Source organism: Triticum urartu, chromosome 5A (assembly GCF_056163025.1).
Source record: "Triticum urartu cultivar PI428250 chromosome 5A, HENAU_Tu73, whole genome shotgun sequence".
Lineage (NCBI taxonomy): Eukaryota > Viridiplantae > Streptophyta > Magnoliopsida > Poales > Poaceae > Triticum > Triticum urartu.
In genome coordinates, this window is record NC_141877.1 from 194,016,552 (window position 1) to 194,160,730 (window position 144,179).

Genomic DNA, 144,179 nt, shown 5'->3' on the forward strand with positions numbered 1-144,179 from the left:
TTTGCCACAAGGCCCAAAACCGTTTTGATAGCCTTGTCAAGTTAACCTAATGCAGTGCATGTTCGTGTCCGACACGAACCCTTCAGTTCAAGGACACCTAGCAGCACCCCAATTTTATGAGCCCACTACTAGACGTACTTGACGTGCAAAGGTGCAACATCGGGAATGGAAATTTACTTGATATTCATGAGGGATCTTTCTACCATTCTAACATGCATAGAAACGAAGAAGCAAAACAATCACAAGTAAAGCATATATTGTGAAATAGTATGGCTCCTTCATGGATGTTCTTCCAGGTTGGCTCCAACTCTGATGACCATCTAGAAACTACATCTTGTTTGTCACGCCGGGCCGCCAAGCCGCCAACATGATCTCTATTATCCAACTACTACAACTAGTAATGAATTTTACATAGAGTCATAAGTCGACACGCAGGTCGTTATACAATATAATGACATCACTTTGGCTCCTGCCAGCTTACAAACATGACACGCATGCCATGCATAATTTACACACATGCATCACATACACATGAGCCATACTATTCACACCAAACCCTGCAAAATAAATTTAAGCATAGAATCGCATTCTACTGGTTTGAGTGATCGTGTACGAAATACAAGGAGCTACGCACACGGTGGGGTTCGAAGGGGCAGCCCCCTCGTGGGTGCGGGCATCACCCGACATTTTTGGAAATCACAGATCACATCTGAACTCCGATGACGCCGAATTCTCTGATCTGACTGATCTTATCGATCATCGCGAGTTTGATTCGGATTTACGTTCCACTATTAACCCCAATGGCAGATACCGACCGGTAGGGGTAGGTTGTGTCACGGCCTCATCACTCCGATCATCAGAAAACATAGCCTCAATGATCACCATGTGCAGTTGATCACATCACCCGTGCACATAGCCGATCTCATCAACGACAACAGATCTCATCTATCGCCTCCACATATCTAATATGCATACGATCTAAATCCATATCCTATAGCAGTGGCTCTGATACCACTGTTGGGTTCTATGGTAGGGTGCGTCGACTGCAAATTAAAATTTTCCTACGCGCACAACAACGAAGAATATGCTACGGGAGATGGATCATAGTTCGTTACCACTGGACGTGCAGTGCCGTGCAGTGGAAGAAGTGTTGGGGAAGCGCGTTCGTGTGGATCATCTATCCTCGTCCAATCTCCCTCGTACAACCAGTAGTCGGTTCCCACGTACAGGTTCGCCGGAGCGGCACAAGTGCACCGCCTCTAACGGTATCCGCGTGTGCAGGAGGAACGTCCTGCGGCGGACTGCTAGGTCCGATCACACAACTGGCGGCGAGTGGAGGTGTCTATTCGCAACACATGCAAACCCTAGTGACAGCGCCGAAGCGATCAATCGCATGAGTGTGCGGCACCTACACTTTATATAGGCGTCTATCGCAGGCTCAACACTTGGGCCTTGCACGGACCCTAAAGCCCATAAGTCTACTCGGCCACAATTCGAATACAGTTCGGATCACATCCGACCAGTGTCCTCGGTTCCGACCTCGTAGGTTCCTTCCCATAAACGCGCGACCCCTTAGGTTCAAGCCAGCTTGGTCGCAGTTTGGATCACCTCTGAACTGCACAGTTGGTAGCGGCCTCTAGCAAGGCATGCCGAACACCAAACAGACTATGAAGCTGGTTAGGTGAACCTGTACATCATACTTCCATTCCTTTTGCCACACGATATACGTTGTCGGGCTCAAGGCGAGTCTGTCATCCTTATGCTAGCCTGACCTCTTTCTCGTTCCAGTGATGCCGACCACAAACCGGATTATCTCATGATCCTTGTCACATGGCCATGCATATCCTGGTAGGATCACACGAGGTGCCAGAGTATATCTCTCCTGATCGAAGGGGCAAATCCCATCTTGCTAGAACGTCTGGCAGCATGGTTCTAGACAAACCCGAAACCTACCTTTATAACTACCCAATTACGGAGTAGCGTTTGGTCGGCCCAAAGCAAGTCTGTCACCTTCCCGAGTACATGCGTTAGCTCAGGTCTTAGGACATAGAACATATGTTCTACTCGAGACTCACAGATGACATATCGCTGTGTCTCATAGTTGGGTCTGTCCGACTCGGATCCGACAACGTCGAATCCGATAAGATCCTTCCAAGTCCATATTATTCGGTTAGCATCCAATGCTCCATGGCTAGTGAGACCAAGCCATCGACCGTGTCAGATGCTAGTCTAGTTGGCTGCGTGTCCACATAGCCCTATCGACTAGGGACCTTTTAGGACAGTAATTATACAATGCATAGTCCCACAAACAAGTCACGTACTTGCGGATACACATCATTGATAATGTCCAAGGACTATCATTATTCATAAATACATAAGAAATGTCATCATACATGATTGCCTCTAGGGAATATCTCCAACGGTCTCCCACTTACACTAGAGTCAATCAAATAGACATCGAATGCCCATAGATCTAACGTGCCCCTCATGCTTGGGTTGTGGAAGCGTCTTAGTCAATGGATCCGCAACATTTGCATCGATGTGAATTTTGCATAACTCTACATCACCACTCTTTACGATCTTTCGTATCAGGCGATATTTCTGATCTATGTGTCTGACCTTGTGGTGATTCCTCGGCTCCTTGGCTTGTGCGATGGCACCAGAATTATCACAATAAAGGTCCAACAGTTTTACCGAGGCTGGGAAAATACCAAGATCATCCAGAAAGTTCCGGATCAAAACACCTTCATTTGCAGCTTCACAAGCCGCAATGTATTCGGCTTCTATAGTAGAATCGGCCACCACATCTTGCTTGGAACTCATCCAGCTCACTGCTCCCCCGTTCATGAAGTACATGAATCCAGACTGTGATCGACAATCATCTCTGTCGGTTTGGAAACTAGCATCAGCGTAACCCCTTACGACGAGCTCTTCCTCACTGAGGGAGTCCTAGATTAGGGGGTCCTCGGACATCCGGACTATATCCTTCGGCCGGACTGTTGGATTATGAAGATACAAGATTGAAGACTTTGTCTCATGTCTGTGTGGGACTTTGCTTTGCGTGGAAGGCAAGCTTGGCAATTTGGATACGTAGATCTCCTCCCTTGTAACGGACTCAGTTTAACCCTAGCCCCCTCCGGTGTCTATATAAACCGGAGGGTTTAGTCCGTAGGACGACAACAATCATAATCATAGGCTAGCTTCTAGGATTTAGCCTCTACGATCTCGTGGTAGATCATCTCTTGTAATACACATATCATCAAGATCAGTCAAGTAGGAAGTAGGGTATTACCTCCATCGAGAGGGCCCGAACCTGTGTAAACATTGTGTCCCCCGCCTCCTGTTACCATCCGCCTTAGATGCACAGTTCGGGACCCCCTACCCGAGATCCGCCGGTTTTGACACCGACATTGTTGCCTTCATTGAGAGTTCCACTGTGTCATCACCATAAGGCTTGATGGCTCCTTCGATCTTCGTATTCAGCGGCTTCGCACTGCGGGCCAACTCGCTTGGCCATCAGGAGCAAATCGAGAGCTACGCCCTTGGCCTTCAGGTCAGGTTTGGAAACTTAAACTATACTGCCGACATCTACAGAGACTTCATCATCGACGGATTCGAGCCCGTGTCAGGTGCGCCGCATAGCCACGACGACCATGACTTAGCTCTGCCGCCGGACAGTGTTCGAGAAATCACACCTATGGCAACTCCGGCCCTTGATCCGGAACAGATCGCGCCATCCGAGGATGGTTGGATGGACCCCGCCACGAAGACCGCACACTCAGCAGCGATAGAGCCGAATACTGACTTCACCTCCTACGAGACCTGTGTTGCCGGATCCTTGGATTTGTCCCCGGCTACGGGCTCTGAACTGCCTGCGGCCGTGCCTATCGAATCTGATTGGGCGCCGATCATGGAGTTTTCCTCTGCGTATATCTTTCAGCACTCGCCCTTGGGCGATGTGCTAAATTCATTAAGGTCTCTCTCCTTGTCAGGAGGCCCTTGGCCGAACTATGACCGGCTGGAGTGGGAAGCGAACGATGAAGAAATTCGTTCCCCACCCACCACCCACTTAATAGACACTATCGACGACTCAACCGACATGCTTGATTTTGACTCCGCAGACATCGACGGTATGGACGACGATGCAGTAGAGGAACAGGAACCACCGCCCACAGGGCGCTGGACAGCTACTTCATCACACGATATATACATGGTGGATACACCCAAAGAAAACAATGACGAGGAACAAAAGGATGCAGCGAAGGATAATCCCCTCGAGAAGCACCCAAAGTGATGACGTAGGCACCGCTCCAAATCCCGCCTCGGCAAAAACAATGATAACAGCGCAAGAAAGAATAATACCCCGATTGACTCCAAAGCAAACGGCGACCACATGGACCCTGCGACAGAGCAGGATGAACCAGCGGACGGTGAACATAGTACGGAGCCGCTGTCCCATCACGGCGAAGCCGAGGGTAAAACTCATCAACCTATCTCCGGAGAGGAGAACAGTCCGGACGATGATGCACACATCATCTCGGAAAGGCACTTGGAGCAAGAGGACCTCCACAGGCTTATTGCCACCGCAAGGAGTCTGAAGAAGCAGAAGCAAAGGCTTAAGGCCGCGCAAAATACACTCAACAGTAGATGGAACAAAGTGCTCGACACTGAAGAAAAGTACGGTTGCAGCCGCCACACAAAGAGCTATCCAAAGCTCAAGCTGCTGCCCGAATCCGATGACGAGGCCTTAGAGCCTATACAGCTGAAAAATAAAATGGCGAATCAGCCGGATCGACCACCCCGTGGCCGCGATAGGGCGGCTAACGATGTCGCAAATAAGTCAGCACATGATTTATGTGAGGACTTACACCAAAAAGCCGGTATGACCAGGTCCATCTATGGATCTAGGAAGCGCGCTCTGACACAGAATCAAAACCGAACACTCCAACCGTCAAAATGCCATGACACATCCAAATACAGGGGTGTCGCACACCCCCTATGCTTCACCAATGAGGTTCTGGATCACGAATTTCCAGAAGGATTCAAACGCGTGAACATAGAGGCATACGACGGAATGACAGACCCTGGGGTCTGGATTGAGGACTTTATCCTTCATATCCATATGGCTCGCGGAGATGATCTCCACGCCATCAAATACTTGCCCCTCAAGTTGAAAGGACCAGCTCGGCACTAGCTGAAGAGCCTCCCCGAAAACTCAATTGGAAGTTGGGAAGAGCTTGAAGATGCTTTTAGGGCTAATTTTCAAGGGACCTATGTCCGACCTCCGGACGCAGATGATTTAAGTCATATAATTCAACAGCCCGGAGAGTCAACCCAAAAGCTTTGGAACATATTCCTCACTAAGAAGAATCAAATTGTTGACTGCCCAGACGCCGAAGCCTTAGCGGCTTTCAAACACAGTGTCCGGGATGAATGGCTCGCCAGACACCTCGGCCAGGAAAAACCAAGGACAATGGCAGCCGTAACAAGCCTTATGACCTGCTTTTGTGCGGGCGAAGATAGTTGGATGGCCCGTAGCAGCACTAGCAACCCAGGCACATCCGAAGACAGGGATGGCAATGGAAAACCATGATGCTAAAAGGAAGCGTCGAAACAATGAAGACAGCCTAGACAACATTGCGGTAAACGCCGGATTTAGGAGCTCTCGACCCGGTCAATGGAAAAAGCCATTTAAAGGCAGCAGAGATGGACCGTCCAGCCTAAACAAGATTCTAGATAGATTATGTCAGATTCATGGCACCTCCGACACACCCGCAAATCACACCAACAGAGAATGCCGGGTCTTCAAGCAGGCTGGCAAGCTAAACGCCGAACACAACGGGAGGGAGACACCAAGTGAAGACGAGGATGAGCCTCGCCAGCCGAACACTAGGGGACAGAAAAAATTCCCACTGGAGGTCAAAAGAGTGAAAGTCATTCACGTAACAAAGAGGAGGAGCAAGCACACACTCTGAGACGTATGCACCCTGGAGCCCTCTACCCCCAAGTTCAAACCTTGGTCGGCCTGCCCGATCACTTTTGATCACGGGGATTACCCGACTAGTATCCGGCAGGGAGGATCGGCTGCCTTGGTACTAGACCCAATAATTGACGGATACCATCTCACCCGAGTCCTTATAGATGGTGGCAGTAGTCTTAATATGATATATCAGGACACAGTCCGCAAAATGGGGATAGAACCGACAAGAATCAGCCAAAGCAATACTACCTTTAAAGGAGTAATACCAGGCCCAGAGGCCCGTTGCACGAGCTCTCTAGTACTAGAGGTTGTATTCGGTTCTCCTGACAACTTTCGAAGTGAAAAGTTAACCTTCGACATCGCTCCATTCCGAAGCGGCTATCAAGCACTACTCGGAAGAACGGCCTTCGCTTGTTTTAATGCAATACCACATTACGCTTATCTTAATCTTAAGATGCCCGGTCCACGTGGCATCATCATAGTTAACGGAAACACAGAGCGTTCCTTACGTGCGAAAGAATGTGTGGCGGCTTTAGTAGCCGAACACTGAACGGCCTCTTCAACCAGAATAAATGATCGGTCGTCAAGACCACGGACACGACTAGACGAGTCTGGCGCACCACTAGCTGTAACAACTCAAATAAACCTAAGACTGGATCGATGGATATACCCCCATAGGCGGTGCTATGGGCTTCCCGCATGAAAAAAGGACTACATTTCGGCGACCTTATTTAGATTGAATTTTAATGGTTTACTAAGAATAACCAATTTTTCGCACGAAAACTTTCACCTCGGCTTTTCTCTCTTACAGATGATCATCGGGCTACACCCTTCCAGGATACGGCACAACGGAGACACAGGCGTAGACATGCAGCAGGGCCCCGTTCAAAGGTTTCTTTTTAGATTAAGACCCTGTGTAAACCTTTTTACCATCTGTTGTTGCTTTACACCCTCCGGATACTCAACATAACCAAGAGGGATGCTGGCGTTATTGGCATTTCGTCACGTCAGACTAATGCATGTACCTAGAAATTCAGGGCTTATTATCGAGGGCGTTACTCAGCCCAGTATACATTGTAAAGACCGAATACCTTAGGGAGTGTTCGGCATCGCGAGTTTGGCCTTATATGCATCAGCTCCGAATCATGTCTTTGGTTAATAGTTGGATTTTACCGGCTCCCGTGTTTTGCTACCTTACATTCCGCTCTATCGGCTAAGGTGGCACCGGGAGAACTTCTGCGATTGTGCCCTGGTTCATCTGGATGAGCACCTCAGTAGAGAAAGCCGAAAATTGACTGTCATGATAAAGCGCGAGACTGGTCAACCACTCGAGGACTCGGCGGAATCTTCGCGATTTCTCCGCATTAACGAAGGACCGGTTTCCCGGTCATGTATGCACGCACACCGTATTTGGATAAGCGCGGAAGTACCAGGGGCTATATCGTAGCCACACTGTCAAACTCCTATGGCTAAGTGAAAGTGTTAAAGCAATATAGTCCGATTTCCTTGTTCGCCGTGCTATCACCTCCTTAATGGACCAAGACATTGGATCAAGTGTGAATACGCGCTTTTCCGAATAGCCCCGTATTATATGTGTGGGGGCTGAAGCCGACGACTGCAAACTTTCAGGTTATATAAATACATAAACGGCCGCACAGGAGGTATCATAATACTTTCAGGCAAAAGTATAAACACAACCTTTATAAGACAAATATCATTGTTTTTACAATTGGGATACATGTCACTAGAACATGATACTCTTCGAGCACTGAGCCTCTATTAAACGAGCGCCTTCTAGGACTTCTTCATAATAGTGCTCGGCCGAGACCTGGCCTACGGCCGGACCCCGGGTTGCAATAGTGGTCGCATCCATCTCTGCCCAGTATGTCTTAACACGGGCAAGAGCCATCCGCGCACCCTCTATGCATGCAGACCTCTTTACAGCATCGATATGCGGCACAACACCAAGGAATCATTGCACTAAACCAAAATAACTATTCGTCCTTGGCCCTTCCGGCCAAAGATGATCCACGACAGACCTCATGGCAAGCCCGGACAACCTATGGAGCTCAGCCCACTAGGACATTTGCTCATTTAACCGCAGCGAATGCATTGGAGCACTGAACTGCGACCATAACAACTTTTCCACTTCGTGATCTTTTTTATCTTTGAAAAACTCAGTCGCATTAGCAGCACTCATTGCCAGGTCCGAAAACGTGTCTGCAGCACTCCATAATTGATCCAGAGGGGCATACTTCGGATCTCCGAACTTCGTCCGCAACAGAAAGGGCTTCCCAGCCGTCATATCTCCGTCCTCGCAGAGCTCCTCCTTCGCTGCTCTGATTTCAGAGCGGGTTTCCTTGGCTTCTACCATGGCTTTCTTCAGGTCCACCACTTTCGCTTGGCTTTCCTTTTCAAGAAGCTCATACCGGTCGGCGGCATCCTTCAGCTCAATAGCCATCTTGGCTATTTTATCTTCGCTCTGGCGATGAGCAGCCCATTCGGCTCGTAATTCTTCGGCAGCCTTTAGGGCGGCCGCATCACTTCTCCTGGCTTGTTCCTTGGCTCGGGCAAGCTCCGCCCGAAGGGTCTCCACGGCGGCAGCTCCGTCTGCAGTCACAACATGTTATAGATACTAGCATCATGCTCCTCTTAATATCTGTTGACCAACGGAGAATACATACCCTGTGCCTCGTCAAGCCGCTTGTTCACAAGCACGATGTCGGCATCTGCCGTATCAAGTTGTTGCCTCAGTCCGGCAAACTCAGCAGTCCGGTCAGCCACCAGACCGTCAGCCGCCTTCACATGGAAGCAGTGCGATCATTACTTGGGACTATGATCCTCTATTTGCCGCCTCGGGACAACAACCAGAGTCTCAGGGGCTACTATCTGTATAGAGAACACCTAGCATGTGCGGTACCATCAAAAAAATTTATATATTACTTTGCGTACCTCAAAGCCTCTTAGCAGACTCATAAAAGCTTCATGCAACCCACTTTTGGTGGATGAAATCCTCTCAACCACTGTACCCATTAAAGTACGATGCGCCTCTCAGATAGCCGCTTGCTCCAAAAGACCCATCAGTGCATCCATTTGCACACTGGACAGTCCCAGACTGTTTCTGTTGCTCTGCTTAGGAGACGAATGCTTTGGACTTCGGGTGGCCGAAGGGTTACCTTTTGGCCTCGGCGGATCAGGAGAAGTCCTCCATGATGACACCTCAGGGTCGTCCGCCCCAGGAGGCGGGGAGACAGGGGGAGGCATTTCGCTCTCCATCATATCCGGAAGAAGATCCCCCGAAGACGAACTCTGTTGAGAAGGGCTACGAGCCGGACTGCAAGATATATGTGTCGGCTATTGTCCTCGGAGATAAAGCGAGATATATTTACTAAAAGTACTCTGGTTCACTTACAGCACGGTGGAGGGCTGACCCCCTTGTGGGCACTATGCGGTAAGGACACCCTTCGGGGCAGGGCCCCCTGGCGAAGGTTTCTTCCCTTGTTTGGAAACCCTCTTTTCCAAGTCTTCAGAGGCGGTCCTTTTCCTTCCTTGGGGAGAGTGGATTCTAGATTCTTCTCGCCGATTATCCTCCTTCGCGGAGACACTAATTCCCCCGGTTTGGATGAGTAATGCATGAGGCCCGCTCTCGGTTTCTTTATTCCTCCCTTTATCTTCCATTGATGGCACTTGATAAGGTGCGTGCTCAAGCATCCTGGCTAGTATAGGATCCGTGAGCCTTCGGGAAGGGGGGCCGAACACCTGATCATCTTCGCCTTTCTTATCTAGTCCTGGCCAAGAGCGATTTTTTCAGAATGATGTTGTGACAAATAAAAAGACATCATGTTCGGCCGCAAAATTACTTACATGGGTATCTGGACGATTGCAGTTTAGACCCTCATCCTCGGTAGTGTCCGGACACATTATTCGTGATCCGAAGAACAATCCATACATCCCTTCGAGCGTCGTGTCGAAGAATTGCTGAATATTTCGTGGTCCTTCCGGGTTGAACTCCCACATACGGAGAGATCGATGTTGGCATGGAAGGACCCGAGGAACTAGCATAACTTGCATTACCTTGAGGATACTGACATCCCTCTTGAGGAGATCTCAGATGCGACTTTGCAATGTTGGAACGTCATTAACTCGCCCCCTATCCTGCCCCTTATTGACCCATGACGCAAGTTGTGGAGGAGGGGCCGAACGGAAGGCGGGGGCAGCTACCCACTTAGTACTTCGGGGAGCTGTGATGTAAAACCACTCCCGCTACCATAAGTTGGACACCTCTATGAAGGAACCCTTTGGCCATGGAGCTTCGGCGCATTTGCTTATTATGGCACCTCCGCATTCTGTGTGTCACCCGTCGATCATCTTCGGCTTCACACTGAAGGTCTTGAGCCATAAGCCGAAGTGTGGGGTGATGCGGAGGAAGGCCTCACACACGATGATAAACAATGAGATGTGAAGGATGGAATCTTGGGCTAGATCATGGAAATCGAGCCCGTAATAGAACATAAGCCCTCTAACAAAGGGATCAAGACTAAAGCCTAGCCCTCGGAGGAAGTGGGAAAAAAATACGACACTCTCGTTGGGTTCGGGAGTGGGGATGACCTGCCCTTGAGCAGGCAGCCTGTGTGAGATTTCAGTGGTCAGATGCCTGGCTTCCCTTAGCTTCTTGATGTCCCCCTCTGTGATAGAGGAGGCCATCCATCGGCATTGAAGGTCCGAAGCGCTTAGTCTGAGCCTTGGGTGTTGGAACTTGAGGTAGGGGAGGGGAAGGATCGAGCGCGAGAAGAAAAGGACAAGCCTTGGCCCCTTTATAAAGAGGATGAATATCAAGCTCCTCCGCATGGCCGTTCGGAACTTGCCTAAAATCGAGGAGTCATACCAGCAGGCACGGTTCGGTTACTCACACCCATATTGATGAGAATCCCGTGATAAGGGGACACGATATCTGCTTCGACAAGACGTGCCAAGAAAACTGCCTCGCAATATGTGTAGTAGCTGGTTGAGAAAAACGGTTCAAATAATGACCAGGCCATGGCATGATGTCACGTTATGAAAAGTTGGTAGCAGATTAGATTTTTGGAAATATTATACTCTCTGCGGTGGTATGTGGAATTTGTTTTTGCAGAGCCGGACACTATCCTTATGTTCGAAATCTTCTATGGAGTATCCCGCCTTGCAATGCCGAAGACAATTTGCACGCAGGACTCATCGTCATTGATGCCTGGTTTAGGGGATACTGAGGGAGTCCTGGATTAGGGGGTCCTTGGACAGCCGGACTATATCCTTCGGCCGGACTGTTGGATTATGAAGATACAAGATTGAACACTTCGTCCCGTGTCCGGGTGGGACTTTCATTTGCGTGGAAGGCAAGCTTGGCAATTCGGATGCATAGATCTCCTCCCTTCTAACCGACTATGTGTAACCCTAGCCACCTCCGGTGTCTATATAAACCGGAGCGTTTAGTCCGTAGGATGACAACAATCATAATCATAGGCTAGCTTCTAGGGTTTAGCCTCTACAATCTCGTGGTAGATTAACTCTTGTAATACTCATATCATCAAGATCAATCAAGCAGGAAGTAGGGTATTACCTCCATCGAGAGGGCCCGAACCTAGGTAAACATTGTGTCCCCCGCCTCCTGTTACCATCCGCCTTAGACACATAGTTTGGGAACCACTACCCGAGATCCGCCGGTTTTGACACCGACACTCACCTCCATAAACTAGGTACATCTCTTTAGTCCTTTTTAGGTACTTCAAAATAGTCTTTACCACTGCCCAGTGACTCTCACCTGGGTTGGCCTGATATCTACTTGTTAGGCTTATTGCAAAAGCAACATCGGGCCGCGTACATATCATGGCATACATGATGGATCCTATTGCCGAGGCATACGAAATCCTACTCATCCTGCTTCGCTCATCAGATGTTGAAGGACTCTGAGTCTCGCTTAGCCTTATACCATGTGAGAGTGGCAAGAACCCTTTCTTTGCCTCACTCTTGTTGAACCGCTTCAACACTTTATCTATGTGCGTGCTTCTGGCTTAAGCTGAGCAGCCTCTAATGACATTGATCTATCTCTATAGACCTTAATGCCTAAAATGTACATTGCGTCACCAAGGTTCTTCATCGAAAACTTGCCATTCAATGACTCCTTGACCGAATTCAGCATCGAAATATCATTTCCGATCAGTAGTATGTCATCCACATACAAGATCAAAAACACTATTGAGCTCCCACTTAACTTCTTGTATAAACAAGAGTCCTCTTCACTTTTGATGAAGCCGAAACCAGTAACGACCTCATCAAAATGAATGTTCTAGCTCCGAGATGCTTGTCTCAACCCATAAATGGATCTCTTGAGCTTGCATACCTTACTAGTGCTAGTAGGATCACAAAACCCTCGGGCTGTATCATATACACGTCCTCTGTTAAATTTCCGTGAAGGAAAGCCGTCTTGACATCCATCTGCCATATCTCGTAATCGAAATATGCAGCTATAGCTAGTACGATCCTCATCGACTTCAGCATCGCTACCAGTGAGTAAGTATCGTTCTAGTCAATTCCTTGAACTTCTCCATAACCCTTAGCAAAAGCCAAGCTTTGTGGATCTGAACATTTGCAACCAATGGCTGTTACACCAGGTGGCGGATCAACCAAGTCCCAGACTTGATTGTCATCCATGGACTTTAACTTGGATCTCATGGCCTCCAGACATGCCTTGGAATCTGGGCTCACCATCGCTTCCGCATACATGGCCGGCTCGTCACTTTCTAACAACAATACATCACGCACTCTACGCAATCTTTCCGACCTCCATGGTTCCGGTGCTACTTCCACTACGGGTTCCCTGACTGACTCCGGTATGATCTCATCACCAGCCGAGCCGTCCCCGAGTGGACCTCGAATTTCTTCGAGTCATACCCTCCTCCCACTGACCTCCCGACTGAGAAACTCTTTCTCAAGGAAAACCCTGTTCCGAGCAACAAACACTTTGTTCTCTTCCCGGTTGTAGAAGCTATATCCCAAGGTTTCCCTTGGATATCCCACGAATATGCATTTATCCGACTTGGGTGTAAGCTTGTCTGACATAACTTTCTTGACAAATGCTTCACAACCCCAAATCTTCAGAAAAGACAAACTGGGACTCTTCTCGGTCCACATCTCATGCGGTGTCTTGTCTACGGATTTTGATGGTACCCTGTTAAGTGTGAAAGCTACAGTTTCTAAAGCGTATCCCTAGAATAGCAAGGGTAAATCCGACTTTCTCATCATAGATCGAACCATGTCCAACAAGGTAAGATTCCTCTGTTCCGATACACCATTTCTCTATGGCGTACCCAGAGGTGTGAGCTGAGGTACTATACCTCTACTTTTCAGATGATCATCAAACTCCTGGCTCATGTACTCACCTCCACGATTAGATCGTAGAAGTTTTAAAGTCTTGCCGAGCTGACTCTCAACCTCGTTATGAAATTCTTTGAACTTTTCAAAAGTCTCTAACTTGTGCCTCATCAAATAGATATATCCATATCTACTCAAGTCGTCGGTAAAAGTCACGAAGTACTGATAGCCACCTCTTTCAGTTATGTTCATTGGTCCACACACAACATTGTGTATCAGTTCCAACAGCTCGGATGCCCTCTCACAACTCTTTGCGAAAGGAGACTTAGTCATCTTGCCGAGCAAGCATGATTCGCATGTCTCGAACGACCCAAAGTCGGTCGAAGTTAGGAGTCCATCATCATGGAGCTTCTTCATGCAGTTTAGACTAATGTGTCCAAGCTGGCAATGCCAGAAGTAGGTCGGATTTATCTCATTAGGCTTATGCCTCTTGACATTCATGTTATAGACCGGTTCTTGTTCTAGATTCAATATAAATAACCCATCAACAATGGGTGCATAGCCGTGGAACATACCATTCAAATAAATCAAACAACCATTGTCCTTTAAATTGAATTCATAACCCTGACTCATCAAGCATGAGGCAGAAATAATGTTCCGACTAAGTGGAGGAATGTAATAACAATTATTCAATTCCAAAATAAATCCAGAATGAAGCTCTGCATCATGCCGACCTCCAACGCAGCAACTCTTGCTTTGTTTCCGACCCTGATGTCAATCTCCCCTTGCGCCACACGCCTAGTTCTTACCAGCCCCTGCATCGAGTTGCAAATGTGAACAATCGATCTGGTATCAAATACCCAAGAGCTGCTAGGTATGTCAGCAAGGTAAATGTCTATAACATATGCAACAAGTGTACCTTTGCCTGAAGCAGCATTCCCGGCCTTCTTGCCATGCTTTGCAAGCCACTTGCTACAGTTCCTCTTCCAGTGACCAGTTTCCTTGCAATGATAGCAAGTGGTCTCTGAGTCCGGTCCAGACTTCGGCGCAGCGACGGAGGTTACCGTCTCCATGCCCTTTGCCTTAGCCTTTTTCTTGGACCAACTCTTCTTGAACTTAGCCGATTTCTGCACCATCAACACTTGATGCGTGCCTTTCTTAATATCCTGCTTTACCACTTTGAGCATCCCATGCAATTCAGTGAGCTTCTTATCCATGCCACGCATATGATAGTTCGAGATGAACGTCCCATAGCTGGGCGAAAGAGAACCCTAAACTGCATCATTAGCCAGCTGATCCAAGAGCGGGAAGTCCAACCGATCCAAAGCTTTCACATATCCGATCATCTTGATCACATGCGGGCTCAGTGGATCTCCTTCCTTCAGCTTACGATCCATCAAGGATCGCCATACATTGAACCTTTCGGTCCTAGCCTGCACCTGAAACATGCTCATGAGACACTCGATCATATCAAAAGCCCCAACGTCTTCGAAATGCTACTGCAAATCAGGCTCCATACAAGCCAGCATGAGGCAGCTGATCTCGTTTGATTCATCAACGAGTTTCTGGTAGGCATTCTTGGTTGTGGTACTAGCATTATCGACAGGTTCCTCTGGAAGCGGATCCTCTAGAACATGGTCCTTTCTATCATGCTTGAGAACAATTCTCAAATTTCTATACCAGGTAGTAAAGTTTGTTCCATTTAGTTTATCCTTCTCCAGAGTTGATTTCAATGCAAAGTTGGGTCAAGCATGTGGTGCCATTGATCTACAACAAAAAAAATGCAATCACTAAGCAATGTGTTTATGTAGAGTAATTCTAGCCTTAAACGGAAATACTCCCACTGAAGTAAGCATCGCTCCGCAAACTCTCAGTGATTCAGGATCCGACTAGCACATGTGACTAGTGAGATTTAGCATCACTGCTAGACAACATGCCTATCCGGTAAGCAACTCCTTACTAATCGTATCTCTATACGACTCCTGTCGGTCGGGTAGGTATCTCATACCCCGGCTCCCGACCTTTATTGCCACAAGGTCCAAAACCGTTTTGATAGCCTTGTCATGTTAACCTAATGCAGTGCATGTCTGTGTCCGACACAAACCCTTCAGTTCAAGGATACCCAGCAGCACCCCAATTTTATGAGCCCACTACTAGACGCACTTGACTTGCGAAGGTGCAACATCAGGAATGGCAATTTACTTGATATTCATGAGGGATCTTTCTACCATTCTAACATGAATAGAAACAAAGAAGCATAACAATCACAAGTAAAACATATATTGTGAAATAGTATGGCTCCTTCATGGATGTTCTTCCAAGTCGGCTCCAACTGCGATGACCATCTAGAAACTCCATCTTGTTTGTCATGCCGGGCCGCCAAGCCACCAACCTGATCTCCATTATCCAACTACTACAACTAATAATGAATTTTACATAGAGTCATAAGTTGACACGCAGGTCGTTATACAATATAATGATAGCAGTTTGGCTCCTGCTGGCTGACAAACATGACATGCAGGCCATGTATAATTTACACACAAGCATCACATACACATGAGCCATACTATTCACATCAAACCCTTCAAAATAAAGTTATCGTGTACGAAATACAAGGCGCTACGCACACGGCGGGGTTCAAAGGGGCAGCGCCCCTCACGGGCGCGGGAAGTGCTCGACGTTTTCGGAAATCACAGATCACATCTGAACTCCGATCACGCCGAATTCTCTGATCTGACCGATCTTATCGATCATCGTGAGCCTGATTCGGATTTATGTTCCACTATTAACCCCGATGGCAGATACCAACCGGTAGGGGTAGGTTGTGTCACGACCTCATCGACTCCGATCATCAGAAAACATAGCCTCAACGATCCCCATGTGTAGTTGATCACATCAACCGTGCACATAGCCAATCTCATCAACGACAACAGATCTCATCTATCGCCTCCACATACCTAATATGCATACGATCTGAATCCAAATCCTATAGCAGAGGCTCTGATACCACTGTTGGGTTCTACGGTAGGGTGCGTCGACTGCAAATTAAAATTTTCCTACGCGCAGAACAACCAAGAACATGCTACGGGAGATGGATCACAGTATGTTACCACTAGACGCGTAGTGCCGTGCAGTGGAAAAAGAGTTGGGACAGCGCGTCTGCGTGGATCGTCTCCTCCCCGTCCGATCTCCCTCGTACAGCCGGTAGTCGGTTCCCACGCACAGGTTCGTCGGAGCGGTGCAAGTGCACCGCCTCTAATGGTATCCACACGTGCAGGAGGAATGTTGTGCAGCGAACTACTAGGTCCGGTCACACAACCGGTGGCGAGTGGTGGTGTCTATTCGCAACACATGCAAACCATAGTGATAGTCCCGAAGTGATCAATCACATGAGTGTGCGGCACCTCCACTTTATATAGGCATCCGACGCAGGCTCAACACTTGGGCCTTGCACAGACCCTAAAGCCCATAAGTCTACTCAGCCACAATTCGAATACAGCTCGGATCACATCCGACCAGTGTCCTCGGATCCGACCTCGTAGGTTCCTTCCCTTAAGCGCGCGACCCATTAGGTTCAAGCCGGCTTGGTCGCAGTTCGGATCACCTCCGAACTGCACAGTTGGTAGCGGCCTCTAGCAAGTCATGCCGAACACCAAACAGACTATGAAGCTGGTTAGGCGAACCTGTACATCATACTTCCATTCCTTTTGCCACACAATATTTGTTGTCGGGCTCAAGGCGAGTCTGTCATCCTTGTGCTAGCCCGACCTCTTTCTCGTTCCAGTGATGCCGACCACAAACCAGATTATCTCATCATCCTTGTCGCAGTGCCATGCATATCCTGGTCGGATCACATGAGGAGCCCAGAGTATATCTCTCCTGATCGGAGGGGCAAATCCCATCTTGCTCGACCACATCTCGCAACATGGTGCTGGACAAACCCGAAACCTACCTTTATAACTACCCAGTGATGGAGTAGCGTTTGGTCCTCCCAAAACAAGTCTGTCACCATCCCGAGTACATGCGTCAGCTCAGGTCTTAGGACACAGAACATATGTTGCACTCAAGACTCACAGATGACATATCGCCGTGTCTCATAGTTGGGTCTGTCCGACTCAGACCTTATCTCGACTCGGATCTGACTACGTCGAATTCGACCAGATCCATCCAAGTCCATATTATCCGGTTAGCATCCAATGCTCCATGGCTAGTGAGACCAAGCCATCAACCGTGTCATATGCTAGTCTAGTTGGCTGCGCGTCCACACAGCCCTTTCGACTAGGGACCTTTTAGGACAGTCATCATACAATGCATAGTCCCAAAAACAAGTCACGTACTTGCTGATACACATCATTGATAATGTCCAAGGACTATCTTTATTCATAAACACATAAGAAATATCATCATACATGATTGCCTCTAGGGCATATCTCCAGCAAGCCGGCCATGGGAGGCAGGAGCAGGCGGCACGACCGGCGCTGCTTTGGGTGGCTGGAGCAAGAAGACTAGAGGTTGAAGAAGCATGACGGCCGTGGGATGGACATCATACGGTCACTGCAGTTAGAATTGTTTATATTGACAAAGTCGACAAAGCCCTTGGTACGCGTCCACTTAGTGGGCCCACAGGTCAGCTTTCGAAACGGTGCGCCCCAGATGTCAGGGGGAGGAATCATTTTTTGGGCGGGTGAAGCTAGAATATCCGAGATAGAAGAAGAAGCACGGCATCAGTTGGATGGCCATCCAACGGCCACTGCTGTTAGAACCATGTGTTGACTATAAGTTGACAAAGCCTTGCATAGGCGTCAACTCTTTTTTTGAGGGACACGTCAACTTCGTAAGGACACAAGTGTGTGGCAGAGAACTTATAGACCATTTGGGATTTGTAAGAATGTGCAGCCAATTTTTGAATTCTAATGGAATTTACTACAACCCATTTACAGCTTGTTAAAAGTATAGCCCATTTCAACCAACCGTTCAAAACAGAATTCAATAAAATTTCCCAAATTTTGATGGGATCCGAAATATTTTTATCCCGAAATTTCTAGTCAGATTAAATACAATTTCATTATAAATTTATATTAAATAAAAATCCAATGAAACATTGCGCTCGCAACAATTAATGAAATTAAAATTTTCAATATCCAAAAATAATATTTTACAAAGTAATTACGTGTTTGGTGCATTTTTTATAGTTACTGCCTAGTTCTTATAATTACATCCTATTTATTATTTCTTAAAGCAAATTTTCTTGTTAAGCCTAATGCATCCCTCTTAGGAAAGATTTGCAGCCCAGCGTTGCAAAGAATAACAACTTGACCTTTCCTGGGTATTCCTAAAAAAGTATAGCTGGGCTAGCCATTTTTAGCTTGAAAAACATTAATATCTAGGCTGGATATCTGGCCTGCGCTAGACGGGCCACAACCCGCCCAGTTAATAGCTGCAGCTATGTTTTTGTTGTTGTTCAGAGGAGAAAAATTAATATTTGGGCTAAACATCGCTCAAGAAAAACTCTACAGTGCTCACACCTCAAAAACACAAATACTGCTCGAGCTGCTTGGTCCCAGCTGTCGGCCGCTTCTTGTGCAATTCTTTCGTTTATTGACTACGTAGGTTGACAATGGTGTGTGACCGTTATGTCAGGAAACCAAGACGAAGCAAAAAAATTATAGTTTTAGATACTAATAAGGAGGCACTTGCGTACGTGCGGCTATGGCCCTGGTGGGTTCCCACCCTCATCCTCTCCAAGTAAAGTCATGTCCTCATCCTCATGTCCGTTGACCATGTTGACAACGTGAGATGGCAGCGCCACGGTGAGCGCAACAACTCAAAGGACGACGGAGAGCGCCTCGCGGGCCCTACGGATGGTCTAATACAGCGCCCGCTACTCATTCGGGAAGCGAGGATCATAGGGCCACATGTCCGTGACGGCATTGTCGTTCGCTTGTTCATTGGTGCTTGTTGAAGAGACGGAGGTTGCAGCACTAGTAGCTCTTCTGCAATTAGGGTGTAGAAGTGTGGCTGCACCTGCTCTATGGTGAACACAGCATGAACTGGCTTGGACAGTGGCGCCGGCTCCTGGTCGGAAGCTACGTCCATCGCCTGATTGTCGTCGCTCAGCTCGGCGAGGTAGCTGGCGAACCAGAATGTCCGGTTGTTGGACTGACCCGCTGCCAAGCAATAGTCTAACTTCCCTGGCCCACCCGGACTGCCTCCCTCGCCCGCGCGCGCTTTCCGCCTGAAACGGTCAGCGCGGCCTGCCCCGCTTCCCGGTGCAGGTGATTGCTCCGCCTTCAAACGGCACAAATGTCGTTCGTCCGTCCTTCCGCTGCCCACATTAATGATACGCGGTTTCTGAGGTGGCTACTCCGGCGCCACACGTCCGTCCCTCTGCCGCCCACCATTGCTATATAAACTACTGCGCCGGCCATAGCCGCAGTCATCCTCATCCGTTCCTATTCTCCTGTCCACACCACTACTGCCCACCATGGCTTCCTCGCGCTCCAGCGCTCTTTGGGACGGGCGGACGACGGACCACAAGGAGATGGCAGCCATTGCAGCCAACTGGCTGGCCAACAGGCAGCCGGAGGACGAAGACGTCCCAATGGAGAACATGGTAGTCGATGATCCAGCGCCAACCCCCTCATCCGCGCCATCCTCGCCGGTGCATTGCACCATGACCATCAGCGAGGCCCGTGCCCAATATATGGACATGGTGAGGCAGAAGCGTGAGGAGCAGTTCCGGGAGGCGCAGGCCGACGCTACCTACAACGACCATCTCCCAGGAGCACCTGCAGGTGGAGGGGCAGATCACCGCGGAGCGGGAGGCGCTGCTCGACTCGTACCGCTCCGCCCGCGAGGGCCGTCCCGAGCGCTGGTGGTACCGCATGCAGGTGGCGGAGGCTGCGACCGCCAACAAAGAGGGCGATGAAGCGAGCGAGGTGCTGTTTGGCGAGACCGAGGACGAGGGAGAGGACAATGTCGGCTCCGATGAGTCCTCGCTCCGCTGGCCTCGACGAGGCCCTGCTCCGCTGAGGCCCCGCGATGCCAACAACTAGGCAGAGGACACCACCGGCTCCGGCAAGGGCCCACCCTTCCGGCAACGGGGGGGAAGATTTCCCCACTCCACTGAGGCACCGCCAACGAGATAGAGGACATCGCCGGCTCCGCCGATGGCCCGCCCCACTGCCAACGCGGTCGCGCCACACAGAAAACGAGGAAGAGTAGAACATGGTAGGTCGTCGCCGCTCGGGTCCAAGTAAGGCCACCGCTGCTACCCTCCGGTTGCTGGCACTGAGCTGTACATCATGGAGCAATTCTACGATTACAGGATGATTGAAGAGTGCTCCGTGGTTGAGCAAGCTCATGAGATATAGTCATTTGCTAGAGAACTTGAGCACTTTAGTTGTATGCTACCGGACAAGTTTGTTGCCGGAGGTATCTTCACTAAGCTTCCTCCTTCGTGGATCTCATTGGCACTCTTGATGTGGAAGAAAAGGCGAGAGCAAAGGACACACGTGCTTGAGGAATTGAGGGAGGATCTAGTGCCAATCTGGTACAGAAGAAGAACTTCCAGACCCACAAGTTCAAGAACAAGGGCAAGTTTGATGGTAAAGCAAAGTTTGATGGGAAGAACAAGGTTGTGCAACACACGAACTTCAAGAAGAAGAATGACAAGAAGAAAGGTGTTTGTCATGTTGGGATCCTGATCATTAGGCTCCTAGTTGCCCTAATCGCTATGATAAGCTAGGCGGGTTGACCACTGACGGCCGGTTAGCTTCTTGGAGGCAACATGGAGTCAGAGATCTATGTTGGAGAAGGATGCTGCTTCTACTTGACTGCTGGTGAAGTTGGCTGACTGACACGTGTGCCCAACAGGCATCTGGGCCACATGTCAGTTACGCAACTGTAGCTGCAGTTAAGTCACTGAAGCTTCTATTCGGCTCAGCCAGACACAGGTGGGTAGCTTCGGTTAATTAATTATACCTCCAGCGCACCCCTTTTTAGTTGAAGAATGTATGAAATGTAGTGAAATCCGGCATGTTTATATGAAATTCGACCATGTATTTAATCAATTTATTTCGATTAGTTCGAATTCTTGTATCACTGGCATTGGATGAACATGCAAAACAATACGTACGAGCATTATTCCTAGGGTGATCACCTTGTTTGCAGCAGTTTCACATGTACTCCCTCTGGTCCTTTCTAGTCTGAACATAGTTTTGTTTGCAGTCAAAGTATCTCTACTTTGACCAATCTTATAGAAAAAAGTATGCACTTTCACAATGTGCGAAGTAAAAGGGAACAGAAGGAGTACAAAGATTTTAAGCAGCTTTTTAGTGTTCCTGTACATCACGATCAAACACACAGGCCTCACAATTCATAGAGAACATTCAAAACAATCGATGATTATGCATCTCAGCGATTCACATGTCAGAGCCTATATTTACTTCACAACTAAAGAATAAAGAAAAAATGGATCGACGCTGCTGACAGCAAAGGGCGTCCCATTCGAAAATATCAAATGCATCTATTCTTGCTAAAATCAATGAGAAAAATTTGACAAGGTTTTCCCATTCCAAAATATCAAATGACTACGATTATGGAATGGGCAGGGTTTGCCATCAGTTCGGACATTGACATGGCACCTCGTGCTAAATAAACTAGTTGATCTTTTTGTGCAGTTCCACCATAATCAACCAAATTCGCGCGTAGCTTGTATGATTTCGTCCTTATATGTTGCAACGCCTTGAACTTATCGGCACCTCCTTTCTTGTGGTGGAAATGAATGATTCGATGTATTCATGAACATTTTGTGCAGTTCCCATTGAAATCAAGATGAGCACCCCTGTTTGAACAAATACAAAAAAGTGATTAGTATAAAGCAAACTGTACGATGAATTGACAGTTTAAACAGGCACCTACATGGTCCATGTAGAGCACACTTTTAGAACAATGGAACTCAACGGAAAGAATCCTAGAACAACATTGTACTCACGCATCACAGCAAGAAAATGGAGATTTGTCAGTCCTTCTGAGCTGAAGTTAATTTGTTCTTCTGGGGGGTAATGTAACCATCCTTCAACTGCTCCTTCTGATGAGAAGATAGAGAGGGCTTCTTCATCCTGGCACAATCGGAACTACTCACTTCACGTACTCCATATTCTTCTTCAGAGGAGGATGATCCTGTTGTGCAAAGACAAGAGGATAACTAAATGCTAGCATCCCTGTTTGCTTGAAAAAAAAGGAAAGGAAATATTTAAAACAACACAAATGAAGCACTTCTCAAGGACAATACCACTTTTTGATGACAGTATCTAAACAGTAGCACAACACCAGTAGAGATGACAAAGCTCATTCATATGGATGAAATCAATGGGCGAGTAGCAACCTTTTTCAGGAGGCTTATTGTGTAGAGCATACAGATGAAGCACTTCTCCGGAACCATCTGTTGCTATCTACTATGGTGGCCATGCTTACTATATACTCCTCGATTAGATTAATGTTTCCAACATCTTGTGCAGTTCCACTAACATATATGGTATCTTCAAAGAAGATCCCTGTTTGCACAAGTAGAGATAATTACGTATTACATTAAGAGTGGCATCAAATCAGTGGCAAAACAATTGCTCGTACCAGCCATAGCAATAAATTAAGATGCAAAACTATATCATTACTTGTGTCATCACAGTTCCAGTGCTTCATTACAGCACCAGGAGTTGATTTTTGTTTTTCTTCCGCTTGTTCTTCCCCTTCATCACTTGGTTCAATAACAGACAAGCTTCGCCTTCAATGTAAGGTTTGGCATGTCAATTAGGTTGCACAAGTATAGCACTAAACAATGACATTAATTTTTTGATGAAAGTGGCAAAATACAGGCCAATAGTTGTGATATATCCTTATCTTATCTGAATGGGATATTGCGGTGCACATACAGATTGGAAGTCTTGTCTCCATTTGTGCAGTTCACTAAAATCAAGCAACATTACCATACAAGTAGCACAACATATGAAAGCACAATGCAGAATCATGTGAAAGAAGGCTAGTACCGACCTCTCATGACACGGAATTCAAACAACTCACAAGAAGAAGATCTGAACCAAATTTGCCAACACGGATAGGAAGTAAGATCTCCTCTTGTGCAGTTCCACTAAGTCAAGCAATCAAGCAATGTTTTCGGTGTAACATTTTGGTTGAACTGCACAAAACACTCTTAAAACAAAAGTGTTTTGTGCAGTGCAACAAAAGGTTACAATGGCAACGAGGTGAAGTAGATAACCCTGTTTACACAGAGGTGCAAAGGAAACAACCAGTGGTCAATAACGGTGGATGACACAGAAGCCAACAAAAAGAAGCATCTACCTTATCTAAATCGGAAAGAAAGCAAGACAGTAGCATTTCTCAAATGGTGGCATTGACTAATATTAATAGAGAGATTATATTAACAATAAAATTCGTTTAACATGTAATTTGCTTTTAACTGTGGCATTGCATCAATTTTCCAGCGGAATTATTAGAGGGTGCTTGTTTACAGGGAAATTTTGGTGGAGGGACTAAAAAACTTCGTGTCAGTCCCATCTAAACCAAACAGGAGGTACTTTTAGGGACTAAAAGTGGGCATTTGGGACTAAAGAAAGAAGACCCCTAGGGAGAGTCTTTTTGGGACTTTTTCCAACAGTTGCCCTTGCCACGCATTGCACCTTATCTCTATTAGTTCATTACTAGGGGTAACATGGTCTTTTAGCATGTCATTTGATAACCTCTAGTCCATGTTTAGTCCCTGGAACCAAGCAGGTAGGGACTAGGAAGTTTTTAACCAAACAGGGCCTTAGATTAACAACAGCTAAAGAGTTGCACGGGACAATGGACGCACCAGCACCATGTGCATCTACCGATGTACTAGGTTGTTGCATAGTCTGTTGCAACAAAGAATAAACCAAGGAGCATATTTGTGTTGGTCCCAATTTTGTTATCGTTAGACACCTTTCCCTATGTGAGCGCAGCAAATCTAGTCCTGCTCAAACTCTACAGCCTTGTCCCCCAAAACAAAAGATTAGTTCGTTACAGATGTGCGTACTGCGTTTGTCATTGTTTTCCCTTTTCGACCAACATAGGTGCTGGATAGCCAGTCTGTACTAGTACTTTCCCCACTTCCTTTGCTCTGTGAACCACGTCCTAGATTTACGCTATACAACTTTCCCCACTACTTTCCCCCATTCCTGTCCTCTTTGAACCACGTCTTAGATTCATGCGATACAACTTTCCCCACTACTTTCCCCCTTCCTTTCCTTTTTGAACCACATCCTAGATTCATGCTATATAACTTTTCCCACTACCTTCCCCCATTCCTTTCCTCTTTGAACCACGTCCTAGAATCATGGTATACAACTTTCCTCACTACTTTCCTGTTTGATCCAACACCTAGATTCGAGTGCAGAAGCGGAAAAAGCCCACATACAGCTAGAGCAATGCATGTGGAATAAGTAAATTATAACTTAAGGCTCATGGGGTGTGGTTCGGTGGGCGACCGGAGGCCGTTCGACCCACACTATGTACGGCGGCGAAGAAGAAGGGGTCAAAGGCCCTTCGCCACCGCCGCTGGGTGAAAGCGAACAGCCGCGCCGGTAGTGGATTCCCTCCCTCTCCGATGGTGATAGTGTTAAGCCTCCTTCCCTTCCCGATGGACGGATCCTGCCGGCTCTTTGACTAGCAGTGAGGGGAGAGAGAGAGAGAGGCCAATGAAGTCTTGTTTAGACCTGGAGAGGGTGAGAGAGTGTGAAGAGAGCAACTACAAGCAGACCAGCAGTGAGGGGAGAGAGAGAGGCCAACGAAGTCTTGTTTAGATCTGGAGAGGGTGAGAGAGAGTGAAGAGAGCAACTACAAGCGCTGAGGCTCCAGCGTGTATATATATACTGGAGAGAGTGTGAAGAATGCAAACCCTAGAAAACAAGCGCCGAGGCTGCAGCTTATATGTGATGAGGTGATTATACGGTCACTACGAGATCGTATAGCTCCGTATCCATCCATTTTGACCAGTCAAAGAATCCTCCTGGCACGAATTATGCTCAAGTGTAGTTATCGAACCCGAGACCTCATGTTTGATGAGAGAACAGGCTAACCAGCTACACAACCCTCCCATTATGATCAACGAGAGGAAAATAACCTTCTATACGTTCCTGCATTCGTGTGAGAAGCATGCCGTGTTTTTTTGTGTGTGGGAGTCATTGGGATTTAAATCATAATCGTGTCATGTGGATTTGGTGGTAAGACTATCCACAGTGGTGCAGAAATAATTCAGCCTTAGTCACCTTACCTCTCTCCATGTAGTACGTTGGGTCCCACCAGTCAAAGGGTGAAACAAACAAATTAATAAGAAAAATTAAAAGCGGCAGTGGTGTATCTTACCTCACACATCTCGCTACTGCTTGGGAACACGGTCCAATTGATCCCTCTATTCGCTCACGTACAATTTTAAGTGAATCCTTATTATAACATGCAAACAATTTTGGGCACCTGTATTCAACCTAAGTCAGTGTTCCACCGTATCTCGTACGACTCCCTCTGTCTAGGTGTAATAAGTCACATTAGAAGGTGCAGCGGGACCAAGGTGCAAGCAGATTGGAGGAGAAGGAGAAACTTGACCGGTCATTCCTCCAATCAAAGCCCTGATTTCTGTCTCTGAACGCAAGAATTTATCCAAACAACTAAGAGATGCCGTTTTAGCTACCATGCAGGGCCACGTATTAACTCGCATGCAAGCCGACTTTGATTTCTTGACTGATCAACGCGTAGTTGCGCTCCATGCATTGGGTTTCCGGGGGAGATAACAAGGTAGAGTAAGGAGCGTTTGGTTACATTGCTTAGGCTGGTCATAGTGGCGAGTACCTTGGACTAGTACACCATGCATATGTTACTAGTCTATGTCACTACTATGCGAAGTTTGCCATCGGAAGCGAGCCGATCTGGCTCTCCTGAGCTAGCAAGGTTTTTATAGCCCACCCAAGCTAGCTGGCCCACAAAAGCTAACATATTTTAACAGTTCCGAATGCCTAAACTTGCTCGGCTATGCTATAAGCTGTTCTTGCTAAGGATCCAAATGCTCCCTAACTAACAACGCTCGCTAGAAACGAGGCCTGGAGGGGATTGAGATGCGAAGTTAGTGGACGATGCCTAAACATTTTGGGAATATCTGATTTCCGTAGGATGACTTAACACCTAGACGGAGGGAGTACTACTCCTCAGTCCAGGTTTGATGGAATATTCGTCACCTCTTCTCTTCTTGTACGTACTCCATTTGTATCTCACTTCCTGTGGCTTGGCACTCGCACGATTTTCCTATTCTATGAACCTGTGTGTGCGTGTGCGTGTGTGTGTTTCACAGCATGTGTGTGTTAGAGAGAGTGACAGATCAACCTACACCTACAGAGAGATGGTGTGTATTGTACGATTTTAGCCGCGAGAGTCGGTGCATCCTCTCGTTTCCGGGCGTCCAGTAGGGACAGGCGGACAGCTGCCACGCCCGCTCCTGACCAGCCTGGCCCAACCAAAGCCCCTCCATCGCCCGCGTGCACTTCCCGCCCGAAATGGTCAACGCCTCTCCAAAGAATCGGTGCCGCATTCATGCCCGGGCAGAGCGGATGCGACCTCTCACTGGCGCCTGCGTTGAAGGGAGAAGGGGATTCAAGAGTGATGGTTGCTTTGTCCGTCCAACTTACTGCTGGGTCTATGTGATTTGACGGCTACTTGGTCATTATTACTGAGGTGGTAGGATTGCTGGATGTCCCACGCTTTCAGCGAAAGGAGGTACTACTATATTACATTTTTCTCCATTCTTACGGCGGAGGAGTGCAAGAGCAGTGAAAACACACAGGCTCAGTGATTACATGGCCCACCTCACACTATCACCATATTTTCTAGACACCGTGCGACACCTAACTCTTTACATAGTACTCCCTCACACTATCACCATATTTTCCAGCTTTTGTTACATGTATCTTGCGTCCAAGGTTGACCGTTGCAACATTTCATCAAATACAAAGGAGACTAACAAGCATGATATTGCATCTCAATGATTGACAGATCATAGCAAATATGTACTCCCTCTGTTCCAAAATAAGTGTCTCAACTTTATGCTACATACGGAGCAAAATGAGTGAATCTACACTCTAAAATACATCTATATACATTAGTGTTTGGAGTATGTAGTAGTAGTTCATATTGAAATCTACTAAAGGACATATATATTCCAAAGAATATGATAATCTCTCTAACCAAGGTAGTAGGGACGAGGAGTAAACAGAGGGAGTAGTAAAATTTTCTCCTCGTCCTGCGAGCCACCGCACGCGTGGGCCAGGGAGCGGGCGTAAGGCGTACAGTACTACTACTACTCATGCAGTCCCTAGCCATCAAAACAGAGACAGCTAAAGAAAAAACAATACATGCAGTCCCTAGCCCTTGAACCATAAACCCTAACCAGGCTTTCATTTGCTGGCAATGTCGGCTCTTCCTAAGAAATGAAGTTTGCAACCCTTTGACCATCGAATCATTTTGTGCAGTTTCACCAAAATCGAGATGAGCATCCCTGTGGCACAGAAATTGAAGAAGCGTGATTAGAATAAGATTACTGGGACTAGTTGACGAGACATAAACTCATCACAAATATAGTACGTAGAAGCCAGTAGAGGTATGTGCGGGGTAAAGAAGTAGAGAAATATCCACATGGAGTGATGTGGGCAGCTGGAGCAGTGGTGCAAGCCGGCTGTAAAGGGAGTTGTACCTGACGGATGTCAGGACATAGCTCAACCTAGAGGAGGGCGGCGGGAGGAGGCAACTACCCACGTCGCGGCAGTGAGCAATGGACGAAGGCAACCTCACCGGCTTTGTGAGAGATAATGGCAGGGACCCTTGATCGGGACGTGCCGACAGTGGGTTTTCGCCATCGGCGATGGCGAACGCATCTACACTAAGCATCCTCCCCTTCCCCCGGTGGACGTGATCCACCGGGATGTTAGAGATGTGGCCACAGTGGTTTTGTGCGAGAGAGTGTGAAAACTGAAGAGGGTAACCCCAGCAAGCAACCGTGTAGGCTCGTCCTGCCTATGTATATAGTGGAGCGGTTTCCTTTTCTCTCCATATGAACCTATTTATATTGCGTACGTGCCACTGAAGAAAAAAAATCTTTATTTATAATTGATGCGGCACCTACTACTCGTTCTCCTATAAACCTTGCGCTTGGCATCTCCAAACTATTAATCTTGCGATTGGCTCTTCGCCTCTTCAGGAAGTCGAGCAATAATGGTACTACAGTATATATCGTTCTGGCTATATGAGACCGAATGAATTGCTGCACGTCCACCACGTGGCGAGGGTCGAGGGGCGAGGTAGAGTGCGTACTATTACATCTGTTTCAAAATGGAATACATATAGAGCAAAATGAGTGAAATGTACACTCTAAAATAGGTCTATATACATCAATGTTTGGAGTATGTACTAGTAGTTCATATTGAAATCTACTAAACGACATATATTCCAAACAATATGATAATCTCTCTAACCAAGGTAGGGACGAGGAGTAAATGGAGGGAGTACTAGTAAAAATTTCTCCTCGTCCTACGAGCCACCGCGCGCGTGGGCGATGGAGCGGGCGTAAGGCGTAGTAAGCAAGCTTCACCTCATCCTGCGAGCCACTGCGCCCATGGGCGGGGGAGACAGCATACTGAGCAAGCTTCTCCTCGTTCTGCGAGATGACAGGAGAAATCAAAAGTACTCTAGTGTATAGAGCCTTGCCTATAAGGTAGGCCCCAAATGGTTTTCCTCTTTTTAACATAAAGCGTCAAGTCGCAATTTGTTTGTTCACCCGTGGTAGACGACCCTCCCTCCATCTAGTGGACAACTAGTACACGTGTCAAATTACCACGTGGGCTGCCTTTTCGTACAGAAATGAGCTCCACTGTGTACCCGCGCGGGTGTGGTTGGGAAAGAGACGGGAGTATGTGCGCCGTGCGTGCACCTCTTCTCTTCGTGCACGTCCCCCACCTACGTGGGTGTGTGTGAGAGATACAAACCTAGACAAATGGCTTGTGCGTTCATGAGTGTTTTTTGTTTTGGGGGGAGGTTGATTTCGTGAATGTATTTGTGGGAATATGTGTCGATGACATCTCAAACAAAATTTTGCATGCAATGTCTGTGAAATGGAGGCCTATCCATATCATATATAGAGGGTCGGGCGATCCATGAGAAGAGAGGGAGGGGTCATAGATATCGATAGAGTCGAAGAGAGGATCAAGTGGGTGGGTGCGAGATCGATGAAGAGAGCCATCGAAATTGTGTGTGTGTGCAAGTCAAAGATATAGGGCGACTGACCTAGCTACCGGAATGTCAGAGGGCATGGGTCAAGTTTGTGTGTGGTAGGGAGACATGACTAGAGCGCTTGATGTATCGGTGTGTGTGTGTGGGAGGGCGTGGGGGGATGGGTAGGCAGAGGCCTAACTATAGAGGTAGAAGGACTCGTATATGTGTTGAGAAGGAGAGACCCAACTATGTCTTGAGGGAGATCGGTCGACATCCATACATAACTGAAGGACGGGAAATAGGATGGGACACACAGAGAGAGAGAGGAGAGAGAGGGAGGGAGAGGGGTAGAGCGCTGGATGGGTGATGGATTTGCTTCTCGAAGATGGTGGGAGAGGCCTATTAGACAAACTAAGGGTGGAACTGCAATATTATCAATAAGAGTGGGGATGTGTTTCTGTGTGTGCCTGTGCGTGATAGATCTGTCGGGACACATCCATGGATGAAGAAGGGGAACCATGTGTTTGGCAAGCAAACCTAACTATATCGGTAGATCAATTGTTGTTTGTCGGAGGAAGGGAGAGACATAACTAATGAGGTAGATCAATCGACGCATGGGGAAAAACGAGTTATAAGGACCTAGCTAGCTATATGTATAGCGGGAGATCGGTCGGTGTACGTCCATTTGTTAGTGGCAAATAAGGCCGGGCGAGACGGAGACAGAGAGAATGGAGCTAGGAGGTGGTGTGAGAGGCCCAGCTACTAGCTAGATAGGGGGAGGAGTGTGCGGTTATGAGATCGATGAAAAGAGGGGCGAGAGTTTACACGTGTGTGGGACCGTATGAGAGACACGAGGCAAGGACACATAAAGGAGGAGATTGAAGGTGCGTGTGTATGTTGTAGGCAGACATCGCTGGAGAGGTTTATCGATCGATGTGTGTCAGAAAGGAGTTGTGGAGACTGTGGGAGAACGACCTAAAGAAAAAAATGAATGTGCGCGATGGACAGAATGCTGAGGCAGGGGGAGGGCGAGGAGGGCGTGTGCATGCACGAGAGAAAGTTAGTGGTAGCTACAAAGGTTAGAGGATTGTGTGGGTGTAAGATACTAACAAAGATCATAATTTGATATGAAAGTGGATTCATATATTTGAATAGCAGATCATAGTGTTTTAAACATATGCATGCATGAACATAGCGGTGATACGAGTGTTGTGGTTTTGCACATGTTATACCATCATGTGATAATGCATGGCATTTGCAACTCACAGGTAAATGTCGAACAATCTAAACCATAATATACATCGAACAATCTCACATTTTATTTGAATTTGTGATAATGTGTGGTGTTTGCAGCTTACAACTAAATATTGAACAATCTAAACAATACTATATATCGAACATTCTCACATTTTATTTGAATTTGTGGTAGTGTGTGGTGTTTGCAACTCACATCTAAATACTTGTAGGCGTAGGGGGTGGGGCACCATACATAATGTGATAAAAACATTATACATATGAGACATGGTTTAGTTTGTGAAGATCTAGCTAGAGCTTGAAACGTACTACGATTTGAAATCAACATAAAGTGGATTCAAAAAATCGAGTTCGAGTTCATATAGTACACATAGTTCATACGTAACTCGAGACTAATCATGTGGTGTGATGTGAACATAATACACAAACGATGGTTTAACTTGACAATAATGACGATTGTAGATCTTATTAAAACAGAGAAACGAATTCAAATGCTTTGACTTCACAACAATCATTATTGTAGATATTATTCAAATAGAGAAACGAATTCAAATTTAGTTCATATTGAAGCGGTAGTATATACGTTTGTAATGCACTAAAATGTTCATTTGAGTACTAGGTTGCATGCATTATACATGTAGCGAAATATTTTAATTGAACATAACATGAATTCAAAGTTTCAAATGACATTTGTAGTGCGAATTGATTTGGTACAGTACATGTTAGGATTATCCGGAAATTTCAACCCGCGCCTTGTTAGCCCGAAATATTTAAGATATATCTTTGTCTCGTTGTGCTCCGACAACTCCCTCCATCTCAACCCTTGTCTTGCTATTCCAAAATTATAATGCGCGCGAAAACTGCCACCTCCTGTGAAATCCCGACACACGAAATGCCCGTGATACCCCTGAACCGAAAGGACCGCCTCAAATCGGTGGGGGTACTTCCGTAACTTACCCCACATTTCAGACAAGCGTGTCCCTAAGCCATGGTTCCCCACTCCCATACCATCCGCCCACCCATTCGTACACCGAGGCCGGCAAAAGCCGCGAAGCCCCACACCCTCCTCCGTTCGCCACCCAGCCTGAGCCTCTTCCCCTACGACGTCGTCCACAAAAACACCTCGACGTCCCTCATCCACCGTACCGGATGAGGATCCGTCGTCGATCTGGTCGTCCCGCCGGTTTAGCCACCCCGTCCTCCACCTCCAAGGGGCTGCCCTGACGTTCCCCTCATCTTTCGTGCCACCTCCATTCCCACACCGTCATCTTCACCTGCACCACCGGAAGAGCATCATCATCATTGTTTCCTCGGATGAAGCTGTGGCAAATTCGGCGCCACCAAAGAGGTTGTACACCAATCGCCGCATTTTCTTCTTGATTCGATCTCACGGTGCTGCCGGTGCTCGGTCCCGAGCCGACACGACGCGGCTCCATCTATGGCGGCGTCGTCGACCACTTCCTCCACGGCGTCGCTCCCTCGGCGGTGACGTCCACATCAGTAGGAGCTGCTGCTGCTTTAGCTCTCGCTCGCGCTGCTGCTCTGCTCTTGCTCTCGGTCCCCTGCGCGGTCTGCTCTTGCCCTTCCTCTTGCCCGCGTTGCAGCTCTCGCTCTTGCTCTTGCTTGCGATGCTCCTCCGATTTAGCTACACTTCATTCGACTGAATCAACTTTTGGGTCAGTCGATTTTCAGGGGGTGGGGGGCTCAGCAGAGTTAAGGAAGAACCAGCTGCAGCGGGGAGGGGGGCTCGCCAGAGAGGTACCCCACTATCTATCTTAGGGTTCAGGGTGGGGGCGGTGGTCGCCGGCGGTGGTGGGACGGTGGCGTGGGGATCGCCGGAGCAAAATCTCGGCACGGGGTGGGGGGGGCTTACAGGGATGGCCGGGGCGGTGGCGGACCGGCGGTGGGGAGTGTTTTCGGGGCGGGCGGGGTGGCGCACCGCCGACCGCGGGCGGCGGGGGCGGCTGTTTGGCTGGTGGTGGCTGGCGGCTCACAAGGGTGGAGGTTGAACTGCAGGCCCTTGATTTTGTATCCAACGGCTGCAAAATCGACTGACCATAGATGAAAAAGTCTGTCAACTAACTTGTAGCCTCGCCTCTAGTGTGTTTAGTTTCGACAGTAAAATTCAGTTTCGATAGCAAAATTCAGTTTCGAGAGTTAAGTTCAGTTTTGATAGTTAAATTCAGTTTCGACAATTAAGTTCAGAGATCGGCAGCTGATGTATACATCTAGCACTTTGTGGTTATGTATTTTACGTCATCTATTGGAGATGCTATTAGAATCCCACTCAGGTTAACGTTGTCTCTCTTGTCCTGCTTCAGCCTCGGCGTCGTACAACTCACCGGAGCTGTTCCAACGACGAAACCCTCCATCACAGCGAAGCAGTACCTCGGGCTCCATCTCCAGACACCTAAGATCTTCTTCCCCTCCTCCGACAGCCAAGTCAGCTGGAGCATCCTCACCGGCCAACCCAATCACGCTGAGATCGACATGGCTTCGCCAAAAAGGTTGTACACTACTTGTGGTTTGAGTTAATCTCACCATGCTTCTTTGCATCCTATGATCTTCCAATTCTTATGAACCAAACACCCAGATTGGCAGAAATCCTGTGTTTTTAAATTCTCTGTTTTGCACGTGCATTCCTATCCTATTCCTGTCTATTTCCTATCTCTATATTATTAGAATCCTCAAATTCAAACAAGCCCTTACACAATTACTTCTGTTACAGATATGTGTCAAAGAAAACCTTGTGTGGTTTGTCGTGCTCCTGCGGTGTTGTGTTCCACCCCAGCTCAGCCACTCTAATGACGGAAGGGTTCACCATAGCAGGGATCCGCTCTCCAGACTGTCTTTCGCCGCCTCAGATCTTCTTCCCCGCTGCCGGCAGCCACGACAACTGCATTACCATTGTCAACTGAGCAGATGACCTTGAGGACTACACGGGTCCGCAAGAGAGGTCCCACTCTTCCGTGTCTGCTTACGTTATGCATCGCTTAATATGATGACATGCTACTTTATCATCGTGTTCACCTATTAGACTCCGACTCAGGTCCAAACTTATGCTGAAACTTGAGTTTTTAAATGGTTGTGGGGTACATATTGGGGCAGCAATCAGTACTATCTGTCTACTATCTGGTTGATCTCGGGTGTCTACTATGAGTTTCATGTTGGGTGCAAACAAACATTAAAGGAGCCATTATCTGTATTTTTTTAACTAAAGCTATTATCCGCCTCCTATCATTGGTTTTGGGTCTATCCACAGTTTGCTACCTTCACTCTGGATTTGTGCATGCACTCCTTACATAATCTCACTTTGTTTTATTCCTATGCATGTCAGTTATTGTACACAATGGAAATGAACATGTAGAGCAAAAGAGACGAACCTTGCGTGGCAATAAAATTTCATGCAGACGTCGCTCCATGGTGGGTGCAAAGGCAGCCCCCCTCCACCCATTTCAGATCGTAATCAAGAGGAAGATAACTGTTCTGAGGGGGATTCAGAAGCAGAGGACCACTCCTATTTACCCCATGAGGTCTTCGCTCTAACTTAGCATGCTGATGTTAGTAATATCATGCATATGGTGCCTTGCATTGCTTACTGTGTACATCAAAGATGTCATCTACTTAGTTTAGACATGCTTTGTGTCAATGCCATCTGTTTAGTTTCTTTATCGTATATGTGAATCATGCAATGCCATCTTGTTTAGCCAGGCATCATATATGTGAATTTTGCAATGCCACCCTGGTTAGCTAGTCATCTTATATGTGAATTATATCATGACATCATTTTTTTATTACCTGTTAAATTTGTCAACAATTTTAGTACATTCAATTACTCTTCCTGTGCATCAGCCATTGGACACGGTCATGGAAAAATCTGGAGTGGAAACAAGGTCTTCAGAGCATACAATGCTCTCTAACGAAGCACATGTCTTGCTGGTTACAGATAGCTCCTCAGCGGAGGATTCAGAGACAGATGACCAGTCATATCCCCCCCGATGTGCATGCTCTAACTTGGCAGGGCTATGTTGCTCATATCATGCGTATGGTATCTTGCATTGCTATGTCATTTGTTTAGTTTAGACATGAGTTGTGTGAATGCCACTTGTTTAGTGTCAAATTACCATTTATGTGAATTATGCAATGCCATCTTTTTGCAAGACATTGGCCCTATTTCTTCAGCTTCATTTGGATTTTAATCACTCGTGGATTCGCTTCAGTGCCGAAGCTGATTCCCTCGCCACTGAAGTACACTTTGTGGTGCTTTGGGAAATTGCACTAAAAATGCCTCAAATCTAGATTCAGCTTCACTGGCAAAGCTGATTTCAAATAGCTGTTTGTTTCAGATTTCAGATTCAGCTTCAATGGCAAAGCTGAATCTGTTCCCTGAAACCGAAGCAAACAGGTCCATTATATATGTGAATTATGCAATTCTATCTTGTTGCAAGGCATTATATATGTGAATTATGCAATGCCATGCTGTTTAGCCAAGCGTCATATATGTGAATTATATCATGCCGTCCTTTTTTTGTATTTCTCATTGCTTTTATCGACAATGTTTGTATATTCAACTGCTCTTTTTGTGCATCAGCCATTTGAATTGGTGATGGAGAAATCTGGAGTGAAAACAAGGTCTTCAGAGCAGACAATGCTACCTGGTGAAGTAGATAAGTTGCTTGTTACAGATAGCTCCTCAGAGGAGGATTCAGAGGCAGATGACCAGTCCTATTATCCCCTTGAGGTATATGGTCAAACTTGGCAGGGTTATATTACTCATATCATGCATATGTTGTATTGCAATGCTTAGTATTTACATAATATACACGATATTGAATGCCATCTCCTTAGTTGACACATCATATATGTGATTGCCCTCTGCTCACTTCCTTTGTATATAAATCATATATTTGAATTATATCATGCCATGATGTTTACATAGACAGCATGTATCTGAATAATGGCATGCCAACCCATTTTCTAAAGACATAATATAGTTACATCATCTCATCCTGTTCACATAGTCATCATATTTTGAATTATGTCATTCTATCCGTGAATTATCTCATGCCATCATGTTTCCATCGATGGCATGTTTGTGATTTATGGCATGCCAACCACTTTAATAGACACATCGTATAGTTATACCGTGTCATCTTGTTTACATAGTCATCATATTTTGAAGTATGTAATTCTATCCTTTTTAGTTAGCCATCATACATGTGAAATTGTGTCATGCTATCCTGTTTAATTAGCCATCATATATTTCAAATTATGTCCGGCTATTCTGTTTGGTTAGACAACATAAATGTGAATTATTTCACGCCCTGTTTTCTTCCCTACTATCCATTGCACCTGTCTATCTTACAATGTATGTACATTCAATTACTTTTCTTGTTTATCAGCCATTTCAATTGGACGGGGTGATGGCAGTATCTGTGGGTGTAAAAACACGGTCTTCAATAAAGATCGTGCTACCTGTCGATGGAGATATAACCACGGTTGTACTTGCCCAAGAACCAGCCCCACCACACATAACCCGGACTCACGCACATTGTACCCCTACCCAGTTGGACAGAGAACCAGCTACACCCCTTCTAACCCCAACCCCGGAAGATAGTAACCCAGTTCCCGTTGACACATCACCGTCTCCACCATAGAGCACCCAAACACGAGCAGTTAGTAAGGCAACTGCAATGCCCAAAGCACGAGGACCACCACTCTGAACCCCAAGTCAACGCATAAAGCAGAAGAAGAATTGTTCCTAGGTCAGGTTTCGTAGCTATGGTTCATACTACTTGGCTCTTGCATCATTGTATTTACTCATACCAACTAATTTCAAATTTGAAGGATGCAATTGAAACTCCAATGGCGCAACAGGTATGTTTTGAACCTGTTTCTTTAACGTGTTTGCTGTTGTAACTTGCTCTATGTTGATTTCAGTTTCAATTGAATAAACGGGTAGGTTCTCATGCCATGCACATTACAAGTGTTGTTATTGTTGTGTAGTTTCCCACACTTATATTCTGCCTATGCTTCTTTGTCTTAAATAGATATGATTCAAACTGTATCTATCTTGATTTGGCAACATAAACTAGAATGATATAGACCATGTAGTGACCATACTACATAGATATATGTTTGTTTCATTCTGTTATCCTGTCCACCTTACTACTGAACTGGTTTACCAAAATGAGTTTCATATACTACATTGTAAACCAGTGATGTGTTTGTCTGTTTCTCCTTTAGAACGCGGGTAAAATATTGGAGAAGAGTACCCCATTATGCAATGGTAAAGAAAGTAATGCAGATCAGGTTCAAGATAGTGAGACATCCCTGTTGTTCTCCAAGAAAGCTGATAAAAACTATAGTGAAGACACTGAGACAACCCCAAAGTCAAGTCTTGATGTAGTGTTCGAGTTACTGGCTACTACTGCTGGCACCTTCTCTTCGAACTCACTGCCTGAATCAGTTCGGCTTCTTGAGTCTCAACTTCAAGTTGAAAGGCATCGATCAGACGTTATGCGACAGGAAGCCGACGGACTGAGGAAGTCCCTGCAGAATTCAGATGCATACTTTCTGGTGCAACAGCAAGTGCTGGAGGATTTAAGCGCCAAACAAGACACAGTTAATAAGCTTGCTAAGCATCTTGCCAGCATTATGGGTTCCCAGGATATTGTTTCTTGAGCTCTTCTGAAGTGGTTTCAGTTCTGGACATGTTTTGCTGCGGCGTTTATATGCTGCTTTGTTCTCTATATTTGCACTTGTGGAGAACTTTGATGCCCAGTGGATGTAATATGTGTGTAGGTGTCAAAACCGGCGGATCTCGGATAGGGGGTCCCGAACTGTGCGTCTAAGGCGGATGGTAATAGGAGGCAAGGGACACGATGTTTTACCTAGGTTCGGGCCCTCTCGATGGAGGTAATACCCTACATCCTGGTTGATTGTTCTTGATGATATGAGTATTACAAGAGTTGATCTACCACGAGATCAGAGAGGCTAAACCCTAGAAGCCAGCCTATAGTATGATTGTATGTTGTCCTACGGACTAAAACCCTCCGGTTTATATAGACACCGGAGAGGGCTAGGGTTACACAAGGTCGGTTACAAAGGAGGAGATATACATATCTGTATTGCCTAGCTTGTCTTTCATGCCAAGTAAAGTCCCATCTGGACATGAGACGAAGTCTTCAATCTTGTATCTTCATAGTCCAACAGTCCGGCAAAGGATATAGTTCGGCTTTCCGGAGACCCCCTAATCCAGGTCTACCTGAGTAGCCCCCGAACTAGGCTTCAATGACGTCAAGTCCGGCACGCGGTATTTTCTTCGGCATTGCAAGGCGGGTTCTTCTCAAATTTTGAATGTTTGTCAAGTAGTGTCCAGACCCATAAATGTAGGACTTCTTGGCTTCAGCGCCCAATAAGGGCTATCCTCCACGCGTCGAATGAATACGAGGAGCCAGGGCGTTTTTACATTCACCCCCCAAGCCAGATAAATAAATCGTCTATTAAAGGGATGCGGATTCTTAGATCCAATCCGTACCATCCTTCCACAGCGAGAATCCATCAGAACGCGCTTCAAAAAAATCCATTCCAACATGGCCGACCACCGCAACTCCTCCTCCCGCCCCGTAGCCCTAAGCCCTGTTATTGGGAGAGATGTTCGGTCCCACATAGTTGATTAGTCAAACTGCAGACTCAGGGATTCCTCCCTCCAGCGTATATGGTTCCCGTTCGAGCCGGGCTCGCCACCTTCATTGGCGGAGAGCAAGCTGAGAGCTTCCCCAGCCCCTCTATGGGGGAGCGGGTGTCCCCTGTTCCCTACTTATTAAGGGGACTCGGATTTCCAATTCACCCGTTGCTCCGCGGGCTCCTGGAGTTTTACAGCCTCCAACTGCATAATTTCACCCCTACTTCCATATTACACATCGTCGGCTACGTTGCCCTTTGTGAGTTATTCCTGGGCTGTGAGGCTCATTTTGAGCTATGGAAGAGGTTATTTTGCCTCGTCCCTCGCACACAGAAGGGGTCACTTTATCAAGTGGGCGGAGCCGAAATATGGCGCATCGCCGAAACCGAATACCTGTCTGGTACTCTGAAGAAGACGTCTGAAGACTGGCCTTCAGAATGGTTTTATATGGAGGACGTCCCTCTTCCGGACCCTGTTCGGCGGGGTCTTCCTGAGTTCAACAATGCTCCTCTGAAGAAACGCCGAAGCTGGCGCCCATGGAGCCCCCAGGAGGAAGACAACGGAGAAGTCCTTTACCTGATGAACCAGATTAAAGCGCCGGCACAATCAGGATTGACAGTAATCGAAGTTATGTCAATATGCATAATGCGGGGAGTGTAGCCGCTTCAATATCGAGGGCACCCCCTGTGGTGTTTTAACGGGGAAGATGATGCCACCCGTTGCAGGCATAAGGGACTGGACTCCGCTGCTGCTTTAGCAAAAATTCTGTCCGAGTTGTTCAACGGAGAGGAAGAGGAGTTCATCCGCATCAAGCCACGGGATGGATTCTCCATGTACAACCCTCCAAGCTGGGTGAGTTATATGTCCTTACTCCCATTCTTCCTGCATTTTTTTCGTAGGTACTTACCTTGGCATTTTACGGCAGGAACTGCGAAAAGCTATAAGGGAGGTCAACAGCCCATCTCCACAACAAGAGGACCCTGACCGGGCCCTCGGTCCCGGACTCGAAGAAGATCCGGACATATTCGTGGAGGTGGTAGACAGACAGTTCTATCAATTGAGCTATGATGACGCCATGGTAGCCATTACGGCCGACTATCCCGGACTACTCCCTGGATCGCACATAAGAAAAACCAAAATACCAACTCCAAAAACTAGGATCCCCTTTTAAACACTTCACCTACCATATACATATGGTGTTTTACATGGAAGGCATTCGGGACGCTGTGCCGAACCCGCAGCAACTCGCCAACAAGAGGCACCAAGGCCGGGTAGGCCAAAGAGGAAGGTGGTCAGGACAGAGATGCCCGGGCAGAGGTATGAAAAAAAACCCCGCTCCATGGTTGTCGTCTTTCTCAAAATGTAATGACGTCCATGTTTCTTTAATAGAAAAAACACTCACCAGAATATGTCCGGAGAGGATGCCGATCATGCTTCCACCAGTCGGGCTCCAGGGCCGGACATAGAGGCGGAAGCCGACATGGGGCGGACGCTGGATACTCCTCCTACAGAGGATGTGGATAGCCTGTGCGCTACAAATTCAGAAGTGGAGAGCGCCATGAATCATAGGCATCGTTGTGCCGTACTCTGTGACGCTTGCTTCTCACCAGAGGCATTTGATACCTACAATTCTGGAGACGCGTACCTCCGTGCTGCTCAAAATGATCTAGCCAAAGCCACGGACCAGTATGTAAGGGATGTATGGGTAAGTAAATATGATGATTATATGTATCAGTAGCCCTTGAGACTTGAAACAGTTGATGCAACTGATTTAAGGATCAATATTTGTGCAGGTTCTTACTTACAAGAATTCCCAACTGTCTCAAGAGCTGGACTAGTGCAAGGCCCAGCTGGAAGCCGTTGATTGAAGGAGTCCACAAAGGGTCCGTCTGGTAACTCTGTTGTTTATTGCAAAGAATATCAGTACCAGGTAGTATGGGGCGTACATGCACACCTAACAATAGATGTTGCAGGTGGTACCGGAGTGAATCCGGAGGCCATGGAGGCGGATACCGCACGTGATGATCGACAGCGAAATGCTGGCCAGCGCGTTCTGACACAAGTCAGGCAGTAGAAAAACGATCTCCAAGATGCCAATATCCGGCTGGGCGTGGAACTGAAGGATGTCCGAGCCCAGCTTGCGGACTCCATGAAGGAGAATAAACGGCTTCAGCGCAGCATTTTTAGTAAGTGCTTGAACGAACTTTTTAAAGAGTTCGGCGAAGAAGCCTGCTAACAGCGTTATATCTGCAGGTATGCTGACGGGTCATCCCGTGGAGGAGATGCCTGGGTCCTCGGGTGATCTTCTGCCAGAGCTCTCACAACTGCACGAACAAGTTCGGCAGGTGATGCAGAGTATTGCCCAAGCCTTGTGGTCGTCCGCGTCCCCGCCAGGAGGCATGGGGGAGCTTATAGAGAAGCTGAAGGGAGCACGGTGGCGCTTCCGGTTATGGAAGATATCGGCCTGTCAATAGGGCGCACGGGAAGCCTGGGCTATGGTGAAGACACGATACACCAAGGCTGACCAAACCACATGGCGGAGGTCGGACCTATGGGGCCTGATGGGAAAGAAATCCCTGTCAGTTTAGTGTATGATCAAGTAGAGTTAGCCGCAAAGTATTCTCAACAGGATTGTAGGCTAGACAGCCTGTTGGATGGTATAGAAGAAGAATTTAATCAATCTTAGTGTCCGTGTACTTCAAGTGACATACGTAATGTCCCTAGCCGGATTGTAAATCATTTGTCATGGCGGACCTTTTCGCTTCGACCTCTGGACCCGATAGTCCGGAGTGTATCCGAATACCCACTCTGTTATATAAAAATCGGGGTATGCATGGAAACCAGGCGTAGGGGTCATAAGTGCTTGAACAGACAAGTACCCAACTAGCTATGTTATATTACATGGGTAGTAAGAAACATCTTCCAGGGAGAATAGTTCCGTTAAGGGTTCCTTTCCCTGGGTACGCATGCCTTAATGTGCATGTCCGGGCTGCGAGTCACAGGTTAAAAACATCTGGGGGCGTGTAGTAATTTAAATGAAAGTCATCTTTTATTCACCGACCGAATATTCCCTTAAGAACTCCAGCTTTCGGCTTCACCCAGTCTGAGGTACACATCCGACTGACCCGACAGTAACAATCGCAGAGGTGCTCCCCTTATGCCCTAGTCGAATTAACGGGAACGTAGGGCATAAACACAAGAGCCAGGCAACCCAAGTCATATCGATGCATATAATGGCAAAAAAAGGAACATGCGGAAGGATGACACATGTGCGGGGCATGAAGCCCGGAAAAATAATTAGATTAAGCTTCTGTATAGGAAGCCCCTAGGTATATTGAGCGCGGTTAGCGTCAAGATTGTGTAACCAAGACACAGGTTTAGCCCTTTAGGGCTTTGAAAAGAAAAGAGAGAAAGAAATAGGAAAAAACAGATGTGCAAAAATTCATGGAGGCAAGGAGACGAACATAGAGTCCGGCGCTAGGCGTAGAATCTTCGTAGTCTGGCTGCGTTCCATGGGTTTGGCTCGAGTCGATTATTCGATGCATCCCGCAGACGGTACGCTCCACTGGTCAGAACCTGGTCGATAATGAACGGACCTTCCCATTTGGGCTTGAGCTTGTTCTTTTTCTTCTCCTGCAGGCGCAGAACTAGTTCACCAACGTTACAGGTTTTGGCCCGCACTTCTCTGCTTTGATACCTTCGAGCCTGTTGTTGATAGAATGCGGAACGGGCTTTTGCCACGTCGCGCTCCTCCTCCAGGGCATCCAAACTGTCCTGCCGATCGAGCTCGGCCTCTCTTTCTTCGTACATGCGCACTCGAGGTGAGTCATGGATTATGTCGCAAGGTAGTACCGCCTCAGCGCCGTACACCATAAAAACGGTGTGTATCCGATAGTGCTATTCGGCGTGGTCCACAGCCCCCATAGTATGGAGTCGAGCTCCTCTAACGAATGGGTGTCTGATTCCTTTAAGGACCAGAATAATCTGGGTTTAATACCACTCATGATAAGACCATTCGCGTGTTCGACTTGACCATTAGTTTGCGGATGATAGACAGAAGCATAATCGAGCTTGATGCCCATGTTGCTGCACCAAAGTTTCACCTCGTCGGCTGTAAAGTTTGTGCCGTTGTCAGTGATGATGCTGTGGGGAACGCCATAACGGTGTACAACCCCAGATATGAAGTCTATCACCGGTCCTGATTCAACCATTTTGACAGGTTTGGCCTCTATCCATTTGGTGAAGTATTTTCTCTTATGACAAGTATTTTGACAGGTTTGGCCTCTGTCCACCATGACAAGTAAGTATTTTCTCTTATGGGTTCCCCCTTTGAGGGGTCCGACCATATCGAGCCCCCAGACCGCGAAGGGCCAAGTAATGGGGATGGTTTGGAGGCAGGTAGGTGGCATGTGGCTTTGGTTTGCAAAAAGCTGGCAACCAACACAATGTTGGACCAGATGTTGTGCATCTGCCCGGGCCATCGGCCAATAAAAACATGTATGGAAGGCCTTACTTACAAGGGCCCGGGCTGCTGCGTGGTGGCCGCCGAGCCCGGCATGGATTTCTGCCAACAACTTCCGCCCTTCCTCTTCGGAGATGCACCTTTGAAGGACTCCGGTTGTGCTTTTCTTATAAAGCTCCCCCTCATGGACCTTGTAGGCTTTAGATCGCCGCACTATGCAGCGAGCCTCATTTTGGTCCTTGGGTAATTCCTATCTAGTTAGGTAGGCCAGGAATGGTTCTGTCCATGGGGCGATGACGGCAATTATCACATGGGCTGAAGGTGTTATTTCGGTGGCAGAGCCTCCGATTGTGTCAAGAGTATTCGGTATCTGGGGTTGTGGCCGAATCCTGACTAATTTGGCCAGTGTCCCCTTCCCATACCACGGATGGTTTAAACAGTCTTTCCAGGAAGATGTTTGGTGGGACAGGGTCGCATTTAGTTCTGATACGAGCTAGGATGTCCGCTGCCTGGTTGTTTTCCCGAGCCACGTGGTGGAATTCCAGCCCCTCGAACCGAGTTGACATTCTGAGGACGGCATTGCGATATGCCGCCATTTTCGGATCCTTGGCATCGAAGTCTCCCTTTATTTGGGATATTGCGAGGTTCGAGTCCCCACACACCTCTAGGCGTTGGATGCCCATGGAGACCGCCATCCGGAGGCCATGTAGTAGGGCCTCGTATTCGGCTGTGTTATTGGAGTCCATATATAGTATTTGGAGCACGTATTGCACTGTGTCTCCGGTGGGGGACGTCAGGATGACGCCAGCCCCTAGACCAGCCAGCATTTTAGAGCCGTCGAAGTGCATGATCCAATTGGAGTATGCGCCGTACTCTTTAGGGAGTTCGGCTTCTGTCCATTTGGCGACAAAGTCGGCCAGTACTTGTGACTTAATGGCTCATCGTGGCTTATATGTTACGTCGAACGGGAGGAGCTCAATAGCCCGTTTGGCAATCCGACCCGTGGCATCATCACAGTTGTTTATTATGTCATTGAGTGGTACTTCGGATGCCACCGTGATCGAACACTCTTGAAAGTAGTGTCGTAATTTCCGGGATGCCATAAACACCGCGTATGCTATATTTTGGTAATGTAGGTACCGTGATTTGCATGGAGTGAGGACGGTGGATATATAATATACCGGCTTTTGAAGCGGGAATTTATGTCCGTCCGTCTCTCGTTCGACGACGAGCACTACTCTTACAACTTGGTGAGTTGCCGCTATATATAATAGCATTGGTTCACCAACAGTTGGCGCGACCAGGATTGGGTTGGCGGCTAGGATGGCTTTGATTTCTTCCAGTCCGGCCGTGGCTGCGTCCGTCCACTCAAAGTGTTCGGTGCGCCTAAGAAGGCGATAAATGGGAAGTGCCTTTTCTCCTAATCGGGAGATAAAGCGGCTTTAAGCCGCCACGCATCCAGTCAATTTCTAGATTTGCTTGAGGTCAGTTGGGGTAGCCAACTTTGACAGAGCTTGGATTTTAGCCGGATTTGCTTCAATTCCTCTACTAGAGACGATGAAGCCCAGGAGCTTTCCGGTGAGAACACCGAAGACGCATTTTTCCGGATTGAGCTTAATGTTGTATGTTTGGAGATTGGTGAACGTGAGCCTCAAGTCGTCTATTAAAGAGTCGACTTGTCTGGTTTTAATGACCACGTCGTCTACGTATGCCTCCACAGTCTTGCCGATCTGCTTTTCCAGACATGTCTGGATCATGCACTGATATGTTGCGCCGGTGTTTTGAGTCCAATGGGCATTGTGCTAAAGCAGAAGGGGCCATATGGTGTTATGAATGTTGTTCCGGCTTGATCATACTCCGCCATCTTAATCTGGTGGTAACAGGTGTATGCGTCGAGGAAGCACAGTGATTCGTGTCCTGCGGTAGCGTCGATGATTTGATCGATGCGAGGGAGTGGGAAGGGATCCTTTGGGCAAGCCTTGTTAAGGTCTTTGAAGTTGACACATAGGCGCTAGGATTTGTCCTTTTTTGGTACCATCACCAGGTTTGCTAGACAATCCGGATGTTTTATTTCTTTAATGAATTCGGCTTCCAGTGGCTTGGCCATCTCCTCTCCCATGGCTTGTCGCTTAGGTTCAGAGAAACGACGAAGAGTCTGCTTGACCGGCTTGAATCCTTTTAGAATATTAAGGCTCTGTGAGGGAGTCCTGGATTAGGGGGTATCCGGACAGCCGGATTATATCCTTTGTCCGGACTGATGGACTATGAAGATACGAGATTGAAGACTTCGTCCCATGTCCGGATGGGACTCTACTTGGCATGGAAGGCAAGCTAGGTAATACAGATATGTATATCTCCTCCTTTGTAACCGACCTTGTGTAACCCCAGCCCCCTCCGGTGTCTATATAAACCGAAGGGTTTTAGTCCGTTGGACAACAGACAATCATACCATAGGTTAGCTTCTACGGGTTAGCCTCTCCGATCTCGTGGTAGATCAACTCTTGTACTACTCATATCATCAAGAATAAATCAAGAAGGACATAGGGTTTTACATCCATCAAGAGGGCCCGAACCTGGGTAAAACATCGTGTCCCCTGCCTCCCGGTACCATCCGCCTTAGACGCACAGTTTGGGACGCCCTACCCAAGATCCGCCGGTTTTGACACCCACATTGGTGCTTTCATTGAGAGTTCCTCTGTGTTTTCGCCATTAGGCTTGATGGCTCCTTCAATCATTGATAGCGATGCAGTCCAGGGTGAGACTTTTCTCCCCGGACAGATCTTTGTATTCGGCGGCTTCGCACCGCGGGCCAACTCGCTTGGCCATCTGGAGTAGATCGAAAGTTACGCCCCTGGCCACCAGGTCAGGTTTGGAAGCTTAAATTACACGGCCGATATCCGCGGAGACTTGATCTGCGACGGATTCGAGCCCCTGCCGAGTGCGCTACACTGTCTCGATGAGCATGATTTAGCTCTACCGTCGGACAGTGTCTAGGAGATCACACCGGCAACTGCTCCGACCTTCAATTCGGAGCCAATCATGCCATCCATGGACGGGTGGATAGACCCCGCCATGGAGGCCATACTCTCAGCGGCGATCGAGCCGAGGATCAACCTTACCCTTCACGGGAGCCGTGACGTCGAACTACTGGATTCTTCCCCGGCCACGGACCCCGAACCGCCTACGCCCGTGCCTATCGAATCTGGCTGGGCGCCGATCATGGAGTTCACCTCCGTTGGTATTTTTCAGCACTCGCCCTTTGGCGACATACTGAACTCATTAAGCTCTCTCTCCCTGTCAGGAGAATCCTGGCCAAATTATGTTCGGCAGGATTGGGATGCGGATGACGAAGAAATTCGCCGCCCATCCACCACCCACTTAATAGCCACTGTCGACGACCTAACCGACATACTTGACTTCGACTCCGAAGACATCGACGGTATGGACGACGATGCAATAGACGAACAGGAACCACTACCGGCAGGGCACTGGACACCCACTTCATCATATGATGTATACATGGTGGACACACCCAAAGAAAATGACGACGAAGAATGGAAGGACGCAACGAAGGGTTGTCCCCTCGAGAAGCAGCCAAAGCGGCTGCGCAAGCGCCGCTCCAAATCCCGCCTCGGCAGAAACAATGGTCATATAGACCCAGCAATAGAGCAGGGTGAACCATCGCCCGACCAAGATAACACGGAGAATCAAACCGAACAACCCAACTCCGTCGAAGATAACAGTCCAGACGACATCACACCGGACAGGCACCCGGTGCAACAGAATGCCCATGAAAGGCTGGTTGCCATTGCGAGGAGTCTGAAAAAGCAGAAGCAAAGGCTCAGGGCTGCATAAGACACACTCAAAATTAGATGGAGTGAAGTACTCAACACTGCAGCGAAGTACGGCAGTAATCGCCACACCAAGAGCTACCCGAAGCGAAAGTTGCTACCTGAATTCGATGAGGAGGCCTTAGATCCTCCGCAACTAAAAAATAAAATGGCCACCCAGTCGGATAGACGACCTCGTAGCCAATATAGAGAAGCAAACGACGCCGCACTTAAGCGAGTACGAGATCCACGCGAGGGCTCGCATCAAAAGGACGGCGCAACCAGATCCATCTATGGGCCACGCAAGCGCGCTCCAGCATGCAATACAACACAACATACGCCCGAACACCACGGTACACCCAAATACGGGGGTGTCGTAGACCCCCTATGTTTCACCGACGAGGTGCTGGACCATGAATTTCCAGAGGGATTCAAACCCGTAAACATAGAGGCGTATGACGGAACAATAGACCCTGGGGTCTGGATTGATGACTACATCCTCCATATCCATATGGCTCGAGGAGACCATCTCCACACCATCAAGTACTTACCCCTCAAGCTCAAAGGGGCAGCTCGGCACTGGCTTAAAAGCCTCCCCGAAAACTCCATCGGAAGCTGGGAAGAGCTCGAAGACGCCTTTCGGGCAAATTTTCAAGGGACCTATGTCCGACCACCGGACGCAGACGATTTAAGTCATATAACTCAACAGCCCGGTGAGTCAGCCCGAAAGCTTTGGAACAGGTTCCTCACTAAAAAGAACCAAATAGTCGACTGTCCGGATGTTGAAGCCTTAGCAGCTTTCAAGCATAGCATTCGAGACGAATGGCTGGGCAGACACCTCGGCCAAGAAAAGCCGAGAACAATGAAAGCATTAACAAGCCTCATGTCCCACTTTTGCATGGGCGAGGACAGCTGGTTAGCCCGATGCAGCACCAGTGACCCAAGTACATCCGAAGTCAGGGGTGGAAACGGGAAATCACGACACAGCAAAAATAAGCGCTGGAATAAAGCAGACAGCCCGAGGAGCACGGCGGTAAACGCCGGATTCAGAAGCTCTCGGCCAGGTCAGCAAAAGCCGCCCTCCAAAGGCAATAGAGAAGACCTGTCCAGTCTAAACAAAATTCTGGACCAAATATGTCAGATCCATAGCACCCCCGATAAACCTGCAAATCATACCCACAGAGAATGTTGGGTCTTCAAACAGTCCGGCAAGCTCAACGCCGAACACAAGGGGCAGGATACACCAAGCGAAGACGAGGACGAGCCTCGCGAGCAAAGCACTGGGGAACAGAAGAAATCCCCACTAGAAGTCAAAACAGTCAACGTGTTACACGTGATAAAGGGGAGAAACAAAGCGGCACCCCTAGAGAAACATGCCCCCGGGCCTATCACTGTAGAGCTCCGCCACTGGTCGTCCCAACTGATCACCTTCGACCATCGGGATTACTCGGCAAGTATCCGGCGTGCAGGATGGGCCGCCTTGGTATTAGATCCAATAATTGACCGAGACCACTTCACACGAGTCCTGATGGACGGCGGCAGCAGTTTAAATCTGATATATCAGGACACAGTCCACAAAATGGGGATAGACCCAACAAAAATTTGCCGCAGCAATGCTACCTTTAAAGGAGTAATGCTAGGCCCAGAGGCTCATTGCACGGGCTCCCTACTACTAGAGGTTATATTCGGCTTCCCCGATACCTTCCGCAGCGAAAATCTAACCTTCCACATCGCTCCGTTCCAAAGATGCCCGGTCCACGCGGCATCATTACAGTAAATGGAAATATTGAGCTCTCCTTGCGCGCCAAAGACAGTGCGGCCGCCTTTGCAGCCGCAAACTAGACGACCTCACCAACTCAAGCATTTGACAGGTCGTTAAGACCACGGACACGGTTAGACGAGTCTGGCATTGCTATATGTAATTGATATGGGTTTGATGGCTATACCCCTATTACAATACAAGGGCCTCAACGCGCGCGCACAAGTGGCAATCAGGCTCACCTCTACTCATTTTGAACTATATAATGTTTATTTAGTATAACTTAACTTTTGCACGGCAACTTTTCAATTAAGTTCCTCTCTTTTCAGATGATAATCGTGCTGCACCCGTCCAGAATACGGCACAACGGAGACACAGGCGCAGACGTGCAGCAGGGACCCCTTCCAAGGATTCTTTTTAGATTAAGACCCTGCGTAAACCTTTTTACTGTCTTTTGTTGATACACATCCCTCGAATTCTCAGTACAATTGAGAAGGATGCTGGCATCTTGGCATGTGGCCACGTCAGAATAATGCACGTACCTGGACACCAGGGGCTTATTACAAAGGGCGCTATTTAGGCTCGGTTTACACCATAAAGACCGAATACCTTAGGGAGTGTTCGGCGTCGCGAGTTTGGCCTTATATGCATCAGCTCCAAATCATGTCTTTGGTCAAATGTTGGGTTTTCCCGGCTCCCGTGTTTTGCTGCCTTACGTTCCGCTCTATCGGCTAAGGCGGCACTAGGAGAACTACTAAGATTGTGCCCTGGTTTATCCAGACGAGCACATCAGTAGAGAAAGCCGAAAACTGACTGTCATGATATAGCGTGAGACTGGTCAACCACTCGATGACCTATTGGAATCTTCGTGATTCCTCCTCCTTAACGAAGGGCTGTTTCCCGGCCGGGCATGTACACACGCCGAATTCGGATGAGTGCGGAGCCACCAGGGGCTATATAGTAGCCCCACTATCAAACTCCTCTGGCTAAGTGAGAGTTTTAAAGCATTATAGTCCGATTGCCTAGTTCGCTGCGCTATCACCTCCTTAATGTACCAAGACATTGGATCAACTGTGAACACGCGTCTTCTGCGAACACCCCCGCATTATATGTGTGGGTCTGAAGCCGATGACTACAATCTTTGAGGTTATATACATAAACGGCCGCACAGGAGGTATCATAATACTTTCGGGCAAAAGTATAAATACAGCCTCGATAAATTTAATAAAACATTGTTTTTACAATGGGAATACATGTCATTCAAACATAACATTCTTCGAGCACTGGGCCTCTATCGAACGAACGCCTTCAAGAACTTCTTCAAAGTAGTGCTCGACAGCCACTCGGCCTATGGCCGAACCCTGCGCCGTGACAGTGGTGGCATCCATCTCTGCCCAGTATGTTTTGACACGGGCAAGGGCCATCCGCGAGCCTTCTATGCACGCCGACCTCTTCATCTCATTAATGCACGACACCGCACCAAGGAACTGCTGCACCAAGCTAAAATAGTTGTTCGGCTTTGGCCTTTCCGGCCACAGATGATCCACAACAGACCTCATGGCGAGTCCGGACAACCTATTCAGTTCGGCCCATTCGGCAAGCTGATCAGTCAGGGGAAGCGGGCGCTCTGGAACGTTAAATTGCGACCAGAATAGCTTGTCGACTTCACGATCTGTTTGATCTCGGAAGTATTCGGCCGCATCAACAGCACTCGCCGCCAAGTCCAGATATGTGTCTGCTGAACTCCACAGCCGATCTAGAGGGGCATACCGAGGATCTCCAAACTTCCTCCGCAACATAAAGGGCTTCCCAGCCACAATATTCCCGACTTCACGAAGTTCCTCCGTCTTTACTCTCATGGCAGAGAGGGTGTCCTTGGTCGCCACCGTGGCCTTTTCAAGGTCCGTCGCCTCCGCCCGGTTTTCTTCTTCAAGAAGCTGGCAGCGGTCGGCAGTATCCTTTAACTTTATAGCCATCTTGGCCATTTTTTCTTTGCTCTCGCTATGCGCGGCCTTCTCATCTCTCAACTCTTCGGCCGCCTTCAAAGAGGCCGCATTACTACTCCTTGCTTGCTCCTTGGCTCGGGCAAGCTCCGCCTGTAGGGCCTCCATAGTGGCAGCTCCATCTGGAGTCACAACATATTAAAGATACTGGCATCACGCTGCTCTTACTATGTGACATTCACCAGAAACATCACCTACCCTGTGCCTCGTCAAGCTGCTTGTTAACAAGCTCAATGTCGGCATCCGCCGCATCCAGTTGTCGCTTCTGTTCGGCAACCCCATCAGTCCGGCTAGCCACCGGAGCTTCAGCCACCTGCACATAAAGGCGGTCTGGTTATTACCTGGGACTACGATCCTCTGTTTGCCGCCGTTCTCGACGATAACCAGAGTCTCAGGGGCTACTATCTACACAGGGCACACCTAAAAATGTGCAGTACTACCACAAATGTATATCATTTCACGTACCTCAAAGGCCGTTAGTAGACTCATAAAGGCTTCATGCAACCCGCTTTCGGCAGACGAAATCCTTTCAATCACCGTACCCATCAATGTACGGCGCTCTTCAGAGATAGTCGCTCGCTCTAGCAGATCCTTCAGTACGTCCGACCGCATACCAGATGGTGTCGGACTCCTTTGATTGCTCTCTTGACGAGCCGGATACTGGGGACTTTGGGTGGCCATTGGATTACCTTCTGGCCTTGTCGGATCAGGAGAAACCCTCCGTGACGACACTTCAAGGTCACCCGCTTCTTGAGCTGGGGAGTCCGGGGGAGGCGTTTCGCTCTCCATCATCTCCGGAAGAATATCCCCCGAGGACGAGCTCTACTGAGAAGGGCTAAGATCCGAACTGCATGATCAATGTTTTGGTTATTTTCCTCAGAGGTAAGGTAGTATATCTTCATTATTAATTACTTTTTGATTACTTACAGCTCGTTAGAGGGCCGATCCCCGCGTGGACTTTGTGTGGCAAGAGCACCCTCTGAGGCAGGACCCTCTGGTGGAGATTTCTTCTCCCGCTTGGAAACCTTGGTTTCCGGATCTACAGAGGTAGCCCTTTTCCTTCCCCGGGGCGAGAGAATGTCAGATTCTTCCCCTTGGTTATGCTCCCTCATGGAGGTGCTCATTCCCTCGGTTGGAATAGGTAGCGGTGGAGGCCCGCTTTCGCCCTGTTTATTCCCCCCTTCATCTTCCTTTGAGGACGCCGGGTAGGGTGCCGGCTCGAGCATCCTTTCCAGCACCGGATTCTCCAAACCTTCAGGAAGGGGGGCCGAACACTGGATCATCTTCGCCTTCATTATACAGTCCTGGTCAAAGAGCGACTCTCCAGAATGATGTCATGATAAACAAAAAGACGGTGTGTTCGGCCATGGGATTACTTACTTGGGCTGTGGTGCGGTTGCTGCTCAGGCCCATGTCCTTGGTAGTTTCCAGACACTCTACTTGGGGTCCGAAGAACGATTTGTACAACTCCTCATGCGTCAGGCCGAGGAAGTTCTGAATAGTGCGCGGTCCTTCTGGGTTGAATTACCACATACGGAGGGGCCGGCGTTCGCAAGGCTGGACTCGATGAACCAGAATGACTTGCATTACCACAACCAGACTGAAATCTCCCTCGAAGATATCTTGGATGCGGCTCTGCAGTATTGGCATGTCCTTGGCTGGACCCCAGCTCAGCCCCCTGCTGATCCATGACATCAGTTACAGCGGAGGGCCCAAGCGAAACGTGGGGGAAGCTACCCACTTGGCACTTCTAGGAGCTGTCACGTAAAACCACTCCCGTTTCCATAGTCAGGACACTTCTGGAAAGGAACCCTTTGGCCATGGAGCACCAGCGATCAAGCTTATTAATGCGCCTCCGCACACTACGTGCTGACCCTCGACAATCTTCGGCTTCACATCAAAGGTCTAGAGCCACAGGCCGAAATGAGGGGTAATGCGGAGGAAGGCCTCACATACGACAATAAATGTCAAGATGTGAAGAAGGGAATCCGGGGCCAGATCATGAAAATCTAGCCCATAATAGAACATAATACCCCTAACAAAGGGATCCAGAGTGAGGCCTAGCCCTCGGAGGAAGTAGGAGATGAACACGACATTCTCTTTGGGTTCAGGAGTAGGGACGACTTGCCCTCGGGCAGGCAGCCGATGCGAAACTTCGGCGGTCAGGTATCTAGCCTCCCTCAACTTCTTGTTATCCTCTTCCGTGACGGAGGAGGGCATCCACCGGCCCTGAAGGCTGGATCCGGACATGATTGAAGGTCCGAAGCACCTGACCTGGGCTTTGGGTGTTAGAACTCGAGGCGGGGGAAGGATTTGATTGAGCACGGGAGGGAAAAGTAAACGCTTTGTCCCTTTATAAAGAGGGTGAATATCAAGCATCCTCCTCGTGGCCGTTTGGGAGTTGCCTAAATTCTGGGAGTCCTAGACACGGTTGGGTTACCCACGTCCCTATTGATGAGAATCCCGTAATAAGGGGAACACGATCTCTGCTTTGACAAGACGTGTCAAGAAACCACCTCGCATTATGTGCGGGGCTGGTTAAAGGAAAAACGGTTTGAATAATTACCGGGCCATGGCACGATGTCATGGTGCCAAAATGTGTCAGCAGACTAGATTTGTGGAAATATTATTCTCTCTACGGTGGTACGTGGAACTTATTTTGCACGGTCGGACACTATCCTTGAATTCAAGCTATTTTGCGATGTATTCGGAGGAGGAACCCGCCTTTCAATGCCGAAGACAACACTGCGCCGGACTCATCGTCATTGAATCCTGGTTTAGGGGCTACTGAGGGATTCCTGGATTAGGGGGTATCCGGACAGCCGGATTATATCCTTTGTCCGGACTATTGGACTATGAAGATACGAGATTGAAGACTTCATCCCGTGTCCGGATGGGACTCTACTTGGCGTGAAAGGCAAGCTAGGCAATACGGATATGTATATCTCCTCCTTTGTAACCGACCTTGTGTAACCCTAGCCCCCTCCGGTGTTTATATAACTCGGAGGGTTTAGTCCGTAGGACAACAGACAATCATACCATAGGCTAGCTTCTAGGGTTTAGCCTCTTCGATCTCCTGGTAAATCAACTCTTGTACTACTCATATCATCAAGAATAAATCAAGCAGGACGTAGTGTTTTACCTCCATCAGGAAGGCCCGAACCTGGGTAAAACATCGTGTCCCCTGCCTCCTATTACCATCTGCCTTAGACGCATAGTTCGGGACCCCCTACCAAAGATCCGCCGGTTTTGACACAGACACTATGCTCGGCCAATCTGCATGGGATTCCTAGCATGTTTGAAGGATGCCAGGCGAATATGTCCCAATTCTCGCGCAGAAACTCCCGTAGTGCGGCGTCTACAGCGGGGTCTAACTGTGCCCCAATGGATGCTCTTTTTGTAGGGTCCGTTGGATGGACTTGGAATTTAACTATTTCGTCCGCTGTTAAATGCAGGTGGATTTGGATCTTTTGTCTAGCATCACGTCGTCCCTGTCCACCGTGGAGCGCAGCGCGGTTAACTCCTCCGCCACAAGGGCTTTAGATAATGCCTCGAGGGCTAGTGCGGCTGTTTCATTCTCGACACGGAGTGCTATGTCCAGATCACTAGCTAGAGTGATAATTCCCTTGGGTCTGGGCATTTTGAGCTTCATGTACCTGTAATGGGGTATGGCTTGAAAAATCGTGAATGCCTCCCGCCCTAGAAGGGCGTGGTATCCGCTACTGAACGGGCCCACTTGGAATGTAATTTCTTCGGACCTGTAATTCTCTGGAGTGCCGAATACCGCATCAAGTGTGATTTTCCCAGTGCAACGTGCCTCCCGACTAGGGATGATTCCTCGGAAGGTCGTACTGCTTTGCTCAATACGGTTTTTGTCTATGTCCATCTTTTGGAGAGTTTCCTCATAGATGAGGTTTAATCCGCTGCCGCCATCGATGAGCACCTTAGTGAGCCGAAAGCCTTCCACAATTGGACTGAGGACCGAAGCGGCTGGTTCTCGGGCTGTTCAGAATGTAGGTTCGTCACCGGCGTTGAAGGTGATAGCCGTGTCGCTCCATGGATTTATTGTAGCCACGTGGCAGACTTTGGCAAGGCCGCGGAGGGATCGCTTACGCCTATTATTTGAGGCGAAGGTCTCCAAGACTGTTAGTACTGTGTTGTTATCCATGGGGAGGTGCTCTAAGGTATTTTGGGTGAGGAGATCCTCACCGCTTTTGGCAACCTGCCGGAGTACCCAACATGCTCTAAGGCTGTGTGTTGATATGGTATCCGTTGCACTATGAATTTTGCAGGGCCCGTTGAGCCATCCCTCCAATACGGTTCCACGCCCTATAGTGGGCTTTTGCTTCTTTGTAATTGGGTCGGGCGACTTATAAGAGTGCGCACTTTTATTTCGGGCTGGTGGTTTTGTCAGAGCCGTTTATTGCGTTTGGGTTTTCCAGGCACTCTCCATCGCACAGTATTTCCATACAATGTCCTCCAAGTTAGCGAAGTGTGCTACGTCACGATGACTTATGGCGTTGAGTACTCCCTTGTTCGTGCAATTGTTGCAAAAGAACGAAATTGCATCTTCCTCACGACAGTCCTTGACCTTGTTCATTACAAGGAGGAATCTGGCCCAATAGTGATGTACTGTCTCTTGGGGCTCTTGCCTAATGTGGGAAAGATAGTTTGTATCTGGGTGGGTGGATGGATCGAAGTCCGGACCTTGACCCAATCTGTGATCCCGGGGCAGGGGAGTTTCTGATTTTGGAAGTTCGGGCTCTGGGATATTGCCCTGCGAGTTCGGTATGTGGCCTGATTCTGGATTCAGGGTTAGGGCAGCATCCTCCCGCGAGCGCATATCCTGTTCGGAGAGCTCGGGAATCTGGACATAGTTCGTCCTCAGGATAGAGGGAGAATCGCCGCATTCTCCTCCACCACCGCTATTTGATGGGTGACCGGCGGAGAGTTAATCTCCCTTTGGTTGGGTATAAGCCCGATCCGATCATAGTCCGTAGTGACTCCCAGAGCAGCAATGCGATCCAAGAGCTCGTTCAAAGAGGAGAGCTCCATTGGATCTATCTACTCGGTGAATTTTGAGCCGATGTGGAGGCTATTTTCGATGACCTGAGAGGTCATCGTCGGCGCAGTGGCCGAGCGGGCGGTCATGACGAAGCCGCCTAGTCGGAGAGTTTGACCTACAGCCAGGGCTCCCTCAGAGGTGATGTTGTCCTTGACAACAAGGCGATCCATCTTCCTTATGATGACGACACAGTGGAACTCTCAATGAAAGCACCAATGTCGGTGTCAACACCGGCGGATCTCGGGTAGGGGGTCCCGAACTATGCGTCTAAGGCGGATGGTAACAGGAGGCAGGGGACACGATATTTTACCCAGGTCCGGGCCCTCTCGATGGAGGTAATACCCTACGTCCTGCTTGATTGTTCTTGATGATATGAGTATTGCAAGAGTTGATCTACCATGAGATCAGAGAAGCTAAACCCTAGAAGCTAGCCTATGGTATGATTGTATGTTGTCCTACGGACTAAAACCCTCCGGTTTATATAGACACCGGAGAGGGCTAGGGTTACACAAGGTCGGTTACAAAGGATGAGATATACATATGCGTATTGCCTAGCTTGTATTTCACGCCAAGTAAAGTCCCATCCGGACACAAGACAAAGTCTTCAATATTGTATCTTCATAGTCCAACAGTCGAGCAAAGGATATAGTCCGGCTGCCCGGAGACCCCCCTAATCCAGGACTCCCTCAATGTGTAAGAGCCGTGATAGCCTAGCTAAGTTGCTTGCTTATTTATTTCCGTTGTCTTGTTTATTTGTTTTCTTGTAGTCAGTGCAGTTATTTTTCCGCGGTTTGCTAGTGGCCGCAATAACCTATTTTTTAAAACTAGGCCACATTAAGAATGGGCTACATATTTACTGTAGTTAACATGGGCCTCCTACGGGCCATAGAAACAATGGGCCTTCTAATGGCCGTAGAAATAATGGGCCTTCTAGGGGGCGTAGACACAATGGGCCTTCTACGGGCTGTATTATCAATGGTCCTTCTATGGGCCGTATGATCGGTTGGCCAAACATGGGCCAATAACAGACCACATTATGGTCGTAAATGGGCTAGAGTTGAATTCGTCCGTTGATGGGCAGACCATAACGGTCCGTCGTTAATAGGCCATATTTGATGACGCTTTGAAAACGTCCCAACGTATTAACGGGCCACAAACAGGCCGACTGTAACCACGGGCTGTATTTGGCCCACAAGCAGAAAATGACAGTAACGGGCCGAAAGTAAACGAATGCTGGAAATGAGCCCAAGAATAAATGGGCCCTGAGAAGGTCGAAGATAACATGGGTTGGAAATGGCCCAACGGAATAATGGGCCATTAATGGGTATAAAGTGATACACTGTTCATTACGAGCTAGTTTTACCACGGGCCGTTAATGGGCCGAGGGTTACTAAGGGCCTCATATGGGCCAAAAGACGTCATGGGCCATAGATGGGCCGGAAGTTAAAGCGGGCTGGAATTATATTGGACGGCCCAGACGAAGCTACTGGGCCTAATTCGTATAGGCCGTAAACGGGCCCTGGGTTAGCGAGCTGTAAATGGGCTATATGCGAACAGGCCGTTAACAGGCATGCCGTGGGCCAGCCCGCCACCTTTTGACCAAGTCAAACGGGCCGGCCTTTTCACATTAATGGGCCTCTGTTGGGTCGTGCCACGTGTCGACGTATCATAAGCGCTTTGGGTCCAATGAGTGGATGACATCTATCCCAACGGTGAGCCGACACGTATTTCCTCCAGCCAATGATGATTTTACACATGGAAAATCCCCATTGGTCGGGGCTGTTAACGGGTTATCGGATCCAAAACCGGTCCCGATAGCTTAACGGCGTTCCATTACGGTGGATGCCACGTGTCGGTCACCCTTGACGAAAGCACTTCTGTGACACGTGATTTATTGTCATGGAAGTGGACACTTCTGTGATGATAATTTTGGTAATGTCATGGAACACTTCTACGACATCACAGATGTGACTATCTTGATTCTGTCATAAATTTGACATTGATGTACATGCATGAGAGAAAATGTGACCTACTGTGACAAACACGTATCATCACAGAAGTGTATTTTTTTATTGTATACCTGTCGGTATTTGTGAGGATGTGCCTGTTGTGGTTGCAAACATTACTATTTGAATGGACTTTTTTATTCTTGATATAATCCCGAGGATGATAGTATGTCTATTATTCTTGGTAGACCCTTTTTGAATACTGTAGGGGCTGTTATTGATTGCAACAAAGGCAATGTCACTTTTCATGTTAATGGTAATGAGCATACGGTACACTTTCTGAGGAAACAGCCTCAAGTCAACAGTATCAATTCTATTGGAAAATTTTCAACGATCACTATTGGAGGTTTGGAATTCCCTCTTCCTACTGTCAATAAGAAATATGATATTCTTATTGTTGGGGAGATCCATATTCCTGTTGAGGTAACTTAGTGTTATTCGAAAATTCTCTAGTTTCATGTTATTCGGAAATAGTTTGTTAACAAGACTTGATCAACCTTGTCGGTGGATTCCTTTTGATGAGCATGAGATGGATGAAGTTAGAAAGCACAACTCTTTCTACCCTTCTTTTACTTTCTATTATATAGATTAAATAAAGCAAAAATAGTAACTTTTGTCTGTTTTCTGAATTATCCTTGCAATAAAAAATACCCCGAAAATAAAAGTTCTCCAAACGTCCTGAAAATGATATATGATTTTTTAGAATATTTTAGAATTATTGGCACTGAGAATACACCAGGGAGACCCACCATCTGGCCACGAGGGTCCAGGGCGCGCCCACCCCCCTGGGGCGCGCCCCTGCCTAGTGGACCCCACATGGACCCCCTCCACTTATTCCAGCAGCCACACACTTTGTTTTCCTCAAGAAAAAATCATCCCACAGTTCAAACCTGTGTTCTAGCTCATCATGCTACCATTTTCAATCTCCTTGCTCAAAGCTCCATTCATAAAACTGCTTTGGGGGATTGTTCTTCGAGAAATAAAATGATGAAGAGATTGTTGTGGGGCTCCTCGAGCCAAAGCTCGAAGGATAAGCAAAATGCGGAGAATAAAAAGCCAAACTACAATCTTCCTCGCACTGCGGAAGTTCGGCCATGCGAATGGCCTTGTGATGAGTTCTTGAGAGCAGCCGGGATTTATGATGACTTTTATTATTTGGCTGAGAATGCAGGCCTCACCGACTTCTTCCGCGACCAGCGTGAATAGTATCTTCTACTCACTAATATTTTCGTGAAAAATTTTATTTCCATGCTAAGAAATCACCACCTTCAGTGGAGTTTCACTTATATGATGAGGTTAAGGAGATGTCACTTCATGATTTTTGTCGGGTCTGCAAGATACCCATTGAGGGCATCACCGAGGAACCACATCTTAGCGATATGGATGGGTTTATTGATAGAATTGCTGTAGGAGAAACTAGGAAAATTTCAGATGCAGGAATTACCAGTATACATTTTCCTGTTCTACGTTACTTTGCGATATTCGCGGGAACAGTGGAAATCTTAGTGCCCCTAATATTGCCATTTTGCGCCATGCTTTGTTTCATGATACCACTTTCAGCTTAGGCGCTATTGTTACTAAACGATTAAATCAGAACCGAACAAAGGGCCCCATTTTTGGAGGCATCTTTGCTTCACGCCTTGCTGAACATTTTGGGATACCTATTAGACATTATGAGAAAGAGGAAAAGTTGTTGCCCCCTATTTTTCTAGATTATAAGAGTATGGTAGCACATGATTTTATTGATAAAGATAAGAAGAAGAGGCTTAAATATAATTTGATATTTGGTAAATCCCATTGTGAGATTATTACCTTGCCTGCACCCTCTCTGTTTAACATACATTCAGGCACGTACATCATCTTACCCGACGCCATTTATGCGTACTGGAAGATGACACAAGTCCTAGAGCCTGAGCCTGAGCCACCACTTGACCCTTGTCATCAATTTGTTTATCAGTGGGATCCGGAGGAGATCACCAACCAGTGGAACCCTGAGGACCCTCCTCAGTACACCGGAGAGAGTAGCTTCAATCAGTGGCCATAGACCAACTTAGGCCAAAATCTTAAGCTTGGGGGAGTACGTATTTCTCACCAACATTACATTCATGTTTACACACTCATTCTAGTTGTCGGTGCTCATACTTTTTCATTGTACTATACATGCTAGTTTATTTTCTTTTCTAGCCTTCTTCTTGTGTGTTTGAAAAACCTTAAGAAAGACCAAAAAAATTAGTTGTAGCTTTTAGCTAGTTTACTTTCCATGCCTATAGTAGTAGTAATTAAAAGAAAACCCAAAAAGATTTCTCGTTCTTCTTTTGCTTGTCGGGAGCTTTCCCGTGGAAATAGCTTTATTTCTTTTCTTTGGGGGTTGAGAAGAGAAGACCATGATGAAAATGTAGAGTGGCTATCATATGCATTATTGTTGATCTAACCAAGAGCCTGTAGTACCTTGTCTTGTCCGTTGTATTAAATTCTTGTAGATTCTAGCTTAGTCCAATGCATGTGCACTATTATTATTATCCATGCCGCTCGGTCGTGCAAGTGAAAGGCAATAATGACGATATATGATGGACCGATTGAGATGAGAGAAGCTGGTATGAACTTGACCTATCTTGTTTTTGTAAATATGATTAGTTCGTCGCTCCTGATTCAGTCTATTATGAATGAAACATGTTTGCAATGAAAATTAGAGATTATAGTTGCCCATGCCATGCTTAATTAGCTAGGAGTTTATAATGGTTTACCTTACGTGCCAACATGCTATTAAAATGGTTGTGATGTGGTATGATAGGGTGGTATCCTCCTTTGAACGATTCGAGTGGCTTGACTTGGCACATGTTCACGCATGTAGTTTAAATAAAATCAACATAGCCTCCACGATATTTATGTTCATGGTGAATTATATCCTACTCATGCTTGCACTCAGTGTTGATTAATTTTAATGCATGTCCATGACTGTTGTCACTCTCTACTTGGTCACTTCCCAGTTTCTTTCTAGCCTTCACTTGTACTAAGCGGGAATACTGCTTGTGCATCCACTTCCATAAACCCCAAAGTTATTCCACATGAGTCCACCATACCTTCCTATAAGCAGTATCTACCTGTCGTTCCAAGTAAATTTGTATGTGCCAAACTATAAACCTTTAAATGAAATTCTATTTTGTATCAGCTACGGTTGTCTATAAGTTCCATGCTAGGTGGGTTATTCTCAAGATGAGTGGACTCCGCTCATCATTCACGAGAAAATGGTTGGTAACCGAGATTCCCAGTCCCATGCTTAAATTAAAATAATTGCAAACAAAACTCCCCCAGGATTGTAGTTAGTTGGAGGCACCCGTTGTTTCGGACAGGCCATGGATTGATGTTTGCTGGAGGTGGGGGAGTATAAACTTTACCATTTTGTTTGGGAACCGCCTATAATGTGTGTAGCATTGGAAGATATCGAGATCTCTTGGTTGTTATGTTGACAATGAAAGTATGCCACTCAAAATATTATTCATCTTTGTTTCAAAACTCGAGCTCTGGCACCTCTACAAATCCCTGTTTCACTCTGCGAAGGGCCTATCTATTTACTTTTATGTTGAGTCATCACCCTCTTATTAAAAAGCACCAGTTGGAGAGAACCGCTTTCATGTGCATGCATTGCTATTAATTTGGATTGATTATGACTATGACTGGATCTCTTTTACCATGAATTACAATCTCCAATCAGTCCTTGATCTTTAGTGGTGCTCTGCATTTATGCTTCGCGGTCTCAGAAAGGGTTAGCGAGATACCATCTTGTTATATCATATTATGATTGTTTTGAGAAAGTGTTGTCATCCGAGATTTATTATTATTACTCGCTAGTTGATTATGTCGTTGATTTGAGTAAACATGAGACCTAAATGTTATTGTGAATATGGTTAGTTCATAATCTACGCTGAAAACTTGAATACTGGCTTTACATATTTGCAACAACAAGATCAAATAGAGTTTGTAAAAGTTTTTCTTTATCACTTTCAGTTTTTCAACCGAGTTGCTTCAGGACAAGCAAAGGTTTAAGCTGGGGGGAGTTGATATGTCTCCATCATATCTACTTTTCCAAACACTTTTGACCTTCTTTTGGACTCTAACTTGCATGATTTCAATGGAACTAACCCGGATTGACGCTATTTTCAGCAGAGTTGCCATGCTGTTATTTTTGTGCAGAAATAAAAGTTCTTGGAATGACCTGGAAATTTACAGAGACATGTTTTGGAATTTATAAAAAATACTGGCGAAAGAATCAACACCAGGGGGCTCACACCATGTCCACGAGGGTGCAGGGCACCCCCCCCTCCTCCCCCCCCCCCCCCCCGAGGCGCGCCCCTGCCTCGTGGGCCCCTGAGGCTCCACCGACATCAACTCCAACTCTATATATTCATGTTCAGGGAGAAAAAATTAGAGAAAAGGATTCATCGCGTTTTACGATATGGAGCTGCCGCCAAGCCCTAATCTCTCTTGGGAGGGCTGATCTGGAGTCTGTTCGGGGCTCCGAAGAGGGGAATCCGTCGTGATCATCATCATCAACCTTCCTCCATCACCAATTTCATGATGCTCACCGCCGTGTGTGAGTAATTCCATCGTAGGCTTGATGGACGGTGATGGGTTGGATGAGATTTATCATGTAATCGAGTTAGTTTTGTTAGAGTTTGATCCCTAGTATCCATTATGTTCTATGATTGATGTTGCTATGACTTTGCTATGCTTAATGCTTGTAACTAGGGGCCAACTGTGATGATTTCAGATCTAAACCTATTATGTTTTCATGAATATATGTGAGTTCTTGATCCTATTTTGCAAGTCAATAGTCACCTACTATGTGTTATGATCCGGTAACCCCGATGTGACAATAATCAGGACTACTCCCGGTGATGACCGTAGTTTGAGGAGTTCATGTATTCACTAAGTGTTAATGCTTTGGTCCGGTACTCTACTAAAAGAGGGCCTTAATATACCTTAGTTTCCAATAGGACCCCGCTTCCACGGGATGGTAGGACAAAAGATGTCATGCAAGTTCTTTTCCATAAGCACATATGACTATATTCGGAATACATGCCTACATTACATTGATGAACTGGAGCTAGTTCTGTGTCACCCTATGTTATAACTGTTGCATGAGGAATCGCATCCGACATAATTATCCATCATTGATCCATTTCCTACGAGCTTTTCACATATTAATCTTTGCTTAGTTACTTTTCCATTGCCGCTGTTACAATCACTACAAAAACTACTACTGTTACTTTTGCCACCGTTACCGCTGCTTCCATATTACTTTACTAGTAAATACTTTGCTGCAGATATTAAGTCTTTCATGTGCGGTTGAATTAACAACTCAACTATTAATACTTGAGAATATTGTTTGGCTCCCCTTGTGTCGAATCAATAAATTTGGGTAGTATACTCTACCTTTGAAAACTGTTGTGATCCCCTATACTTGTGGGTTATCAATGATCATGCATAGCAATATGACAGTGATGGAGCATGTCATAATAAACGGAATGGTGGAAAGTTCCATGGCAATATATCTCGGAATGACTATGGAAATTGAAGGAAATATGCCCTAGAGGCAATAATAAAGTTGTTATTTATATTTCCTAATATCATGATAAATATTAATTATTCATGCTAGAATTGTATTAACTGGAAACTTGATACATGTGTGGATACATAGACAAAACACAATGTCCCTAGTAAGCCTCTACTAGACTAGCTCGTTAATCAAAGATGGTTAAGTTTCATAACCATAGACATGTGTTGGCATTTGATGAACGGGATCACATTATTAGGAAAATGATGTGATGAACACGACCCATGCGTTAGCTTAGCATAATGATCGTTAAGTTTTATTGCTATTGCTTTCTTCATGACTTATACATATTCCTTTGACTATGAGATTATGCAACTCGCGGATACTAGAGGAATACCTTTGTACCACCCTCGATGCGACTATAGCTCCCACGTGTCGAGGCACGACTTAGAGACATAATCGCATTGAAGGCATCTGTCGAAAGTTAGGCAATCTTCACAACATCCCATGTAATATACAATAATAAAGGGGAGATAACATAGTTGGCTTACACTCGCCACGTCAATCAAGTACATACATAACATTACATCATCCAAGCACTCATGGCCCGACTACGGCGCCAAAATAAAAGATAACCCAACATGCGACACGGTCCCGATCACCCCCAACTGGGCACCACTACTGATCATCAGGAAAGGAAACATAGTAACGTTGAGAGTCCTCGTCGAACTCCCACTTGAGCTCGAGCGCGTCTCCTGGAGCGGAATCATCAGGCCCTGCATCTGGTGTAATAGTAATCTGTGAGCCACAGGGACTCAGCAATCTCGCACCCTCGCGATCAAGACTATTTAAGCTTATAGGTAAGGCAAGGTAAATATGTGGAGCTGCAGCAAGCGACTAGCAAATATGGTGACTATCCTGTTCGCAAAAGAGAGCGAGAAGAGGAGGCAAAGCGCGAGCGAGAAACTAGAGAGCAACCTGCGCAAACATTACTCCAACACCGTGTCCACTTCCCGGACTCCGCCGAGAAGAGGCCATCACGGCAACACACTCAGTTGATTCATATTAAATAAATTAAGGTTCAAGTTATCTACAACCGGACATTAACAAATTCCCATCTGCCCATAACCACGGGCACGGCTTTCGAAAGTTCAAATCCCTGCAGGGGAGTCCCAACTTAGCCCATGACAAGCACTCACGGTCAACGAAGGAATAGGCCTCCTCCCAAGACGTTCCGATCAGACTTGGTATCTCGGTTCTTCAAGACACTTCGACAGGTTAAAACAAGACCAGCAACACCGCCCGAATGTGCCGACAAATCCCGATAGGAGCTGCACATATCTCGTTCTCAGGGTACACTCAGATAGGTCAAGCTACGAGGAAAACCAATCCTCGAGTTTCCCCGAGGTGGCCCCGCGGGCTGCCTAGTTCGGACCAACAGTCAGAGGAGCACTGTCCCAGGGGTGGGTTTAAAATAAGATGACCCCCAGGCTCCGGAAACCAAAGGGGAAAAGAGGCTAGGTGGCAAAAGGTAAAACCAAGGTTGGGCATTGCTGGAAAAGCATTAATCAAGGTGAACTATCAAGGGGTTCCCATTATAACCCAACCGCGTAAGGAACGCAAAATCCGGGAACATAACACCGATATGACGGAAACTAGGGCGGCAAGAGTGGAACAAAACACTAGGAGAGAGGCCAAGCCTTCCACCCTTTACCAAGTATATAGATGCATTAAGATAACATGGCAAAATAATGATATCCCAACAAGTAAATAAATGTTCCAACAAGGAACGGTCTCCAATCTTCTCCTGCAACTAGCAACGCTATAAGAGGGGCTGAGCAAAGCGGTAACATAGCCAATCAACGGTTTGCTAGGACAAGGTGGGTTAGAGGTTTGACATGGCAATTTGGGAGGCATGAAAGCAAGTGGTAGGCATCGTAGCATTGGAATAGCAAAAGAGCGAGCAATCTAGCATAGCAAAGATAATAGTGATTTCGAGGGTATGATCATCTTGCCTGCACAGTTGTCAGAGTTGACTGGATCCTCGAAAGCAAACTCAACGGGCTTCTCGTTAGCGAACTCGTCTCCCGGATCTACCCAAACAAGACAAACAAGCAACAAGGACACAATCAACCACGTGCAAGGATCAAACAATATGATGCAAGGATGGTATGCTATGCGGGATGCATATGCAAGATCTGACAAAGGATGCATGACCCTGGCCTAAACTTGGGAATCCAAGTGTGCCACTGGAAAGATGAGATGAAATCGCTTGGAAATGATATAAAGAACGCCGGAATCGGAGTTGCGGTTTGGAAATGGCAAGCAATTCAAATATGACACCGGTCTGCGATTTACAGCAAGTAGCCATCTAAATGCAAAGAGATGAACAAGTTACAGCACCCAAACATGACAACAAAAAATATGGCAGGGATGCATTCATGATTGTTAACAAAAGTCTGGCACTGAGCTACATCCAATTCATCCATTAACAGGTTCAAACAAGCATGGCAAAACTACATATGGCAAACAGATTTCAGACCTAGTGAAATCAACACTTGTCTGGAATTTCAGATCAGGTAGCACTCTTCGGAGCAACAAAACTACATGCTACAGGACCTGAACATGGCAAAGTAAAGCATGGAATGGAGCTACTCAAAGAGCTTAACAAAAGTACCTTAGTGACCTTGAGCCAAAAGGGATCAGAAAATACAATTGCAAGCATGTGAACATGGCAAAAACATAATCAGATCATAGACTTACGAGCTCGATGCACTCACTACGGAGAAAGTCATGACAATCTAAGCATACACCCGTCAAGAATACACAAAATGCAAGCTAGACATGGAAAGAACAATAGCATAGCATGCACGGATCAACTACAACATCATCGGCAAAATCGCTAACAAGTAGACAATCTGCCCAGATTCACGAAGTAGCAAAAGTAGAGCTCGATTGACTCAAGCTAGGGTGCTCCATAAATGCAAACAAGGACATGTATGGATAGAGCACTACAAGATTAACAAAACATCCTTACTGATCATCCTCAAAAGAGGCACGGATCTCTAGGAAACAACATGAACATATGGCCATATGAGATAAACAGATCAAGGACTTAGTGGAAATGCTAAGTCCCTGAAATCAGAATTACCAAGTGCCTCTCTTGGCAAGCTTGTGCTAGTCACCACACACATCACAAAAATACATGGGTTGCACCTCTGGAAAGATGACAAAACCCTTAACAAAACATATGTAGAACTCATGGGCATATCATGCACACAATAATCATGGCAAAAATGACAAATAGCTAAATGGAGCAGCAGATCTGACAATTATCTCAAGTAGCACTTTTCTAACAGCATTTCGGGCATCAAGATTAACTCAAATAAAGAAGATACAATGGAATGAAATGATGTACTCTCTGATATGAACATTTTGATATGCTATATGCCGAAAACGGAGCTACGGATGCGGAGATACGACACGATGAACAGGAGCATATGGATCTGGGATTTTTGGGACTTAGAAGAAAAAAAACACCTCCCAGATCTAGGGTTTGCACGTGCCCCGAGGTTCGCCGGAAATGGGGGGTGGCCGCCGGAGTTGAGGAGCTTGCCGGCGCGAGGAGGCGAGGCGGTGGTCGGAGGAGATCGCCGGACGGCTGCGGGGCGGCGAGCACCGGGCGGCGGGGCGGCGAGCACCGGCGGCGGGGCGGCAATGACCGGCGACGGCGGCGCGGTGGCGCCGGGCGGAGGCTGGTGGAGGCGGCGGCGCGCTCCGGCCAAGCGGGGTCGGGCGGCGCCTCGGGCGCGAGGAGGCGGGGCGAGGGAGCGGGCCGCGGGGGCCGGCACCAGGCTCCCGGGCCGCGGCGGGAGGCGGACAGAGGCGATGTGGGCGCGGGGCGCGGACCAACGGCGTGGCGACACGTGGCGGCGGGGTGGAGATTCGGACGTGTCCGTCGGCGGGGGGAGTTTGTCCGGCGGGCGACGATGATGATTTGGATCTAGGTTTTCGGGAGGAAGGGGAAGGAGAAATTCGGGGGTGTCTTTAAATAGGCATAGAGGGAGCTAGGAGAGTCCAAATGAGGTGCGGTTTTCGGCCACGCGATCGTGATCGAATGATCTAGAAGATGGGGAAGGCTTAGGTGGGTTTTGGGCCAAATTGGAGGGGTGTTGGGATGCAACACCCACGAGGCCTTCTCGGTCCCTCGGTTAACCGTTGGAGTATCAAGCGAAGTCCAAATGGTACGAAACTTGATAGGCGGTCTACCGGTAGTAAACCAAGTCCGCTTGGAAAGTATCGGTCCAATCCGGAAAATTTTAATCCCCACACACGAAAGAAAGCTAGAAATGGCCACCGGAGGAGAATGAAGCGCCGGAATGCAAAACGGATAACTGGGAAAATGCTCGAATGCATGAGATGAACACGTATACAAATGCAATGCACATGATGACATGATATGAGATGCATGACAATGACAACAACACACGGAGACAAAACCCCGAACCCGAGAAAATAAATTAACTTAAAGCCGGAAACGGCAAGAGTTGGAGTACAAATTGGGAAAGTTACATCCGGGGTGTTACAACACTCCACCACTACGAAAGGATCTCGTACCGAGATCTAGGACTGAAAGAACACCGGGTACTCAAAACGGAGGTGATCCTCGCGTTCCCAGGTAGCTTCACGGTCGGAATGGTGTGACCACTTGACTTTGAGAAATTTGATTGACGTATTGCGAGTCTTGCGTTCAGTCTCTTCAAGAATAGCAACTGGGTGCTCATGATAAGAGAGATCTTCTTGGAGCTCAATGTCCTCGACGTTGACGGTGCGGTCAGGAGTCTTGAAGCACTTTCGGAGCTGAGAGACATGGAACACGTCATGAACATTTGCAAAATTTGAAGGAAGCTCGAGTTGATAGGTGAGGTCGCCTCTCTTGCTGACAATCTTGAAAGGTCCCACGTATCTAGGGGAAAGCTTCCCTTTGATACCAAAGCGACGAGTACCTTTCATAGGAGAGACGCGGAGGTAAATATGATCTCCGATCTCAAAAGCCAAATTGCGGTGCTTACTATCATAGTAGCTCTTCTGGCGGGATTGGGATGCTTTGAGGTTATCACGAATGACTTTGCACATTTCCTCTGCCTCTGTGATTAAGTCATTTCCGAGAAGCTGACGTTCACCGATTTTAGACCAGTTGAGAGGGGTACGGCACTTCCTGCCATACAGAATTTCAATTTGGGCCTTGCCTGAACTTGCTTGAAAACTGTTGTTGTAGGAGAATTCAGCATAAGGAAGACAATCCTCCCACTTCATGCCGAAGGAGATCACACAAGCCCTGAGCATATCTTCAAGAATCTGGTTGACACGCTCGACTTGACCGCTAGTTTGAGAATGGAAAGCTGTGTTAAAGCGGATGTTGGTGCCCATGGCCTTCTGAAAAGAATCCCAAAACTTGGATGTAAAAATGCTGCCACGGTCTGAAGAGATCACCTGAGGAATACCGTGCAGAGAGACAATCCGAGAGGTATAGAGTTCTGCCAATTGAGCTGCAGTGATTGACTCTTTGATAGGCAGAAAGGGAGACACTTTGGTCAGTTTGTCGATGACAACAAATATAGCATCATTGCCACGCTTGGACTTTGGAAACCCAGTCACGAAGTCCATCTCAATGTGGTCAAACTTCCATTCTGGAATGGCAAGAGGTTGGAGGAGACCAGCTGGCCTTTGGTGTTCTGCCTTCACTCTTCTGCAGACATCACATTCATTCATGAATTGAGCAATCTCGCGCTTCATTCGAGTCCACCAATAAGCCTGTTTGAGGTCCTGATACATCTTCATGCTCCCAGGGTGGATGGAGAGGAGAGAATTGTGAGCCTCGTTCATGATCACTTTACGGAGGTCACCTTTCGGTACAACAATACGATCCTCGAAGAAGAGAGTATCCTTGTCGTCAAGGCGGTAGCACTTGTACATGGGTTGACTCTTGGCAATCCCAATATTCACCTTTTTCACCATAGCATCAAGAAGCTGGGCTTGGCGAATCTGGTCTTCCAAGGTAGGAGAGACTTGAAGGTTGGCGAGGAAACCTTGAGGACAACTTGCAGATTAAGTTTGCGAAAGCTTCACAAAGATCGGGTTGATAAGGCTTAAGAATCAGACTGTTGCAATAAGCCTTTCTACTCAATGTGTCAGCAATCACATTGGCCTTTCCTGGAGTACACTCGATACTCGGATTATACTCTTGAATCATTTCGACCCATCGAGTCCGCCTGAGGTTGAGATTAGGCTGAGTGAAGATGTACTTGAGACTCTTGTGATCAGTGAAAATATCCACCTTTCTTCCCAATAAGAGATGTCTCCAAGTCAAAAGAGCATGCACAACTGCCGCCAACTCGAGATCATGAGTGGGGTAGTTCTTCTCATTGGGCTTTAACTGGCGAGATGTATAAGAAACAACTTTCTTCTCTTGCATCAATACTGCACCAAGACCTTGGAGAGAGGCATCACAAAAGACCTCGTACGTCTTGGATTCATCAGGCGGAGTTAGAACTGGAGCAGTGATCAATTTCTCTTTCAAAGTGTTGAAAGCAATGTCACACTCCAGAGACCAAACGTACATGACGTGCTTCTGGAGAAGATTAGAGAGAGGCTTCGCGATCTTAGAAAAGTTTTCAATGAATCTTCGACAGTAGCTTGCGAGACCGAGGAAGCTACGGAGTTGCTTCACGTTCTGAGGAGGTTCCCAGTTCACAATTGCAGACACCTTCTCAGGATTCACGGCAATGCCCTTGGCAGAGATGATATGACCAAGATAAAGAACCTCATCGAGCCAAATTTCGCACTTGGAGAACTGGGCGTAGAACTGATGTTCCCTCAGCTTATCGAGTACCAAACGCAAGTGCTTGGCATGATCTTCCTTGTTCTTCGAGAAAACCAGAATGTCGTCGAGATAGACCAAAATGAAGCCATTGGTGTAGGCGCTGAAGATGAAGTTCATCATGCGAGAGAACGTCGGAGGAGCGTTGACGAGACCAAAAGACATGACAGTGTATTCATATGAACCATAGCTTGTCCTGAAAGCCGTCTTGGGATTATCTTGCTCACGGATTCGAATCTGATGATAACCCATACGGAGATCAAGCTTGGAGAATACTTGGGCACCTTTGAGTTGTTCGAACATCTCGTTGATGTTGGGAAGTGGGTATTTGTTCTTGATGGTCTTCTTGTTCAATGGGCGGTAATCAACACAAAGTCGGTCCGTTCCATCCTTCTTCTTCACAAAAAGAACACCACAACCCCACGGAGAAGAACTAGGCCAGATGAGACCCATTTTCTCTTGAATATTGAGTTGCTTCTTCAGCTCCTTCAACTCTTCAGGTCCGAGCTTGTAAGGACTCTTGCACACAGGTTCTGTGCCAGGCTCAAGATCAATAATGAATTCAACTGGCCGGTGCGGAGGCATTCCTGGAAGCTCTTCTGGAAAGACGTCTTGATATTCGCAAACGACTGGAATTTGCGAGATAGCATCCAGTTCACCCTTCTCATTGAGAGAAAACAGACGGATAGTATTATCCCGAGCAGCAAAAACAATTACATCCTCAGACGAATGAGTCAATTGAATCTTCCTGTCTGCACAATCGAGCTGAGCCTTGTGCTTAGAAAGCCAATCCATCCCGAGAATAAGATCAATATCCGAGTTACCAAGGATCATTGGAGAAGCCAGAAACTTGTAGTCGCCCAAGGCGATAGTAACATCTGGCACCTCCAGACTTGCACTCAAACGTTTGCCAGGAGAAACGATATCCATTTGTTTATCCAAATGAGACGAAACGAACTCATGCTTGGTAAAAAATGGCTTTGACATGAAACAATGCGATGCACCAGTGTCAAAAAGAACTTTTGCGGGAATATCATTAACAGGGAGGTTACCCATGATGACATCTGATGAATCCTCTGCCTGAGCTGCATTCACCATATTGACCTTGGCGTACTTGGGGTTATGCTTGACCACAGATGTACTTGCCGATCTGACAGGAGGAGGAAGAGGAGGAAGACGCCTCTGGTTGAAACACTTGTTGGCATAGTGACCCTTCTGTTGGCACTTGTTGCATGTGACCTCTGAAAGCGGATGGTGATACGAAGCACTCGATGTTGGAGGTTGAGACGAAGTCTTGTTCTGAAAGCCAGGGTTGGGTGGGTGGGAAGGTCCACTGCCACCTTTGCTCTTCTGCTGATATGGCTGACGGAACGGAGGAGGAGGAAGCCAATACTTTTGCTGCTTGGCCACTTGAGTAGAGGAAGAAGGAGTAACATCTCTAACTCGCTTCTTGGAAGCATCACACCTCAGTTGAGCAGCCTCTTGCTTCAGTGCCATGTTGTAGAACTCATCGTATCTCAAGGGCTCAACGAGAACAAGAGCTAGCTGAATTTCTTCTCTGAGGCCACTCCTGAACTGGTATATCATGCTCTTCTCATTAGGTACGTCCTGCTTGGCAAAGCGGGCTAGCTTCTGAAACAACTTGTTGTAGTCATAGACAGACAAAGAGCCTTGCTTCAAGTTGCGGAATTCCTCACGCTTGCTTTCAACCATGCTCTGAGGAATATGATGAGCTCTAAAATCTTGACGGAAATCATCCCAAGTGATAACACATCCACCTCTGGAGTCCTTGTACTGCTGGAACCACTCTGCGGCTTGGTCTTTGAGTTGGAAAGAAGCGAACTTAACAAAGTCCTCAGGCCTGACGTTACTGCACTTGAAATGCTTGCACAGATCCACAAGCCAATCGTCAGCATCGGTTGCCTCAACACAATTGCTGAAAGTCTTTGGCCCATTAGCAAGGAACTGGTTGAGTGTAGCTAAGTGATTCTGATTGTTGCCTTGGTTCCCGTGGTTTCCTTGATTGCACTCTTGAAGAATTTGCATGATCAAGTGTGTGTTTGCATTGGTTGCGGCCATCACAGCTTGCCATGCCTCCAGAGGAGGTGGAGGTGGTGGCAGATCAGGATTTGGAGTCGTGCGCGTTGGAGGAGCCATCCTGAAGAGGTTGACATCCATTAGCACATTGATAGATAAATATTGAAGCTGAATCCAACGGAATGAAAATTGCAACATATAGTCTTCACATCCGAACAAAATGAACGAATGCATTCCTCTTGAAATGGTCACATATCCATAAATTGAGAAGCCACGTAGAATTAAGGTAGAGAAATAAATCAACAAGGTACGGATCAAGAAAGTATAATCGGTAAGAAATCCCAATCTCAATCCAACTATCCGTGGAAGAAGAACTAGAGCTACTAGAATTCCCACCTATGAAACTCCCGAACCTTTCCGGTTACGCAATCAGGTGTTGGGGATACAGGGGAAGCATAATATCTCACCCAAAACTAACAAAACCTACATCCAGCTGAATCCATCCTTCCACATAACCGAGAAAAGCTTCGGAAACCATCTACCTCAACCTTCGAAAAGCATCCGTTATACAAGTTATGGCGATACTCCCGAACTCCCGCCCCAGTACTGGGTGGCGTCGAGGTTATCTCACCAACGAACTGCATAAAAGAGATTTTCGATGTCGGCGTACTAAACTCAGGTATTCCAGAACTGCAGCGATAAAATTATGACGACAATACCTCAGAGCTCAACTCCCCGGGACACTTCCACAAAACCCCTGACAGGAGGCACCAAGACAATGTTCTCATCATAAAACCATCGGAACGATTCCAAGATACCGCGTGATCCTAAATTTTTTTAGTGAAATTTGAGAAGAGAAGAGTCAAAACTCTACGTCAGGATGCCTTACCAGAGCGATGAGGAGACTGGGAAGTAAAAAGAATTCCTAAAATCTCCGATATATAATTCCTAAATGACTCAAAACATTTTTCTAGACACAACTCGGCCGCTAAAAACGATCAAGCAATGGGGCTCCTAAGGTCGGGGAAGGCTCTGATTACCAACTTGTAACACCCTCGATGCGAGTATAGCTCCCACGTGTCGAGGCACAACTTAGAGACATAATCGCATTGAAGGCATCTATCGCAAGTTAGCAATCTTCACAACATCCCATGTAATATACAATAATAAAGGGGAGATAACATAGTTGGCTTACACTCGCCACGTCAATCAAGTACATACATAACATTACATCATCCAAGCACTCATGGCCCGACTACGGCCCCAAAAAAAAAGATAACCCAACATGCGACACGGTCCCGATCACCCCCAACTGGGCACCACTACTGATCATCAGGAAAGGAAACATAGTAACGTTGAGAGTCCTCGTCGAACTCCCACTTGAGCTCGAGCGCGTCTCCTGGAGCGGAATCATGAGGCCCTGCATCTGTTGTAATAGTAATCTGTGAGCCACAGGGACTCAGCAATCTCGCACCCTCGCGATCAAGACTATTTAAGCTTATAGGTAAGGCAAGGTAAATATGTGGAGCTGTAGCAAGCGACTAGCAAATATGGTGACTATCATGTTCGCAAAAGAGAGCGAGAAGAGGAGGCAAAGCGCGAGCGAGAAACTAGAGAGCAACCTGCGCAAACATTACTCCAACACCATGTCCACTTCCCGGACTCCGCCGAGAAGAGGCCATCATGGCAACACACTCAGTTGATTCATATTAAATAAATTAAGGTTCAAGTTATCTACAACCGGACATTAACAAATTCCCATCTGCCCATAACCGCGGGCAGGGGAGTCCCAACTTAGCCCATGACAAGCTCTCACGGTCAACGAAGGAATAGACCTCCTCCCAAGATGTTCCGATCAGACTCGGTATCTCGGTTCTTCAAGACACTTCGATAGGTTAAAACAAGACCAGCAGCACTGCCCGAATGTGCCGACAAATCCCGATAGGAGCTGCACATATCTCGTTCTCAGGGCACACTCAGATAGGTCAAGCTACGAGTAAAACCAACCCTCGACTTTCCCTGAGGTGGTCCCGCGGGCTGCCTGGTTCGGACCAACACTTAGAGGAGCACTGGCCCAGGGGTGGGTTTAAAATAAGATGACCCTCAGGCTCCGGAAACCCAAGGGGAAAAGAGGCTAGGTGGCAAAAGGTAAAACCAAGGTTGGGCATTGCTGGAAAAGCTTCTATCAAGGGGTTCCCATTATAACCCAACCGCGTAAGGAACGCAAAATCCGGGAACATAACACCGATATGACGGAAACTAGGGCGGCAAGAGTGGAAAAAAACACAAGGCGAGAGGCCAAGCCTTCCACCCTTTACCAAGTATATAGATGCATTAAGATAACATGGCTAAATAATGATATCTCAACAAGTAAATAAATGTTCCAACAAGGAACGTTCTCCAATCTTCTCCTGCAACTAGCAACGCTATAAGAGGGGCTGAGCAAAGCGGTAACATAGCCATTCAACGGTTTGCTAGGACAAGGTGGGTTAGAGGTTTGACATGGAAATTTGGGAGGCTTGAATGCAAGTGGTAGGCATCGTAGCATTGGCATAGCAAAAGAGCGAGCAATCTAGCATAGCAAAGATAGTAGTGATTTCGAGGGTATGATCATCTTGCCTGCACAATTGTCAGAGTTGACTAGATCCTCGAAAGCAAACTCAACGGGCTCCTTGTTAGCGAACTCGTCTCCCGGCTCTACCCAAACAAGACAAACAAGCAACAAGGACACAATCAACCACGTGCAAGGATCAAACAATATGATGCAAGGATGGTATGCTATGCGGGATGCATATGCAAGATCTGACAAAGGATGCATGACCCTGGCCTAAACATGGGAATCCAAGTGTGCCACTGGAAAGATGAGATGAAATCGCTTGAAAACGATATAAAGAACGCCGGAATCGGAGTTGCGGTTTGGAAATGGCAAGCAATTCAAATATGACACCGGTCTGCGATTTACAGCAAGTAGCCATATAAATGCAAAGAGATGAACAAGTTACAGCACCCAAACATGACAACAAAAAATATGGCAGGGATGCATTCATGATTGTTAACAAAAGTCTAGCACTGAGCTACAGCCAATTCATCCATTAACAGGTTCAAACAAGCACGGCAAAAATGCATATGGCAAACAGATTTCAGACTTAGTGAAATCAACACTTGTCTGGAATTTCAGATCAGGTAGCACTCTTCGGAGCAACAAAACTACATGCTACAGGACCTGAACATGACAAAGTAAAGCATGGCATGGAGCTACTCAAAGAGGTTAACAAAAGTCCCTTAGTGACCTTGAGCCAAAAGGGAATAGAAAATACAATTGCAAGCATGTGAACATGGCAAAAACATAATCAGATCACAGACTTAGTGAAAACTGGAGCATGCTGAAACGGATATCAAGTAGGCATGCTTACGAGCTCGATGCACTCACTACGGAGCAAGTCATGAAAATCTAAGCATACACCCATCAAGAATACACAAAATGCAAGCTAGACATGGCAAGAACAATAGCATAGCATGCACGGATCAACTACAACATCATCGGCAAAATCGCTAACAAGTAGACAATCTGCCCAGATTCACGAAGTAGCAAAAGTAGAGCTCGATTGACTCAAGCTAGGGTGCTCCATAAATGCAAACAAGGACATGTATGGATAGAGCACTACAAGATTAACAAAACATCCTTACTGATCATCCTCAAAAGAGGCACGGATCTCTAGGAAACAACATGAACATATGGCCATATGAGATAAACAGATCAAGGACTTAGTGGAAATGCTAAGTCCCTGAAATCAGAATTACCAAGTGCCTCTCTTGGCAAGCTTGTGCTAGTCACCACACACATCACAAAAATACATGGGTTGCACCTCTGGAAAGATGACAAATTGGAGCGGTGTTGGGCTGCAACACACACGAGGCCTTCTCGGTCCCTCAGTTAACCGTTGGAGTATCAAACGAAGTCCAAATGGTACGAAACTTGACAGGCGGTGTACCGGTTGTAAACCAAGGCCGCTTGGCAAGTATCGGTCCAATCCGGAAAAGTTTAATCCCCACACACGAAAGAAAGCTAGAAATGGCCACCGGAGGAGAATGAAGCGCCGGAATGCAAAACGGATAACAGGGAAAATGCTCGAATGCATGAGATGAACACGTATACAAATGCAATGCACATGATGACATGATATGAGATGCATGACAATGAAAACAACACACGGAGACAAAAACCCGAACCCAAGAAAATAAATTAACTTAAAGCCGGAAACGGCAAGAGTTGGAGTACAAATTGGGAAAGTTACATCCAGGGTGTTACAACCTTGTGCGCTACCAACCGTCACAACGTAATTGGGTGATTGTAAAGATGCTCTACAGGTATCTCCGAAGGTTTTTGTTGGGTTGGCATAGATCGATATTAGGATTTCTCACTCCGAGTATCGGAGAGGTATCTCTGGGCCTTCTCAGTAATGCAGATCACAATAAGCCTTGCAAGCAATGTGACTAATGAGTTAGTCACGGGATGATGCATTATGGAACGAGTAAAGATACTTGGCGGTAACGAGATTGATCTAGGTATGGAGATACCGATGATCTAATCTCAGGCAAGTAACATACCGATGAAAAAGGGAATAACGTAGGTTGTCATTATGGTACGACCGATTAAGATCTTGTTAGAATATGTGGGAACCAATATGAGCATCTAGGTTATGCTGTTGGTTATTGATCGGAGAGGTGTCTCGGTCATGTCTACATAGTTCTCGAACCAGTAGGGTCGCATGCTTAACGTTCGAAGATGATTTTGTATTATATGAGTTATGTGATTTGGTGACCGGATATTGTTTGGAGCCCCGGATTAGACCACGGACATGACGAGGAGTCTCGAAATGCTATAGAGGTAAAGATTCATATATAGGACGATAGTATTTGGACACCAGAAGTGTTCCGGGGGTACCAGGTACGTATCGGGTCACCGGAAGGGGTTCCGGGCTACCCCCGACAAACTATATGGGCCTATTGGGCCAAGAGGGGAAACACAACAACCAGCATGGGCTGCTGCGCCCCCCTTGCTGGCCGTAGGAAGGGGAAAGGAAAGGGGAAGAGAGAAGGAAGGGGAGGCAATTCGGCCTCCCCCTTCCTTCCCTCCTCTCTCCCATATCCTTCCTTCTCAGGAAAAGATAGTAAGGGGGCGCCGAATTGGACAAGGCCCCTGTCGGTGTCAAAACCAGCGGATCTCGGGTAGGGGGTCCCGAACTGTGCGTCTAAGGAGGATGGTAACAGGAGGCAGGGGACACGATGTTTACCCAGGTTCGGGCCCTCTTGATGGATGTAATACCCTACGTCCTGCTTGATTGTTCTTGATGATATGAGTATTACACTAGTTGATCTACCACGAGATCAAAGAGGCTAAACCATAGAAGCTAGCCTATGGTATGATTGTATGTTGTCCTACGGACTAAGCCCTCTGGTTTATATAGACGCCTGAGGGGGCTAGGGTTACACAAGGTCAGTTACAAAGGAGGAGATATACATATCCGTATTGCCTAGCTTGGCTTCCACGCCAAGTAGAGTCCCATCCGGACATGGGACGAAGTCTTCAATCTCGTATCTTCATAGTCCAACAGTCCGGCCAAAGGATATAGTTCGGCTGTCCGGAGACCCCCTAATCCAGGACTCCATCAGTAGCCCCTGAACCTGGCTTTAATGATGATGAGTCCAACGCGCAGTGATGTCTTCGGCATTGCAAGGCGGGTTACTCCTCCCAATACACCACGGAAGAGTTTGAATACGAGGATAGTGTCCGCCCCTGCAAAATAAGTTCCACATACCACCGTAGAGAGAATAATATTTCCACAAATCTAATCTGCTGACATGTTTTGATAGCATGACATCACGCCATGGCCCGGTCATTATTCGAACCGTTTTTCTTAACCAGCTCCGCACATAACGCAAGGCGGTTTCCTTGACATGTCTTATCAAAGCAGAGATCATGTTCCCCTTATCACAGGATTCTCATCAATACAAACGTGGGTAACCCAACCATGCCTGTTGGTATGACTCCTAGATCTTAGGTAAGTCTCAAACGGCCACGAGGGGGACGCCTGATATTCACCCTCTTTATAAAGGGAACAAGGCTTTTACTTTTTTCCCTCCCGCGCTCAATTGAATCCTTCCCCCGCCTCGAGTTCCAACACCCAAAGCTCAGGTCAGGTGCTTCGGACCTTCATCTATGTCTGGATCCAACCTTCAAGGTCGGTGGATGCCCTCCTCTGTCACAGAGGAGGACATTAAGAAGTTGAGGGAGGCCAGATATCTGACCGCCGAAATTTCGCATAGGCTGCCTGCTCAAGGACAGGTCGTCCCTACTCCTGAACCCAACGAGAGCGTTGTGTTAATCTCCCACTTCCTCCGAGGACTAGGCCGCACTCTGGATCCCTTTGTTAGGGGTCTCATGTTCTATTACGGGCTGTATTTTCACGATATGGCCCCGGATTGCCTTCTTCACATCTCGTTATTTATTGTCATATGTGAGGCCTTCCTCCACATTACCCCTCACTTCGGCCTGTGGCTCAAGACCTTTGATGTGAAGCCGAAGATGATGGAGGGGCATCACGCAGTGTGCGAAGGTGCTTTAATAAGCAAAATCGCTGACGCTCCATGGCCAGAGGGTTACTTCCCAGAGGTGTCCGGATTGTGGCAGCGGGAGTGGTTTTACGTCACAGCTCCCCGAAGTGCCAAGTGGGTAGCTGCCCCCACCTTTCGCTCGGGCCCCCCACCGCAACTGATGTCATGGATCAGCAGGGGGCTGAGCTGGGGTCCAGCCAAGGACGTGCCAATACTGCAAAGCCATATCCGAGATCTCTTTGAGAGAGATTTCAGTCTGGTTATGGCAATGCAAGTTATGCTAGTTTGTCGAGTCCAGCCTTGCAAACGTCGGCCCCTCTGCATGTGGGAATTCAACCCGGAAGAACCGCGTGCTATTCAGCATTTCCTCGGCATGACGCACGAAGATATGTACAAATCATTCTTCGGACCCCAAACAAAGTGTCCGGACACCACCGAGGATGTGGGCCTGAGCTGCAACCGCCCCGCTGCCCAAGTAAGTAATCCCATGCCGAACCTGCTGTCCTTTTATTTATCGTGGCATCATTCTAAAGAGCCGCCTTTTGACCAGGATTGGATAACAAAAGCGATGATGATTAGGTGTTCGGCCCCCCTTCCTGAGGGCTTGGACAATCCCGTACTGGACAAGATGCTCGAGCCGACACCTTATCCAGTGTCTTCAAAGGAAGATGATGGGGGGAATAAAGAGGGCGAAAGCGGGCCTGACTCGCTACTTATTCCAGCCGGGGGAATGAGCACCTTCGCGAGGGAGGATGGTCAAAGGGGAGAATCTGACATTCTCTCTCCCCGGGAAGGAAGAGGACTACCTCTGAAGATCCGGAAACCAAGGTTTCCAAACGGGAGAAGAAATCTTCATCAGAGGGTCGTGTCTCGGAGGGTATTCTTGCCGCACAATGTCCGCGCAGGGATCAACCCTCTACCGAGCTATAAGTAATCGAAAATTAGTTAATAGTAAAAACATCCTATATTACTTCCAAAGACAATAACCTATTCTTATAAATTGTAGTCCGGATCGTAGCCCTTCTCGACAGAGTTCATCTTCGGGAGATCTTCTTCCGGAGATGATGGAGAGCAAAACGCCTTCCCCGGACACCTCGCCACAAGAAGCGGGCGACCTTGAAGTGTCGTCGCGAAGGGTATCTCAGGATCCACTAGGGCCAGAGGATAACCCTTTGGCTTCCCGGAATCCCCAGTATCTGGCTCCTAAGGAGAGCGACAGCAAGGGTCCGTACAGTGTGCAGTCGGACGCGCTGAAGGATCTTCTGGGGCAAGCAGCCGTCTCGGAAGAACATCGTATGCTAATGGGTAAGGTGATTGAACGGATTTCATCCGCTGGAAGCCGTTTGCATGAAGCCTTTATGAGTCTGCTGAAAGGCTTCGAGGTACGTGAAATAATGTATGTTTTTAATAGTACCACATACATTAGGTATGCCCTATGCAGATAGTAGCCCCTGAGACTCCGGTTGTTGTCAAAAACGGCGGCAAACAGAGGATCATAGTCCCAGGTAATAACCAGACCGCCTTTATGTGTAGGTGGCTGAAGCTTCGGTGGCTAGCCGGACTGATGGGTTTGCCGAGCTAAAGTGGCAACTTGATGCGGCAGATGCCGACTCGTGCTTGTCAACAAGCGGCTTGACGAGGCACAGGGTGAGTGATTTTTCTGGTGATCGTCACATAATAAGAGTAGCATGATTCCAGTATCTTTAATATGTTGTGACTGCAGATGGAGCTACCACCATGGAGACCCTTCGGGCGGAGCTTGCCCGAGCCAAGGAGCAAGCAAGGAGTAGCAATGTGGCCGCTTTAAAGGCGGCTGAAGAGTTAAGAGCCGAATAGGCCGCACATTGCGAGAGCAAGGAAAAAATATCCAAGATGGCTGTAGAGTTAAAATATGCCGCTGACCGTTACCAGCTTCTTGAAGAAGAAAACCGGGCAAAGACGACAGACCTGGAGAAGGCCCGGGTAGCTTCCAAGGAAGCCCGCTCGAAAATTAGAGCGACGAAGGAGGAGCTGAATCAAGCTGCGGATATCGTGTCTGGGAATCCCTTCTTGTTGCGGACTAAGTTCGGAGATCCGAAGTATGCTCCTTTGGACCGGCTATGGAGTTCTGCGGATGCGTACATGGATTTGGCTGCAAGTGCTCCTAATGCGGCCGAGTACTTCAAGGATCAGAAAGGTCCCAAAGTGGAAAAGTTGTTCTGGTCACAGTTTCACGGTCCAGTTCGTCCGCTGCTGTTGAATGAGTGATTGGCCGAGTGGGCCGAGCTCCATAGGTTGTCCGGACTTGCCATGAGGTCCGTTGTGGATCACCTGTGGCAGGGAGGGCCAAGGCCGAATAGCTACTTTAGCTTAGTGCAACAATTCCTTGGTGCTGTGCCATGCATCAATGCTGTAAAGAGGTCGGCGTGCATAGAAGGTGCGCGGATGACCTTTGCCCGTGTCAAGACATACTGGGCAGAGATGGAGGCCACCACTGTTGCGACATACGGTTCTGCCGTAGGCCGAGTGGCTGCCGAGCACTACTTTCAAGAAGTTCTTGAAGGAGCTCGTTCGATAGAGGCTCAGTGCTCGAAGAATTTTATGTTCAAGTGACATGTATTCCCATTGTAAAACAATGTTTTATTGAATTATCAAGGCTGTATTTATACTTTTGCCTGAAAGTACTATGATGCCTCCTGTGCGGCTGTTTATGTATATATGTGTATAACCTGAAAGTTTGCAGTCGTCGGTTTCCGCCCCCACGCATATAATGCGGGGGTGTTCGCAAAAGATACATATCCACACTTGATCCAACGTCTTGGTCCGTTAAGGAGGGGATAGCGCAGCGAACAAGGCAATCGGACTATATTGCTTTAACACTTTCACTTAGCCATAGGAGTTTGACAGTGGGGCTACTATATAGCCCCTGGTACTTCTGCGCTCATCCGAATACAGGGCGCGTACGTACATGACCGGGAAACGGCCCTTCGTTAATGCGGAGGAATCCCGAAGATTCCGATGAGTCATCGAGTGGTTGACCAGTCTCTCGCCATATCATGACAGTCAGTTTTCGGCTTTCTCTACTGAGGTGATCATCCGGATGAACCAGGTCAGTAGTTCTCCCAGTGCTACCTTAGCCGGTATAACGGAACGTAAGGTACCAAAATGTGGGAGCCGAGAAAACCCAACATTTGACCAAAGACATGATTCGGAGCTGATGCATATAGGGCCAAACTCGCGACGCCGAACACTCCCTAAGGTGTTCGGTCTTTATAACATATACCACGCTAAACAATGCCCTTGATGAGAAACCACATGTGTCCAGGTACGTGAGAAGTTCTGGCATGGCCACATGCAAATAATGCCAGCATCCTTCTCGGTTGTGTGGAGTAATACGGAGGATGTGAGCAACAAGAGACAGTAAAAAAGGTTTACGCAAGGTCTTAATCTAAAAAGAAACCTTTGGGCGGATCCCTGCTGCACGTCTATGCCTGTATCTCCGTTGTGCCGTGTCCTGGACGGGTGTAGCACGATTGTCATCTGCAAAAGGAAAGAACTTAAGTGGAAGTTGTCGTGCCAAAAAGAAGAATTGGTTATGGTCAATGAACTATCAAAATTCAAGAGAAGACTAGTTGATCCGGGCTGGCCCCGATTACATGCGGGAAGCCCCTGGTATCATTTTATGAGGGTTCGAAAACCAATCTCATGTATATATGATGGAACGCCGGATTCGTCTAACCGTGTCCGCGGTCTTGACGACCTGCCATTTTTTCTGGTTTGGTGAGGCCGTCTAGTTCGCGGCTGTTAGAGCCGCAGCGTCCTCTTCCGTACGTAAAAAACGTTCGGTATTTCCGCTAACCGTGATGATGCCACGTGGACCGGGCATCTTGAGCTTGAGAAAAGCATAATGCGGTATTGCGTTAAAATGAGCGAAAGCCGCTCTTCCGAGTAGTGCTTGATAATCACTTCGGAATGGAGCGATGTGAAAAGTTAACATTTCTCCTCGGAAGTTATCGGGAGAACCGAATACCACCTCTAGTGGTAGAGAGCCCTTACAGCGGGCCTCTTGGCCTGGTATTACTCCCTTGAAGGTAGTATTACTGTGGCTTATTTGTGTTCGGTCTATCCCCATTTTGCGGACTGTGTCCTGATATATCAGATTTAGATCACTGCCGCCGTCCATGAGGACTCTTGTGAAATGGTACCCATTTATTATTGGGTCTAACACCAAGGCCATCAGTCCTTCGCACCAGATATTTGTATCGTGATCACTATGATCAAAAGTGATCGGGAATGCCAACCAGGGGTTGAACCTAGGGGTGATGGGCTCTATGGCGCGTGTGCATCGGAGTGCATGATTGTTCCTCCTCTTTGTCACATGGATCACGTTTACTGTTTTAACCTCTGGTGGGAACTTTTTCTGTCCTCTGCCATTTTGCTGGCGAAGTTCATCCTCGTCTTCGCTTCGTGTCTCTTCCCCTTTGTATTCGGCGTTTAGCTTACCGGCCTACTTGAAGACCCATCATTTTCTATGGGTATGATTTGCTGGTTTGTCTGGGGTGCCGTGAATCTGACACAGTTTGTCAAGAATTTTGTTTAGGCCAGATTGTCCTTCTCTGCTGCCTTTGAAAGGCTTTTTCCGCTGACCTGGTCGGGAGCCCCTGAATCTAGCGTTTACCGTCGTGTTATCTGGGCTACCTTGTTTATTTCGACGCTTGTTTTTGTTGCATCGTTGTTTACCATTGCCATCCCTCACTTCGGATGTTCTTGGGTCGCTGGTGCTGCTACGGGCCAACCAGCTGTCCTCGCCCACGCAAAAGCGGGTCATGAGGCTTGTTAGGGCTGCCATTGTTCTTGGTTTTTCTTGACCGAGGTGTCTGGCGAGCCATTCATCTCGGAAGCTGTGTTTAAAAGCTGCTGAGGCTTCGGCGTCTGGACAGTCGACGATTTGGTTCTTCTTGGTGAGGAACCTGTTCCAAAGCTTTCGGGCGGACTCTCCGGACTGTTGGATTATGTGACTTAAATCGTCTGCATCCGGAGGTCGGACATAAGTCCCTTGAAAATTGGCCTGAAAAGCGTTCTCGAGCTCCTCCCAACTTCCAATTGAGTTTTCGGGGAGGCTTTTCAGCCAGTGCCGAGCTGGCCCTTTAAGCTCGAGGGGGAAGTATTTAATGGCATGGAGATCATCTCCACGAGCCATATGAATATGGAGGATGAAGTCCTCTATCCAGACTCCAGGGTCTGTGGTTCCGTCATATGCCTCTATGTTCACCGGTTTGAATCCCTCTGGGAATTCGTGATCAAGCACCTCATCAGTGAAACATAAGGGGTGTACGGCACCCCTGTATTGGGATGCGCCATGGTGTTCGGACGGTTGTAGTATTCGGTGTTGGTTGTGTTCCGTAGCGCGCTTCCTAGATCCATAGATAGATCTGGTCACGCTGGATTTTTGACGCAAGTTCTCACATAGATCGTGTGTTGACTTATGCACGACTATGTTAGCCGCTCTATCGCGTTCACAGGGTGGTGGATCTGGCCAGTTGGCCGTATCACTTTTCGGCTGTATGGGATCTAAGGCCTCGTCGTCGAATTCCGGTAATAGCTTGCGCTTTGGATAGATATTTTGATGGTAACTTCCACCATACTTTGTTACTTTGGTCCACTTGCTGTTGAGCATATCTTGTGCGACCTTGAGCCTTTGCTTCTGTTTCTTCCGGCTCCTCGCTGTGGCAATAAGCCTTCTGCGGAGGTTCTCTTGCGCCAAGTGTGTTTCCAGGATGATGCGTGCATCTTCGTCCAGACTGTTTTCTTCCCTAGACGGGGCTTGATGAGGCTTATCTTTGGCGTCATCGTGTTCGAACGTCGGATCCATACTATGTTTCCAATTTGGATCTTGATCGTGTTCTGACACCGGGTGGTGCAGTTGTCGTTTCTTCCGGAGTCACGTGGACTATTATTTCCTCTTGCGCTGTTATCGCTGTTTTTGCTATGGAGGGACTTAGAGCGGCGCCGCTGACATTGGCGCTTGGGTTGCTTGGAGTGTGCATCATCCACTGTCTCTTCGCCATTGCCCTCTCTGGGTGCATCCACCATGTATACGTCCTGTGATGAAGTAGCGGTCCAGCGCCCTATGGGCGGTGGTTCTGCTTCGTCTCCTGCATCGTCGTCCATACCATCGATGTCTTCGGGGTCAAAGTCGAGCATGTCAGTTAAGTCGTCGATAGTGGCTACTAAGTGGGTGGTGGGTGGGCAGTGAATTTCTTCATCGTCCGCATCCCATTCTAGCCGGACGTAGTTCGTCCAAGGTTCTCCTGACAGGTCGAAATTAGCACATCTCCGATAGGTGAGTGTTGAAAGATATCCGCGGAGGTGAACTCCATGATCGGCGCCCATTCGGATTCGACGGTCATGGATGTGAGCGTCTTGGAGTCCGTGGCCGGGATAAATCCAGTGGTTCGACGACGCGGCTCTCAAAAGGGGTGAAGTCAGTATCTGGCTCTATCGCCGCTGAGAGTGCGGCCTCCATGGCGGGGTCTATCCCTCCGCTCTCGGATGGCGCGATTTGCTCTGGATTAACAGCCGGAGTAGCTACGGATGCGATTTCCCGAACACTGTCCGACAGCAGAGTTACGTCTTGCTCGTCGTGACTGTGCGGCGTGTCCAGCATGGGCTTGAATCCGTCGAAGATCAAGTCTCCGCGGATGTCGGCCGTGTAGTTCAAGTTTCCAAATCTGGCCTGATGGCCAGGGGCATAGCTTTCGATCTGCTCCAGATGGCCAAGAGAATTGGCCCGCAGTGCGAAGCCGCCGAATACGAAGATCTGTCCGAGGAGGAAAGCCTCACCCTGGACCGCATCGCTAGCGATGATTGAAGGAGCCATCAAGCCTTATGGTGACGACACAGTGGAACTCTCAATGAAAGCACCAATGTCGGTGTCAAAACCGGCGGATCTCGGTAGGGGGTCCCGAACTATGCGTCTAAGGCGGATGGTAACAGAAGGCAGGGGACACGATGTTTACCCAAGTTCTGGGCCTCTTGATGGAGGTAATACCCTACGTCCTGCTTGATTGTTCTTGATGATATGAGTATTACAAGAGTTGATCTACCACGAGATCAAAGAGGATAAACCCTAGAAGCTAGCCTATGGTATGATTGTATGTTGTCCTACGGACTAAACCCTCCGGTTTATATAGATGCCGGAGGGGGCTAGGGTTACACAAGGTCGGTTACAAAGGAGGAGATATACATATATGTATTGTCTAGCTCGACTTCCATGCCAAGTAGAGTCCCATCCGGACACGGGACGAAGTCTTCAATCTCGTATCTTCATAGTCCAACAGTCCGGCCCAAGGATATAGTCCGGCTGTCCGGAGAACTCCTAATCCAGGACTCCCTCAGCCCCCAAGTAGGATACCTCCTACATGGGCGCCCCATGGATATCTGTGATAGCCTGGCTTATTAGGGATGATAGACTACTCATATCAATAAGGAATTCCTTCTTTTCCGGAAGCCCATTCGGACAGAACTCCAAAGTTAAGCGTGCTCATCTTGGTGTAGTTTCAGGATGGGTGACCGACCGAGAATTTGCTCCCGGGTGCGCATGAGTGAGAACAAAGTGCACAGAAAAGACTTGTATTGATCTGTGGGGCCAGTCTAGATCCCGCCAGGAGTAACGACCACCGGCGGGTGTGTCCGGGGCATTACAAGTTGGTATCAGAGCCGACCCTGGTGGTTACACGGATGTTTGCGGACAGGTGCGCGGTCATGTTGTTCATGACGTTTGTGACCCATCGTGGCAGCCGACATGGCACATGTACTGGACTGGATGCAAAGACGTATGTACCAAGAGGGAATGTTCCTGTGGCCCAACGAGGACGTCGGTTCCTCTGAGTGGGGGTGTATATGATAGCCTGGCTTATTAGGGATGATAGACTACTCATATCAATAAGGAATTCCTTCTTTTCTGGAAGCCCATTCGGACAGAACTCCAAAGTTAAGCGTGCTCAGCTTGGAGTAGTTTCAGGATGGGTGACCGACCTAGAAGTTGCTCCCGGGTGCGCACGAGTGAGGACAAAGTGCGCAGAAAAGACTAGTATTGATCTGTGGGGCCAGTCTAGATCCCGCCAGGAGTAACGACCACCGACGGGTGTGTCCGGGGCGTTACAATATCCCCTTCCTCTCCCACCTATATATATGTGGGAGGGGCCGCCTAGAACACACAACAAACATTGTTAGCCGTGTGCGGTGCCCCCTCCACAGTTTACGCCTCCGGTCATATTCACGTACTGCTTAGGCGAAGCCTGCATGGATCACTTCACCATCACCATCACCACGTCGTCATGCTGATGGAACTCTCGCTCGACTCTTTACTTGATCAAGAGTTGGAGGGATGTCATCGAGCTGAACGTGTGCAGAACTCGGAGGTGCCGTATGTTCGGTACTTGATCGGTCGGAACGAGAAGAAGTTCAACTACATCAACCGTGTTGTCAAACGCTTCCGCTTTCGGTCTATGAGGGTACGTGGACACACTCTCCCCCTCTTATTGCTATGCATCTCCTAGATAGATCTTGCGTGAGCGTAGGAAATTTTTGAAATTGCATGCTACGTTCCCCAATAGTGGCATCTGAGCCAGGTTTACGCGTAGATGATATGCGCGAGTAGAACACAAAGAGTTATGGGCGGTGATCGTCATAGTGCATACCACCAATGTCTTATTTTGATTCAGCGGTATTGTTGGATGAAGCGACCCAGACCAACCTTACATGACCACGTTCATGAGACTAGTTCCACCGACAAACATGCAACTAGATTTGCATAAAGGTGGATGGTGGGTACCTGTTTCTCCAACTTTAGTTGAATCAAATTTGACTGCGGACAGTCCTTGTTGAAGGTTAAAATAGAAAAGTTGATAAATCACCATTGTGGTTTTGATGTGTAGGTAAGAACGGTTCTTCTTAGAAGCCCTTAGTAGCCACGTAAAACTTGCAACAACAAAGTAGAGGACGTCTAACTTGTTTTTGCAGGGCATGTTGTGATGTGATATGGTCAAGACATGATGTGATATACGTTATTGTATGAGATGATCATGCTTTGTAAAAGTTATCAACAACTGGCAGGAGCCTTATGGTTGTCGCCTTATTGTATGAAATGCAAACACCATGTAATTGCTTTACTTTATCATTATTCATTAGCGATAGTTTTAGAAGCAATAGTTGGCGAGATGACCACGAAGCTACGATGGAGATCAAGGTGTCAAGCCGGTGACGATGGAGATCATGATGGTGCTTTGGAGATGGAGATCAAAGGCACAAGATGATGATGGCCATATCATGTGTCACATATTTTGATTGCATGTGGTGTTTATATTTTATGCATCATATTTTGCTTAGTATGGCGGTAGCATTATAAGATGATCCCTCACTAAAATTTCAAGGTATAAGTGTTCTCCCTGAGTATGCACCATTGCGACAGTTCATCGTGCCAAGACACCACATGATGATCGGGTGTGATAAGCTCTACGTTCCCATACAACGGGTGCTAGAGAGTTTTGCACATGCGAAATACTCAGGTTAAACTTGACGAGCCTATCATGTACAGACATGGCCTCGGAACACTAGAGACCGAAAGGTCGAACTTGAATCATATGGTAGATATGATCAACATAGAGATGTTCACCATTGAAAACTACTCCATCTCACGTGATGATCGGACATGGTTTACTTGATATGGATAACGTGATCATTTAGATGACACGAGGGATGTCTATCTAAGTGGGAGTTCTTAAGTAATATGATTAATTGAACTTAATTTATCATGAAGTTAGTCCTGATAGTTTTTCCATATCTATGTTGTAGATCAATAGCCCGTGCTACCGTTCCCTTGAATTTTAATGCATTCCTAGGGAAAGCTAAGTTGAAAGATGATGGTAGCAACTACACGGACTGGGTCCATAACTTGAGGATTATCCTCATTGCTACACAGAATAATTATGTCCTTGATGCACCGCTAGGTGACAAGACCCCTTCCGCTAATGTAAACGCTTTGAACGTCTAGCAGACGCGGTCTGATGACTACTCTATAGTTCAGTGTGCCATGCTCTACGGCTTAGAATCAGGACTTCAAAGACATTTTGAACGTCATGGACCATATGAGATGTTCCAGGAGTTGAAGTTAATATTTCAAGCAAATGCCCGAGTTGAGAGATATGACACTACTAGGAAAATGCCTACTAATGGCGCACCTGTTTTGGCTACTAATGGCGCACTACAGGTGCGCCATTAGTACCATGCCACTAGTATATTTTAGTAATGACGCACCACAGGTGCACCATTAGTATCTGGTATACTAATGGCGCACAACAGGTGCGCCATTAGTATCTGGTAAACTAATGGCGCACCATAGTTTTTTTTTCTTAATCTCGGGTCACTATTTCACATAGGAGATATACAACACATATATATACAACAAGCATCCATATAACAATCATATCCAACACACAAGTTTCATCATATATACATACATAGCCAACACATAGTTCCATCGTTACATATTACAAAAGTTTCACATTGTTCATCCAACACCGTTATCCATCAATTCACAAAAGTTTCACATTGATACAAAATAAAACACAAATGGAAAAGAAGCACTCCATCCATGCAAGCTTCCGTGAATTAAATCAAATCTGCAAAATGATAAACAAGAAGTTAGAAGAAGAAGAAGAGAAGAAGAACAAGACTAGAAGAATACTAGAAGAAGAAGAACACTAGAAGAATACTAGAAGAAGAATAAGAAGAACAAGAAGAAGACTATAAGCTTATTATGTAAACTTGATCATTTTGTGCTAACATAAGTAATTTTGGAGCTAACCTATAGGAAACTAAGCATATAAGCTCTAAGTTAGCATATTAGAGCCAACTTAGGTAAAATGAAGCTAACCTATGTCATTTTGGAAAAGAAGAAGAATAAGAAGAAGACTATAAGCCAACTAGAGTGCCACAAATACAGAGAGCAGCCAAGTTAAATTAACAGCCTAGAACCCTAGCATAAGTTAAATTACACACACACTTAGATAGCCAACAGCACCCAAGTTAAATTACACACACACTTAGATAGCCAATAGCACCCACAGGAGCATGTATGCAGCAAGTTCAGTGAGCAAGATGACCACCACAGAGAGCCATCACAAATGACCTAGAGCAAAGCAACTGGCAACCCTAGATCAAGATATACCTATCACAGAGAGCACCAAAATTAATTGATGCTCATCTGGAACATACAGCCAGAACTAGTAGGACTACCAAAGCATCTAAAACATGAACTAGGGCTAGATCATAGAGAGAACAGAGAGTGGAAAGGAGGAGCTCACCAAGAGGGGTTGTAGCCGTAGCAGAAACTCAGCCACACTAGTGCCACGGTGTGACTACCAACACAGCCGGAGCTCTGCTGCAGAGGAGGCTCGTACTGGACAACATTATCCACCATTAGCATATATTGCAGACATATACTGGACAACATTAATTTGAGTAAATATTGGATCAACAAGCAGTCATGAATGAAAAAGCAACCATGATCCGAACTCTCTCTCTCGGCTGGACAAATCCATGAGTAAACAAGTTCCACCTGTAGCATATACAAGGGGATCTAAGAGAGGCTCGTACCTTGAGGAGAGAAGAGTGTGCTGCGCCTCTGCCACCGCTGTTAGCCCGCCGGAATCCCACCTAGCCCTCCGCCCCGCTGCAAGAACACCAGCACGCAGCTCCAAATCAAGAGAGGAGGTTCCTCTGCCCCGTCCGTGACTCCCGTATGGTGCTGCAGATCGAGAGAGAAAGAGAGAGGAGAGAAGAGTAAGCCGGCGGCGAGAATCGGAAGGAACCGGGGCAGAGGAGCAGATCGAGGGAGGAAAAGACGAGGGAGGCGGCCCTTGGAGACGACGTGGATTGGGGAAGCGCCGCTGGCGGATCGGGCCTGACCTGCTCGATCTGCGGCTCCTCGACCTAGGGTGGGGAGAGAAGCTCGGTGGGGGAGAGGGTGAGGTCGCCGGCGCGGATGGGGGTGGGGTCGGCGCCGATGTGGGAGCGAGGGAGGGAGGAACAGATGGAGATCGAGTTTTGGAACAGATCGAGAGGTATATCAATGGTGCACTAGTTAGGGTGCGCCATAACTAGTTTTGTATGTATATATATATAATTGTTAGTAGTGGCACACCGTGGTTGTGGTGCGCCATTACTAGTTAGAACTAGTAATGGCGCACTTTGCCAGGATGCGCCATTAGTATGTTTGGAAAAATGAAAAAAAAATTGTTACTAGTGGCGCACCGTGTGTCTGGTGCGCCATTAGTGTCTTCCACACTAATGGCGCACCAGCACATGGTGCGCCATGAGTATATAGTAGTGGCGCACCACTTGCCTGGTGCGCCATTAGTGTCAATTTCATCTATAGCCCTTTCCTAGTAGTGTGAAGTCTCCAACAAATTCTATAGCTACAAGATGGAGGACAACAGTTATGTCAGTCAACACATACTCAGAATGTCTGGCTATCATAACCAATTGAATCAGCTGGGAGTTAATCTTCCGGATGATAGTGTTATTGACAGAGTTCTTCAATCACTACCACCAAGCTACAAGGGCTTTGTGATGAACTATAATATGCAAGGGATGGATTAGACAATTTTCGAGCTCTTTGCTATGCTCAAAGCTCCGGAGCCAGAAATCAAGAAAGAACATCAAGTGTTGATGGTTAACAAGACCACTAGTTTCAACCAAAAGGGAAAGGGAAAGAAGGTGAACTTCAAGAATAATGGGAAGCAAGTTGTCACTCCTGGGAAGAAGCCCAAGTCTAGACCCAAGCCTGAAACTGAGTGCTTCTACTGCAAAGGGACTGGTCACTGGAAGCGGAACTACCCCAAGTATTTGGCGGATAAGAAGGATGACAAAGTGAACAAAGGTGTATTTGATATACATGTTATTGATGTGTACCATACTAATGCTCGTAGTAGCTCCTGGGTATTTGATACTGGTTATGTTGCTCATATTTGCAACTCGAAACAGGGGCTATGGATTAAACGAAGATTGGCTAAGGACGAGGTGACGATGCGCGTAGGGAATTGGTCCATGGTCGATGTGATCGCCGTCGGCATGTTACCTCTACATCTACCTTCGGGATTAGTTTTAGACCTGAATAATTGTTATTTGGTGCCAGCGTTGAACATGAACATTATATCTGGATCTTGTTTGATGTGAGACGGTTATTCATTTAAATCAGAGAATAATGGTTTTTCTATTTATATGAGTAATATCTTTTATGGTCATCCACCCTTGAAGAGTGGTCTATTTTTATTGAATCTCGATCGTGGTGATACACATATTCATAATATTGATACCAAAAGATGCAAAGTTGATAATGATAGTGCAACATATTTTTGGCACAACCGTTTAGGTCATATTGGTGTAAAGTGCATGAAGAAACTCCATGCGGATGGACTTTTGGAATCACTTGATTATGAATCATTTGATGCTTGCGAACCATGCCTCATGGGCAAGATGACTAAGACTCCGTTCTCCGGAACAATGGAGCGAGCTACTGACTTATTGGAAATAATACATAACGATGTATGCGGTCTCATGAGTGCTGAGGCTAGCGGCGGGTATCGTTATTTTCTAACCTTCACATATGATTTGAGTAGATATGGGTATTTCTACTTGATGAAACACAAGTCTGAAACATTTGAAAAGTTCAAAGAATTTCAGAGTGAAGTGGAGAATCATCGTAACAAGAAAATAAAGTTTCTACAATCTGATCACGAAGGAGAATATTTGAGTTACGAGTTTGTCCTTCATTTAAAACGATGTGGAATAGTTTCACAACTCACGCTGTCATGGAATTTTCACGGCAGATGTCCTAGCAAAAGGACTTAGTCGTAGGGCCATCGCAACTAGGAAGCTTAAAGGTGTTAATCGGGACAAAGGACAAGAGAGGTTTTATACTAGTTCAGCCCCTTACGATGGAGGTAAAAGCCTACGTCTAGTTGTGTTCGAATAGCTGGGGTGTCGATCACCAAGAGGCTAATCCGCCGGCTTGGTTCTCGATCTCTTGTTTCTTGCCCTAAGTCGCCACCGGGTTGTCCCCTTATATACACAGCTTGACGCCTGGTGGCCTACAGAGTCCCGGCCGGCTCATACAGCGTGTCCGCCTCAGTGACTTCTTTTACATGCCTTTCCTTACAAGTCTTTCCTTACACACGGCAGTTTACAATATTGGGCCTTAAGCCGCCTCTAGGCCTTAGGCCTTCTATAAGATTTAATAAACTATCGCCTTGAATGTTTATTGGGCTTCCTTTGTGACCCGCTATTGGGGCTGACCCGGCCCCTCCTGGGCGGGTCATAGATGATAGCTATATCCCGAACATTAGGCCCCAGATTGATTTTGAACTTTGCTCCTTGTCAATCTTCAAGACTTAAACAAAAATCCATCTTCTTATCCTCGCAGAAGTTTTTGTAACCCGCCATGATGTCATCTCTTGAAAACACAAAAAACTTTTATGACGTCATCTCTCAATGGATCTTCATTTTAATGCCTTCCGAGAATCGAGGCGTCCGTTTAGTTGGATGATCATTATTCGGGTCTCCTTGATTTTCACGCCCACCTGTTCGCTTACTCCCTTATAAATAGGCACGCTCCGGTCTTCCTCATTCTTCTTTCTCCTTCGTCTTCCTTCTCTCGCAACCTCCACTGCTGCTTGAGCTCCGCCGCCGCCAGAGAGCCTCTCACCTCCGTAGACCTTGGCCGCTGCATCGACTGGAATCAGTCCCAAAAAAATGGCGGCGACCTTCCGTGGAAGCTCTGTGGCTGTAAGTGTTTCCCTTCTTGTCCCTCAGATCTGCATTAGGGCTTTTTAGGTTTCTGCATGTTCTTCGTAGTTCATCGCAACTTCTCCGTAGTTCTTCCCTAGAGCCTCTTCTTGATCAAAAAGAGATACATGTTTGTGCAGTAGTTGTTTTGTGCTTTCTCTTGACACTAGTAGATCCCTTTTCCCAATGTAAAGGCCTCTTTAGGACTTACAAACTCATCAGCGCTAAACTTTTAGGTCTAGAATTTTTTCCATTTTTGAATAGCCATTTGATCTGGAATAATATCAATCAATTTGGGAAACTTGTTTGTCTCAACACTTAGCTGAATCTGCTTTCTCAAATATCTGTAGTCATGGCGGCTTATTGTGCCGGCTTACTTTTCCTTATATGACATTAGCCCTTACTTAAGCCGCCAGTACTCTCCTGTATCATCATCATTTACTTTCACCATTGTCATTGAATTAAGCCGACATGTTGCTTTCTTTTCAGTTCGTCTTTTGAACATCATGCCATCCAAAGCACTGACTGTCTGCAACTGGGTTCCTTCAACAGTCACTGAGGACAATCTGAAGGAATTCTTTACCATAGGTTTTTTGCCAGGGAAGAATGTTGCGTCCTACCGTGCGCCTGACCCGTAGGAGGAACGGCCCAATCCAAAAGATGGTGAAGTTATCATCTTTTCTGATCACATGAACCGTGGCTTTTCCCCACCTGGATCAAAGTTCTTTAGAGATGTCCTCCATTTTTTCGAACTCCACCCTCAAGACATCGGGCCTAATTCCATATCCAATATCTGCAACTTCCAAGTTCTCTGCGAGGTGTACCTTCAAGAAGAACCGACTATGGAACTCTTTAGAGAGTATTTTTATATGAACCGCCAGAATGAGTGCACCAATGGCCCTAGCCTAGAACTTGGAGGTATCTCAATTCAGCATTGACAAGGCGCCATCTTTCCCCTAATAGTCTTGCTGAGTCATCCCAAGGACTGGAATCATACTTGGTTGTACTGTCAAGACACTTCACCAGCAAATGAGCATCCACTGTCGGGTTATCACGCAGAGCGTCTTGACTCCAAATTTGCACTCCCTGACAAGCTCACTGCCACGGAAAGCAAGAAGCGGATACCATCCATTAAAAGGATTAACGCTTTATTGGGGAACGACTTAACCGGAGTTGACTTAACCCGTTACTGGGTTGCGTGGCGGGTAATCCCTCTAAGCCGCCAATCTAAACTGATGTACGAATATGGTGGAGGCCTAGATGACTCTCTTCATCACAACTCTGTTCAATTAACAGAAGAAGATATTGTTTCAATGTAAACTCTTCTTGTGAATGGTAAATACGAAGACTGCAGTAAAGTCGGGTTAAACCCTTTCTGCAAGCTTAACCTGGTGCCAGAGGTAAAGAACTTCTGCTCTCTTCCTCTTTGCATTTTTCTCAGCTATTTTAAATACTTGCATAACCTTTCATCTTGCTTGTTTGTTTATAGGCCAAATCTGATTTCTGGAAAGCCATGTACGATCACGAAGCCGCCAAGAAAGCCAGAGCCGCCGCCATAACCGCCAAGAAGACGACCCAGAGATCTAAGAAGAAGAAGAAAAGCACCGCTAAAGATCTGTTGAAGCTTGATGATGATACTTCTGAGTCGAAGGTAGCCCTTGACTCCCTTGGCCAGCTTTTTCACAATCTTATTAACACTGATCATTGCCAGGACGACACGAGGGCCAGTCAGGTCGTGGAAGAAGAGGTAACTATTTCCTCCAACTCAGCCGATTTGCCAACACAGAAACTTCGAGTCGTAACCCGGAAAGTAAGGTTTTCACACCCTTTGGCTTATCTGGACCCTCATTTTCTTTTGAAAAAGCAGCAACATGAGAGCCGCCGTCAGGCCCGGAACGTCGATAAACCACCTCTTGTTCTTCAACAAACTCCTAAAAAGCGCCAGAATGAGGTTTATTCCTTCGCTTTTTACTTTCCATTAATGGATCTTCTCCCTTGTATTATCAAATTTATTTTATCTTTGAAGGAGGTGTCCCGCTCTTCTGGCGACTCATCTCGAACTCAATTCCCGGCCTTTAAGACTGCCCCTGGGTAAGGAAGAAATCATCTTTCCTCCATGTCTTTCAAACTGCTTTTTTATACTGACTCTTTCATAATATCTTTCTTAGTGGCCAAGCCAAGTCCAAGAAGGCCAAGGTGACTAGGCCGGCGAAAGACCCGCCAGTTCTTGCACCTGAACCGGCCATGCCACCTTTTCCCCCTCAGACGGAAGCACCAGAAGACGTGGCTGTCAATACTCAATCAGATCCTCCTGAGCTGTCAGCTGACGCTACCATCATTAATCCTTCTACTACTGGACCATGCAGCTCAGCCAACCCGCCATCGCTGTCTGCCCAGGATGTTCTGATCACTTGAAGCCGCTTTGTTGAGTCGGGGAATCCCACCGTGTTGGCTCGTCACACGGCTAATCAAGAGGCTTTGTAGAGACAAAAAGTGTGTTTTGACATTTCTCATTATAGCCATCTGAACACCAACGACATATTGTCTGGCTATCTGAGCCATGTGCACTCCAGCCATGACTCAAAAATCGAAATGGTCAAGCAGTTGCAGCTGAAGTATGAGGTATGCTCTTCCGGATTACTTATATTCTGCCAGCCCCCAAGTCTTCAGATTATGATAAAACCTTGAATGATCTGTAGACTTATGATATAGGCTAAAGCTTTACCTTTAGATATTTCTGGAGTCCCATAAAATAGAATAAACTTCACCGGTAGTCCCCAAGGGCCGGTTCACTTGACCATAAATGAGCTGGTACTTTGAATTTCATAACTGTCTTGTGCCGAACTCAGCAAATATTGTAGTCCGTCTTACTTTGAGATACTTGCTGAATATCATACATTAGCCCCCAAGTGCCAAGTTCTGTTACTTTGTAAAGTACTTGGGACTTGAAGTATAGTAGAGTCATAAAAATTTGTTTTGGCATACATTAGCCCCCAAGTGTCAAGTGGTTTTGCAGTGCAAAGCACTTGCGACTTGAATCTTGACTCTTGGACTTTTATTGAAACCTTGACACACCTGTGTATGTTTTGTAGAATGCCTTATCTGAACTGAGCTCACAATTAACTGATGCGAAGACCCGGCTGGTCGATCAGGAGGCAGAAATCAAGTCTGATGACTCGAAACTGCAATTAAGTCTAGCTGCGCCAGAGACATTGAGAACCATCTTGACGACCAAGAAGAAAACCTGAGCTGAAGAGAAAACGCTCTTAACATAACGAGCCAAAAAGGCTGAAGCAGCTCTTGAAGAGGTTACTTCGGAGCTGACCGAATTAAAAGACTGGGTGTCGCAGATGGTTTCCGCCATCTTTGGTATGTCATCTGTACTGGTCTTTTGTACCCTCCGCTGACCCAGAATATAAACCGCTAGCTGACCCTTTGTGTACAAAATATGTGCAGGCCCGCGAAGCAAGAATCTGAGCCAAGACAACGTGACTAAACTGAAGGAGGTCTATACCTTAGTGGAGCAGTTGTACATTGGCGCACAACGGGCACTTGCCGCTATCTCTCATGCCAATCAAGGACCCAACCGGCTCAGTGATGTCTTGAAAAAACTGTCAATCTTACCTGCCAGGTTCCAAGAAGTCAAGCGATCATGTGCCAGAGCCGGAGCTTTGACTGCCCTGAGCCGCTCCAAGGCTTGGGTGTCAGATCTAGACCCAGCGGATGTAGCCAGAGGGTACCCCATGGTGAAAGAAGACGGGTCTCTGTTTGAACAGGATGACTTCGTTGCTTGCGTGAGGGAGGTGCGACCTCAGGCCACCATACTCGGAGATGAAACAAATATCGATAAATACCAGCCAGGTTTTGATATGGACAATAAGAAGATGGCGACTCCTTCCTACAAAGTGACAGACCTTATCCCGCCAGTTCGTCAACACACTTTCGCTCCAGAGGTTGATCCGACCGGATTGATTGACCATGAATCAGAGTTCGTTGCTGTGAACGGCTTTGATTGGTCCAATCCCATCTTTCAATTGATAGAAGGAGGTGAACCGGCAAGGGAAGAGTTAACCATCCTTGTGGGCTTTAAGAAGCCTTGTAATAGAATTAGCTTTGAAACTCTGCATATTTTGCCTATTCCATCATGCATAAAATGCCGTGTGTGACTCTGTGCTTCCTTATTTCAATATATGCATCACAGTCATGGTTATCCTTGTAATATTTCCACTATGTTCCTGTAACAAAAAGGAAATACTTGCTTGGCGGTTTAACACCGAACGGGTCAGAAGACCCGGTTCATGACCAAAAGTTTTATCATACTAGATAAGCAGAACTAAACGTAAAGATAAAACAGGTTTGAAATAACCTTGGAGTAACACATAAAGAAACTGTTCATAAACAACAGTCATACCTGTATCTTCGACATCTAGACCACCGGTTTATATGACCCAGGTGGTGAGGCTGATGATCCAGTCCTTTTTTGAGAAGTCAATGCTTCTAAATACCTGATGATTCTTATGCCTTGGCGGCTTATTGTCAAATAGTCAAGCCGGCGAAAAGACCATGCTGATTGTTTAAAATTGAGACAATAAAAGACCAATAAAACAAACACCGGGTGGTAAACAATATAAATAACCTTGTAATGAATGGTTGGGGGTTTCTGATTCAAATACGATCAGTAAACCGGACCAAAGGGGTTAAGCTAAGATTCGAATACGATCAAATAGCCCCAGTGGCTTTGGCGTTGCGCAGATCAAAAGGGTACCGACATCTATGTCCTCTTTGGTTCGAATACGACCTATGTTTGAACAGGAAGCCCCCAAATGACCTTGAGAGGTTTTTAACGACCCTGATTCGAATACGATCCAAGTCGGACCCAAAAGGGGTTAAGCTATGATTCGGATACGATCAAGAAGCCCCCTAGTGAGTTTGGCTTTGAGCCAATCAAGAGGGTTACGACAGCTATGTTCTCTTTGGTTCGAATACGACCTATGTTTGAACAGGAAGCCCCCAAGTGACCTTGAGAATTTCAGCTAGATTCGAATACGATCATAAGCCAGACCAAAAAGGTTAGACTTGATTCAGATATGATCAGCTCCTTAATAGTCATTTTAAATAGTAAAAAAGAGTAGAGATTTAAAATCTTTGAAAAGGAAAAGGACAGAGGTCCTGCTTTATTACTTATCATGATATATACAATGTCAAAGTATGTACATAATGAGAGCCGGTGACTCAGGTTTAGTATGGCCGAAGTTGAGTAATGTTCCACGGCCGTCAGGTCTCTTCCTCTGACTTACATGAGTCTTTGTCCTCTTGAACGTCAATGAGGTAATATGACCCGTTGTTTAAGTTCTTGCTGACCACAAAGGGTCCTTCCCAAGGCAGGGATAGCTTGTGTGCATCTGACAGATCCTGGATGAGACGGAGCACAAGGTCACCTTCTTGAAAAGTCCTGGACTTAACCCGGCGGCTGTGATAGCGGTGCGGCTCCTGTCGATAAATTGCTGATTGAGCCGCTGCTAAGTCTCTTTCATCATCCAACAAGTCAAGTGCATCCTGTCTGGCTTGCTCGTTATTAGCTTCAACATAAGCCACTACACGGGGCGAGTCATGACGGATGTCACTAGGCAACACTGCTTCCGCTCCATAAACCATGAAGAAAGGTTTATAACTTGTAGACCTGTTAGGAGTGGTGTTGATACTCCACAGCACCGAGGGTAACTCGTCTACCCAACAACCCGGTGTTTGCTGCAAGGGAACCATAAGCCGGGGTTTTAGACCTTTTAAGATTTCCTAATTTGCTCTCTCAGCTTGACCATTGGATTGAGGATGGGCTACAGAAGAAACATCAAGCCGGATATGCTCACGTTGACAAAACTCCTCCATAGCCCCTTGGGATAGATTTGTGCCATTGTCAGTGATAATGCTGTGTGGAAAACCAAAACGAAAAATCACCTTTTTCATGAACTGAACTGCCGTGGCCGCATCACGCTTACTCACTGGATCTGCCTCAACCCACTTTGTGAATTTGTCAACTGCCACTAAAAGATGTGTCTTTTTATCCTTTGACCTTTTGAAAGGTCCAACCATGTCAAGCCCCCAGACCGCAAACGGCCAGGTGATTGGAATCATCCGCAACTCTTGAGCCAGCACATGTGCTTGCCGTGCGAATTTTTGACATCCATCACACCTACTGACCAGATCTTCTGCATCGGCATGAGCCGTTAACCAGTAAAAACCATGGAGAAAAGCTTTGGCCACAAGAGATTTTGACGCGGCATGATGACCACAATCGCCTTCATGGATCTCATGAAGTATATCTTGGCCTTCTTCAGGAGAAACACACCGCTGAAACGCTCCGGAGACGCTGCGATGGTATAATTCTCCGTCTGAAATCGTCACTGACTTAGACCGCCAGGCCAGGGTCTCATCCGCTGGCAACTCGCCCTGGGTCATGTAAACCAAGAACGGGACTGTCCAATCTCGGATGACATGAAGAGCCGCCACCAATTGTGCCTCCGGGTCAGGAACGGCCAGATCTTCTTCTATAGGTAACTTAACAGACGGGTTATGCAAAACATCCAAAAAGGTGTTAGGTGGCACCGGCTTACGCTGAGACCAAAACCGGCTTAGAGCATCCGCCGCTTCATTCTTCCTACGTTCAATGTGTTCCACCTGATAACCTTTAAAATGTCCTGCAACAGCATCGACTTCACAGCGATAAGCCTCCATGAGAGGGTCCTTTGAATCCCACTTGCCTGACACCTGTTGAACCACCAGATCTGAATCGCCAAGACACCGGACCCGGCTCAGGCTCATCTCTTTGGCCATTCGAAGACCATGGAGCAGGGCTTCATACTCTGCTGCGTTGTTAGTATAAGGAAACATTAGTCGCAACACATAACAAAACTTGTCACCTCGAGGGGAAGTTAAAACAACTCCATCCCCCGAGCCTTCCAATTGTCTGGACCAATCAAAGTGAATCGTCCAATAAGTGTTGTCCGGTTTCACTTCTGTCATCTGCATCTCTGTCCAGTCATTAATAAAGTCAACCAGCACTTGAGACTTGATCGCAGTACGTGGCACATACTTCAACCCATGAGACCCAAGTTCAATGGCCCACTTGGTGACTCGTCCAGTAGCCTCTGTATTCTGGATGATGTCTCCGTGTAACATCCCAAATTTTCAATTGGAATGTTATACATTAGAGCATCTTTGCATATCATGTTTTATTGCATTTTGGTTGATCCTAGAAATTCCACGCAACTCAAGGACCTACGGAAAGAGTTGGGAATTTCGTTATTTTCATATTTGAGGTTCTCTTGAATTATGAAAAGAGGATCGTTTGATTTATTTATTTTTCTCTGAATTATTTCTTTTATTAAAAATGAAAGAGAGAGAGGATAAAATGACTTCCTCAAAATAAAGAAATATGAGAGATTTAATATTAAAATCAAATAAGGTTTTTATTTTGGAGTTTTTCGCTGTTTTATTTGAATTTAGGAAAATACGCGTTTTTCAAAATTGCATTTAGGCCCCAAATAAATGTTCAATTTGTCCGGCTTGATTTTAGAATTCGCGGAAAATTTATTTCAGGATTTTTGGAGTCCATTTAGTATTTCTTTTCTTTCTTTTTCTGCACATCAAAATTATTTAAAAAAAAGTCGACCGACTTAGGGCCGTACTCGGCCAGGACTTCTCGGGCCAGGCCTTTATAAGTCGCGCCTCGAGGCCCATTACCGCCGCCGCCCACGCCGGATCCCGCCGCCACCCGCGCCGGAGCCCGCCGTCGTCGTCGCCCACGCTGCTGCCGTGCTGCCTCGCTGGAGCCCGCCGCCACCCCGCCGGACCTCCCGTCGCCGCCGACTCGCCGGATCCCGCTGGAGTTCGGGGGAGCCGCCGGTTTTTTTTAAAACCGATCGGTTTTATTTCATAAACCCTAGATCCGTTTTTTTCTAGATCCGGTTCGATTTATTTTCTCCAGTTTAGTTATTTAGCGAACGGCCGCTTTTACGTTCGTTTTAACGAACGGTTTCCACCGTTTAGCCGCAGACAACAAACGTTCGTTCTTTAACCTGCTCGTCGTTTTTCTTTTTCTCTGATTTTCCGCATTTATTTCTGATCGAGATTCCTGATCCGATTTTCGTTTTAGTTTAAATTTTCGCTCGTTTATCGGAATCAGGTGATTCAAGCGCCTAGAGTTTCGTCTTGAAACCCTCTTTCTGTTTAACCAACTCAAACAAGTTTTTGTTTCTGTAAAATTTGACTTAGATCCAGATTAGTAAATGAAGCTTGTTTCTTTCGCCGATTGCCTTTCGTCTCTTCGTTTCATTTGTTTCTTTTTGCAAGCCAGAGTTCTTAAGTTGATCTTTCTGGTTAGATTTCTTATTTGAGTTTTACCTGTGCATTAGATGAGTACTTATTCTATGCTTGCTTGTTTGTTTGTTTGCGTTAGAGTACCCGGAGTGCGCCGCTTGCTACTTCGAATCTCTAGGTTTCATGGATCATCAGCAAGGCAAATAACACTTTGATCATACCCCTTTATCACCCAGTTTTTATGCATTAGTTCCAATCCTCAAACATTACATGATTAGGATCTAATTAACATGTGGGTTGGGTAGTAGTTGATAAGGTAGAACCTATTGCCCTGTTACATTCAAAACCTTGGGAGTTACTTCTACGCGTTGCTTATATTGCCATGCTATGCTAGTAGACGTGGATTGGGTGAGTGTATCCAAGACAGATGTGAGATTGTTAATTAATGGTTTATTTAAGGTGGCAACTTTAATACACATCTGGGTGGATTGAGGCACCTGGGTATTCCAGTGATTGCCTGTTTTTCTTTATGGACTGCCACCCAGGCTCAAAGGGATCATGAGATTATTCATGCTAGAAACTTCTGTGTGGAGCCACAAGTAGCATAGTTTATTAAGTCGTGCGAACTCTTACAGTGGTAGACTAGCAGATGTAGGGGAAAGTAGGTGTAACGGTCTACCCGATCATAAGGTGCTAGCGCTTCTGAAAGACTATGTCTCGGTCATCCGTTTTCTCAAAAACCATGTAGTGCGACAATTCCAACGGAGGAGATCAAGTCTTGTGGGTAAAAGTGCGCAAACCTCTCCAGAGAGTATAAACTAATCATGGTTAGCCGTGTCCCCGATTATGGACATCTTGAGTATCTAGTACCTAGATTATCATGTGAATCTCATCATGTGACTTTAATTAATTTTGTTGGGTTTAAATGATGATGCTTAATTGGGATTGAGAGGGTGTCTACGCTCTCAATGTTAAACAACCACCATGATAGTTAAAATAAAATTTATTCCTTTGAAGTAGGGAAAAACTGGCTTTACGCAAAACTGTAACTATAGAGCTTTCCACCAGCCAAATATGCATATAGTGATAGCATTATTTCTATCCATTACCCTCTATGTGTTACCTTTCCAGCATATTCCATGTGCTGACCCATTTTCAGGATGCAACGTTCATGTTGCAGACTTTTCAGACGACGAGTAAGGAGCTTTAGGTTGTGGTTCTATACTCAGTGATGTCGTTGGAGTTGATGGACTCACTTATCTTCCAAACCTTCCGCTGTTATCGTTATTAGATGGCCTTAAGCCATATTATTTTGTAATAAGTTCTCTTTTGAGACACTCATTGTAATAAGTGTGTGATTGCTACTCTGTTATAAATCCTTCAAGTATTATGCGTGTTAGCATTACTGATCCAGGGATGACACTAAAGCACAGAGATCGGGCCGTTTGAGGTCTGGTCGCTACAAGATGGTATCAGAGCACACGCTGACTGTAGGACACGACCACTAAGCTAGAGCCCTAGATCACTATTCTCTTCTCATTTCTGACTTCTCATCTTTTCTACTCTTTTAGGATGGCGGATGCAAGGAACAAGTTCACGCAACCGGATGAAGATACACCCTTTGGACGCCACCTAAAGGAAGTCACTAAGTACCTGAACATTGGAGTACCAAGCTTCACCGGGACCTACAACGCCACTTTACCCGAGGAGGAGCGCTGGATGATTCAAGTTCATGTTCCAGGAAGGACGTTCGCGCCAGTCACTGAGCCCATAGAGTTTTCCTTTGATGCACCAACCTGGAGTCTAGGAAAGAGCATCGCAGCCCACATCGCCATGGGACGTATTGGAGAAGTTAAACCAGCACATTCGATGTTAGGAGAACCAGATGTGCGCAGACATGATAGATCTGAAGAAGGCGATGACAAGAATCACGGAGCTGGAGGAAGAACTCAAGGCTACACGTGAAGATTATGAGGAGGAAATCGTCGTACTAGTGGAGAAGAATGATGACCTGATTAACAAGATCGGATTATTCATGGGAGACCCCACACCAGTAGAAGAAGACGATGAACCCAAAGAGATTCGCCCAGAAGACTACATCATCATCGACGACACCGACTCTGACCTGAGCGATGGTGATTATGTTGACGAAGCTGGAGCAGATATCATGGAGTCTACAACCAAAGAATATTCCTAGTAGACCACCGCATCAGTAGTAGTATTCCACCATGTAAATATAGTAGTCCGAGCACTTTTGCGATAGTTAGATCGATTGTATGCCCTTGTTTGATTGAATGAAGTGGCTTTGTTTGCAATTGCCTCATGTGCATATGGGTAGTGTTTTCTCTCTAGACCTCTCTCTATTCTTAAATCTCTTCTTTTCTAAACCCATCACATGCCTCCGAGACATGACAATGGATTTGCATTTCCACCAGAGCTCACTCAGTTGATCCAGCAGCAGAATGCATTGATGCAGTTGCTAGTCCAGAATCAGAATCAGGGGAACAACAACAACAACAACAACCCACCACCACCACCTGTTGATCACTTAACCCGTTTCCTTAGACTGAATCTGCCGATGTTCTCTAGTAGCATCGAGCCTATAGTAGCAGATGATTGGCTCTGCAATATTGGAAGGGAGTTAACCACTACAGGATGTACTGATGCTGAGAAGGTGCGCCTTGCCGCACATCAGTTGGATGGACCAGCAACATCATGGTGGGAGAATTACACTGTCACCTACCCAATAGCCACGGTGACATGGGACCAATTTCAGCAGGCTTTCCGTACGGCCCATGTTTCAGCAGGAGCTATGGCCATGAAGAAGCGTGAGTTTCGCAACTTGCGCCAAGGAGGACGGATAGTTGGCCAATACGTGGATGACTTTAGTAAGTTAGCACGTTATGCCCCGGATGACGTTGCTACGGATGCATCTAAGCAGGAGAAGTTTCTGGAAGGACTGAACGATGAGTTGAGCATGCAGTTGATGGTAGCAACCTTCAACAACTACCGGGAACTAGTAGATCGTGCTCTTATGATTGAAGGGAAGAAGCAACAGATTGAGAACCGCAAGAGGAAATATGGACAAGGGAAGTACAATTCAGGAGGTCAGCAGAAGCCACGTTTTACCCCGAAATCGGGAGGGAATTTTCAGCATACCCATGGAGGGGGAAGTTCGCATAATCATAATGGCCCAAGAATGGAAATGGGAATGGGGGAAGTAATGGTCAGAACCGTACCAACCCATCAACCCCAGCAAAGAGAGACATGAGCCAAGTCACTTGTTATAAGTGTCAGAAGACCAGACATTATGCCAACGAATGTCCTGAAACCCAGAATGGAAATGGCAATGGAAGCTCTGGGAAGAAGCCGAACCATTTCAACAGGTGACAGGTGAACCATGTTAACGTGAGGAGGTTGAAGCCCAGCCAGATGCAGTAATAGGTAAGTTTTTGGTTAAGTCATTTACTGCAATCGTTCTTTTCAATACTGGTGCATCGCATTCATACATATCAAGGGGATTCGTGGATAAGTATAAACTACCCACCAAGGTTCTTAGAACACCTATGTTAGTAAGCTCACCAGGAGCGGACTATATGGCCAGTAAAGGATGTTTTCAAGTGCCATTGAGTATAGGTATGCATGTGTTTCCCTTGGATTTAATCATTTTGGAATCGCAAGGTTTGGATGTAATTCTGGGTATGGATTGGCTATCGATGTATGGAGGAAACATCGATCGCGCTAGTAAGTCGATTTTGCTTACCACCCCAGAAGGAAGAAGGATCAAGTATGTATCACGACATGTGCCGAATAGGACTCAAGTAAATTCCCTAACAGGAGTTGTACAGGAGGAAGTACCGGTGGTAAAGGATTTTCCGGATGTATTTCTATCAGAGTTGCCAGGCATGCCACGGATACAGACATTGAGTTTTTGATTGAGATTTTGCTAGGCACAGGACCAATATCTAAGAGACCATAAAGAATGCCCGCAAAAGATTTGGAGGAGATTAAGAAGCAGATTAAGGAGTTGCTGGATAAGGGATATATTCGCCCAAGTTCGTCACCTTGGTGATCACCAGTACTTCTAGTGGAAAATAAGGATGGATCGTTATGGATGGTTGTTGATTATCGAGGATTGAATGAAGTGACGGTCAAGAATAAGTACCCACTGCCGATGATCAATGATTTGTTTGACCAATTGCAAGGAGCAAAGGTATTTTCCAAGATCGATTTGCGATCCGGATACCACCAGTTGAAGATTCGAGAGCAGGACATACCTAAGACAGCTTTTACTACGAGGTACGGGCTGTATGAGTATACCGTTATGTCATTTGGTCTGACTAACGCACCTGCTTATTTTATGAACATGATGAACAAAGTGTTTATGGAGTTTTTGGATAAGTTCGTCGTAGTGTTCATTGATGATATACTGGTTTACTCGAAGAATGAAGAAGAACATAAAGAACATTTGCCTTTGGTACTTGGTAAGCTCAGAGAACATCAGTTATACGCCAAGTTCAGCAAATGTGATTTTTGGTTGAAGGAAGTTGGATTCCTCGAACATGTTATATCCGGAGAAGGAATAGCTGTAGATCCCACCAAGGTTGTCACTGTGACAAATTGGGAAGCCCCAACAACAGTTGGAGAGATCCGAAGTTTCCTTGGACTCGCAGGATACTACCGGAGATTCATTGAAAATTTGTCGAAGATTGCAAAACCAATGACGGAGTTGTTGAAGAAGGATACCAAGTTCAATTGGACCGAGGAATGTGAGGCCAGTTTCCAGGAGTTGAAGTAATGTTTGGTTACCTCGCTAGTGCTGATTCTGCCAGATCAGCGCAAGGATTATGAGGTGTATTGCGACGCTTCACGTTGAGGACTTGGAGTAGTGCTTATGCAGGAGGGAAGAGTTATTCCGTATACTTCACGACAGCGTAAGCCCCATTAGTTTAATTATTCTACACATGATTTTGAGTTAGCAGCCGTAGTGCATGCATTGAAGACTTGGAGACATTTTCTCATTGGAAACCATTGTGAGGTGTACACGGATCGCAAGAGTTTGAAGTACATCTTCACGCAGAAGGAGTTGAATCTCAGGCAAAGGAGATGGTTGGAGCTCATCAAGGATTATGACATGAGATTGCACTATCATCCCGGAAAGGCTAACGTAGTAGCTGACGCATTGAGCCGCAAGAGCCATGTCAACACACTAATGACCAGAGAATTACCAAAGGAGTTAGCCGAGGATCTTCGTGAGCTATGTTTGGAGATAGTACTGAGAGGCTATGTAGCAGCATTGGAGATTCAGTCTACTCTGATGGATAGATCAGAGAATCTCAAAAGACTAACAAGGAAATTGTCACCATAAAGGAGAAGATGAGCAAGGAAAAAGTTAAAGGATTTCGTGAGGATGAACACGATACCTTATGGTTTGAGTACCGCGTTTATGTGCCTAATGACCCGGAGATCAGGAAGCTAATTCTACCTGAGGCCCACGATTCGCCATACTTGATTCACCCAGGAAATACGAAGATGTATTTGGATGTGAAGGATACTTTCTGGTGGACCGGAATGAAGAAGGATATTGTGGAGTATGTAGCAGTTTTGATATATGCCAGAGAGTAAAGGCAGAGCATCAGAAGCCAGCATGATTGTTAGTGTTACAGCCATTGCCGATACCTGAATGGAAGTGGGATAAGTTAGGCATGGATTTTATCATGGGATTACCCAGGACCAGTTCAGGCTATGACTCGATATGGGTTGTAGTCGATCGCTTGACGAAGGTAGCTCATTTCATCCCAGTAAAGACCACTTACACCAGTGCTAAGTTGGCAAAGATATACATGACCAGGATCGTATGTCTGCATGGAGTTCCGAGGAGCATTGTATCAGATAGAGGAACCCAGTTTACCTCAAAGTTCTGGAATCAGTTGCGCGAAACTTTGGGTACCAGACTAGAGTTCAGTATAGCTTTTCATCCGCAGATCGATGGATAGACCGAGAGAGTCAATCAGATTTTGGAGGATATGTTGAGAGCTTGTGCGCTAGATTATGGATCTAGTTGGGATGACAACTAGCCATATGCAGAGTTCTCTTACAACAATAGTTATCAATCCAGTTTGAAGATGGCCCCTTTTGAAGCCTTGTATGGAAGACGGTGTCGAACACCATTGTCGTGGGATGAAGTCGGAGACCAACAATTGTTTGGACCAGATTTGATTAAGGAGTCTGAACAGAAAGTGAAGTTGATTCGCGAGAGGCTCATGGTAGCCCTGTCCAGGCAGAAGAGCTATGCAGATTATAAACACAAGGAGACAGTTTACGAAGTCAGAGACAGAGTTTATCTTCATGTATCCCCGCTTCGAGGAGTTAAGCGTTTTGGAATTAAGGGAAAGTTAGCGCCATGTTTTGTGGGACCATACAAAGTTTTGGAGCGTATGGGAGAAGTTGCTTACAAGTTGGAGTTGCTCGAAGGATTGTCAGGAGTTCACGACGTGTTCCACGTTTCCCAATTGAAAAAGTGCCACGCGGAGATGGCGGATATACCACTGAGAGATACAGTGCCGCTGGAAGCAATTCAGTTGGATAGTGATTTGACCTACAAGGAGAAACCAGTCAAGATACTCGAGTTTGCCAGCCGAGTTACACGCAGTAAGTTTATCAAATTTTGCAAGGTTAGGTGGAGTCACCACGCCAAGGATGAAGCCACCTGGGAGCGAGAGGAAGATCTACTGAAGGACCACCCTCACCTATTTTCTAGCCAACCCAAATCTCGAGGGCGAGATTCATCTTAAGGGGGGTAGGTTTGTAACATCCCAAATTTTCAATTGGAATGTTATACATTAGAGCATCCTTGCATATCATGTTTTATTGCATTTTGGTTGATCCTAGAAATTCCACGCAACTCAAGGACCTACAGAGAGAGTTGGGAATTTCGTTATTTTCATATTTGAGGTTTTCTCGAATTATGAAAAGAGGATCGTTTGATTTTAATTATTTTTCTCTGAATTATTTCTTTTATTAAAAATGAAAGAGAGAGGATAAAATGACTTCCTCAAAATAAAGAAATATCATAGATTTAATATTAAAATCAAATATGGTTTTTATTTTGGAGTTCTTCACTATTTTATTTGAATTTGGGAAAAATGCGCGTTTTTTAAAATCGCATTCAGGCCCCAAATAAATGTTCACTCTGTCCGACTTGATTTTAGAAGTCAGGAAAAATTTATTTCGGGATTTTTGGAGTCCGTTTAGTATTTCTTTTCTTTCTTTTTCTGCATGTCAAAATTATATAAAAAAATAGTCGACCGACATAGGGCCATACTCAGCCAGGACTTCTCGGGCTTGGCCTTTATAAGCAGCGCCCCGAGGCCCGTTACCGCCGCCGCCCGCGCGGGATCCCGTCGCCGTGCCGCCACCCGCGCCAGATCCCGCCGCCATGCCGCTGCCCGCGCCGGAGCCCGCCGCCGCCCCGCTGGACCTCCCGCCGCCGACGACTCGCCCGATCCCGCCGGAGTTCGAGGTAGCCGCCGGTTTTTTTAAAACCGATCGGTTTTATGTCGTAAACCGTAGATCCATTTTTTTCTAGATCCGGTCCGATTTATTTTCTTCGTTTTAGTTATTTAGCGAACGGCCGCTTTTACGTTCGTTTTAACGAACAGTTTCCACCGTTTAGCCGCAGACAATGAACATCCGTTCGTTAGCCTGTTCATCGTTTTTCTTTTTCTCGGATTTTCCGCGATTATTTCTGATCACGATTCCTGATCCGATTTTCATTTTAGTTTTAATTTTCGCTCGTTTATCGGAATCAGGCGATTCAAGCGCCTAGAGTTTCGTCTCGAAACCCTCTTTCTGTTTAACCAACTCAAACAAGTTTTTGTTTCTGCAAAATTTGACTTAGATCCTGATTAGTAAACGAAGCTCGTTTCTTTCGCCGTTTGCCTTTCATCTCTTCGTTTGATTTGTTTCTTTTTGCAAACTGGAGTTCTTAAGTTGAACTTTCTGGTTAGATTTCTTATTTGAGTTTTACCTATGCATTAGATGAGTACTTATTGTATGCTTGCTTGTTTGTTTGTTTGCGTTAGAGTACCCAGAGTGCGCCACTTGCTACTTCGAATCTCTAGGTTTCACGGATCATCAGCAAGGCAAGTAACACTTTGATCATACCCCTTTATCACTTAGTTTTTATGCATTAGTTCCAATCCTCAAACATTGCATGATTAGGATCTAATTAACATGTGGGCTTGGAAGTAGTTGATAAGGTAGAACCTATTGCCCTGTTACATTCAAAACCTTGGGAGTTACTTCTACACGTTGCTTATATTGCCATGCTATGCTAGAAGACATGGATTGGGTGAGTGTATCCATGACAGATGTGAGATTGTTAATTAATGGTTTATTTAAGGTGGCAACTTTAATACACATCTGGGTGGATTGAGGCACCTGGGTATTCTAGCGATTGGCTGTTTTTCTTTATGGACCGCCACCTAGGCTAAAAGGGATCATGAGATTATTCATGCTAGAAACTTTCGTGGGCAGCCACAAGCTACTATGGGCTCTAGCATAGTTTATTAAGTCGCGCGAACTCTTATAGTGGTAGACTAGCAGATGTAGGGGAAAGTCGGTGTAACGGTCTACCCGATCGTAAGGTGCTAGCGTTTCTGAAAGACTATGTCTCGGTCATCCGTTTCTCAAAACCATGTAGTGCGAGAATTCCAACGGAGGAGATCGAGTCTTGTGGGGAAAAGTGCGCAAACCCCTGTAGAGTGTATAAACTAATCATGGTTAACCGTGTCCCCGGTTAGGGACATCTTGAGTATCAAGTACCTGGATTATCATGTGAATCTCATCATGTGACTTTAATTAATTTTGTTGGGTTTTAATGATGCTGCTTAATTGGGATTGAGAGGGTGTCTACGCTCTCAATGTTGAACAACCACCATGTTAGTTAAAATAAAATTTATTCCTTTGCAGTAGGGAAAAACTGGCTTTACGCAAAACTGTAACCATAGAGCTTTCCACCAGCTAAATATGCATATAGTGATAGCATTATTTCTATCCATTACCGTCTATGTGTTACCTTGCCAGCATATTCCATGTGCTGACCCGTTTTTGGGCTGCAACGTTCATGTTGCAGACTTTTCAGACGACGAGTAAGGAGCTTGAGTTTGTGGTTCTATACTCAGTGATGCCGTTGGAGTTGATGGACTCACTTAACATCCAAGCCTTCTGTTGTTATCGTTATTAGATGGTGTTAAGCCATATTATTTTGTAATAAGGTCTCTTTTGAGACACTCGTTGTAATAAGTGTGTGATTGCTACTCTGTTATAAATCCTTCAAGTATTGTGCGTGTCAGCATTACTGATCCAGGGATGACACTGAAGCACAAAGATCGGACCGTTTGAGGTCTGGTCGCTACACTCCCAAAGGCGCAGAGCTAACCATAGTGATTGGGTGAACCTGAAAGTAATGTTTGAGTTTCCGGCTTGCCATGAATACCCCATATACGAGCTTCTGCCGATGTGGATATCTTTGTTTAGATTCGATCAGCACCTCACTGACGTAATAAATCGGCCATTGAACCGGATGTTCCTTGCCAACCTCCTTGCGCTCCACCACAATTGCTACACTAACAGCTCGTGAGTTAGCGGCTACGTATAACAATAGCGGCTCTTTCTCAACCGGAGCAGCAAGAACCGGCGGCTCAATAAGTTGTTTCTTTAAATCCTCAATAGCAGAGTTCGCAGCATCACTCCAAACGAAATCATCCGTTTTCTTCATCATCTGATACAAAGGAATCGCCTTCTCCCCTAACCGGCTTAAAGCAGCAACATGACCCGCCAGTCATTGAACGTCATTGATGCATGTTAGTTTGGCCAGGGATGTGATTGCCTTAATTTTTTCCGGGTTAGCTTCAATACCTCGGTTGGACACCAAAAAACCAAACAGTTTGCCAACTAGGACTCCAAAAACACACTTGCCTGGGTTAAGCATCATTTTGTAGACCCGGAGGTTATCAAAGGTCTCCTTCAGATCTGTTACCAAGCTTTCCTCTTTCCTGGACTTTACCAATACATCATCCACATAAGCATGAACATTACGCCCAATCTGATTGTGAAGGCAATTCTGCATACACCGTTGATAATTTGCTTGGGCGCTCTTAAGCCCAAAGGGCATAGACACATAGCAGAAGGCTCCAAACGGAGTAATGAAAGTTGTCTTCTCCTGGTCCTTGACTGCCCTCTTGATCTGATGATAACCTGAATAAGCATCCAGAAAGCTCAAATGTGCGCAACCCGCTGTAGCATCAATGATCTGATCAATACGACGGAGAGCAAAAGGGTCAGCTGGACAAGCTTTGTTTAAATCAGTGTAATCCACACACATACGCCAGGTGCCGTTCTTCTTGAGTACAAGAACCGGGTTGGCCAACCACTCTGGGTGAAAAACTTCCACAATGAACCCGGCTGCCAAGAGCCGGGCTACCTCCTCTCCAATGGCCTTGCGCCTTTCCTCATTAAACTGCTGGAGAAACCGTCTGACCATCTTAAACTTCGGATCAATATTGAGAGTGTGCTCAGCGAGTTCTCTCGGGACAACCGGCATATCAGAAGCTTTCCATGCAAAGATGTCCCGATTTTCACGGATGAACTCGATGAGCGTGCTTTCCTATTCTCAATCCAAGTTGACACTAATGATGAACTGTTTGGATGAGTCACCGGGCACAAAGTTAACCATCTTGGTGTCATCAGCTGATTTGAATTTCAACGCCGGCTCATGCTCCGTTGTTGGCTTCTTTAACGATGTCATGTCTGTTGGGTCAACGTTATCTTTATAAAACTTTAACTCCTATGTTGCACAAACAGACTCAGCATACGGAGCATCTCCTTCTTCACACTCCAGGGCTATTTTCTGGCTTCCATGTACTGTAATGGTGCCCTTATAACCCGGCATCTTGAGCTGTAGATATACATAATACGGCCGAGCCATGAACTTGCCGTAAGCCGGCCATCCAAACAGAGCATGATATGGGCTTTTGATCTTAACCACCTCAAAAGTTAACTTCTCCGCCCTGGAATCATTTTCATCCCCAAAGGCTACTTCCAGCTCAATCTTACCAACTGGGTATGCCGATTTGCCAGGTACAACACCGTGAAAAATAGTGTTCGATTGCTTAAGACTCTTATCAGTCAACCCCATCCGACGAAACGTCTCATAGTAGAGGATGTTGATGCTACTACCTCCATCCATAAGCACTTTAGTGAATTTAAATCCACCGACCTGAGGTGCCACTACCAAGGCTAAGTGACCCGGGTTGTCAACCCGGGGAGGATGATCTTCTCTGCTCCACACAATAGGCTGTTCAGACCACCTCAAATAATGTGGTATTGCCGGCTCAACAGCATTGACAGCCCTCTTATGAAGCTTCTGGTCCCTCTTGCACAAACTAGTGGTAAATACATGGTATTGCCCACTATTCAACTATTTTGGGTTGCTCTAATATCCGGACTGTTGCTGCTGATTGCCTTGGCCGGGTTGTTGATTGTAACTTCCCTAGTTACCTGTATGGCCTTGACCCTGAAAACCGCTTCCACCTGAACCGGTGCCCGGGCCATGAAAGACACCTCCGCCTGAACCGCTGCTAGGCCCGTGACCTCCGTCAAACGTGTTTGAATTTTTAAATGCCTTCATGATCGTACAACCCTTCCACACATGGGTTGTTGGCTTCTCTCCGGGTGCCGTTTCTTGGGCAAGGTTCATTCAATAGTTGCTCGAGGGTGGGACCTGAACCGCCTGACCAAGGTGGTTGCCTACCCTTGCGCCGTTGATTGTTACCCTGTGTATTGGTGTTAGCCACAAATTCATCAGCCTTATGTTTATTACCTCCTTGATTTGCCGGGTTATGCTGGTGACCCTTGCCGTTCTTCTTTCCCTTCCCTGTTTTCTCCTCATCAGACGAGGGATCCTTGGTATTATCAGAATCAGCATACTTAACCAGAGCCGCCATCGACTGGCCCATGTCATTGCAGTCACGCTTGAGCCACCCCAGCTTCTGTTTCAGAGGCTCAAAACGGCAATTTTTCTTCAACATTAAGACTGCCGATCCAGCATCCATCTTATCAGATGAATGTATTATCTCCTTGACCCGGCGCACCCAATGGGTTGTGGACTCCCCTTCCTCTTACTTACAGTTAGTCGGGTCCACGATTGACATAGGTTTCTTGCATGTGTCTTTGAAGTTTTGAATGAACCGGGCCTTCAACTCCGCCCATGAGCCGATGGAATTGGGTGGCAACCCTTTCAACCAAGCGCGAGCCGTTCCATCCAACATCATGGTGAAGTACTTAGCCATTGCTACATGGCTGACCTCCAAAAGCTCCATTACCACCTCGTAACTCTCAATTCATGCCCCAGGCTACAAATCGGCCGTGTAGTTATGCACTTTACGAGGCCCCTTGAAGTCCTTAGGTAAGCGCTCATTACGTATAGCCGGCACCAAGAAAGGAACACCTCCGGTCCTTGTGGCTACTCCTGCCTCAACAGAGGTTGCTGGATAAGCCGGGAAAGTCTGATGAGCCGCCTGCTCAGACGCTAATTGAATCGCCCACTCAGCATCTTGTCGAATCCTCTCCTGATCCGCTAAGTTAAGGGCTCCCGCCTGCACAGGCTCATGCCTGTGCGGCTTGTTGCGACGTTGAGCATTGCTTGACATCTCAGCTGAGTCCATATGCCTGCTATAGCTCGGGCTCCGGCTCAGGCGAGGGGTTGAATGGATTCTGTCTCGACTGTAAGAGTACGCATCCTGCTGTGCCAGGGCTGTCTGAAGAAGCTCCCTCACCCTTCGTGTCTCGACTGCTGTCGGAGAGTCGCCTTCCATCGGGAGAGCCGCCAAATGAGCCGACGCAGCAATGAGATTTTCCAAAGGATTGGAGAAGTGACCCGGTGGGGTTGGCGCATAATGAGGCAGAGCGGTATACATGCGAGGTGATTCCATGGCCCGCGGCTGAACCGGTGCTCCAGGTGTCATGACCCGATTTGCTTCCGGCGGGTTACTTGGACCGGCACTAGGTGTATGGAAATGGTTCCTAGGATTGAGCGTCTGAGGTAGACGTGATTGAGGTTTCTGATGCCTTCTCCTCATGACCTCGTTTGACGCGTTCAGATCCGCCAAGAGCCGGAATGTCTCCGCTTGAAGCTGCTGAGCATGAGCGTCCAAAGCCGCCCGCTCCGTAGCCATCCTGACCTCTTCAGCTGCTAAGTTTTCCTTGGCCTGTGCCATCTCTTTGCGTACCCGAGCCACCTCCGCATCATGCTGAACTTTATCCGTCGGCTCCACCATAGCAGTCAAAAGAACCGTCAGCTTATCCGTGAGGTCCATTAGTATCTGAGACAGGGAGCGCGCGGGGTCTCCTGACCCGACCGCCGTTGCCACAGCCGTGGAGTTCTGCCGGGGATGGGTGCCTGTCATGAAGACTCCAGCTTGATTTGGCGGCTCAAAGGTGTCCGGAATACTGCTGCCATCAGAACAACCCCCAAGCATGCCATCCTGTAGCTGATATAACGAGTCTGTCTCGCCTGTTGATGACGTAGCGTCCGAATAGATGGCCATCTCACCGCCATCCACTGACCCTTCCGAGTGTTCACCTCCAAGGATGCAACCCACAAAAGCATGGTTTACGGCGGGTCGAGCCTGGGCGGGTCGAGCACGCTGAGACGTCTCGATGATGTCGGTGCAGATGTCCGGCTCAGGGTCTGATTCGCCTATCCGGCCGATGAAGACATGAATCCCGCCGAAGGGGACCCAGTACCCGTACTCAATTGAGCCAGCCTCGGGGCCCCAGCCTTTGTCGTTGATGTAGAGCTTGTCGCGGCGAATCTTGGTTATCCGGCCCACAACGTATCCCCTGAGCCCTTCGAAGCTACCCTTCAAGAACTCAAATCCACAGTGCGCTGGCCCCACGGTGGGCGCCAACTGTCATGGAATTGTCACGGATGATGTCCTGGCAAAAGGACTTAGTCGTAGGGCCATCGCAACTAGGAAGCTTAAAGGGGTTAATCGGGACAAAGGACACAAGAGGTCTTATACTAGTTCGGCCCCTTACGATGAAGGTAAAAGCCTACATCTAGTTGTGTCGGAATTACTGGGGTTTCGATCACCAAGAGGCTAATCTACCAGCCTGGTTCTCGATCTCTTCTTTCTTGCCCTAAGTCGCCATTGGGTCATCCCCTTATATACACAGGTTGACGCCTGGTGGCCTATAGAGTCCCGGCCGGCTCATACAGCGTGTCCGGCTCGGTGACTTCTTTTACATGCCTTTCCTTACAAGTCTTTCCTTACATACGGCGGTTTAAAATATTGGGCCTTAAGCCGCCTCTAGGCCTTAGGCCTTCTATAAGCTTTAATAAACTATCGCCTTGAATGTTTATTGGGCTTCCTTTGTGATCCGCCATTGGGGCTGACCCGGCCCCTCCTGGGCGGGTCATAGCTGATAGATATATCCCCAACACACGCCACCTAGAACACCACAACGTAATGGTGTGTCCGAACGTCGTAACCATACATTAATGGATATGGTGTGATCTATGATGTCTCTTACCAATTTACCACTATCGTTTTGGGGTTATGCATTAGAGACAGCTGCATTCACGTTAAATAGGGCACCATCTAAATCTGCTGAGTCGACACTATATGAACTGTGGTTTGGCAAGAAACCTAAGCCGTCGTTTCTTAAAGTTTGGGGTTGTGATGCTTATGTGGAAAATCTTCAGCCTGATATGCTCGAACCCAAATTATAGAAGTGTGTATTCATAGGATACCCAAAAGAAACTGTTGGGTACACCATCTATCACAAATCCGAAGGCAAGATCTTTGTTGCTAAGAATGGATCCTTTCTAGAGAAGGAGTTTCTCTCGAAAAAACTAAGTGGGAGGAAAGTAGAACTTGATGAGGTAATTGTACCTTCTCTCTAATTGGAAAGAAGCTCATCACAGAAATTAGTTCCAGTGATGCCTACACCAACTAGAGAGGACTCTAATGATAATGATCATGAAACTTCATATCAAGTTACTCCCGATCCTCGTAGGTAAACCAGAGCATGTTCCGCACCAGAGTGGTACGGTAACCCTATTCTGGAAGTCATGTTACTAGACCATGAGAAACCTAAGAACTATGAGGAAGCGATGATGAGCCCAGATTCTGCAAAATGGCTTGAGGCCATGAAATCTAAGATAGGATCCCTGTATGGGAACAACGTATGGACTTTGGTTGACTTGCCCGATGATCGGCAAGCCATAAAGAATAAGTGTATTTTCAAGAAGAAGACTGACGCTGATGGTAATGTTACTGTCTACAAAGCTCGACTTGTTGCAAAAAGTTTTTAACAAGTTCAATGAGTTTACTACGATGAGACTTTCTCACCCGTAGTGAGGCTTAAGTCTGTCTGAATCATGTTAATAATTGCTGCATTTTATGATAATGAAATCTAGCAAATGGACGTCAAAACTGTATTCCTTAATGGATTTCTCAAAGAAGAGTTGTATATGATGCAACCAGAAGGTTTTGTCAATCCTAAAGGTGCTAACAAAGTGTGCAAGCTCCAGCGATCCATTTATGGACTGGTGCTAGCATCTTGGAGTTGGAATATACGCTTTGATAGTGTGATCAAAGCATATGGTTTTATACAGACTTTCGGAGAAGCCTGTATTTAGAAGAAAGTGAGTGGGAGCTCTATAGAATTTCTAATATTATATGTGGATGACATATTGTTGATTGGAAATGATACAGAATTTTTGGATAGCATAAAGGGATACTTGAATAAGAGTTTTTCAATGAAAGACCTCGGTGAAGCTGCTTATATTTTGGGCATCAAGATCTATAGAGACAGATCAAGACGCATAATTGGACTTTCACAAAGCACATACCTTGATAAAGTTTTCAAGAAGTTCAAAATGGATCAGTCAAATAAAGGGTTCTTGCCTGTGTTACAAAGTGTGAAGTTGAGTCATACTCATTGCCCGACCACTACAGAAGATAGAAAGAAAATGGAAGCCATTCCCTATGCCTCAGCCATAGGTTCTATCATGTATGCAATGTTGTGTACCAGACCTGATGTGTGACTTGCTATAAGTCTTGAAGGGAGGTACCAAAGTAATCCATCAGTGGGTCACTGGACAGCGGTCAAGAACATCCTGAAGTACCTGAAAAGGACTAAGGATATGTTTATCATTTATGGAGGTGACAAAGAGCTTGTCGTAAATGGTTACGTCGATGCTAGCTTTGACACTGATCCAGAGGACTCTAAGTCACAAACCGGATACGTATGTACATCGAATGGTGGAGTTGTCAGTTCATGTAGTTCCAAGCAAAGCGTCATGGCGGGATCTACGTGTGAAGCGGAGTACATAGCTGCTTCGGAAGCAGCGAATGAAGGAGTCTGGATGAAGGAGCTCATATCCGATCTAGGTGTAATACCTAGTGCATCGGGTCCAATGAAAATCTTTTGTGACAATACTGGTGCAATTACCTTGGCGAAGGAATCCAGATTTCACAAGGGAACCAAGCACATCAAGAGGCGCTTCAATTCCATCCGGGATTTAGTCCAGGTGGGAGACATAGAAATTTGCAAAATACATACGGATCTGAATGTTGCAGACCCGTTGACTAAGCCTCTTCCACGAGCAAAACATGATCAGCACCATGACTCCATGGATGTTAGAATCATTACTATGTAATCTAGATTATTGACTCTACTGCAAGTGGGAGACTGAAGGAAATATGCCCTAGAGGCAATAATGAAGTTTTTATTTATATTTCCTTATATCATGAAAAATGTTTATTATTCATGCTAGAATTGTATTAACTGGAAACTTGATACATGTGTGGATACATAGACAAAACACAGTGTCCCTAGTAAGCCTCTACTAGACTAGCTCGTTAATCAAAGATGGTTAAGTTTCCTAACCATAGACATGTGTTGTCATTTGATGAACGGGATCACATTATTAGTAAAATGATGTGATGAACAAGACCCATCCGTTAGCTTAGCATAATGATCGTTAAGTTTTATTGCTATTGCTTTCTTCATGACTTATACATATTCCTTTGACGATGAGATTATGCAACTCGCGGATACTAGAGGAATACCTTGTGCGCTACCAACCATCACAACGTAATTGGGTGATTGTAAAGATGCTCTACAGGTATCTCCGAAGGTTTTTGTTGGGTTGGCATAGATCGAGATTAGGATTTGTCACTCCGAGTATCGGAGAGGTATCTCTGGGCCTTCTCAGTAATGTAGATCACAATAAGCCTTGCAAGCAATGTGACTAATGAGTTAGTCACGGGATGATGCATTATGGAACGAGTAAAGATACTTGCCGGTAACGAGATTGATCTAGGTATGGAGATACCGATGATCTAATCTCGGGCAAGTAACATACTGATGACAAAGGGAATAACGTATGTTGTCATTATGGTACGACCGATAAGGATCTTCGTAGAATATGTGGGAACCAATACGAGCATCCAGGTTCAGTTGTTGGTTATTGACCGGAGAGGTGTCTCGGTCATGTCTACATAGTTCTCAAACCCATAGGGTCTGCATGCTTAACGTTCGATGACGATTTTGTATTATATGCGTTGTGTGATTTGGTGACCGAATGTTGTTCGGAGTCCCGGATGAGATCACGGACATGATGAGGAGTCTTGAAATGGTCGAGAGGTAAAGATTCATATATAGGATGATAGTATTTGGACACCGGAAGTGTTCGGGGGGTACCGGGTACGTATCAGGTCACTGGAAGGGGTTCCGGGCTACCCCCGACAAACTATATGGGACTATTGGGCCAAGAGGGGTCACACTGCAGCCAGCATGGGCTTCTGCGCTCCCTTGCTGGCAGAATAGGAAGGCGAAAGGAAAGGGGGAATAGAGAAGGAAGGGTAGACAATTCGGCCTCCCCCTTCCTTCCGTCCTCTCTCCCCTTTCCTTCCTTCTCTGGAAAAGATGGTAAGGGGGGCGAATTGAACAAGGCCCGCAAGTAGGATTCCTCCTACTTGTGGCGCCCCTTGGCTGTCCCCTTCTGATACATCTCCAACGTATCTATAATTTTTGATTGATCCATGCTATATTATCTACTGTTTTGGACATTATTGGGCTTTATTATCCACTTTTATAGTATTTTTGGGACTAACCTATTAACCGGAGGCCCAGCCCAGAATTGTTGTTTTTTGCCTGTTTTAGGGTTTCGAAGAAAAGGAATATCAAACGGAATCCAAACAGAATGAAACCTTTGGGAACGTGATTTTCTCAACGAATAAGACCAGGGAGACTTGGACCCTATGGCAAGAAAGAAAAGGGGAGGCCACGAGGTAGGGGGCGCGCCTGCCTACCCTAGGCGCGCCTTCCACCCTCGTGGGCCCCCTGTTGCTCCGCCGACGTACACCTTCCTCCTACATATATCCACGTACCCCCAAACGATCAGAACAGGAGCCAAAACCCTAATTCCACCGCCATAACTTTCTGTATCCACGAGATCCCATGTTGGGGCCTGTTCCGGAGCTCCGCCGAAGGGGGCATCGATCACGAAGGACTTCTACATCAACACCATAGCCTCTCCGATGAAGTGTGAGTAGTTTATCTCAGACCTACGGGTCCATAGTTAGTAGCTAGATGTCTTCTTCTGTCTTTTTGGATCACAATACAATGTTCTCCCACTCTCTTGTGGAGACCTATTCGATGTAATCTTCTTTTTGCGGTGTGTTTGTTGAGACCGATGAATTGTGGGTTTATGATCAAGTCTATCTATGAATAATATTTGAATATTCTCTGAATTCTTTTATGTATGATTGGTTATCTTTGCAAGTCTCTTAGAATTATCAGTTTGGTTTGGCCTACTAGATTGATCTTTCTTGCAATGGGAGAAGTGCTTAGCTTTGGGTTCAATCTTGTGGTGTCCTTTCCCGGTGACAGTAAGGGCAGCAAGGCACGTATTGTATTGTTGCCATCGAGGATAACAAGATGGCGTTTTCTTCATATTGCATGAGTCTATCCCTCTACATTATGTCATCTTGCTTAAGGCGTTACTCTGTTTTTAACTTAATACTCTAGATGCATGCTGGATAGCGGTCGATGAGTGGAGTAATAGTAGTAGATGTAGGCAGGAGTCGGTCTATTTGTCTCGGACGTGATGCCTATATACATGATCATACCTAGATATTCTCATAACTATGCTCAATTCTGTCAAATGCTCAATGGTAATTTGTTCACCCACCATAGAATACTTATGCTCTCTAGAGAAGCCACTAGTGAAACCTTTGGCCCCCGGGTCTATCTTTATCATATTGATATCCTACAACTTAGTTATTTCCTTTGCTATTTACTTTGCCTTTATTTTACTTTGCTTCTTTTATGATAAAAATAACAAAAATATTATCTTATCATATCTATCAGATCTCACCCTCGTAAGTGGCCCTATAGGGATTTACAACCCCTATTTGCATTGGTTGCGAGGATTTTTTTTTGTGCAGGTGCGAGGGACTCACGCCTCCTACTAGATTGATACCTTGGTTCTCAAAAACTGAGGGAAATACTTACGCTACTTTGCTGCATCATCCCTTCCTCTTCGGGGAAAACCAACCCAGTGCTCAAGAGGTAGCAAGAAGGATTTCTGGCGCCGTTGTCGGGCAGGTCTACGCAAAAATCAACATACCAAGTACCCATCACATACCCTTATCTCCCGCATTACATTATTTGCCATTTGCCTCTCGTTTTCCTCTCCCCCACTTCACCCTTGCCGTTTTATTCGCCCTCTCTCTCTCTCTATCCTCCCTCTCTATTTGCCTCTTCTTGCCCGCTTTCTTTTATTTGCTTGTGTGTTAGTTTGCTTGCTTGTCGTGATGGCTCTACCTAAATTTGGTGACCTTCACCGTAAAAGATTAGAAGAGATCGAAAGCAATGTCAGGAGTTTCATGGTCCTGCAATTTGAACATAATAGTTTCTTCAGAAACGAGCTTAAAGAACAAAAAAGTTTTATGAATTTTATGAATAAAGAGTTTGATGATATGTCTAAGGAATTTGATGGTTTAAGATCCCAAATTGCTCATCTTGAGAAATTAACTGCTGAAATTTCGGATAGGGAGGCTACCTTAGTTAATAAGATGGCCGCTAAACCAGATTTCTATGAAAATAAAGATGAAGATCTAAAAGTTATTGGTGTGTCCCCTATTAAATCTTTGTTTTGCAATATGAATCTTGATAATGATGGGACTGAATATGATCACCTTTACCTAGAAGGCGTTCCAAGAATTCGGAATTTGTTGATCTTGATGCTAAATTTGATAAAAGTGGGATTAAAGAAATTAAAACCCTAGATAATGCTAAACCCACTATTATGGATTTCAAGGAATTTAACTATGAAAATTTCTCTTTGATTGATTCTATTTCCTTGTTGCAATCTGTGCTAAATTCTCCTCACGCTTATAGTCAAAATAAAGCGTTTACTAAACATATCGTTAATGCTTTGATGAAATATTATGAAGAAAAACTTGAATTGGAAGTTTCTATCCCTAGAAAACTTTATGATGAGTGGGAACCAACTATTAAAATTAAAATTAAAGATCATGAATGCTATGCTTTATGTGATTTGGGTGCTAGTGTTTCCACGATTCCAAAGACTTTGTGTGATTTGTTAGGTTTCCGTGATTTTGATGATTGCTCTCTAAACTTGCACCTTGCGGATTCCACTATTAAGAAACCTATGGGAAGAATTAATGATGTTCCTATTGTCGCAAATAGGAATTATGTGCCCGTAGATTTTATTGTTCTTGACATAGATTGCAATCCTTCATGTCCTATTATTCTTGGTAGACCTTTCCTTAGAATGATTGGTGCAATTATTGATATGAAGAAAGGAAATATTATATTCCAATTTCCATTAAGGAAAAGCATGGAACACTTTCCTAGAAAGAAAATTAAATTACCTTACGAATCTATTATGAGAGCCACTTATGGATTGCCTACCAAAGATGGCAATACCTAGATCTATTCTTGCTTGTTATGCCTAGCTAGGGGCGTCAAACGACAGCGCTTGTTGGGAGGCAACCCAATTTTATTTTTATTCCTTGCTTTTTGCTCCTGTTTAGTAATAAATAATTTATTTAGCCTCTGTTTTGTTTGTGTTTTTTGTGTTTAATTAGTGTTTGTGCCAAGTAGAACCGTCGGGAAGACTTGGGGAAAGTCTTGTTGAACTTGCTGTAAAAAACAGAAACTTTAGCGCTCACGAGAACTGCTGTCATTTTTATTTGGAGAGTGCTATTTAGTTAATTCTTTTTGCAGATGATTCCTCATGTCTAGAAATTTATTTTAGAATTTTTCGGGTTCCAGATCATGCGCTAGCTGCAGATTACTACAGATTGTTCTGTTTTTGACAGATTCTGTTTTTCGTGTGTTGTTTGCTTATTTTGATGAATCTATGGCTAGTAAAATAGTTTATAAACCATAGAGAAGTTGGAATACAGTACGTGTAACACCAATATAAATAAATAATGAGTTCATTACAGTACCTTGAAGTGATCTTTTGTTTTCTTTCGCTAACGGAGCTCACGAGATTTTCTACTTTAAGTTTTGTGTTGTGAAGTTCTCAAGTTTTGGGTAAAGATTTGATGGATTATTGAACAAGGAGTGGCAAGAGCCTAAGCTTGGGTATGACCATGTCACCCCGAAGATAATCTAAGGACACCTGAAAGCCAAAGCTTGGGGATGCCCCGGAAGGCAGCCCCTCTTTCGTCTACTTCTATTGGTAATTTTACTTGGACCTATATTTTTATTTACCCCATGATATGTGTTTTTCTTGGAGCGTCTTGTATGATTTGATTCTTTGCTTGTTAGTTTACCACAATCATCCTTGCTGTACACACCTTTTGAGAGAGCCATACATGATTTGGAATTTGTTAGAATACTCTATGTGCTTCGCTTATATCTTTTGAGTTATATAATTTTGCTCTAGTACTTCACTTATATCTTTTAGACCACGTTGGTGGATTTGTTTTATAGAAACTATTGATCTCTCATGCTTCACTTAGATTATTTTGAGAGTCTTAATAGCATGGGAATTTTCTTAAAATCCTAATATGCTTGGTATACAAGATTAATAATAAACCTTTCTTATGAGTGTGTTGAATACTAAGATAAGTTTGATACTTGATAATTGTTTTGAGATATAAAGATGGTGATATTAAATAGTTGAGTAGTTGTGAATTTGAGAAATACTTGTGTTGAAGCTTGTGATTCCCGTAGCATGCACGTATGGTGAACCGTTATGTGATGAAGTCGGAGCATGATTTATTTATTGAATGCCTTCCTTATGAGTGGCGGTCGGGGACGAGCGATGGTCTTTTCCTCCCAATCTATCCCCCTAGGAGCATGCGCGTAATACTTTTCTTTGATAACTTGTAGATTTTGGCAATAAGTATATGAGTTCTTTATGACTAATGTTGAGTCCATGGATTATACGCACTCTCACCCTTCCACCTTTGCTAGCCTCTCTAATACCGCGCACCTTTCGCCGGTATCATACACCCACCATATACCTTCCTCAAAACAGCCACCATACCTACCTATTATGGTATTTCCATAACCATTCCGAGATATATTACCATGCAACTTTCCAATGTTCCGTTTATTATGACACACTCCATCATTGTCATATTGCTTAGCAAGATCATGTAGTTGACATCGTATTCGTGGCAAGCCACCATTCATAATTCTTTCATATGTGTCACTCATGAGTCATTGCATATCCCGGTACACCGCCGAAGGCATTCATATAGAGTCATATTTTGTTTTAAGTATCGAGTTGTAATTGTTGAGTTGTAAGAAAAATAAAAGTGTGATGATCATCATTATTAGAGCATTGTCCCAGTGAGGAAAGGATGATGGAGACTATGATTCCACCACAAGTCAGGATGAGACTCCGGATGAAAAAAACGAAAAAATAAAGAAAGAAAAGAGGCCATAAAAAAGAAAAAAGAGAAAAGGCCCAAATAAAAAAAATGAGAGAAAAAGAGAGAAGGGACAATGTTACTATCCTTTTACCACACTTGTGCTTCAAAGTAGCACCATGATCTTCATAGTAGAGAGTCTGTCATGTTATCACTTTCATATACTAGTGGGAATCTTTCATTATAGAACTTGGCTTGTATATTCCAATGATGGGCTTCCTCAAATTGCCTTAGGTCTTCATGAGCAAGCAAGTTGGATGCACACCCACTTATTTTCTTTTTGAGCTTTCATATACTTATAGCTCTAGTGCATCCATTGCATGGCAATCCCTACTCACTCACATTAATATCTATTGATGGGCATCTCCATAGCCCGTTGATATGCCTAGTTGATGTGAGACTATCTTCTCCTTTTTGTCTTCTCCACAACCACCACTCTATTCCACCTATAGTGCTATATCCATGGCTCACGCTCATGTATTGCGTGAAGATTGAAAAAGTTTTGAGAATGTCAAAAATGTGAGACAATTGCTTGGCTTGTCATTGGGGTTGTGCATGATTTAAATATTTTGTGTGGTGAAGATAGAGCATAGCCAGACTATATGATTTTGTAGGGATAACTTTCTTTATCCATGTTATTTTGAGAAGACATAATTGCTTTGTTAGTATGCTTAAAGTATTATTATTTTTATGTCAATATGAAATTTTGTCTTGAATCTTTCGGATCTGAATATTCATACCACAATTAACAAGAATTACATTAAAATTATGCCAAGTAGCACTCTGCATAAAAAATTCTTTTTTTATCATTTACCTACTCGAGGACGAGCAGGAATTAAGCTTGGGGATGCTTGATATGTCTCCAACGTATCTATAATTTTTGTTTGCTCCATGCTATATTATCTACTGTTTTGGACATTATTGGGCTTTATTATCCACTTTTATATTATTTTTGGGACTAACCTATTAACCGGAGGCCCAGCCCAGAATTGTTGTTTTTTGCCTGTTTTAGGGTTTCGAGAAAAGGAATATCAAACGGAGTCCAAACGGAATGAAACCTTCAGGAACGCGATTTTCTCAACGAATAAGAGCGGGGAGACTTGGACCCTACGTCAAGAAAGAAAAGAGGAGGCCACGAGGTATGGGGCGTGCTTGCCTACCCTAGGCGCGCCCTCCACCCTCATGGCCCCCCTGTTGCTCCACCGACGTACTCCTTCCTCCTACATATATCCACGTACCCCCAAACGGTCAGAACAGGAGCCAAAACCCTAGTTCCACCGCCATAACTTTCTGTATCCACGAGATCCCATGTTGGGGCCTGTTCCGGAGCTCCGCCGGAGGGGGCATCGATCACGGAGGACTTCTACATCAACACCATAGCCTCTCCGATGAAGTGTGAGTAGTTTATCTTAGACCTACGGGTCCATAGTTAGTAGCTAGATGTCTTCTTCTCTCTTTTTGGATCTCAATACAATGTTCTCCCACTCTCCTGTGGAGACCTATTCGATGTAATCTTGTTTTTGCGGTGTGTTTGTTGAGACCGATGAATTGTGTGTTTATGATCAAGTCTATCTGTGAATAATATTTGAATATTCTCTGAATTCTTTTATGTATGATTGGTTATCTTTGCATGTCTCTTAGAATTATCAGTTTGGTTTGTCCTACTAGATTGATCTTTCTTGCAATGGGAGAAGTGCTTAGCTTTGGGTTCAATCTTGCGGTGTCCTTTCCCGGTGATAGTAAGGGAAGCAAGGCATGTATTGTATTGTTGCCATCGAGGATAACAAGATGGTGTTTTCTTCATATTGCATGAGTCTATCCCTCTACATCATGTCATCTTGCTTAAGGCGTTACTCTGTTTTTAACTTAATACTCTAGATGCATGCTGGATGGTGGTCGATGAGTGGAGTAATAGTAGTAGATGCAGGTAGGAGTCGGTCTATTTGTCTCGGACGTGATGCCTATATACATGATCATACCTGGATATTCTCATAACTATGCTCAATTATATCAATTGCTCAACAGTAATTTGTTCACCCACCATAGAATACTTATGCTCTCGAGAGAAGCCACTAGTGAAACCTATGGCCCCCGGGTCTATCTTTATCCTATTGATCTCCTACAACTTAGTTATTCCTTTGCTATTTACTTTGCCTTTATTTTACTTTGCATCTTTTATCATAAAAATGCAAAAAATATTATCTTATCATATCTATCAGGTCTCACTCTCGTAAGTGGCCCTATAGGGATTGACAACCCCTATTTGCGTTGGTTGCGAGGATTTATTTGTTTTGTGTAGTTGTGAGGGACTCGCGCGTAGCCTGCTACTGGATTGATACCTTGGTTCTCGAAAACTTAGGGAAATACTTACGCTACTTTGCTGCATCATCCCTTCCTCTTCGGGGAAACCCAACGCAGTGCTCAAGAGGTAGCACCTTCCCCCTCCCACCTATATATATGTGGGGAGGGGCGCCTAGAACACACAACAAACATTTTTAGCCATGTGTGGCCCCCCCTACATAGTTTACGCCTCAAGTCATATTCACGTAGTGCTTAGGCGGAGCCCTAAAAGGATCACTCCACCATCACCGTCACCATGTTGTCGTGCTGACGGAACTCTGCCTCAAAACTTTGCTGGATTGAGAGTGCGAGGGACATCATCGAGCTAAACGTGTGCAGAACTCGGAGGTGTCGTATGTTCGGTACTTGATCGGTCGGAACGAGAAGAAGTTCGACTACATCAACCGCGTTGTCAAACGCTTCCGGTTTCGGTCTACGAGGGTACGTGGACACACTCTCCCCCTCTCATTGCTATGCATCTCCTAGATAGATCTTGCGTGAGCGTAGGGAATTTTGAAATTGCATGCTACGTTCCCCAACAGAAATGCCATAATAGGTCGGTGTGGTGACTGTTTTGAGTAAGGTATAAGGTGGGTTTATGGTACCGGCAAAAATTGTGCGGCACAAGAGAGGCTAGCAATGGAGGAAGGGTGAGACTGTGTATAATCCATGGACTCGGCATTAGTCATAAAGAACTCATATACTTATTGCAAAAATTTATTAGTTATCAAAACAAAGTACTATGCTATAACACCCACGATGTGGCTATATCTCCCATAGCCGCATGGTAGGCATGTCGCAAGAGGGGTAATCTTTACACATCCCATGTACTGAATATGAAAGGGATAAAGAGTTGGCTTACAATCGCCACTTCAAACAATACATGAATATCATACATCATCTAGAATACAATCAAGGTCCGACTACAGAACCAAAATAAAGAAAGACCACCCCTATTGCTAGGTCCCCGATCGACTCGACTGGGCTCCACTACTGATCAACAGGAAACGAAGCAACATAACGAACACGAACTTCATCGAGCTCCCACTTGAGCTGGGTTGCGTCACCTGCACTGGCATCGTCGGCACCTGCATCTGGTTTTGGAAGTAATTTGTGAATCACGGGGACTTAGCAATCTCACACCCGCGAGATCAAGACTATTTAAGCTTATGGGTAGGAAAGAGTAGTGAGGTGGAGCTGCAACAAGCACTAGCATATATGGTGGATAACTTACGCAAATGAGAGCGAGAAGATAAGCAAAGCATGATCGTGAACTAGAAGTGCTCAAGAAGTGATCCTGAAACTACTTACGTTCAAACATAACTCCAAAGTCGTGTTCACTTCCCGGACTCTGCCGAAAAGAGACCATCACGGCTACACACGCGGTTGATGCATTTTAAGTGTCAAGTTCTCTACAACTGAATATTAACAACCTCCCATCTGCCCGTAACCGCGGGCACAGTTTTTGAAAGTTCAAACCCTGCAGGGGTGTCCCAACTTAGCCCATCACAAAATCTCACGGTCAACGAAGGATATTCCTTCTAGCAAGAAGACCCGATCAGTTTCGGAATCCCAGTTAGAAGACATTTTGACAATAGTAAAACAAGACCAGCAAAGCCGCCCGGATGTGCCGACAAATCCCGATAGGAGCTGCACATATCTCGTTCTCAGGGCACACCGGATGAGCCAGACATCGGGTTGGCATAGACCCTGGTTGCCCAGGGGGCGCCAGACATCGCTCAGGTTGGACCAACACTTAGAGAAGCACTGGCCCGGGGGTTTAAAATAAAGATGACCCTTGAGTCTGCAGAACCCAAGGGAAAAAGGCTTAGGTGGCAAATGGTAAAACCAAGTTTGGGCCTTGCTGGAGGAGTTTTATTCAAGGCGAACTGTCAAGGGGTTCCCATTATAACCCAACCGCGTAAGGAACGCAAAATCATGGAACATAACACAGGTATGACGGAAACTAGGGCGGCAAGAGTGGAAGAAAACACCAGGCATAAGGACGAGCCTTCCACCCTTTACCAAGTATATATATGCATTAAAGTAAACAAGATATAATAATGATATCTCAACAATACCCATGTTCCAACAAGGAACAAACTCCATCTTCACCTACAACTAGCAATGCTATAAGAGGGGCTGAGCAAAGCGGTAACGTAGCCAAACAACGGTTTGCTAGGAAAGGTGGGTTAGAGGCTTGACATGGCAATATGGGAGGCACGATATAGCAGGTGGTAGGTATCGCGGCATAGCAAAAGAGCGAGCAACTAGCAAGCAAATATAGAAGTGATTTCGAGGGTATGGTCATCTTGCCTGCAAAGTTCTCCGAGTTGACAAAAGCTTGATCCTCGTAAGAGTACTCGACAGGTTCCTCGATCACGTAATCGTCTCCCGGCTCTACCCAAGGCAAGAACAGAAGCAAAGGAAAACACAATCAACCACGGTGCAATGCGCAAGCAACTTGATGCAAAAATGGTATGATATGCGGGATGTGATATGCAATGCATATGCCTGCTCCGGAAGGAAAAGATCTATCAATGCATCAACTTGGCAAAAAAAGTGCGCCGCTGGAAAGATGAGTTGATTTCATTCGAAATCGATATAAAGATCACCGGAATCGGATACACGGTTTGCAAACGGCAAGCAAAACAAGGATGGCACAATTCTGCGATTAACAGCACGATGCCATCTAAAATGCAACAAGAAACTAAGCTACTGCACGATGCCATCTAAAAGATGAACAATGAGCTATGGCTAAATCAAACAAGAGCAGGTCCCAACAAGCATGGGAAAAGTGCAAAAGATATCAGCTTCACAGACATAGTGAAAATACTAACATGTCAGGAATTAACATCAGGAAGCAATGTTTAGAGCAAGATATCAACATGCTACAGTAACAGAACATAGTAAACAAAGGCATGGCGTGAATCTACTCAAAGCATATAACAAAAGTCCCTTACTGACCATAAGCCAAAAAGGATCATAAGATATGATGGCACCCATGTAAACATAGCAAGTTTCGTGAACAGATTCAGACTTGGCAGAAAACTGGATATGGCAAAAACAGATTTATGAAGGCATGTTTGCGAGCTCGATGCACTCAACACAAGGCATTGCATGACAAGATAATCATACTACCAACAATAAGACATGTTCATGAAGCTAAACATGGCAAGAACAAGATCATAGCATGCATGTATCAACTACAACAACCTTGGCAAAATTGATTAACATGTAAACAATCTACCAGGAACATTTTATAGCAAAAGTAGAGCAAGATTGAGTCATGCTAGGGCACTCCATAAATGCAAACAGAGACATGGATGGATAGAGCAGAACCATATGTCAAAATCATCCTTACTAAACATACTCAAAAGAATCATGGATCTCTATGTAGCAACATGAATACATGGCATTAAAATAACAGCAGGGAAAAGACTTAGAGAAATACTAAGTCCCTGAAATCAACAATATCACGAGAGCTACTTTGGATGCATGTGCTAGACACCACAATGATCACAAAAATACATGGCATACACCCCTGTAAAGATGGCATGGCATATCCCAAAACACATGTAGAGCTCATGCCCATATGCAGCACACAATAATCATGGCAAAAATGACAAATGCTCATAATCTGCTAAGTAACAGGAACTAACATTTTATAGCACTCTTGCATCAACAATTTGGGCGTCAAGATGGGCTCAAACCAGCATGTCACAAAGGAATGAAATGAAGAGCACATCCTGATGAACATTTCTATATATGGCACGCACAAAACGGAGCTAAGGATGAGCAGTTATGGCATGTTGAACAGGGCTATAAAATAATCACAGGAAAGGACTTAGGCGAAATATACCCTCCAAAAAGTTGGACGAAGGGGATCGGGATGGAGCGGTCCAGGCGTGGGGCGCGACGTTTGGTTGAGATCCCGGTGGATCTCATCCCGATCCACCGGGTCTGGCCGCCGGGCTCCGGCGACATGGCGACGAAGCTCCGACGAGCGGGGGCGCGGCGCAACGCGGTGGCGACCGGCGGAGAAGGGTGGCAACGCGTGGGTGACTAGGCGGCAGAGTACCGAGGCGGCGCAGTAGAGGTAGTCGGCGGTGGACGGCGGCGATCGCCGGCGGAGGAGGCGGCGGGGGAAGCGTGTGGGCGAGGCAGTGGAAGCGCTCGGGCACGGCGGCAAAGCATCGGGGCGGCGCCGGCAAGGTGCACGGCGGCGGAAGCTGTGCGTCACGGGCGAACGGCGGCGGGCGGCTTGCCCGGGCGCGCAGCGGGCCTGGCAGCGGGAAGGAGAGAGAGGGCGCGGGCGCGAGCGAGGTGGCGTGACGCGATTGGCGCGGGAGGCGGCGGCGGGTGACATGGCGCTTTGCCATTGGTCAGGCGACGTGGCCGGGCACGGCGGATATGTCCAGTGGCGTGGGGAGGAGTGGATCTAGGGTTACACTGCGAATTTTCGGGGGGAGGTGCAAATATATAGGTAGAGGGAGCTAGGAGAGTCCAAATGATGTGCGGTATTTGTCGGGGTATGGGGTCCCGGCAAACCCTTAAGGTTCGAACACTGGGGTGCACACGAAGTCTTTCCCTTCAACCGATCTACGCTCTAGCTTGCTAGGATCTCGCGGACGAACTCGCCGAACTCACAACACAGATGGACACAGGGTTTATACTGGTTCGGGCCACCATTGTGGTGTAATACCCTACTCTAGTGTGGTGGTGGTGGATTGCCTCTCGGGCTGATGATGAACAATACAAGGGCAGAATGGCCTCCTGAGGTTAAGGCGTTCTTGTGCTCGGTGAGCTTGCGTGTGAGGTGGTCTCTCTCGAGCTAAGTTGATCTCTTTCTTCTCTCACTCTCGATCCCCCTGCCCACTGTGGTGGCTAGTCCTATTTATAGAGGCACGGGTCCTCTTCCCAAATATCTAGCGGGAAGGGAGCCAACAATGGCGGGCTAATTTGAAGGGGGACAGCTGGTACAAGCTATCCTGACATACGTAGTCTTCGCCTGCATAAAGTTCTGGTGGTGATGCTGTTCTGGGCTCCACGATGACCTCCGTCTTGCAGTCCTTGGTCTTGGTCTTGTTGCACCAAAATGAGAACCTTTGTCTGATGCCTCGGTACTCTACGGCTGCGCTTGCCCCCTTTGCACCAAAGAGGAAATAAGGACGCTGTGCGTGCTGGCGCCCGCCTGGCGCCCGCCTGGTGTCGATAGTCACAGCTCACATCACGAGAACCTCGTGAGGTTCGCCTCGCCTTGATATCTCTGCTCCTCGTGAGCCTGCCTAGCTAGGCCACTCTAGGGGAGGTCTTGTGTCGTCCGCCTCGCCAAGCTTGGCCCCTCGCGAGGGTCTTGGGTGCTTTGTTGGTGCAGATGGGTCGTACGGCCCACTGGCTCAGCCACGCCGCGGGCCGCCGGCAGGCATGTCTGGGGACCCCCATTCCCAGGATGCCGACAGTAGCCCCCGGGCCCATGGTGCGCGCGGGCTTGGCTTCGCGGCTAAGCCAAGTGTCAAGTTCGGAGCACCGGGGGCCCCCAAAGCCTGTGGCCTCGGTTGACGCGTGGCGGTTGATTGGAGGTGGGCATCTCCGCTTCCCCATGCTGCCTTTGAATCCGTTTGGCTATGCGGCCCCGCTTCTTGCACAGTTATTCCTCCCCCTCCGTGCCCGGCTTTCCAATCTTCCAATCTCCCTGCTTCCTCGACGCCCTGTTCCGCCTTCCCGGTCCAACCAGTGTTCCGCCCGCTTTGCCGCCATGGCGCCGAAACAAGCCGACAAGGGGAAGAAACCTCTGCCCTCGCCAACTGCGCCTCCATCCTTCGAGCCGGCGCTCAGCCGGCCTCGGGTGCTCAACGACGAGGCCATGGGCAAGGTGTGCCCCATGCTCGTCTCCAGCTTTAACGAGTGGGGAGAGACGCCGGCCTGGCCTGCGTCTCGCTCCAGCATGGCTCGGGCAGTCACCGAGGTCCCGATCTTCATTGATGCCCTCTGGGCTAGCCTGCTTCCTCCCTTCTCAGCCTTCTTCAATGCGGTGCTCGAGCATTATCAGATCCATATGATTCATCTCGACCCTAAATCTATGACGCTTCTTGCCGTCTTTGCCTTCGTGTGTGAGGCCATGGTGGGCATCACCCCCTCCGTGGCGCTCCTCCGCAACTTCTTGCTACATCTCATTGGTGCCCGGTAGAGCTCAGGGTGCGTGGGCTTTCAGGCCGTGGCAGCGAAGGCAGGCATGGGGATCGACTCCGAACTTCCTTCATCCGCGAGCGAATTCCGCACGCGATGGGTGTTTGTTGATGCCGGCGTGCTCAACCCTCTGCTCCAAGCTCCGGTGGGGCCTTCCATTCCAAACTCCGGCTGAGGTCACCAGAGGCTCAGGAGCCCCTGCCTTGCCCCCGTATGGGCCAGTCTGCGGTGGTTGAAGGACCTTGGTGTGACTGCGCCCATGGTGGTGAGGGAGTTCGTCAGGCATCGAGTTGCCCCGCTTCAGCATCATTCTCGCCAGATGTGGGACTTGCTCAGCAGTCGGGACAACATGAGGTTTCAGGAGGAGGGGCTTCCTCTTTCTACGCAAAAAACTGTGCTCACAGTGCTATCCGGTGTCCCTCTGCCGGACGAGATGCCTAGGAAGAGCTGCACGTTGTACCGCAGTGAGAACAAGGTTACCTTTGTCGCAACCATACCTTCCTTTGATGAGTGGGGCTGCGCCCATTTGGCTTGGAGGGACCCCGCGAGAATCCCGTCATCGTGGTCCCATTCTTCGCCGCCGGTGACGAGCTCGCCCCAGGTGATGGTGCGGGGCAGTGAGCTGCGACGGGGACCGGCTGCTCAGGTGCTGAGGAGCACGTGCCGAGCAGTGATCCAGGGGCATCGTCCTCGGGAGCTTGCGACGCCTCTCCTGAGGCGCCAGTTGCTGATGAGGTGCGGCATGCGGCTCCCGAGGCCAAGGCTTCAGGGGCCTCGGGAGGTCACATCGAGAGAGAACCGGGCTGTTCGCCGCAGTCGGGCTCCCCTGAAGCCATTCCTCTTGGCTCTTCTTTGGCTCCGCCGTGCTCCGGCCGTCACGTCCAGCGCTTCGGCCGCCTTTGCATGGACTTTGAGGAGCTCCGCAAGAGGAAGGGATCCCCTAGCGGTGGCAGCGTCTTCAGACCGTTGAAACGACGGAAGTACATTGCCATCGACGAGTAAGTACCTCTCCTTGGTGATCATCTATGTGCCGCCTTCCCTTCCCGAGGATTGCACACTCAGGTCCCCTTGTGCTAAAGCCGCCAAACCTTCAGAGAAGGAGCTCCCTCTCGTCCCATTGTACTCGCCAAGCTCCAGTGCTTCAGGCTCAGATACTGCCCATGGGGTGTGGTCAGCCTCGGGAACTAGTCCATCGTCAAGGCGCCCCGAGCTTGTGCCTTCGCCGTCCTTCCTACGCGGCGTTGCTTGGAGTGCAGCGGGCGTGCCAAGGGCTCCTCCCTTGGTCACGGTTGGTGGATGGCTAGCCTCGATGCTGGAGCCTCCTTCAAGCAGCGGGACTTGCTTGGTCCGGGCCCCTCGCGAGGGTCAGTCGGCGCCAGGGGCCGTGCCAGCCCCCAGCCCCCAACCGGGAGATGGCGCGCCACTTGATGCTCCACCTGCAGCCCCTGAGGCGGAGGATGATATGGGGCGAGCGTTCGAGCTCGAGCGCGGGCGCAGCATGGTCCGCCACGAGCTCTTCTAGGAGGCGATGGGCATGATGAACCGCCTTGGTGAAGATCTTGCTGGCGTCGACTCGTCTTGAGGCCGAAGGTCTTCGGTTGGTGGAGGAGCAGCGCAAGCTATGAGTGGCCATCAACCTTGGTCGTTATCATCACGACCTCGAGAACGCGAAGGCTGAGGCGTTTCTCAAGATTGCCAATGAGGCCCGCTCGCAAGCTTTGGAGGAAGCTCACGAGGCCGATCGCCGCCGTGAGGCTGCGGAGGAGCGCGCGTGGGAGCTCTAGGCTTGGAGCGTGTCCCTTGAGCAGCAAGTCGAGGCGCGTGGGGCCGCCCACGCGTCGATGAGGGGACGCCTGCGGAGGAAGAGGAGATCCGGCGGCGTGAGGAGGCGCTGGCCCTGGAGGCCGTGGAGCGCAGCCTCGAGCTCAAGCGGCTGAAGATGAGGGAGCGTCAAGTCACTCAAGCTGAAGATGCCGTCGGGGCCCGCGATGCCGGAGTCGAAGAATAGATCAATCGCCGGGTAGCCATGGTTCCCGCCGATCTAGAGGCAGGTATGGCTTGAGGCTGGAGCTCGCCGGACAGGAGGGCGCGGGCAGGGCCGCCGCCCTCAGGCCCAGGTTGGATGAGGCCGAGAGGCGTGCTGAGGCCACAACGGCCAACTTGGTTACGGCGCAGGCGGACCTGGCCTCCGCCCGCGCCGAGCTGCTTTCCCTCTGGAGGGGAATTGACGATGCCGAGGCCGTCGCTCGGCAAAACAGAGAAGAAGTTCTCCAACACCGAACGCTGGAGCGCGTGCATGGCCCTATGCTCCAGGACCTTCGGAACAAGGCCAACACCGCCCTGGGCTATATCTGCGATGAGAACGCCCCAACCCCTCACTCCAGTGACTACGCCAGCCACCTGACCTTCTTCACCGAGGTGGTGACGCGCTTGGAGGCTCAATCTACCAGATCTTGGAAGCTTGTGGAGGAGAGGGGTCGTGGCCTGCTTCAGCGCGCCTTCTCTCGTGTCTTCAGCCACCTCCTGAACGCCGACCCCAACTTCGACTTTGATGCCGCCATTGCTCCTGTGCCCATCACCGTCCGGGGCGACTTGGCGCGTTGGGTAGAGGATCATGTCGACGCGTTGGTCAGGGCCTTCACCTCGGAGAACGACGGGGTGGTGGTCGTCGCAGACGAAGGTGACGTGGTCAACGATGGCGATGGGGGCGTCGCCGACGGCGGCGACGATTCCGACGAAGGTGATGACAATGCGAGCAATGCGTCCCTGGACGACGCAGCGAGCGATATCTCTGGGTGATCCCATATTCTCCTGTTGTCTTATTCTTCATGCAAAACTCGGGTGTGGCCCTTGAAAAACTTGTGAGAGCATTTTGAGAGGGGGAGCCCCTCGTGTAAGCAAATTGCAGTTTTTGCTTTCCTATGCGGTGTGGGTATGTGTCCTAGTGAGCTTGCGAAGCTGGGGTGAGTTTCCAGATGTGGATTACCTTAGTCAGCGCCTGCTTAGGGCTGAGTTGTGAGGCGACGAGTTCCTGGGAATCCTGCGGATCCTATCGCCCTGTTTGAAGGGGGGTTCCAGAAAGGGTGAGCACCTGGCATAGTGCTAGCGCGTGCTCTGCGTGGTCCGACTCGCGAGGAGCTTTGCGAGGGAGAGGCGACGGACGTGAGTCCCAAACCAAACAAGATCCAGAAGGCGAGAAACGACTCGAACGAGAAAAGGCACCCCCTGCACGCAACGATAAAAATTCAGCTTCAACTTAAGTCCAGAATCAGAAAGCAAAGCCGCAGAAAGAGAGATCCAAAGAAAAAGGCCGCGTCCGGCACCTAGTCTAGTCTTCGGGTCTTCAAGTCTTCTCAGCAGCGCGGAGCTAAGTCCCTGAGGCCGGCGCTCCTGAGACTCAGGGGCGTGTACAGCCCCAATTCATTATTACGTGAGAGTGTCATAGGCGGCGAGCTTCACAGGCACCGGGCCTTCTTCACAGGTACTGGCCTTGCTTCATATCGCCAGACGAGGGCCCTGCATTGAGCCACTTTTGACCTCCTTTGAGCCGGCTGGAGACCAGGACGGCACAAAGGAGGGAAAGAGGATGCTAGCGGTTCCCTCGGTGACCACGAGTCCTCTGCCGGAGGAAGGGTCGTTGGAGCCACCGCAGCAGAGGGCCTACCTCCGGGTGTCCCCTGGTTCAGCGTGCCTTGGGGAGGGGCCTTGCTCTTGGCTCCCTCTCGGCGGCCCCCAGCGTGTCTCCCTTGTTGAGACGGGTGCCGCCGTGCCTGGGTCGTCGATCGGTGCTGCAACCTGATTCATCGGTAGCCCATGGTTAGCATAAGCCTGTTCCTGAGAGGTTAGCGGTACCCTTTAGTTTCCATCGCCGGCGCGTTCGTTGTGGTTCTCCGCTGGCTCTTGGAAGGCTTCGACTCCTAGCGCCCCTTCTCCCCAGTCTTCTCCAACGAATGAGCCGATGTCGTCCTCTGGTGCGTACCATTGGTCCATCATGCGGGGCATGTAGGCTTCCGGGGCCGTCACCCCGAACACCTCGCCGTGGTGCCCCACACTCCATGTTGCTCCGCCCATGATGGTGTCTTGGGGATGATAATACGGCAACTGGCTGGGGCCATGGGGAGTGACGCTTGCGCTCGTGCTTCTCGAGGGCGGCATGGGGGATTGGAGCCCCCTACGCCACCAGCCGTGCTGATGTTGGCGAAGGCCCTGGGCGTAGTCAACGGCGTGCAGATGTGGTGAGGCTCGCCGCGCGGCCTTGCATTGGCCTGGGGGGAGTCGATAGCTGCAGGGTGGCGCTCCCAACGCCGCTGTGTCCAGCAGCTCAGCAACACGCTCAAGCAACGTGTCCCGGTCGCTCTCCATCAGCCTGCATCGCAGCAGCTCCCTTGCCACTGTGAGTGCCGCCCGCATGTTCAGTTGCTCCCGCCGTGAGTGCGGCGCCATTGCAGCGGCGTGACTTGTTGCTCTCGCCACGGCTCGTGCTTGCCACGGGGTGAGGGTGGATGATGCCTCGCCGCGCTGTCCATGCCCGGCAGAGCTCGGTGACGCCCGCGCTGCCTAGGGTGCGGGGTCGAGATCTTCATGGGCAGGCGGCGCCGTCCGGGCCGGCCAGGCTACCCAGCAGTCGGATCCGGCTCTTGGGTCGCCAGACATCGTAGCCGGTGAACGTCAGAGAGCTGATTGGTGGAGAAAAGGCTCCGGCGCACCCCTACGTGGCACGCCAAATGTCAGGGTATGGGGTCCCAGCAAACCCTTAAGTTTCGAACATTGGGGTGTGCGCGAAGTCTTTCCCTTCAACCGATCTACACTCTAGCTTTCTAGGATCTCGCGGATGAACTCGCCGAACTCACAACACATTTGGACACAGGGTTTATATTGGTTCGGGCCACCATTGTGGTGTAATACCCTACTCCAGTGTGGTGGTGGTGGATTGCCTCTCGGGCTGATGATGAACAATACAAGGGCAGAACGGCCTCCTGAGGTTAAGGCGTTCTTGTGCTCGGTGAGCTTGTGTGTGAGGTGGTCTCTCTCGAGCTAAGATGATCCCTTTCTTCTCTCACTCTCGATCCCCTTGCCCATTGTGGTGGCTAGTCCTATTTTTAGAGGCCCTGGTCCTCTTCCCAAATATTGAGCGGGAAGGGAGCCAACAATGGCGGGCTAATTTGACGGGGGACAACTAGTACAAGATATCCTGACAAAAGTAGTCTTCGCCTACACAAAGTTCTGGTGGTGATGCTATTCTGGGCTCCACGATGACCTCCGTGTTGCAGTCCTTGGTCTTGGTCTTGTTGCACCGAAATGAAAACCTTTGCCTGATGCCTCGGTACTCTGCGGCTGCACTTGCCCCCCTTTTCACCAAAGAGGAAACAAGGACACTATGCACGCTGGCGCCCGCCTGGTGTCGATCGTCCCGGCTCACGTCACGAGAACCTCGTGAGGTTTGCCTCGCCTTGATATCTCCGCTCCTCGTGAGCCTGCCTAGCTAGGCCACTCCAGAGGAGGTCTTGCATCGTCTGCCTCGCAAAGCTTGGCCCCTCATGAGGGTCTTGGGTGCTTTGTTGGTGCAGATGGGCCGTACGGCCTACTGGCTCAGCAACGCCGTGGGCCGCAGGCAGGCATGTCTGGGGACCCCCGTTCCCAGGACACTGATAGGTTTCAGCCACACGATTGTGATCGAATGGCTAAGAGGATGGAGGGGGTTTGGATGGGTTATTGGGCCACTTTGGAGGGGTGTTGGGCTGCAACACACACGAGGCCATTACGGTTCCTCGGTTAACCATTGGAGTATCAAACAGACTCCAAATGGCACGAAACTTGACAGGCGGCCTACCGGTGGTGTACCAAGGCCGCTTGGCAAATCTCGGTCCATTCTGAGAACGTTTAACACCTGCACACGAAAAGAGGCAAAAGGGGGCGCCGGAGGACGTAGGAGTGTCGGATTGGAAAACAGACAACGGGAAAAGTGCTCGGATGCATGAGGCGAACACGTATGCAAATGCGATGCACATGATGACATGATATGAAATGCATGACATGAACAAAATGCAAAATGAAGACGAAAACCCAACCACGAAAGGAAAACTCACAACACATCTCCGGAAAAGGCAAGAGTCACAGTACAAATATGGAAAGTCGTATCCAGGGCGTTACAACACTCCACCACTACGAAAGGATCTCGTCCCAAGATCTAGGATGGCACCAGAGGGAAAAGGAAGAGGAAGATAAGAGGTAAAACTAAGTTTCTTCTTTGACAAATGAGTGAAACCAAAGAACCTTGAGAGGTTGAACAAACAGAAAGGAAGAATGCCACGAAGATGAACAAAGTTAAAAACACTCCGTTAGGAAAGAGGAACAAGGAAGAACAAATTCGGACATCACTCCGGTTGAAAAGTGATACGAAACTTGATAGAATGGGAAGTCCTTGAATGAAGGACATGACACTCTAGTTGAATGGATAAGCAAAAGGAAAGAACATGATCTTCACAATCCGAGATGATGGGTGAAACTAGATGGTTGGAAAGAAAAAGAACGGAGAAGAATGACAACTCTCACAAATAAAAATGAAAGAGAAAAGGTTGAACGGAGTTGTTGGAAAACCAACAATGAAAAGAGTAAGCTTGTTGTGGGCTTATGGAAAACATCTCAAAACTATGAGGTGAAATTCTGCCACTAACGGCAAAACAAAAGATTGCATTGATAACAACAAGAAGACCAGAAGCTTATTTTCACCGGGAAGGTAATTGAAGAAGTTGTGTCATTTATAAGAACCATAAATAGTAGAAATCCTTAGGGAAAGCTTTAGGTGAAATATAACCCAATCTAACTCCAATGAAGAGATTGATTGGTTGAAAAGATGTGTTGAACAAAGAGAAAATGATGGATTTAGATATGTCACTCTTGAAAAACGTGTGAATCATGAAACACGAAGGGAAAATTATCAACAATGACAAAAAACCACCTCAAAAGATAAGATAGAACGAATTGCACTCCGGATTGCAAGATGAAGAAAGCTTGCTCCTCTGAAAAGAATCTTGATGAACGCTTTGAGAAGGGATTAAGTCCTTGATGAACCAACATATACAGCCTCCATTAAAACTCCGGTAATAATAGAATTTCCAAACGAAAGGAAAGAGAAGATGTAAACACAAGGTGAAGCCTTGCAATGATTAGATGGATCTTCGTGATAATTAGAGCTTGGAACTCCGGGAACAAAGATGAACAAAAGAAATCAAGAATTATGATGAACCTCCGGAATAAGGAATTAATCACTTGAATGAAACAAGAATAAGAATTACATTATGCTTATCCTTCACCAATTAAATTGATGACAAGCAATGGATTGCATACAACTTCTCTCGTAGAAAGGATTAAGATAGATATAGCGCAAACTTGAGAAGGGCTTCAACGAACCACCGGTAGGATTTGGAAACAACGAATAAATCGATATGATACCAAGAGAAAAGGAATCTTGAATGAACCACCGTAAGAATTGAAAATGAATGAAGAAAGGATAAAGATACACCGGGAAGAATTAGAGAACGAAGATACTTGAGAGAATTTAGATGCAAGTGAATGAAGAGATCCCGAGCTGATTCGAGAATACTTGAATGATGCACCGGTAAGATTTGGGGAACAATGGCTGAAAGCTGGAATGAAAAACTCTGAGATGATGGGCTCCGGAGAATCAAACTGAAAAGAATCTTGAATTGGTCCGGATGGGAGAAGAGAATATCTCAAAATCGAAAAATAATTATGATAGGATGGCATGAAACTAGCACCATGAGTCTTTCAGAGAATGGATAAGATTGAAGAGAAATTCTTCTTCGGTCTTCAAATGTCGAGAATGATGATAATATACACCACCATGAATTGTTGAGACACTCCGGAATGATTAAAAGAGGAAAGGTTGGGCAAAAGATGAGAAGAATTTGAAAATGATTTTGGAGAAGGCATTTGACTGATGATAATTCATTCTTACGTTATGCTTTGAAATGAATTTGAGAATAACTCCAGAAAAATTAGAAGAGTCAGGTAAGATCCTGGGAAAAGACTTGTGGGTTAGGGTGTTGGGGAACGTAGTAATTTCAAAAAAATTCCTACGCACACGTAAGATCATGGTGATGCATAGCAACGAGAGGGGAGAGTGTTGTCTACGTACCCGCGTAGACCGAAAGCGGAAGCGTTAGCACAATGCGGTTGATCTAGTCGTACGTCTTCACGATCCGACCGATCAAGTACAGAACGTACGGCACCTCCGATTTCAGCACACGTTCTGCCCGATGACGTCCCACGATCTCCGATCCAGCCGAGTGTTTAGGGAGAGTTTTGTCAGCACGACGGCATGGTGACAATGATGATGTTCTACCGACGCAGGGCTTCGCCTAAGCACCACTACAATATTATCGAGGTGGACTATGGTGGAGGGGGCACCGCACACGGCTAAAAGATCAAATGATCTATTGTTGTGTCAATGGGGTGCCCCTGCCCCTATATATATAGGAGCAAGGGGGGGTGCGGCCGGCCTAGAGAGGGGCACGCCAGGAGGAGTCCTACTCCTACCGGGAGTAGGACTCCTCCCCTTTTCCTTGTTGGACTAGGAGAGAGAGGGGAAAAGGTGGAGGAGAAGAAGGAAGGGGGGCGCCGCCCCCTTCTCCTTGTCCTAATCGGACAAGGGGGAGGGGGCGTGGCCCATGCCCTAGCCGCCTCTCCTCTCTTTCCACCAAGGCCCAGTAAGGCCCATTAAGTCCCTGGGGGTTCCGGTAACCTCCCGGTACTCCGGTAAAATCCCGATTTCACCCGAAACACTTACGATATCCAAATATAGGCTCCCAATATATCAATATTCATGTCTCGACCATTTCGAGACCCCTTGTCATGTCCGTGATCACATTCGGGACTCAGAACAAACTTCGGTACATCAAAACATATAAACAATTAATATAACTGTCATCGAAACGTTAAGCGTGCAGACCCTACGGGTTCGAGAACTATGTAGACATGACTGAGATATGTATCCGGTCAATAACCAATAGCGGAACCTAGATGTTCATATTGGCTCCCACATATTCTATGAAGATCTTTATCGGTCAGACCGCATAACAACATACGTTGTTCCCTTTGTCATCGGTATGTTACTTGCCCAAGATTCAATCGTCGGTATCTCAATACCTAGTTCAATCTCGTTACCGGCAAGTCTCTTTCCTTGTTCCGTAATACATCATCTTGCAACTAACTCATTAGTTGCAATGCTTGCAAGGCTTAAGTGATGTGCATTACCGAGAGGGCCCAGAGATACCTCTCCGACAATCGGAGTGACAAATCCTAATCTCGAAATACGCCAACCCAACAAGTACCTTCGGAGACACCTGTAGAGAACCTTTATAATCACCCAGTTGCGTTGTGACGTTTGGTAGCATACAAAGTGTTACTCCGGTAAACGGGAGTTGCATAATCTCATAGTCATAGGAACATGTATACGTCATGAAGAAAGCAATGGCAGCATACTAAACGATCGGGTGCTAAGCTAACGGAATGGGTCAAGTCAATCACATCATTCTCCTAATGGTGTGATACCGTTAATCAAATGACAACCCATGTCAACGGTTAGGAAACTTAACCATCTTTGATCAACGAGCTAGTCAAGTAGAGGCATACTAGTGACACTCTGTTTGTCTATGTATTCACACATGTATTATGTTTCCGGTTAATACAATTCTAGCATGAATAATAAACATTTATCATGATATAAGGAAATAAATAATAACTTTATTATTTCCTCTAGGGCATATTTCCTTCAGTCTCCCACTTGCACTAGAGTCAATAATCTAGATTACACAATAATGATTCTAACACCCATGGAGTCTTGGTGCTGATCATGTTTTGCTTGTGGAAGAGGCTTAGTCAACGGGTCTGCAACATTCAGATCCGTATGTATCTTGTAAATTTCTATGTCTCCCACCTGGACTAAATCCCGGATGGAATTGAAGCGTCTCTTGATGTGCTTGGTTCCCTTGTGAAATCTGGATTCCTTCGCCAAGGCAATTGCACCAGTATTGTCACAAAAGAATTTCATTGGACCCAATGCACTAGGTATTACACCTAGATCGGATATGTACTACTTCATCCAGACTCCTTCATTTGCTGCTTCCGAAGCAGCTATGTACTCTGCTTCACACGTAGATCCCGCCACAATGCTTTCTTTAGAACTGCACCAACTGACAGCTCCACCGTTCAATATAAATACGTGTCCGATTTGCGATTTAGAATCGTCCGGATCAGTGTCAAAGCTTGCATCAACGTAACCATTTACGATGAGATCTTTGTCACCTCCATAAACGAGAAACATATCCTTAGTCCTTTTCAGGTATTTCAGGATGTTCTTGACCGTTGTCTAGTGATCCACTCCTGGATTACTTTGGTACCTCCCTGCTAGACTTATAGCAAGGCACACATCAGGTCTGGTACACAGCATTGCATACATGATAGATCCTATGGCTGAAGCATAGGGAACGTCTTTCATTTTCTCTCTATCTTCTGAAGTGGTCGGGCATTGAGTCTTACTCAATTTCACACCTTGTAACACAGGCAAGAACCCTTTCTTTGCTTGATCCATTTTGAACTTCTTCAGAACTTTGTCAAGGTATGTGCTTTGTGAAAGTCCAATTAAGCGTCTTGATCTATCTCTATAGATCTTGAAGCCCAATATGTAAGTAGCTTCACCGAGGTCTTTCATTGAAAAACTCTTA